Source organism: Ostrinia nubilalis, chromosome 6 (assembly GCF_963855985.1).
Source record: "Ostrinia nubilalis chromosome 6, ilOstNubi1.1, whole genome shotgun sequence".
Lineage (NCBI taxonomy): Eukaryota > Metazoa > Arthropoda > Insecta > Lepidoptera > Crambidae > Ostrinia > Ostrinia nubilalis.
The window spans coordinates 10,431,571-10,575,749 of record NC_087093.1 but is presented as its reverse complement, the minus strand read 5'-3'; the positions used below and the strand labels follow the sequence as shown (position 1 = coordinate 10,575,749).

At 36.2% G+C, this 144,179-nt stretch overlaps 4 protein-coding genes across 15 annotated transcripts in view; 2 read left to right on the top strand and 2 right to left on the bottom strand.

The window, feature by feature from the left end:
- LOC135072598 (disks large 1 tumor suppressor protein) overlaps positions 1-30,596 on the bottom strand; it is a 33,655-nt gene extending 3,059 nt beyond the window's left edge. Inside the window, exons 1-21 of one of the 12 annotated variants that reach the window (XM_063966572.1) lie at positions 30,357-30,596; positions 29,335-29,466; positions 21,782-21,897; positions 18,976-19,089; positions 18,665-18,721; positions 15,993-16,022; positions 15,244-15,477; positions 14,598-14,678; positions 13,959-14,207; positions 11,845-11,986; positions 10,519-10,784; positions 9,438-9,571; positions 8,807-8,926; positions 7,770-7,902; positions 5,286-5,394; positions 4,993-5,034; positions 3,450-3,518; positions 1,965-2,114; positions 1,458-1,630; positions 912-1,021; positions 740-831 (exon numbers count right to left, since the gene is read on the bottom strand). In XM_063966572.1, the coding sequence (XP_063822642.1) occupies positions 740-831; positions 912-1,021; positions 1,458-1,630; positions 1,965-2,114; positions 3,450-3,518; positions 4,993-5,034; positions 5,286-5,394; positions 7,770-7,902; positions 8,807-8,926; positions 9,438-9,571; positions 10,519-10,784; positions 11,845-11,986; positions 13,959-14,207; positions 14,598-14,678; positions 15,244-15,477; positions 15,993-16,022; positions 18,665-18,721; positions 18,976-19,089; positions 21,782-21,897; positions 29,335-29,466; positions 30,357-30,375 (2,572 nt within the window). In that variant the 5' untranslated portion in view covers positions 30,376-30,596. The other 11 variants (XM_063966574.1, XM_063966573.1, XM_063966575.1 and 8 more) reach the window with 11 other exon arrangements.
- Positions 30,597-38,619: 8,023 nt separating this feature from the next.
- LOC135072596 (calcium/calmodulin-dependent protein kinase type 1) lies at positions 38,620-43,321 on the top strand. Its single transcript, XM_063966569.1, has 2 exons — positions 38,620-39,686; positions 40,450-43,321. Exons 1-2 carry the CDS (start codon positions 38,815-38,817, stop codon positions 40,655-40,657), a joined length of 1,080 nt encoding a protein of 359 aa, XP_063822639.1. The 5' UTR covers positions 38,620-38,814; the 3' UTR covers positions 40,658-43,321.
- Positions 43,322-48,829: 5,508 nt separating this feature from the next.
- LOC135072595 (protein sly1 homolog) lies at positions 48,830-58,306 on the bottom strand. The gene is made up of 11 exons (XM_063966568.1): positions 58,138-58,306; positions 57,896-58,055; positions 57,474-57,775; positions 57,273-57,362; positions 56,636-56,894; positions 56,258-56,416; positions 55,746-55,921; positions 54,730-55,000; positions 53,976-54,105; positions 52,568-52,783; positions 48,830-49,096 (listed from the first exon to the last, which is right to left on the bottom strand). The coding sequence occupies exons 1-11, from the start codon at positions 58,163-58,165 to the stop codon at positions 48,986-48,988; spliced, it is 1,902 nt and encodes a 633-aa protein (XP_063822638.1). The 5' UTR covers positions 58,166-58,306; the 3' UTR covers positions 48,830-48,985.
- Positions 58,307-59,633: 1,327 nt separating this feature from the next.
- Positions 59,634-87,606, top strand: LOC135072597 (chitin deacetylase 1). The gene is made up of 12 exons (XM_063966570.1): positions 59,634-59,767; positions 62,490-62,596; positions 69,435-69,546; positions 71,145-71,272; positions 71,947-72,089; positions 73,743-73,785; positions 74,478-74,654; positions 76,418-76,556; positions 77,069-77,172; positions 80,118-80,260; positions 82,249-82,470; positions 86,439-87,606. Exons 1-12 carry the CDS (start codon positions 59,674-59,676, stop codon positions 86,518-86,520), a joined length of 1,494 nt encoding a protein of 497 aa, XP_063822640.1. The 5' UTR covers positions 59,634-59,673; the 3' UTR covers positions 86,521-87,606.
- Positions 87,607-144,179: the final 56,573 nt, after the last annotated feature.

The following is a 144,179-nucleotide window of genomic DNA, read 5'->3' as shown; positions in this document are numbered from 1 at the left end:
CACTAGTTGCGTCAAGTATGCTAAATTACTACATACTAGGTGGAATAGGTATTTGGATCGAGTATTAATAAATACTAGGAATAGGTGCACTTAGTATCAAATTTACCTAGTATAACCCATCTCTAATAGATTGTAGAATGTGTGTTACGTCATTTGAATTCACCTACTGAACTGCCTTTTATGCCTGCAGATGGCTAATCTGGATAATGCTGCTGGTAGGGCAGTGGTTCTTAACCTTTAAGTCATGAGGGACCATTTTACCAAATTTCTGTCTTGTCAGGGACCACGGAAGGTTAGACAAACTTCGTGGGTGTATAGGTAAGGTCATTTTGAGAATAAGAATACTTTTTTTAAAACCTATGAAAGCGGAGGTCGATTTCTCGCCTACTGTGCGCCGTTTGCGTTGTGTTGACTCATCGCGTCACATCAATTGTTTCTTACGATGTCTTCGCGGACCACTTGGAATGCCTCCAGGGACCACCAGTGGTCCGCGGACCACCGGTTAAGAACCACTGTGGTAGGGTAGTCTGGCTAGGTTAGGGAAGCCTATCGGCACACTATAGTGTTGTGTCAGGGAATGGAACATTGTATATGTCACGTGATTAATGTTAACGCCCCGTGGTTTTGTTTTGGAAAAATAAAGTGCTAAATGAAAAATTTTACGACATGATCAGGGCGACTTTCATAATTTAGTTTCTGTATGAGCATGAGAAGTCATGTAACTGCTTTGAATACATACCAGTGAAATATTCAGCAAATTCCTGCTCCATTTTTAGGGCGCGTTCGTAAGTTTTCTTCGCTTGTTCTTCGGTCATTCGCTTATTCATTTCCCTGTTGAAAAAATATCCACCGTCAGGTAAATAAACTTTAGATAGCTGTATAATAATAACACATGAAGTAATTATACTTACATTATTGACTCTACGCTCTTTGGTTTTATAAATATGGCAATGGGATACAGTTGCGCCACCTGCAGTCTTTTGATGGCGTTCCCGCTAACGTCCAAAATGCAATGCTTGCCCTGGAACAAACATAAAATACTCATTTTGATGGTTTCTCGTCCTTGCAGGTTAAAAGATTAAACATTACACAGATAAGACGCTGCATTTTTTCGTTGAATAGTGTTGCGTAACTGTCGATAGTGATATCAAAACTATTAATGATATCAGATTTTAAACTTCGCGTTCCATTTCAACTAAAATAGAGAAACACGGAGCAGCCGAAACGTCAAACCTTGAGTACATACATTTCATATGTAACTCATTTCAAAATGTCGCGTTGAGACCCATGTTTCTCTATTCAGGATATCGATAAACAGTTTTCAAACTATCGATAGATTCCGATTACGTGCTGCACCGCATGTCACACTTTCTAGGAAGACATGGAATTGTAACTACCTAAGATAGTCTATCTTCTACCTCAAAATGAAAGTAACTGAACCGCAACTAGTTATTTACCTTCTCGGCGACTTCCCGGACTGAGGCCACTGACGTCCCGTACAGGTTGTCGTTGTACTGGCCGGCCTCGATGAACAGATGGTTCTGTATGTCGCGCTCCATCTGCTCCCGGCTCGCGACGAAGTGGTAATCGCGCCCGTCTACTTCGTAGTCGCGTCGCGGCCGCGTCGTGTCTGGAAACACGAGTTTATTGGGTTGCTAGTTTTTATCGGGTTTCCCTAAAAAATCTGGGAGTTTTTTTTTTGAGGACAGGGTATAGGGATTTTATTATACTACAAATACGGAAAACATCTAACAATGATCTTTTAACTTTGCAATTAAAGTAAGTGAACATAAATATGGAGATATTAGACAATTAGGTGTGAAAGCTATTCAACTTTATTTGTTTGCAAAATTGAAATTTTTCTCTGCGCGCAGAGTTCTATAGTCTGAAATAATATTAATAATAGATTTTGTAAAGTTCAAAAGAGATTTGTGAATTGGGATTTTACAAATACGGATACTCACGTGGTACGCAGCTGCCGAACTTGTCAGGGAACTCGGATATCAGGTCATCGTTTATCCTGTCCTTGAGCGGGCCCAGAATGATCACGGGCCGCGTGTAACTGATCGTCAACTGCTGGACCGTCTCATACGACAACACAGTCTCGTCTTGGCCTGCAAACCACCACATAATGCATCTATCACTTCTATTTACATCGCTCACTCAGTGACCTCTAAACTAATCATCTCTCTGCTCTATGACTGATATGTCTATGGAATTTTCTGAGACTTGTCATTAAAGAATTCACAGAACCCGCTACCGTTTGCATTAAATGTATATGAAACTCGTCAACTAGGTGCGATGAGTGCCCAACATTCTATCAGCGTGCAGTCTTAGTGCTATCGTTACCTGGTTATGCTATTTGTACAAAGTGAACACCAAAGAGCATTCAGTTAATGTGGACTATTATTCGTTCGATGGCAAAGCTTTGTATAGCCACTCGAATAAGTGAACGGTAAAATATAGCGCACGCTATACCTAATAATGTAGACAACTCTTCAGTAATTTGTGCTAATATTACAAATGTTTAATTATATCATAAGAATACAAATTTTACAATAAAGAAAATAATACTAAGTCACAATAGTAATGCAAGCAACTTTACGATTGCAAGGTCAATCATCTATGGTGTACGTAAATTATAAAATTCTAACAAGAAACTATTTTGTACTTTTACTTTAGTGTCAATATTACAATCTAAGTTATTTATCTGCCTCTAAAAGCTAGCACGATGTTCTTGGATATCACATGCTTTACAAACTATTACAACGTCCATCTTTAATGTGAGCCAGAATCAAGTAATCGCTGACGCGCATCCGCAACTATTCTGTCATATCAAAACGTACTGGAGTGCGGCCCGACGATTACTCGAATCCGGCGGTAGCTGTACAATGCTTTAGAACAAAAACGTGTAATAAGCGAATGTACACAGTATACCAGCGGTCTGCTATGCGGTAAAGTAACAGCTCCCCACTAAACATCCGAAGCGACAAAACTAACTAAAAATAAACCAGCACAGCGTTCTGAAAACTGAAAACAAGCTCGTATGAAGTATGTCGTGAGGTCGTGAGTCGGACGCCGGCATGCGTGGCGACTAGTGGCGACTAGTGGCGCCTAGTGGCGAGGCGTGCGGTGCTGCCGAGTGCTTCCAGTGCCGCCGCCGGACATCGCCGCGCCCGGGCCGGGTCAGCGCGTGTGATACACAATTTTGAAACATGATCCAAACTTTCGTGAGCTCGATGATAACTTTCGAGTGCGCAGAGCTATTAGAATCGACGCGTTGTATGAATTAAAAACGACTGAACATAAAGAAAGTATGACAAATAATTATAAAACTGGAGTGTTATTGAAATGAAAACTACGTTTCTAATTGATGATCATAACCAGAATGCGGGAGGTAAGGTATCGGCTACGGCACTCGCAAGCTACGCCTCACTCCCAAAACTTACTCTCGTCCTCGAGATAAATGAGCGTTATCTCCTCCATCATGGGAAGTTCCACTCGATACAAGATTTCCCCTACACGTAGAAAAATTAACGTTACATAAATTTATAAAATATTCTGCGATGTGGATGCGGTCCGTCGATGGACGCGGAACTGGCAATAACTCAGTAATGAACGACAGGGGGTGACATAATGGAGAAGGTACAACGTTCCCGCGTGGATGTTCGTTAGCGGTCACGGTTCGTTAGCAGCTCGCTACAATCATGAATAGCGCTTGAGAACATAAAGAGCAAATAAAAATACTGTATCGTTGATAACAGATGGATGTTAACATACGTTGGCACGGAAGGCAACTAGAAGCACGAGACGGCGGCCGAATGTGTTCCAAACCATACCGTGTGCTCGCTGCGACCCATTCATAGTCAACATATACTACACGTGGAACACCAACTCATATCGCCTAAGCTGTCGCCTCACAACCTTGTTCCCTACATAAAGAAGGCACTGACAAAAGGCCATTGTACACCATTCATCTGTGTTAGGAAAACATTAGTATAAAGAGGTATGAAGAATGTATGGTTTTTTGGTGGCGATGTAACTTTTTCTCGAAAAATGTTCGTTGGAAGTGTTGGAACCTACTAATTTTCGAGTGTGAGATCATACTTTAGTAGGTACCTCGCACTCAAAACTTCAAAACTTGGTGGTGTAAAATGCCCAATTTTATTTTTTCTCATTGCAAGTGTTATTCAAAGTTAAAGTAAATTACTACTCTATTGACATTTCGACTAATCGAAAAATTTAGATTTAAGAAAATAATACGAAATAAATGACTATTAAAGACCGGATTAAAAATTAAGAGAGATATTTTTGAAAACTAAGATTTAACGAAACAGAGTTGTGAGGCATTAGAGGCTTTGACAAAATAAAATTAGAACTATCTAACACACATAGTAATGATTTACATAGCTTGTCATCGAGTCGCCCACATCATATTATCCAACAAGCGACATTTTATGCTGATACTGGATAATATTCTAAACCTATATAAATAGGCATCACCATGCTTCTTCATATACACTACAAGCGGTAATCATTTACTCACACATATCCGATACAGTTTGTATGGGAATGAATACACGGGGGAGATATCGACTACATACTGGGTTCATTGTGGTCAGAAACTTAATTAAAATCTAAACATGGTAACATTTTCAATATATGTACTTTAATACTTTTAAATGATGAGGTAGCACGAACACTCTTGGTACAGTATCTATATTATCATCGGATAATGGTGTTAGCCTACCCACATAGACGCGATATGTCAAGCACAGATACCTGGTAAGTATAGAGCGCAATTTCCTACGTCCGTGAGACATAGTACTGTGGTTAGACAAGCAGATAGCTCCGATATAAAACACCTAACTCTGAATACAGTGGTTATTAGCAGCCGCATGAAAAAAAACTGCGTAATGTAATGACCTACGTACAGTAAACAGCAAAATAGCGAATGTAATAAGAATTTAAGAATACAGGGTGTGCACTTACCGTCCGCGTTTGCATCCTCTTGCGTGTAGCAAAGCATGAAAGCTGTAACAAAATTATTTTATTAATATGCCGTGTGCTCGGCAGTATGAAAGCGACGGTTTGTGTTATGTTGACACAGACGCCTCTGTGGATTGTATATTCATGAGTGTTATTCACGTTTTATTTTGAATGAATTGAAATTATACTATACTGTAAGTTAGTCCATATGTAATTATACTTTAAATATAAGCGCTTGTGTACTTATGTGAACGTGACAATGTAGTTAGTTATATAAATGGAGTGGTATTACTTACGTTCTTGATCTGAACCGTCTTCGGATTTGCCGTCCTCCCGGCTCTTCATGAAGGGGAACTTTCTGCTGAAGGATAGCGTCTTCTTTTTCCTTTCTAACGTTGACTGGCTCTGTAATATTGAGATTTGTTAGTTAATTTAAATACACTCTAAATAAGGCGAATTTGAGCCATACGGTATCTAAAATCATCTTAAGTCATGGATTATTTTATGGTGTTTAAATAGGACATTGAAACGCAAAATAAGAGTAGCATATCGTCCATTTGCGACGACACTGTGATATATCAAAAACAGTGGTTTTACAGAAAACGACTTTTTAACTTTTGAATGACCATAACTCTTAAAAGAAGGTTAGGATTACCTAATTGTGTATGAAACGTTTAAAGATTAACTATTAAAGAATTTAAATATTTATAGTAAGAAATAAATTTGCGTCTAAATTGATGAAATTATAGCGATTGAAAAAAAAAGAGACAACTTATCACGTTGTTCTAGTAAAAAATAATATTTTGAAGATGGTAAGTTCAGTTGTCACGTTGAAGATGATGTAAAAAAATATATTTATATAAGTCATTATTTAGATAAAACGTTGATCTTGAAATTTTTTTAAATATTTTAATAACATTACAATCAGTAAAAATGAGGTAATTATTGGAACAGGCGAATATTTCGCTTTGCTATGTTAAATTGCACTTATAAAAATATTATCTAAGTAGACGGGCAGTTGTATACATACAATATTTAAGCTCACATTAAGTTTTCTTATTCTAAAAACTAATGCTTATCAAAATAAACGAAAAACTCTCAAAAGTAAAATCTCGTAATCTACTAAAAAACACACAGTAAGAGAAACTGTACTAAGTATGTATGTATGTATGTATGTAGGCGAATAAAATGGCAAAAAAGCGACATTTTGGTACCTTTTAGGGTGTTTTAATTTTTTATACTTATTTAAAATTAAATTTATAAAAGATATTTAATGTATTAATAGTGAAAAATAACAACCACTATTTATAAATAATGTAGCCATTTTATTGGCGTAGTTTTTCTGAAATTGTTATATTGCAATATTATTATACAAAACAATGTTGCGCCCGCCAAAGTATATTTGGGCAATAAGCAATAAAATTCCGTCAATTGCTGATGATTTGTAATTATATTGAAACATTAAAATACCTTTTTTGCAGAAAGCAAAACATAGCCAATACAGCTAAGTAACATCGAATAATTACATAATAATAAATAAATAAATATCTGGGGTCATCCAACGCATTGCTATTCTAGCATACTTCTACTAATAGATAATTTTGTTAGCTATCGTCTTAGATTCAGCTAATCTAAGGCTATCGTATGATAATATAAAATATTTTGCTTGTTGTGTCTGTAAAAACAGACAGTCGTATAAGCATGTTTTATTTGCACTGTATTACTAGTATTTGAACTATTCTTCAAAACGAATCTATGTTTATCAGTCTACATCTACTCTTATTAGTTCCGACGTTATTGTAGCTCAAAGAGACCCTTTAACAGCGCTCGCATAGCGCTGTTAGTCATGTTATCGGATTAGGTTGTGGAATTCCTTCAGGCAGTGCATCGCCACAAATGTTAACCTTTGCTTTTTTGCATTGCTAGTCCCCATCTGTAATGATATCTGGAGTTTAGTATTACTGATTAGCGTATACAACGTGACAAGTAGATATACCATTCAATTTCAATAACATTCATTCTGCAATAACAGAACAACATCAAATGACCTACAACATAATTCCAATATAGGAAAAATTTTCATCATCTACAACGTTACTAGTTAAGATGTCCCGATGATACTTCGATTTTCTTACAAGAATAACGTGACATATAAATAATTTCTCTTTTACTTTGCTTTTTGTTTTAGAAGAACATTGTGATAAGTATGACGTGCCACATTGTCGAATAAAATAAAAATATTTTAAAAACTTGCCTTTGTCATCAATACCGCGGTATCCTCGAGATGTCACGTTTTTCTTAAAAACGCAGAGCACCTCACATCTCAAAGCGCAGGTGGCAACTGAACTGTCACAGTATCGAAGCCAACTAGATCGCCGAACGAGCCAGCGCTATAACGTAATATTTTGTCTCTTTCTCTCATAGTATTGTTGTTTTTGGAGTAACAAATACCCTGTTTTTGGAGATAAAAGAACGCAGGATCGCGGTTCAGAATTTCGGTAAAACAAAAAATCGTATATTTCGAGATGTCACAGTGTCGTCGCAAATGGGCGATATGTATTTCCGTCACCATTCGAGAACGGCGATGCTCTAAGAGTTAATAATACTTATCAACAACGTAGTAAGCGATATCACATTTTAAAACAGCTCATCTACACTTCCACTACATAGAAGTTTTTGAGCGTTGAGTATACCTATCTGCAACTAATTGAGCAATATATCTGTTTTAAAGCCAGTCTAGTAGTACTACATAAAGGTTTAGAGAATAAAGTACAACTTACTGAACTTACAGTGCTAACCGGAGTGCCTTGCCCTTGGAACTTGACTTGGCGGTCGCGCGCTCGCTGCTTTCGCTCCCAGCGACGCTTTGAAGGAATAATACCGATCGCGTCCGCCTCCGTCTTGTCGAGACGTCTGGAAGTAAATAAGGCTTTATTATGTATGGAGAAAGGTAAGAAATACTGTTTATAAAAGTCAATAATTTATTGTCAAAGCCATTGACCACATTATGCCCACATTATCCAAATGAACACTTTCTAACTTCTGCAAACGTCTTACGTTTCAATGACCCTTACCATCATTATGAGACCTTATAAAATCAACGTAAAGTTACACATTTAGTTGGAGTTTTATAATAAGTTGACTGTTACTCTACAACTATTGATCTTGTCCTTTCTTGCAATGTAATGAGGAACAGATAATACCTATGCCTGGAAGGGACAGGCAGACGAAAACTAAAAGTGAAAAGGTATAAAGAAAAGTATAACTCATTTATGAACTACGACACTACCTGAAGCAGTGAGTTCGTGAAATAATCACAAGCATTTTATACAATAAATTATGGATGTTTATAGAATGTGTATAAATCATATGAGCATTTTACGTGACCTAGTACATCACTGGGCATTAACAACTGAATATGACGTCGAGAGAGCACAATAGAATAGAGTATGAAATATGCTGGCACGACGCCTGACTAGTTTGGAGAGTTAAGGTCAATAACATAACTGATGTTATTTATTTATTATCAATAACAACAGCATCGTAAAGGAAATACGAGTATAGTTTTTGTCAAATTACTATGGAATAATTATTCATCTTCCCTAAAGATTTCCGCAATGACCGTACTGCGCCGCCCGCATTCAGGCACCTCCCACGACCTTCATCAGATCGTCGGTCCACCAATTGGGGGGCCTGCTCATAATACGTCTACCGGCCCATCTAGAACTTTTCTGCCGCAACAGCCATCATTTCTACGAGCTATATTATGTGCCTCACCCGTATTTATAAAATAAATTTTACGATATTATTTTCTTACCTAGCTTGCCACCACTCATCGTCAGAAGCATTGGTGACGTGTAGGATGTCCCCATAGCGGAATGGAAGTCCTCTTGAGGGTAGGCCATCGTCTTTGACTGGGTCGTAGTCGAACAGTGCTCTGTAAAAAGATACAAATAATATTACAACCCAGTTTAAGTGCAAATGTGTATGTATAGGATTCGTATAATTGTATATTGCATCATATTTGATGCGACGCAAACTCTAGCACGACAATATAAACCTAATTTTTAGGCTGAGTTGCACCATCTAACTTTAACCGTAACTATAAAGATAACGGGTGTTTTTGTATGGAATTTAACATATTTTTGACTTTTATTTAAGTTAAAGTAAGATGGAGCAACCCAGCCTTAGTTATCTAAATGTTTTTCTTATTAATTTCAAAAGTAATTAACAAAGTTTAACATGGTCTCGAATTTTAATGACTCATTCTGTATTTATTGATTCTTAGTTACATAATTAGATATAACGAAGCAGGAATATTAACTTAAATTGTTGTGAATGTTACACTGATTGCATTCTCATTGTTATACAGACACTGTTTACAATTATCTATAAATATTCAATAAGACACAAGTGGCAAACACGTGGATAAAATACAAATTACTCACCTCACGTACAAAGAACGTTTTTGCGATGTTCTTAGGAGTGTGTGACTTTGTTTTAACTCATTGATGCGAGCCTCAAATTTGTTGTATTCCTGGGGCCTGTAGACAACCGTCAATTTCACATTCTGACCCGTGCTCTGAAAATAAACAGTAGTAATTTTAATTATGATAACAACAGTTATGTCATGTACAATAAGATTTATTATCTTTACACAATCGTCTATATCCATCAATAGATAAATTCAAACACAATAAGGTGTCAAGTGCCAGAATTATGACTGAAAAGATAATAAATAAATCTATTACACAATGATCAAAGTTGGAAATACATAGCTACTAAAGGACATTACTACTACGGATTGACCGACGCGACGTGCTTTGCTTCAGAACAAACAACACGTGCCGTAGACTACATTACATATTTAAAGTAGGTAGGTAGGCGGTCTTCAAAAATCAAGGCACAGTTAGGCTTTAAATTCAGCAATAGTCATTGAAACCACCGAAAACTCGAGAAAAAAGTAACATATTATCTCACTCAAGTTCAACCAAAGTATCTTTAAAGGAAACCGTCAGGTTTTAGTGGGTAGGCTTCGCCCTTGTGGTGGGCAGAATAGAACATAATCCACTGTCCTCATCAGTCAGTGGGTATGCGCAAAGCACTTCCCGACGGTGAAATGACGTAAATGATGTGGATTCCGTGGCCATCATCCTCTCCCACGATGTTGGATCCAAGGCCTTCCAGCTAAGAGGAACGACACGTAGATGCCGTGGCCATCTTCCCCTCCCACGATATTGAAACCTTCAGGACCCTTCTCTAAGTCAACCTGTTTTTTCAATGATCTGAATGAAGCAAGAACTCACCTTCAAAGCCTTAGCAGCTTGTTCGTGAGTGGCGTGCGTGATATCAGTATCATTTACAGCGAGCAGTCGGTCCCCTCGCCTGAGTTCTCCCGAGCGCTCCGCGGGCCCTCCTGCCAGTAAGAATGATACGTAGATGCCGTGGCCGTCTTCTCCTCCCACGATGTTGAGACCTTTAGGACGCTTTACAAGACCCTGCTCCTATGAGACTAAATGAAGAACTCACCTTCAATGCCTTAGCAGCTTGTTCGTGAGTGGCGTGCGTGATATCAGTATCATTTACAGCGAGCAGTCGGTCCCCTCGCCTGAGTTCTCCCGAGCGCTCCGCGGGCCCTCCTGCCAGTAAGAATGACACGTAGATGCCGTGGCCATCTTCTCCTCCCACGATGTTGAAGCCAAGACCTTGAGGTCCTTTTTCTATGTCAACCACTCGGGGCTCTTCCCCGTTGTCAGTCACGTCCTCTCGGCGGAGGGAGTTGGCTGTGCTTGATGCTGTAGGAAAAAGTAGGTGTGATTATTTGGAATACATTGGTTAAAAAATATTCATCATGTCAATAAATCTGGCGGATACGACCTTTTGTGAAAGCGACAAGCGGCCAATGCGAATTGCAATTAAGTTAAAATCGATTAAGTGAAATGGTAGCGAATTAGCGATTGACACTGGTTCTGCGCTAAAGCCTGGTCCGTGAGCACGTAGAATTTTGTCCAATGACCCCAAGCTACCCATCCTTATCGCTCGCGCGTAATTCTGTTGCTGTCGAGCTCGCACACTCACTGCGGGCGCCCGTCGCACAGTCGCGACTACAATATAATTACGCGCGAGCGATAAGGATGGGTAGCTAGGGGTCATTGGACAAAATTCTACGTGCTCACGGACCAGGCTTTAGATACATTCACGGGACAGATATTATCACAAGACATCGCAGCGTCTACCACATCACTGGAATTATGATGTGGTAGATTGTCACAGAATTTTAATTACGATGAACTTTCAACATAATTTCCAAGTGTGACGAATCTTATAACCCGTCACTTACGCGTGTTGCCGCGGGTCGGGCACGAGCACGAGTTGCACGCGCTCGCCGGTCGCCTTCAGGGCGGCGACGGGTCCTCGTGCGTGACGTTTCTGGGCCCCGATTACGCTAATTTTTAACGTCTCCAATACATACGCGCTTCTTCTCCAGTTGCGCTCAGTTTTTCATTCCAGCTGAGGTGCAAATTCGGTATTACGGTAATGGACGTACCTTCCTAGTATTTTCAGTGTCACATGAGATATTTAGCATAACGTTTACGTCTATGCTTCGTTTGCACACTCGCTCGCGCACATTCACTGCGGGCGCCCGTCGCACAGTCGCGACAGCAACATAATTACGCGCGAGCGATAGGGATGGGTAGCTTGGGGTCATTGGACGGGATTCTACGTGCTCATGGACCAGGCTTTAGCTATCAAAACGACACCGTGATACGGATTTGTCAAAACAGCTGATGTTCGTTCGTCGTCCGGGCACGTTGAAGATGAAAATGGTCGTGACCAGTGTCCCCCGTCACTTACGCGTGTTGGCCCGGGAGGTGCGCGGCGAGGGCTGGCCGTGCCGCGGGCCGGGCACGAGCACAAGTTGCACGCGCTCGCCGGTCGCCTTCAGGGCGGCGACGGCGTCTTCGTGCGTCACGTTGTCTAGGTTCACGTCGCCGCGCTGGTGAAGACAAGAGAAACTTAACAAACACTATCTTACATGCCCTCTAGTCCCAAACTAAGTAGGTAAACGTCATTGCTTGCGCGACTTGTCATTGGCCTATGATCACGTCGGCGATGACGATCTACACGCGTTGGTGTGATTGAAGCTTAAAGCTTGTACTATAGGTACCAAAATACGGATATCGTTCGTCATTTTACTCAAAAGACACCAATTCTGAACAAAGTTCTCCCTCAAAAATAAAATATAACGGATGGTATACTGCTGCCCACGTATGTTGCGTAGTAAGTAGTCTGGTACGCAAACCACTAGACAAAGCGGCCATATAAGATATTTACGACATCTGATAAAACCACTAACAATTTTAAACTTCATGAAATACGGCTCAAGTCCATGTAGATAGAACCTTGTGTATATATTTGCGTGACGATTCATAATGTTAATTTAGAGCAAGCAAATACTGTGTTAGTAGTACATATTAGAATAAGCATTTACCTACTGTATGCCCACATACGATTTTCGAATGTCATCACATAACTTTGCTGGAGTAGGTAACACTAAACTGACACTCGTCATCGTCATAGGATGATTGATACGGCAAGTGATTCATGTTCTGATAATCAAATTGTTTGCAAACGGTGTTAAGGCCATTGTGGGTAAACACGTCGTTATGATATTGTTGTGAATGAGTTTACGTTTATAATGGACAAGTTTACAAGAACAATCAATGGAGCCATAGTATGTACTTGTAAAGCATAGAGCCACAGGTAAAATTGTGCTTTATCAGTCTGTCGAATGGTGGACGCAGCTATGCTAATATCAACGTGTGCTTACGTCGTTCTGTGACTATCACCGAAGAGTGCCGAAGATGACATAAAAGTCGTAGTGCTATGAATCAGCGATAATGTACTAGAGTAAATAAAAAATAACCAGATCTACTTTAACAATAATAAGTATAGTAGAAGCTGTATCATCAATGAATATAAATTAGATAGATTTGTTAGGGGTGTTTGCATTATTTAAATTATGCGTTGTAACGAAAGGGGCTACAATTTGAAGGAACGCAAATATAGATTACTTGAGTGGCTACTGGCTACAGGTTTCTCTGACAAGTCAAGAATAGTGACCATTAAGTATTCAAAGCACACAACCACTTTCATAGTCGAATTAATGGAGTGGTGCCCATTAACATAAAGACATGTCTTAATAGGCGTGGCTACATGATCTGAACAGTAACTATTTCTGCCTCCCAGGATTAGTATTTTAATCAGAAGTTTTAGCACGATAAAATGACCAATAAGTGGATACTTAGACAGTGACTTATTATTGAAACGTGCGAAAATAATAACGTTTAAGACTCCATGAAACGAGACAGAAATGGAAAGCGCTGCAAGCAAAATGCACCTTGGAATTATGGTTTTACGTGAGACTATTAGTAAGCGAGGCAAGTTATTCAGAACGTGCTTAAACGGTATTAATTCGATAATACGCTGTATATTTTTCAAGCCACTTAAAATCCGACGTCTGGTGGTAATAGTATCTTCGCTTAGTTTGGGACTCAAGGTAGTTAACTCAATTTAAAACATCCAGTACATACATATTATCAGATATTAATAAATATATTATTATGTCATGCAGCAATAGCCCAACGGTTTAGGTGTCGGACTGCCGATTAGAGGCTCTTTTGTTTCATTGTCATCAACCGCTCTATTTCATACGATAGAGCTCTCTCAAAACACAAGCTTATTCAGCTTAGCTATAGCAGTTTACAAGACTACCTATTTATACGTCTAGCTCTTAACTCAGTCAGTCAGTCAGAGGGTGTTTTTGAGACGTCAAACGTCAGCGAGACGTCCGACTTCTATGCTCTGTAATGTTATAATTTATGTCAATATCAACTCTAGGGCGCTAGATCTATAGAAATGTATTTACCAGAAATTACTGGTAATGTACTATAAATAATATGACTTACCGAAGTGTTCTTAACCATAAGCAGTTTATCGCCGACCCGCAAGCGGCCGTCCCTATGCGCGGCGCCGCCCGCCATTATCTTCGTGACGTAGATCCCGTTGTCGCCGGGAATGTGTTGGTTGCCGAGCCCGCCCGCTATGCTGAAGCCAAGACCGGACCCGCCTTTCACCAGCTCGATCTCGACCGCTTCTTCTTTGCTTGTAGGCTGCGTCACGTTGAGGGTGTCTTCTGTGCCTCGGCGTCTTACTTTCTGCAATGAGTTTTGTATTTTAAAACAAGGGCAAAAGGCTCAAAACATAAACTAAGGTGATGGTTGAAATACTTGATACGTCAATTTTCTCAGAGATTTGGCAAAATTTATCCTAGAAGAGAAAACAAATAAATTATTGACAATCACCTCAATGAATGACAATCCCCGGGACAAACTTGACTTTTACTGGTTGGGTTTTTATTGGTGGTCAAGCTGTAGATCCTAGCTACAAAGAAGTAGCAACGGCGGGAACGAACCACCACAATTATTCTGATTAAAGTTGCATAATAAATCATAGTTTTTCAGATAATTTAAACAAAACTAGGTACTTGATGTTCAATAAGATTAAATACCTAAGGCGTTTCTAGGCGTAAAGCTAGTTAATCTTACCAGTCTAACTGTATTTCCTGCCTTCTTTAACGCGTCTACTGCTTCAGCGTGCGTGACGTTTTCTACAGTCGTGTCATTAACCTAAAAGATATAGAATTTAATTAGAAAATAAGTGATGTTTAAAGTAAAAAAAAAGATAAAAGATGGGTACCATTGGACAGGAGAAACAAAACACTGATAAATGTTGATTATAAAAAAATCTCTCAACAGATTTGTTGGACTGTCCAAGCAAGAATAAGGCCCCAATGATTAGTTATGGTAATATTAGTTATTTAAATTGCGTAACTGTCAATATCTTTAAAACGTGTATTAGTCAAGGCCATGTTGGGTGTAAACATAATTTATGTATATTAGGTGCTTAAAACATAAGAATGTTCATTCTTTTGCGTTGTTTTATTGAGGCACTGGTGTTTGCAGTGGACAAGCCTAGCTTTTAGCGGCGAGGGACTAGCTAAGTTAAATATTTTGTGTGCAGTGCGTGACCCCTAGTAGTCATTAGGGTAGGTTATGAGCTACAATATTCATTCACATATTTAATCAGGGCATTTTTAGGCCAAAATCGAAGCCTTGACTTAAAATCCTTCATACAATATTGTGTAAACTAGTGGTTAAGTGAAAAGCAAAGTTAAAAAAAGTGCAAGTGTACCTGTAATATGGCATCGTTAATTTGTAGCTGGCTGGCGGCCGCCGCGCCCCCTGGTATGAGTTTAGTGACGTAGATGTGGGGGTCATCGGGCACGTGGGGGTTGTCGGAGCCCCCCGCGATGCTGAAGCCCAGGCCTGCGCCCCCCGCGCGGGACAGCACCACGGTCATATAAGTGTACCCATCTTCCCCCTGAGTTCGCTCCGCATTGCCACCTTCGATTCCGTTTACCTGCAACTTTCATTACACAACACTATAAAACCCACACTACGGTTTATACATCCTCATTGTGATTGAACTGTCTTTAGCTGATTCAGTGGCGACTGGCGACTGAAGATGAGCTCTACCTGAACAGATTTAGGGCTCATTTTTAATTACTATACTCAAGAGAATAATTTGATGGGTTAAAGTTTAATTATTTTTCTACTATTTTCTACGGCTGGAAAGACTAAGCAAATAAATAAACAACTATTTCCTACCTACCTATAATACTGAGGATACAGGACTGAAAATTCCTATACTTAACACTAAACATGAGTAGCAAACAACATGTTTTGTGTAGAAAGTCACAGAAATTAAGTTCTTAAATATGTACTATTCATTCCAACCGTAACAGGCATTGTATTGAGAGTTCCACTAATCATCATATTAAATCACCATAACATGAAAACATTTCTGAAGCCACCACAATTATAAATTATGATTAATACACCAGCAGCCTTTTCCTTGTAAAGTGTATGAAATAAAATTACCTGCTTCATTTCAGGTGATGCAACGTGTGCCTGAAAGACAAAAAATATTACTTACATACTTCTCCCATTCATAACCATTTTCGAAATATCTTTGAAATGTAAATATACATTATCCAACATTAGAAGGCATTCACCTTTACATTCTAATGCTGTCTGTTGGTAAATTGCTTTTAACATTTACATAAATACATATCTTAAAATATTTAGATATCTATAATATGGTAATAAGTGAAGTCTGTTCCAAATAATTTGAAAAGTGGTCTGAATAAGCTTAGAACTTTTATAGAAAGTTGTAAAGATTTAACGCTGAAAACTTGCTCTCAGTTTCTTCCATCAATTTGATCGTAAATTTTAAAAATTAGGGAAATTATAAAGGGAAAGCAACATTATTTGTTGTACCTATAGACGACAGACTCAGAACATTGTGGTATGTGACATGTCATATTACTTAAAATATTCTACTCTCAAGGTAATTGAAGATACCTAATAGATAAATCAACAAACTTTCCAAGACATATTTGGAAGAGATACTTGAATTAATTTGCATTAAGCATTAAGGTATACATTATATTCAATGTCCAATCATATGGTTTTACTATGTTTCTATAGTTAGATATTATAATAGATACTTACATGTACTTATGTTTAACTAATAACTACTTTAATACAAATTAATTCTATTATTTATTAAGTATAAGTATTAGTAATACAGTAAAAAATATATACAGGTGAAGTTGTTTTTGAGACTGTTTGGGGGATTTTAAATTATCAAAAATTAATGCATACTGTCTCAACTCAAACCAGAAAAACATTAATGGAAAACAAAACACTGTCATCAGAATCCAATTAGAATGGAATTTTAAATTAAGCACTTTAAATTAAATTACTGTCAAGACTTCAGTTGTTTTTTCCCAATTTTAATTTTGTTTGAATTAAATTAATTTGAAAACTTAACACAGGCAGCAATACTCATTATGATTATTGAGAATGTCAAAAGTTTATAATAAATGAGATGCAAAAATGGTGAAATTGAGATTGAACTGATTTACACTTTATATTTTTTAATTTAAAATGAAATTTGCCTACTCACCGTGTCAAGATTAAACAAGGAAGACACTTTCCGTAGGAATCCATTATGTGTTTTTTTCTTCCGTCTTTCAGTCATTTTGTAGATTTTATCATAGCCCTTGAGTACTTATATTGATGTCCGTTCTATATTATGTACACTGCATGCATGTTAGTTACACACTCGTGTCCGCTGTCAGCACCTTACTTCACGTTGTTCTGCATGCACCATTCTCTACCTAGAACCCAGTTCTAACTTGCACCAACACTTCATAGATGTATGTGACCTCTTTACAAATATGCGACCTCTTTTATGGTGGAAAGTTAATCATGTTAGCTCAGAAACTGCAGCAATCCTTATCTAATGAATGTAATAAATCGAACCGAGCCCTTTTCTGATAGCGATTTTTAGTAGATACATGTATGGCTATTGGCTAGATAATTATTAGGCGTGTTACCAACTTGTATACGATGATAGGATGGTATGAATGTCAAAGCGATGAACTTTAATTAGAATGTCCGTGTTACGTTATTAGTGTGCAATTTATGACGATTCGATATTATTATAAGTAGATACAACCATCAGCAAGTAACATAGCAGCTTGTTACAAGCAAAATTATCTCAGAAGTCGCATTAGTCTCACCAAGAATCGAAAACGTTCCCAAAGTGTAGAGAAATTACTAAACGTTTAAAAATAGATTAGTGTTTATTAAATGGCCTTACTTGCGACGAATACGAAATAACAGCAGTGTGAATGTCAAAATTTTGTGTGCAATATCATTTCACTGATTATCATCAACGGGGAATATTTCTCAGCCGATGCAGCGTTCGTACGTCATTGGCACAGTTGTGAAATTTAACGGCACCAATACACACAACGGAGAAACGTTAGCGAACATATCGCCGAAAACTTGTACTATATTTTAGGTTATAAATAGTACTACGAGACGCGAAACACCAACCATCCGCCATTACCGATACCGAACACTTGTTTTATGAAGCGTTCGCTACCTTCATAGACGTCACGTCATCAAAACCAAAGAAAAAACCAAACGCAATCATCGACCTACTACAAATCGATACCTAATAGTTCATCATTGTGATCACAGATGGCGCTATTATAGAAAACAATACTGATGCGTCTGAGTGTTGGTGCCCTACTTTGCTGAAATCGGAGCTAGAGAAAAATAAATGATACCTATTTTACTTACTACTCTACCTAGAGACAGTTTTTTTTCAACTATTAATTCAAAATATTGCATCCTTCGATGGTATCCTTTGATAGGTAAGCCTGGTAAGTACCTACGGTACCAATGTACCTATTTCACCTAGCATCAATGTCTAAGAGTAGCTACTTACTTAAGTAATCAGTAATATTTTTTATCATTGCAAACTTTATTTTGATGAATCTTGACAACTATACATAATATCAAGTACAAAATTTGTCAATACTTTGTAACACATAATAGGTATGGCTGCCCGCCTAAGTGATTGGTAGAAAATGCATTAAGTCCGACAAACTATGAAAAAAAACCTGTACACACTTTTTACACTATCCAATTAAGTATTTGTCATACATTAACAGAAACGCTAGTCCGGTACTTGCCTTCTTTTCTTCAGCATTTCCACTTGGTGGTGGTATAACAATAGGCACGGCTGGCACCTGGATAAAAATAATTTATTAGTCAGCTTTAATTCAAACAGACCGATTTATTTAGACGGGTTTCACTCTCTCGCTAATAATGGGCCATACCATGCATGGCCACATGAATATCAAATTAATGGTATGATTACGTTTTGTCTATTTTAATTTTCTGGTTATCATTTAAGTTATGCAGCAAAAGCTGACATCATCCTACGGCGGCGTCACATGATCAATTAAAAAAACTCAAAAATAGAGCGGGAAAAGGAACCAACCTTTGCCGAGTCTGGGGTTTCATTTCGTGAATCCGGCTTCCTGTTGTTATCTTGAAGGAAAGCGTTCGACACGGATCTGTAGTCGGTTTCCTCCATGGGGATCTGGAAACCGATCTGGAAAACAAGTGAAGTTGGAGCTATCAGAAACTGAAAAGTATCAAAATAAATAATAGTAGGTACCATAATAAATTCCGTATTGAAGAAAATGACTGCGACAATCTTTTTTTCTAGTATTAAAAGTTTATAGAACTCCTTGCAAAAAAGTAGGTAGCATATCCAGCTAGGATTGGTTTCTAGGATACAAGGACAGTAGAGTTCGAACTAAAACCGATAAAAACTTTGGTTGAATAACAAAGCCCGCGTGTACCCAAATTACGAATTGTTGATACAGCAGCAGAATAAAAATTGTTTCTGAAAGTAATATAAACATTCAGTTATTGCAGCTGCACTTTGCGAGCAACGCCAGCGTTTATTCGCTGCAAATTGTTCGCTTCAATTATGTGCAAGTTAAACAATTTGTACGGAGCACAGAAGTTGCTGGAAATTAAATAAATTGAGCTTCGATCCCATTTGAAATACTTCGTCTGACATTTTGCCAACGTTAATTAAGCTATTGTGGATAAAAGCTGTAGGCTTACGGCATAATTATGCGATAAGTTGTTAATAAAGCAAACCATTAAGAAATGAAATTCCCTGGTAGTTAATTATTGATATGGACGGATTGTTTCTAACTACTTACAGTTACAGCTAAATTAATCTCCCACCTTATGGCCCGCATTTCCAATAAACTTATCAGACAGATCATAATAGTAGATCCAAACTTCTACACTAAGTACATGTCCGAACTCTACATGCCTTAACTCTACAAGAAGCCCTAATCACAAACTCTACACATTAGTTATAAATAAAATTTTCTATGCCTTAATCAAGATATCCTTTGGGCTTTCGCAAGTTTGTGCCCCCAGATTTGTTTAGAAATCATAAATAAATAAATAAGTAAATAACTTTATTCTCACCATAGTCAATGACAGTGCAATAGGTAAACTTAAAAAACTAGGTACAATGAAGGTAGGACAAAAAAATAATAATCTCGCAGTATTACAATGTAAGCAGGTTTGGTACGTACACAATATAGTTGGTCTCTCAGTAGGATTATGGCGGGCTAATACCTGAATTAGGAAAAACCTGTATCTCAGGTTATTAACCCTCCACCCCATTCTAGGGTCAAAACAAAATAAGGAAAATATTAACAACAACAAGACAACAATAACATGATGAAAGTTAGCTTAGAAATAAATATCAATTCAACTTGATTTTGGTTTTTCGCTAATTTTTCATTATTTGTATCCTTACGTTACAATAAAATACTTAAATACTTCAACACCCGTACCGCGGGTAAGAGACCTGGAGTCCTGAAATACAGGATTATCCTAGTTTAGGCTCCAGTTCACCTAAATAGCGCCAACCAAAGGTAATAATTAATTTGTAATTAACAAATTGTATTTGTTTTTGGTGAAAAATAAAGTATTTTTATTAAAAAAAAAAAAAAAAAAAAAAAAAAAATTCAAATTGTTCGCTTCAATAATTATGCAGCTAGGGACTGGAATTCGCTGCCTGTCTTTCCTGAACACTAAAACCGGGCCTTTTCAAGGCGAGAGTGAAAGGCACTTATAGGGTAGTATGTACCATCCTAGACTGCATCTTACTTAACACCAGGTACGATTGCGGCCTTGTCATGCATAAAAAATTAGTCTTACTAAGTTGACAGCCTATACTATAATACCTACAGTGTGAGTCACGTTAAAGTGTACATATAAAAATAGATGAAACTAGACCTATTTTTATCGACAAAAAAGAGTTCATAAAATTTTTGAGATTTTAAAAAAAAAAAATTATAGAATTTTTTTTCTTCCAATTACTTATTGTAAAGAAAACATAATAACTTTTAAACTAAGCGGTATATCCTGATAAAATAAAAACAGTAATAATGCTAAATAACAGGCAATATTAAAAAAATACATAAAATACACAAAAAAGACCAACAAATAATAAAAAATGATACTTTTTGAAAAAAATCTGCTTTTAAATTCGTGTTTTTTTGGTTATTTGATAAATTTCTCCAAAAAATGCCCCTATAACCGGTGGTTTTTATAGCTTAGTTCAAACGATCATTGCAAACGTTGTGATAGGGATAGAGACATTCGATTTTTGGTTTTACGAAGGTAATACGATAGAGAATAATAAAAAGTAATAAAAACCACCTGTTATTGGGGCATTTTTTGCAGAAATTGATCAAATAACCAAAAAAACACGAATTTAAAAGCAGATTTTTTTCAAAAAGTATATTTTTTTATTATTTGTTGGCATTTTTTTGTCTATTTTATGTATTTTTTTAGTATCGCCTGTTATTTAGCATTATTACTGTTTTTATTTTATCAGGATATACTGCTTAGTTTAAAAGTTATTACGTTTTCTTTACAATAAGTAATTGGAAGAAAAAAAATTCTATAAAAAATTTAAAAAAAATCTCAAAAATTTTTTGACCTCTTTTTTGTCGATAAAAATAGGTACATAGTTTCATCTATTTTCATATGTACACTTTAACGTGACTCACACTGTATAGGATGCACGTTGCGGCATCGTCTAGGAATAAGGCTGAGTTGCACCATACAAAAATTCCGATTAAAGTTATAATAGAGTTACGGTTAAAGTTAAGGTGGTGCAACTCAGCTTAAGTTCTTAAAAAAAAAAGACTAGGTAAATAGAATTATTTAGTTTGTTATTAAAGTAGGTAGGGTAGTTTTACCTCCCGTCTCGGGCCATCTGCCTCCCATTTGTTCGCGATGCGGATGGTCTCCGCGGTCTTCTGCTGGATCGACTTGTTGTCATCGAGGAGGGTGAGCTCATAGAACTCTTGGATATCTGCAACAAGAGTTTAGGATATTTACCCCTAATGTAAAAAAGATAAGATTAAATTTCAGTTGAGAGCATGGCTGAAAGTCTTCCAAATGGTCTGATATCATTGTTTTGAAACTTTACACCCAACATTTTTGCAATGCCACCATCCCAATCCCACTTCTGTCAATGAAGAGATTATAAATGAGATGATTAACTTCGTAAAATTAACCATTGACAACGAGTAGAATTTATTTTTCAGGTAATGATTTCTCATTTTCATTCTGTTACAAAAGCTTTGTAGAGAAAGTATGCTAAACGGTCTGGCCTACTGAAACAAGCATTTTATCTAAAGCAGTAATCTAACAACGCTGCCAGGGCTGTCACCTGTTAGGAAACATGCAGTAATATTATATTATTCGTATTGTAGTGCTCCTGAAGAAAAACATAATCGTACAACATACTTAATGTAACTTTTCAGTTTTATTAAATTTTTTTATTTGCAAATGTGACTCGTTATTAGGTACTAGTAGAGGTATGCGCCTACTACTTAATTCAATAGGTTCGGTATCAATGTTAGTTTTTGTTTTCAAGATTTTTATAGAACTTAAGACTGCGTAGATAAGTATAGAGCTCTTTAAATAATTTCAATGATAGAGTTACATGAAAGCTAAAGTTGACAAATTAAATTAAGGTTTAACGTCCGGGTTTACATTTTACCGTAATAACCATAAATAAATAGCTGCTGCTTATTTCATGTTAGTTATTTCTGGATAGCAAAACCAATGAATGAACTGATCCCGAGCCGTTGAAAGGTGTATTCAAAAGGTTTCCCTTCATAAACTTACGAGTCATACTTAAGTACATGGGTATGTCTTGTACATGTACATATCTCCGGTTGAGCGTGAATAAATAACCCAATTGCTCACCGATGGCCAACAGCTCCAGCCCTGAGCTGGTCGGAGGTTCGCGTGAGCGTCGCGTCAAGATCGATACTGAATCGGCCGCCGACCCCTGCTTTACCCCGTTCAGTCTCTAAATATTATTATGAACTGAAACAGCCTGAATGTAATGTGACGTATTTTGTTTATGAATGTATGCCTTTAGCACAGAACATAAACCTCTTTCTATGTTCTGTGGCCTTCAGGACGAGAAAATTATGCAGTGGCGGGAGTTTGAAATGACGATTCGAAAGAATTTCGTTTTCATGTTTTCTAACCTACTTACATAGACTAGAACTAAGGCTTCCAATATAAAAGTTTTTCAAATGTAACTTATATTATGTACCTACCTAAGTTCACATAAGTTATGTATCTCAATACAGTCAACTTTGGAACTTATTTGGCAATGTTAAACAAAACAATGGAACTTTCCATCTATGTTGGTAGAAGAAACAGTAAAAGTGTACGTAAATTTAGATTTGTTTACCTTTTGCTACCTGCGAAAATCTATTTAGGACCTCATGAAAATTTCGGGATTTCACCATTACTTAGTTCAGTAATTTTATAATAAGATCGTCGCGTCGTTTGTTAAGTTGCTTCGTGTTACCTAAATAAAATCTTGTGCCTCTGATAATGGTTGGTATTTTTATTATAAGATCTCGCGTCGTTTGTTAAGTTGCTTCGTGTTACCTAAATAAAATCTTGTGCCTCTGATAATGGTTGGTATTTGGAAGGTATCATAGGAGATAACAGATGAGTTTTGTGCAAAATATTGTAATTCTATAAAATAAAATTGAACATTAAAAATTGTAATAGGTAAGTATGTAGGTAGTTTATTGTATCAATAATGAGAACTTTTTACGTCAGAGGGCCTTTACACAGATACTATTGATCATATCCTACTAATATTATAAATGCGAAAGTTTGGATGTCTGGATGGATGTTTGTTTCACGCAAAAACTACTGAATAGATTTTGATGAAACTTTACAGCATTATTCTTTATAACCCAGAATAACATATAGGCTATATTTTGACGATCTGTGGCAAACTAAATTTCACGCGGGTGAAGCCGCGGGAAAAAGCTAGTTGTAAAATATTATCATATTCACTCGGGATTTCCTTTTTTGGGTGTGTTGTTTTGTTCTAAATAATAGCTTTCACGAAGTTTTACCCTGCAGTCGCTCAACCGCGTTAAACTGGCTTTGCAAACTTTAGTACCGACCTACGCTGCTACAGATTTTACTAGAAGTCGCAGTAGCATTATACGAGTAACTTGATGTAACTAACCTATAACTTTCTGACTAGGTATCTTATTTGTAGGTCTACATGTAGGTGTATAGCACATTAACAGCTCCACACTGTGTTTGTTAATTACAGTTTGGAAAACTGAAGTTCTCTCAAAGATGTAAAGAAAAGCCTGGCATTAAACTCTATGAAATCCAACTTTTGCACATGAAGTGATGTTTGGTAGACTTAATATCGGGTGGAACTCTCCACTAGTCTCTACCAATCAACCACAGATCATATTGAGAAACATTGTATAAAAAAATAGTTTCTGCCTAAGATTTCGCTTACGTGGACTTGAAGGAAAGGGAAGCAACATAATAACGAATAAAATAGGTAAATCAGCCAAACCCGTAGAGCTGTATTCAAGAGTCGCTCTACGAGATTCATAGGCACGTGTAGTACCTACTATGGGAATAGATTTTTATTCGAATAAATTATAAAATGCTATCCAAGTAGTTTTATTTTTTGTAATTGCTTAGTTAGTGTAGTGTGCAAAAAAAAGAGAATTCATCCAATACTCATTAGATACCTAGACTATTTTGGGGTGTTGAAGTGACCATTTTAATTCCGTTTAATTACCATGGCTATTACGTTACCCTTTACTTTACTCGACCTTAAATTGACATTACGTTACGTTAAGTAAGTGAATGAATAGTTCAACATAGAGGTGGGTATTCGATATGCCAACTAGGGGAACCAGACGCAGGTTAGCGTACCATCCCTATATTGTTGACATTCCACCAGCTCGCACTAAGCGTTTCGATGACTCTTTTATAATGCGAACAGGTAGGGACTGGAATTCGTTGCCTGCTGCTGTCTTTCCCGAAAATTATAATCCGGGCCTTTTCAAGGCGAGAGTGAATAGGCACTTACAGGGCAGATATGTACCATCCTAGACCGCATCCCACTTAACATCAGGTGCGATTGTGGTCAAATACCTGCCTTGTTATGCATAAAAAAAAAAAAAAAAAACTGCCCGGCTACTTGAATCAATAGTCGTTAGGTATATTCGGAGTAAAGTTCAGGTGGATGGTTATTTTTCAATTAAAATGTCCAGCAGTGAATTGTGCCATCGACAGGGTCCGTTGTACACGGTGACCCATATCTGGGCATCTGGGTCAAACGGCCCATTGCACACATCGCAGGTCGAAAACGCACGGCCTACCCAACTATTAATTAGATTTGAAGGGGCCGATATTAAGTATTCGGACCCGACTGCATCGTTCGAATTCAGAATGTCAGACGTGAAGTAATGTAAAAATGCTTCTTTGTATGCCGAGCACTGATGATGATGAGATATATGCCGAGGGCTTACATTACGTTTTATTTAGATAGAAGTCTGTGGTTTGGTCTGGTGATTTGGCTCCAACTATGTGGTTAGGGAACTGGGTAGTGAATGAACTCCGATAGAGCTACGTCAGACATCTGGCCACCTACTTAAAAGAAAATTCGATGCTAAGTAGGTATGGGTTATAATTCTAATTCTTCATTTAAATAAGAGAGATTGTCAGAAACCATGGTCTATCTTCTAGCAAATGAGACTGGACAAGAAGTAAACTATACAAAATGTTTACGAACTCTTAAGTTATTCTGTGTATGAAAATCCAGTTCACCGTAGCGAAAATTCCAGGTAACCGTAGTACTATTCGTAGCATCTAGCGCTGTAGCTACGTACCGTTTGCACCCTGTCTAGTCTGGAGTAAAAAAGTGCTACGAATTACAGCTCCGAACGCGTGCTACGACTACGAGTGAAAATAAAATAAGTTTTTTAATGTCACGACACGACCTAATACCTACATCTAGTTTGCGTGTTGGAGAATGCACTTTTCTTGTACAGTTCAATGAACTTGTACCTACTGTGAGTGGCGTTTGAAGTTACGTTATGATATTCTTATCAGAAAATAGATCATTATGAATTCAGACGCATCATATTGTTACTATTCTTAAGTAGAGAATAAAAGAAAACAAAACTTGACTAGAAGGTGTTGTAATGTAATTAATCAGCCTACAACATGAACATGTGAGAAAATCCTAACTGCCTGATTGTTTACTAGCAAAAACGTGATAATTTAAATGAATAATATCAGCAATGTCAAAGTAGTTCTGCTTATCGCAGAGTTCATCAGAAATAATTTCTAACGAAATAAACAAATGTACAGATTGTTGACACAAATAGCTCTCTTATCGTGAGTCTGAACAATCGCGTGTCGATTCGATCCGCTCTTTTTTGTTGCTGTATTTTGAGGCGGTAAAACAAGTTCGTTTTTACAAAGGTTTAGGTTTTAATACCTTGTTTGTCTGGGTAGTTAATGACTACAGTTCTGTCTACATATTGATTACCTAGTCTCACTAGTCCCAATGCCATGTGGAGTTTGCGGTTAGAATAGCCAATGCGAACAGACGTCTGTGATTGTGTCCATATTGACAATTAGATTGTATACATCTCAGTCCCGACTCTCGAGCAAACAATACCTTACAACAATTACATGCCTCTATGTAGTACCTACATTAATACACATATACCTTTAACAACTATCTCTGGAACAATGCTGGAGAGCGAGCGAACCCACTCGTACAGTCGCAAAACAAAGTGACTCGAAGGTATCCATTACAGGCTTTTGAAAATACATTAAAATGTCTCTCTTAATAAACGGTAAAAGGGGCTTTGAAATTGTAAAAAAAGAGGCAGTAAATTCCCAAACCATACTTTTTGGTCACAACTCCAGTTTCTAAACAGAAAATTTAAAATTATCTTTTAGGTCAAAAAGGTAGATGTTAATGTAGAGTTCGATATATTTAATGTTTGTTTGTATTTATGCAAACGAAGATAGGTGCCTATCAAATACTAAGTATTTATGAGACTTACGTAAACAAATAGCAATATTGACAATATATATTCCTTTCTTTCATTGTGAATGAGTACCTACTTTTGAATTATAACGACAACGTTCATAAATAAATATTTACGTTCGTACGTATTACCCACAGGATCTACATAGGTATAAAATACTGCTAGTTCATTAAAGTTACCTAGAACACATCCGCAATATTCATTCAGTAATTGGAGATACAATAATAGGTGTATCCTCTTTATAATTCTACATTAATATACCCTACCTGCATTCATTAAGGTACCCATTCCTTCTCTACATCGTAACGCAATGCAAGATGGATTTTCAAGGAGAGATTTCCAATGATTTGACCGATTTCATTCTTTTCATTACTATTATTCCTTAAAACTAGTATTGTTCTGTTCAGTAGGTAGAGTCTCCGATATACTTATCAGTTTAAACCAAACAACAAGCCATGTGTATAAATTATTATTTCACAGTTGATAACGTTTACGTATTGATTCGATATGACGTACGTCATGTGCGTATGAGTTGGTTAGTTATGGTTTTTCTCGTTCGATTCTACGGATTAGTTGGAAAGTTACAAGTAACATATAATATAACATGGTAACTCATTTTCTTTTAATATTTTTGGAAGCAGAAAGAATACATATGTAGAGCTATGTGATACCTATCCTATGTTACGGTAGTTTACACAAAGGAACAATGGGGAAACTGAATGCATTACATTTACTTCAGTTAGGCTAATGTTTTCTAAAATATTCATTCTACCTTTCCAGTCAACTATCTGTCGCTATGTAACGAAAGATAAACTTTTTACAAAATATCGATTTCGCTGGGATGAGAAGACAAAGACGGTGTTCTAGTTAAAACAATGTTAACTATAGTAGTCTTTTTTTTGTGAATGTGGGTTAGGCTTTTATTCAGTGAACTAGTTCAGTGAATAAACCAACATGCAGTGCCTTTTCTCTTACAAATCGTTGTCGAACTAAGCCTATGAGCGTATGTGCAGTGAAGCCCATGTGACGCAGGCTGCAATCAAGTACTCGTTCACCGGGGCAAGGTTAATCCAATGTAGCGTTGCCACTTTAGCCAAAACCTTCAACAATATACTCTCTATTAACCACTCAATAAGGTTCACAATTAAAATTTATTATGCTGCCCGCTTGATCTCAATATGAAGTACCTAACTACCTACTTACGGAGAAAATCGCTGTCGTTATTATGATGATTACAGCGCAATGTGTGTACCTAACGTGATTGACCGATTTAGTTAGATGCCAGTTTCAATTTATGTCAAAATAAATACGCACCTACATAAATTGTAAAGAAAGACTCAAGTCAGCTTTATAATAGCCCTATTTGCATAATCGGTCGTTTTCATTTCAATAATTCTATTCAGCTAGAAAACTACTTAGTTTCATAATTGCAAACTAGATAGTTTCTAATTAGATAGGTATTATCTAGATTTAGTAATTTTGCTAAATTTTACTTTTCCATTACCAGCTCTACACATTTAGAACGTACCTTAAGTATTTGCAAATGGCTCTACAACAGAAAAAGGAACTTTGGTTTCATTTGAACTTGGTTTAGTTAAAAGTATAGAATAGGAGCTGGAATCAAAAATAAAATACAACCTTGTATGTAACCAAATTATTAATCAAGTGTCGTCACGCTATAGAACGGAACCCCCATGAAAAGTCCCGTTTACAATCGATCTCGCGTCTCGAGTAGCCAGTCTACCTTCTATTTTCATTTAACCGAGCTAGTCAGAGCGTGTTTATCTGATATCAAACGGCGTCCAACGTTCATTGCAACGGCTAAATATAATGCGGATCACAATACTACTGTATGTCGTGGTCAAGGAGCGCTCAAGAGCGCTAGTGACGCGTGGTCACGCGCACCTTTATATTTATAGACGGTACAGGTTCAGGAAAATTTGGTGGTTAAGTTATAAAATTGATAAAAGTCAACCATAGTTAGTACATAACGGGAATAATTAACTAACTACCTAATTATTTTTTCATTATCACGTGAACGATTAGCGTCCGATTACCGACGTACGGCTAGTCAATGCAAAACGTTTTGTTTGGGAAATGGGAGTCGACAACCACAGCACACCGCGTCTGAAGAAAAATATTTTTAAGCACCAAACACGTGGCCACCAAAATAAGTCTAAGGTCTGAAACACCACAATTTAGGCGGTATTATCGCTAGAAAGCGATCTCTTCCCTTTCTAGAAGAGATCTAGAGAGATGACAGTTGGTTATTTTGAGGTAAAAATGAGAAGGTAGCGATTTATTTAGCAGCTAGGTAATAATAACAAAAAAAGTCTGCAAATTATAGTTAGTTAGTCATACTCATATGTTTAATCCATACATACCAAGAAGAGCTTGGAACAGTCTGGATTTGAATATCCTGATGACCCTCTCTATTGCCAGTCGCAACTGCCGATCCTGGGGCTTCACCAACTTGCTGTGGTAATCTTCCAGCAGTTCTAATGCTCGGTGGGCCTCTGCATAAACAACGAATAAATAAATAAATAAACACCTCTCTCAACACCCACAAAGCTGCCAGAATATTTTAGTACTTTCGAAAGATTGAGAGTCATAAAATATGAACATTCTTCACTGTCAGTCTTCAAAATACCTTTGTCGTTGATATTTTAGAAATACTTAATTAAAATATTATGATACTACGAAATATTAAAATCGAGAAGCTTGGAAATATACCGTAGTGTCCGTAGCAACCCCAATGATTATTATCTTTCGTAATTTATAAGGTACTCAGTTTGTATCTAGCTGCAGTAACATTAAAAATGTTTTATTTATTTTTATTTATTTGTAACTGAATTTAATAGAATGAAACTCTGATTAGTCTGAATATCAGTTATTAAACAGAAGGTAAAGAAAGTACCATCTGTTATATTTTATGTAGAGGGTCTAGAAGCATAGCTCTATACTAACGCGATTTCCTTTCTGTCTGATTCTGAATGTTTTTAATAATAAGTAAGCCTAAGTTAAATATCTCGAGAAGTCAGATGTTATTAAATAAGTAAGACTTGTAACATTAATAACATAGATTTTTTTACATAAAATAGGGTATACCACTCGCACAATAGGTAGTAAAGTTTCCGATTGAAATCACTATAATGCTCTACATTACGTCCTATTTCTTGAGTTGGTAAATGACTTAAAAAATCAGTAGCAGAATTAGTAAAATATGCCTAGCGGTTGGCAACACCATCAGCAGCTATCGATACGAATCAACACGAGGGGTGCTTCGGGCCTTATGTACCCCTCTCGACATAAAATTACGTGCTGAATTGGGGTAGCGAACTCTATAGACGTGATCAATGCCATGAATTAATAAAACAAAATCTATTTTAATAAAATACAACTTCACCTTGCTTACGCACTGGCATCACGGCACCACCCCCTAACGTAATTTTAGAAACCTATTAGATTGAGACAAAAATAAAACCAAAAACAATTTCACAGCAACGTAGAGATTTTGGTGCACATTTTAAACGATTTTCATATCGGAAAAGCACATTTTTGAACGGCACATATTGTCGCAAAACGAAAACATTTAGAGGATGATGTGCGAAGTGATGCGCGGTATAGCGACACTGGCTCTGCTATCGAGGGCCACCGACTACTGTGCCCAATGGGATTGGTCGATTTTCACTGTGACGTCAGGGGGTGGAAGCATAGACAATGAAAATCGTAGAATCAAGGGTAGGGGTGAAAAAGTGTGTCGCAAGGTTGCCAGACAATAAAATCTTATTCGCAAGTAGACTTAGCGATTATTTTTATGCATAGAGATTATTCTTTCAGCCCATTTCAGCCGCACATCAAACAATAAGTAGGTAATAAATTTATCTTCGTATGGCACTAAACTTACTGTTTTCTTCCTGGGGAAATTAATTTGTATAAAATTTCCTACTTTAAATTGCTTATCGAAATGCCAACATATTGTAGAGCAACGTAACTAATCAATTTGGTTCAGAAAACATTAGATCGTTACATAAGGGAGAGTCCGCTAATTTGGACCAGTTTTTTTCAATCCCATTTTACACATAGTTTTCTTTTGTTTTTGCTAATGTCCATGGTATATAATAAAAGATACATTATTCAACTTACTATTTCATAAGTATTAATTAACATGATTGTTGTATATTTAGCACAAATAAACAAAGTACGAGTTCAGAGCTTCGGTCCAATTTAGCCAACCGGTTCGATAATTTGTACCACAGGGTTACTAAATTGGATTTCAATAAATTTCAAGCCTATAAAAAAACTATGGCAAAATATTATATGATACATTCTTAACAAATTAGGAAACGAAGAGGAACAGTAGTTAATAACATAGACAATCGATATTGTTTTACACGTTATCACGATTTTGAGTACAAGTTTTGTAATTCCAATTATCGTAACGCACACTTGTACCTAATCTACTTTGCCAGTCTTTTGCTTTCATTTATTGTTAGTCAAACATAACTACGCTATTATAACTTCAAAATATGATTTACTAAAAAAAATTCAAAATCCTTTGGTAAAATTCCATACAACTTGATGTGGTACAATTTAGCCGACTAGGTGATAGTGCTTTTAAAAAATCGGTAAAAAATATAGCTTATAAATACCGAAATTAGTTTTAAACTTCATTTCATTAAAGGAAAGGTTTTTACCCCAAAAATGTGTCTTTACAAGGATCCAGAGTCACTTCTGCAAAAAATAGGTAGTTACGCTATAGCCATTTTTTATGACTATAAAACTGTTAAGTTGGGATTAATCGCTATCCATCTGTTAAAGAGGACACGTGAGATCTTTATTTGGTTTTATAACCATAAAAATTGGTCTAGTTGATCCCAGAGGTGAGCCCAAAGTGAGGTCTATTTTCAAGTCACATTTATGGTATATGTTAATCATTTATTTAGAAATGAAATGTATTTTTCTTTAAGGATATTTATTGGGCTTTCAAATAACACCAATATTGTTGGGGTACCATGATTGTGCCAGAAGAAAATCTTTAAAGTTCGCGTCGCGGAAGGTGCGGTTTATTTGATGTTGAGTGTATATTAGAAACACCCTATGATAAAATTTAACAAAATTACAATCTAAACATGTATTGTCAAAAGTTACTTGAAAACAATGAAAAAATGCTTTTCAAAATAAAACACACGTGTTTATTGTCACGGCAAGAGCCACATGGCCAGGGCCGGATCTACCTATGGGCTGATTGGGCTGCAGCCCAGGGCCCCGGGGTTACAAGGGGCCCCCAGATCCCGCTAAAAAGTAGGCCATAATTTGAAAAAAAAAAAAATAGTTGTCTATAAAGTCGGTTTACGGACGATATATTTACGTGACAACGTCATAAGAAGTTTCAGCCCAGGGCCCCACAAATTCACGATCCGGCCCTGCACATGGCCGACATTAATTGATTTTAATTGTGTATCGCTGAGTGTTGCAATTACAGACATTCAATAAATACTTTACGAAATATGAGGGTGGTACAATTTACCCGGCGGTACAATATACCGAACTCTCCCCTATTAGTCCTACCCTATGAAGATGAAAAAGTAAAGTAGGGGAAAACTCGAATTTAAGTCTCGTTTTATCAACGATCGACCTTAATATCGATCGGCCTAAATAGGCATTTTTCAATTTATTGTGATTTGTTAGTGCTTATTCCATTTTCATTAACAAATATGATAATATGGTAGGTTTCTTTGCTAGAGATCACAAAAGATGCTTTTCTAAAACCCATTATTACGCTCGAAACATACTTGATTAGGTAAGTATTTACTCAGTAACCTAGACATAAAATGAACATCTAAAATATAGGTATAACTCAAAGGTGTCTGACTGACTGACTGATATAGTGATCTATCAACGCACAACCCAAACCACTGGACGGATCGGGCTGAAATTTGGCATGCAGATAGATGTTATGACGTAGGCATCCGCTAAGAAAGGATTTTACGAAACTCCACCCATAAGGGGGTAAAACGGGAGCCACGCGTACGAAGTCGCGGGCGGCCGCTAAGTAGTTAGGTATACAGGGTGTTAGGTAAATAGGTATATGAGCCGACACTAGCCCATGTTAACATGGGCATATAAATGGTATGGTGAAGTCAGAAATTTGATATCATCATATATTTTTTTTAATTTTCATACAAAATAAATTTTATAAAATCCGATTTGTATGAAAAATAAAATAATTAAAATGAAGATATCAATTTTCTGACTTCACCATACCATTTATATGCCCATGTTAACATGGGCTAGTGTCGGCTCATATACCCATTTACCAAACACCCTGTATATTATAGGAACTAATGTAACACCAGCCTGTTTAGCTGTCCGACAACGAACAGCAACGTCTGGTCGTTTGCCATCCAGAAGTGAGTTTAGATGGTAGGTAGTTGCGAATCAGATTCCGATCAGGGAGGGAGGCGATTCTCACGTAATACTTACTCCTAGAGATTATTAAGAAAAACCGGCCAAGTGCGAGTCGGACTCGCGCACCGAGGGTTCCGTACAAACCTGCAAGGTTTACAAAGTTCGTTCATTACGACAATCGAGTCATAACTATGTGTTTTTTTTTCACGGGTTAAAGGCAATTAGATCTAAGTATTTGATATGAATTTCAACTTGATAGCTCTACGCGTTCATGAGGAAAAAAGTAATAAGTTTATATTTATTAAAAAATATATATTTTGTAATGTAACTAAAAATTTAAGGTTTTCGGAATTTTTCCTTTATGTGTGCTATAAAACGTTGCTTCATGCCAAATTTCAAGATTCTAGGTCGACTGGAAGTACCCTTTAGGTTTTGATTCCCTTGCGAGTACTTGCGAGTTTCAAAATATGCAGCTTAAATTGCTGTTTCTTTTGATTGCGTTGACATAGAAGTTTGATTTTGTTACAGCTTAAAGGTATTATAGACCCGAGTATTTGGTATGAATTTCAATTTAATACCTCTACGCGTTTATGAGGAAATGGGTAGTAAGTTTAAAATTATTTAAAAAAAAATATTATGTGATGTAAATAAAAATTTATGGTTTTCGTAATTTTTCCTTTATCTATGCTATAAGACGTTGCTTCTTACCAAATTTCAAGATTCTGAGTTCACGGGAAGCACCCTGTAGGTTTTGATTCCCTTGCAAGTGTCGAAAATTTGCGGCATAAACGGCTGTATCTTTTGATTGCGTTGGCTTAGAAGTTTGATTTTTTCACAGCTTCAAGGGACAGTAGACCTGAGTAATTGATATAAATTTCAGCTTCATACCTCCACGCGTTCCTGAGAAAAAGGGTCTTGACAGACGGACGGACGGACAACAAAGTGATCCTATAAGGGTTCCGTTTTTTCCTTTTGAGGTACGGAACCCTAAAAACAAGTTAAGTACTTATTCATTGAATATCGGGAGTCCTCCTTCCCTAAACTCGCCCATTTGCGACGACACTGTGACATCTCGAGATATACGATTTTTTGTTTTACCGAAATTCTGAACCGCGATCATGCGTTCTTTTATCTCCAAAAACAGGGTATTTGTTACTCCAAAAACAACAATACTATGAGAGAAAGAGACAAAATATTACGTTATAGCGCTGGCTCGTTCGGCGATCTAGTTGGCTTCGACACTGTGACAGTTCAGTTGCCACCTGCGCTTTGAGATGTGAGGTGCTCTTCGTTTTTAAGAAAAACGTGACATCTCGAGGATACCGCGGTATTGATGACAAAGGTAAATTTTTAAAATATTTTTATTTTATTCGACAATGTGGCACGTCATACTTATCACAATGTTCTTCTAAAACAAAAAGCAAAGTAAAAGATAAATTATTTATATGTCACGTTATTCTTGTAAGAAAATCGAAGTATCATCGGGACATCTTAACTAGTAACGTTGTAGATGATGAAAATTTTTCCTATATTGGAAATATGTTGTAGGTCATTTGTTGATGTTCTGTTATTGCAGAATGCATGTTATTGAAATTGAATGGTATATCTACTTGTCACGTTGTATCTAAACAGTAATACTAAACTCCAGATATCATTACAGATGGGCAATGCAAAAAAGCAAAGGTTAACATTATTTTGTGGCGATGCACTGCCTGAAGGAATTCCACAACCTAATCCGACAACATGAATAACAGCGCTATGCGAGCACTGTGAAAGGGTATCTTTGAGCTACAATAACGTCGGAACTAATACGAGTAGATTTTCATTCAAGAAAAAATGCATGAGCTACTTGAAGTTGTGTGTGTAGCTAATGGCTAAATAAGGAACTGTTGCCAAATTTTATTTTTACTGAGTTATTATTAATTTAACTATTTGGATTGTTTTGTTAAATTTTTTTTTTCTTTATGTGTAACTACCTAGATTAATTGGTTAAAATCTGTTCTTTTTTTTTCTGTCGGCAAGCTTATTTTCTTTGAATGCTGTATTTACCTGTAAAGGCATATCTTTTGGATTCTAGCTTTCTAATAATGTAACGATGCATGTAAATTGATATGTTGTTGGTAAATCTTCAACAATAAATAAATAAATAGATGTAGATTGATAAACCTACATTCGTTTTGAAGAATAGTTCAAATACTAGTAATACAGTGCAAATAAAACATACTTATACGACTGTCTGTTTTTACAGACACAACAAGCAAAATATTTTTAGTTATCATACGATAGCCTTAGATTAGCTTAATCTAAGACTATAGCTAACAAAATTATCTATTAGTAGAAGTATGCTAGAATAGCAATGCGTTGGATGACCCCAGATATTTATTTATTTATTATTATGTAACTATTCAATGTTACTTAGCTGTATTGGCTATGTTTTGCTTTCTGCAAAAAAGGTATTTTAATGTTTTAATATAATTACAGATCATCAGCAATTGACTGAATTTTATCGCTTATTGCCCAAATATACTTTGGCGGGCGCAACATTGTTTTGTATAATAATATTGAAATATAACTATTTCAGAAAAACTACACCAATAAAATGGCTACATTATATAAATAGTGGTTGTTATTTTTCTCTATTAATACATTATTTAAATAATTATCTTTTGTAAATTTAATTTTAAATATGTATAAAATATTAAAACACCCTAAAAGGTACCAAAATGTCGCTTTTTTGCCATTTTATTCGCCGGGGATGGCGATTTTTGCGTTGATAATTTTAGGATTAGATTGTCATAACTAGTTTGTTATAAAATATCTATTTACTTACCTAGTAGGTACCTACAGTTTTTTCTTCTGCATACATACATACCTACTTAGTACAGTTTCTCTTACTGTGTTTTGTTTGTAGTAGTTTACGAGATTTTACTTTTTAGAGTTTTTCGTTTATTTTGATAAGCATTAGTTTTTAGAATAAGAAAACTTAATGTGAACTTAAATATTGTATGTATACAACTGTCTGTCTACTTAGATAATATTTTTATAAGTGCAATTTAACATAGCAGAGCGAAATATTCGCCTGTTCCAATAATTACCTCATTTTTACTGATTGTAATGTTATTAAAATAAAAAAAAAATTTCAAGATCAACGTTTTATCTAAATAATGACTTATATAAATATATTTTTTTACATCATCTTCAACGTGACAACTGAACTTACCATCTTCAAAATATTATTTTTTTACTAGAACAACGTGATAAGTTGTCTCTTTTTTTTTCAATCGCTATAATTTCATCAATTTAGACGCAAATTTTTGTCTTACTATAAATATTTAAATTAATTAATAGTTAATCTTTAAACGTTTCATACACAATTAGGCAATCCTAACCTTCTTTTAAGAGTTATGGTCATTCAAAAGTTAAAAAGTCGTTTTCTGGAAAACCACTGTTTTTGATATATCACAGTGTCGTCGCAAATGGACGAACTGAAGGTAGACAGATTATTAACTGAAGTTAATGGATAAGTAGGTATGCGAACTGGTTCCTCCTTCTTTTTAAAGAGTGAATCAAGCACAGCGTGAACCAGTTACAGGGTAACCTTGTACACTTCGTTTTGTCACTTCTGGAGGATGGCAGCCTAGGTTATGTGGGGCTCGAATCCACTTATCCACTAAACATCTGGGGTATTCCGTTTGCCGCATAGTGGTCGGCGGCGTCTTGGGTAAGGTACTAGAAACGATCCGAATCCGACCAAGGCGCCTTCCGCCGACTCACCATGCCCCCATTATGTCAAAATAGGGGCCGACAGGATTAACTGGGACCAGGAGGTCAATCCCGTTCAACGGTGATGGTAGCCCAGTGTTGCCAACCCAAATTTTAGAAAATTGGTAGATTATGTGCCAATTGTTGGTAGAAGTTGGTAGAATGTAAAATGCAAAATTGGTAGATCTACCACCTCAACTTAGACAAAAAATTAAGATTAAAAATACATGGTCTGTTCGTAAAATATTTATTTTTTGAAGTTGTACATATTTTTTTTAATAATTTTAAATGTTCTTCACTAGGCTGCCCATTGTTTGATATCTATTATTAAAAAGAAATACACGCCACGCAACCGCTAATTAATGCAAGCACCGTTTAAACGGAGTTTTCGAGGAGCAAAGAAAATATTCATTAAAATCACTCTATTTCGCAACATAGCAAGCTTAACACTCACTCACACACACACACACACACACAATCCAAATCCAAACGACACACAGAAACACAGATCATCACAGATGAGGGAGAAATAAATAATAATTACCACATACTTTTTTATAAACTTGGCTTCACACGTTTGGGCCACAGACTAAGTAGTAAGAAGAGAACAGGGTGGCTAATTATTGTCGGGTTTTACGCGACATTGTGGTGATATGTGAAAATTTAAAAAATAGGTAGATTTTAGGTCTAGGGTGGTAGATAGGTAGACAGAAGTGAAAAGTGGTAGATCTACCAAAAAGTTGGTAGATATGGCATCAGTGTGGTAGCCTATGCAATGCAGGAAGACGCGCCCACGCCACCAAGGGGATTGTGTGGTGCCTTGTGTAACCAGCTTTTAGTATTGTTTAAGGTTTAAAGACATTTACGCCCGTATTCACAAATGATGCTTGCTTAAGTGCAGCAGCAAATCGAACGCACTGCGTTGAATAGAGCTTTATGGATAGATTGATTCATGTGTCATCCTGTGCGTTCACGCGCACTGTGAGACCTCATAGTAATGTTTGTGAATACAGGCCTTATTGATAAAGACAAATTATGCCAATTATATGAGAACACAGTAAAACAAAACAAAGATAAAATCGTTGTCGTACATAAAATAAATAACAATTAAAATACAGTAGTATATACTATTACATAGTATAGGTACCTACGCTGGACATATTAAATGGTAAGATCCAGACGTTACTATTTTCATGTCACGTTGTTAATATTTTGAAGAAAAGGTCTACAAAACACAAATACGTATAAAAATCCAGGTCACAAAAAATAACACTAATTATGCATAGAACGAAACGTTCAATCCGATGACAAGTACCACAAACATAACATAATGAACGTGACGAAAAATGGAACTAAAGTTATTTCTAAGTAAAAATATCATATTTTGACAGATTTGCACGGAACTAGCGCCATCGATTAGACAGATGTTGCTGGTGTGCAGTGTGCACTGCTGCTGCCATTGGCTGCCATCTTCGGCTGCCACAGCACAGGATTTTTGACAAGTTGTCTGACCTTGGGCGCCCTGCGCAACATTCCGTTTATCCGTGAATTGCCGTGAAACCAGCCGAGTACGAAATATTGTTCTCTGTTCAGTCTCGGTTATTATCTGCTGTATGTATGTACGTAGATATTTTTGTTAAAGATTAAAGTAGTAGGTGTCTAGTGTAGTGCGTTCCGCTTGGGGCACAAAGATGCCTCTTTTCGGCAAAAAAGATTTTGGAAGAAAATCTAAAAAGGACAGCAGAGATTCGGAGAAGCCCCCATCAATCGAAGACAAATATGTAGTCAAGGATCTGTTAGGCACAGGAGCCTTTTCGGAGGTGCGTCTAATAGAAAGCAAAGAAAACGGTCAGCTATATGCGTGCAAAATTATCGATAAAAAGGCCCTGAAAGGAAAGGAAGACTCGTTAGAGAATGAAATAAGAGTGTTGAAGAGATTTAGTGAGCAGGCAAAGGGTGAGGGTGCAGAGAAGAAGATGTTTTCTCATCCAAATATTGTCCAGCTGTTGGAAACATATGAAGATAAAAATAAGGTTTATCTTGTGATGGAGTTGGTAACAGGTGGTGAATTGTTCGATCGTATCGTCGAGAAGGGTTCGTACACTGAAAAAGACGCGTCAGTCCTGATCAGACAAGTGTTGGAAGCTGTGGACTACATGCACTCTCAAGGGGTGGTGCACAGAGATTTGAAGCCTGAAAACCTGCTGTACTATAGTGCCGATGAGGACAGTAAAATTATGATCAGTGACTTTGGTTTATCCAAGATTGAGGACTCTGGGATTATGGCAACAGCTTGTGGAACCCCCGGTTATGTTGCGCCTGAAGTGTTGGCACAGAAACCGTATGGAAAGGCGGTCGATGTGTGGAGTATAGGCGTTATATCGTACATCTTGCTCTGTGGATATCCTCCATTCTATGATGAAAATGATGCAAATCTTTTTGCACAAATATTGAAAGGAGATTTTGAATTTGACTCACCGTACTGGGATGACATTAGTGATTCTGCCAAGGATTTCATCCGGCATTTGATGTGTGTTGACGTTGACAAGAGGTACACATGCAAGTAAGTATTCTTCTTATTTATTATTCTCAAGTTTTATTCTAAACTTTGTTATTTTATAATTTTATAACATTATAATGCTTTTGAAATCCTCATAAAATGTTATGAGGATTTCAAAAGCCAAAGCTCTAGTTCAACAACTGCTAGGCTAGCTATATTATTTTCTCTTTATCTGCTATCATATTTCCCAAATGAAAGTTAAACAAATGCTGTAGATGTTTGGCCCGGGAAATGCTCTGCTGCAGGCCTGTACTCTGGCTGTATGCTTTAATCATACCTTAATTTTGCAAATTTTTAAATACAGGCTATATTCTTTGAAATATTTTAAGAAAATAATGTTTATGATACAATAATATAAATCTAATTGGACCTTGCAAATTTGGATTGGATCTATCAAGCCTTACAAGGCCTCAGTATGTCCCTCGTCACACCAACACCTAAACCCTAATTATGTGTATTATTGTAGATGAAAAATAGGCACTTTGACTTGACTAAATTTTGTTATGAATTTTGCAGCAATTAGTGATAGTTTTCTGATTCATTAATCAATGTTTGTAAACAACAGATAATTTTAAATAATTACAGAATTACTTAACAGATTTTTTATGAACAAATCAAGAGATTTTAATCACTCAACTCTAGTTCCAAATCTCCATCAGTCCTAATATAGGCTTAACTCAACTAATTAAATATTAAAATGGTCATTTGGTCATGGATTTAAAATTAGTTTGGATTAATACAAAAGTTATTACTTTAAATTTTACAGGCAGGCTCTTGCACACCCATGGATCTCTGGAAACGCAGCCAGCAACAAGAACATCCATGGAACTGTATCCGAGCAGCTCAAAAAGAATTTCGCGAAGTCCCGCTGGAAACAGGCATACCATGCGACTACGGTGATTCGTCAAATGCAGAAGATGGCACTGAACAGCAGCAGCTCGAGCCGCAACTCCAGCGCGCAGTCCAAGCAATAGCTGCCTCAGCCGATACTCCTTTCCCCATAACAAGATACGTCTGCTTAATAAGGTACTTAATATTAACAAGTATAACATTTTAACATGACAAGTTGACTTAAAACAACTCTACTATTAATAATGTCTGTGGCTTTTATTAAATTGATAGATGTGCCACACTAATGGAAGTTCATTGTCCAAACTGTTGACGCGCCTCTGATTTGTGTCATCGCTAAATATAATAATGACACAAATTGTATTATCAGCGCTTGAAACTTTTAATTGGAGCAGTGCTTATAAATGTTATTAAGCATAATATTTAGGTAATGAATGAAAGCATCGAACTGTTTTTAAAACATTATACCTAGTCATTCTATAATTTCTGATGGATATTGATATGACCTGTTAATAAAACTTAAAGCTACTCTAAATGGCAATGCCAGATTTTGTATGGAAGGTGGCGTCTTTTTTTTTTGCGCGGCCATCGACCAAACCTTGTTTTTTGATTACAAAATAGTGTCATGTTGATCATCAAACTTCTAACGCTCGTAACTCAGTTCAGACTGAGTTTAGAGGTATACATGCCATAGTAAGTTTAGTTTATTACACTATTTTGTAATCAAAAAACAAGGTTTGGTCGATGGCCGCGCGAAAATAAAAAGACTCCAATTTCCGGCATTGTCTTTTTATCTCAACTATACAACTTTACTATTTTAAAAATGACTACTTACATACCATACCTAATTTTAATTAGGAACATTCTTTTTATAATGTTCAGTGGAACCTAGGAATCTCATGGGAACCTTGTGTCTATGATCTGTAATAGTAGCAACATGACATTGTATCATATGTATCATAAAAAGTTATCTATCAAAGTAATTTTTAAATATTCTATACTTCACTTTTTGAATGATAACAAAATAATTAGGTAGGTTAAACAATGTTCTCTTTAAAGATACTGACTAATATATTAAGGTATGGTGATAATCACATAAAATATACTTAATTGTAAGATCTGTTTCAAAACCATTAGAGTTAAATCATAAAAATGACGAATATTTACAAATTAATGTGGTTAAAATGTATTGCAAAGTACTGTCAGTTCTGTAATATGCTCCAAGTTTGATATCAATTTGATAGTTTTATCCTGTTAGTAACTGAAAAAAAAAAACATAAAACATTAATGAAATTGCATATCCACCCAAGTCATTCATTAGGCTACAATCGGTGCAATGTAAAAGTAAACATTTCGGCAAAGTTGTATAACATGCACAACATAGTCAAATGACGTGAAATTGCATATTAAATTCCGAGGGCATATTTCAGAAGAGGCGCGACCCAAGTCATTCATTAGGCTACAATCGGTGCAATGTAAAAGTAAACATTTCGGCAAAGTTGTATAACATGCACAACATAGTCAAATGACGTGAAATTGCATATTAAATTCCGAGGGCATATTTCAGAAGAGGCGCGACCCAAGTCATTCATTAGGCTACAATCGGTGCAATGTAAAAGTAAACATTTCGGCAAAGTTGTATAACATGCACAACATAGTCAAATGACGTGAAATTGCATATTAAATTCCGAGGGCATATTTCAGAAGAGGCGCGACCCAAGTCATTCATAAGGCTACAATCGGTGCAATGTAAAAGTAAACATTTCGGCAAAGTTGTATAACATGCACAACATAGTCAAATGACGTGCAATACTGCAGTGTGTGTTGATCTTCATACACGACTGATCACGTATGGATTCGCGTCATTCGCCAAGACATTGAGCTACATGTAGTGCGTCAATTATTGTCAAATGAATAACTTTGTGCACTGCATGAATATTAGGCGTAATAAGACCGCCTCCACCCATGTTATTGCATTGAAAATTTTATGTATACCTATCTAATTAAACCTATTTAATCCTTGAAATTTCGAGTACCTAGTAGTTGTTTTAAAATATTAAACAAATCATATAATCTTATACCTAGAGTAAGTTTCCGATTCTAAAGTTATGTCCTTCCTATACTGAATATTTCACGACGTCTATATATTTGAAAATAGTCTGTGGGATCTCTCTGAAACTATTTGCGATAGGTCACAATTATCATCCTGTATAATTGCATAATAGCAAAATTATCATCACAATAAATATTTTAAATCCAATCTAACCAAACCAGATTTCTTTGTTTGCAAATTATAAATCTACAATGAGGATCAGTACTGTTGTAGAAAATGCAATAAAACTAGTATCTACGTTAATCTTTAAGACATAAGAAAGATATATCTTTTTGAATTATCCAAATCGGACCATTACTTACGAAGATATTAAGTAATAAACATAGGCCTTTTTTGCCGCTAAAAGTCAACGTACGCAGGGCCGCGTGACGTCACTATATCCGAATCGAGCGCAGCCGGCGTACTATTGGGATGGAAAATATTTTTTTCCAGCTAAACTATCAGTTTTAGAAAAAAACTTTTAATAACATTTATTCATCAAAATAAAGTAACCCATCGACCAGTAATTTAAAAAAATAAAAATTGTGAAAAAAAAAGTATCGCTATGTCCAAAGACCACATTTTCATAGGATTCGATGGAATGCGGAGACGCGGTTGGGGTGAGTGTAACTTTATGATTGTTTGTATTGAACATAATAATACATAATATTATGAGTGCTAATAACCAGTTTCTGGCCTAGGGGGGCTAGGGGGGGGGGGGATAAGTAATACCCAGCTTTTAGCCTGGGGGAGGGGTAAGCCTTACCCAGTTTCTGGCCTGGGAGGGGGGGTAAATCATACCCAACTTCTGGCCGAGGGGGAAGTCATGCCCATTTTATGACCTGGGGAGAGGAGGGGGGCGGGGGAGTCATACCCAGCTTCTAGGCTAAGATTAAATCATTTCCAGGAGGGAGCAGCTGTCCTTTCCTGCAGCAGCTGGCCCGCCCATGGGAACGGCGAATAGATAGGTAGGTACGCAGGTTAAACTCAGAAAAACTAAATAACAGGTAGGTATTGCGTGTACATCGAAATGATCTTCATAGCCAGTGGCGGGGCAAGACCTAAATTTGATGTGGGCAAGACAGATTTCGCGAGGCCTTGTTCTGTGGCGACCTGAAGACGGATTTTATAAAAAAAAAAAAAACGGGTCAACGGTCTATTCATTGACAGTTTCTGATTTCTTGATTCAGTGACTATTTTTAAAGGAATATTGCGCCAAAGAATAATGTTCGTCACTTAAAACCGTGTTGTTGCTTAATTTTGTGTCTGGTTATGGCTGAATTTGTTTGGAAAAAAATATATTTTTTAACTACATTGTTTAGCTATCAAGAATTTATATTTAATAGTCAATGTTTGCATTTATTGTGATATTGTCATCTCCATTTTGTATACATTTTTTCAAAATTTTTGATGCGCGAGGCCCCTTGTTCCGCGAGGCCGTAGGCGGTGGCCCACGTCGCCTACGCCTTACGCCGCCACTGTTCATAGCAATGTCTTGCTTGTAGCCTAGGCAGAGTGTATCTGCCTCAGTTATACCTTATTGTTAGAAGTAAATAAATTAATACTTATACATTTTTATATTTTACTTGGAAGAAAATATGACTAACAACACTTATGAACACTTTATTTGAATAAATCGCCAAACATACCACCGCGGAGACCCCAATCGCGTCTCCGTGTTCCATTGAATCGTATGAGCGTATGGATTTTTTGCGATATTTTTCACAATTTCTATTTTTAAAAATTACCTATCGATAGCTTACTTTATTCTGATGAATAAATGTCATTACAAGTTTTTCTCTAAAACTGATAGTTTGGCTAGAAAAAAATATTTTCTATCCACGCAGTACGCCGGCAGCGTTCGGATCGGATATAGTGACGTCATCGTTCCCGCGCCGGGCGGTCAGTGAACTTTTTTAGTAATTTGACCATAACTTCGTCAATTTTTGTCGTAGAACAAAAATTTTTGGACTGTATATTAAGGATTTCTTAGCCCTATAAATCTGCATTCACAGCTAAAAATCGAAATGATCCTCATTGGTTTTAACAAGGAAAAACATGGATCCTTCGAATATTTGTGATATATTCAGATTTGCACCCACTCACTTTTTTCAAATGTTTTCCCTGAATTTTATAGCACTGTTGGATTTAATGTTATCGTAGGTAGTAATATTTTAAACCTGCATGTTGTATGAATAACCTAATAAATTAGTGCATCGTATCCATAATATTTTCTCGTTATTGCATAGGCCTAATTTTATGGACTTGCTTTGACGTGTTATAATAACTTCATGCTGGCTTGGTTATCACATCATTGTCAATGAGTTGGGGGTGTGGCATAAATCAATCTCCATTAAGATCTGTCTGCAAGACTGACGTAACGCATTTTATTGATACACTAGTGTGATATCAAGATAGATCGAGGCATATCTTATATTGCTTGTACAGCTAGCATCAAAAGTAGTGGTAAGATTTTGAAAATTACTAATGTCTACTCTGACCAAACGTATTAAAGTTGTTATTGTCTCAACCTTAAGGTACAGACTTGAAACATGCTCTAGCGCCGCGCGCCACTGATGCTAACTGTACCTTTTTAATGTGTTTGACTCGACTTTAGCTGGCTAATTTGAATCATTCCTTAATTGACTGTGTTATTTAACAACACTTTGGACGATTGGTTAATTTAAAGCTAAACTATGCTAATGGATGTTTTATTTTATCAAGTTATTCCAGTAAGAAATGGTCTTACTCAAATAATAGCTCTTAAAAAGGGTCAATCGATAAAGGCGACTATTTATTTTTAATTCGCCTTCTCTGAATTATGTTTTTTCTCGTCTATTTATTGTTGATCCAAAAACATTTTCTTGTAATAATTTACTGCATAATTTTAAACAATCTTTTGCCAAACACGCGTTTATTAGTCACACTACTCACGCTAAACTAGTTTTAGCTGTTCTGCGGAGCAATTATAAAATATCTTTATATTTTTTCGCCCACCATTTTATACTTTGATAATTTAATTTTATTGTACTCTCAAAAATTACGTCACCTTTTAATTACTTTATTATCAAAAACCAACTAATGTTTAACGGTATACAAGGCCATTTGGAAATTATCACTTTACATTCCAATTGCCAGTAGTTTCTTAACTATTTTCCTTTATTATTGAACATTCCACTTGCTAATTCTTGCGTATTATTTTAATATAATTATTAGACAGTCACCTTTCATGATTTATTAAGTAACATCGTATAGTTTCTTTATTGAATATGTTTTTAGGATTTCATGGCTAAGCAACCATATTATACCCATCCAACATATCTTTATTTATTGCCTATATAAAGGGACCCCTTATAATTTTTCTATTATAATTTGATACCTAATTATTTTATAGGTAACCCATTGTCTTACCTACATAAAACAATTCTTGGTATTTGTTTTACATACGTTTGCCATTTTTACATCAAATTGTGTTAAGAATTTTAATTTTTGACATTCCATTAATTGGAGTATTACATTGAATACATTTTTAAAGTTAACGCATAACTGTAGACTGGATTGTCAGTTAGTGAATTGTTATTTTTTATGTCGCAAGGCATGTTTAATCACTAACTTATGATTAGATACAAAAAGGTCAAGACTTGGAAAAGATACATAAATTGATTTACACTCAGACAGATGATTATGTATCTTCCGTCCATAATAATTAATTTTGTAGTATTATAACAATGTGTTTTTTTGGAATCATTTACTTAGCTGCTGATAAAAAGGGATTGAAATTTATCAATGTATTATTCGACTTTATTTCGCCAATGAGAAAGAAGATCTGTTACATTTGTAATTTAAGTGGATTAATGAACTCTCTTTCCAGTTATTTTCCATACTCACATTTAAATCAACATTTAAGTTGTTTTTAAGCATTTTTTAATCATACACATTTTAATATTGCCATAATAATGCTGCTTAATTGTTATAAAGCGTTTTATTGCTTAAGTATCTAATAATTTAAGTGTATAGTGTACACAGAATATTCGTCTAAATGCGCCTTAATCTGTGTAATTAGTACTCTTTGTGGTCCTTGTAATGGATACTTTAGTTGTAAGAGTAACCTGTTGACGCTGTTATATTAGATCTGTCATAATTAAGTATTTCTTAGGCACTTTAAACGAATATTTATCTTTAATACTCCTACCATTGTTGTCACCTATATCTTCAAAGGTCGTAGACTAGTCATTCTTTAAAGACTTATGCAATCCTAAACGGAATTACAGAAAAATGGACCTATGCTTAGTGATCTTGACAGCGATGGAAGAAGACAGGCTGCTGAATCAGTAACAGGGACCCAAAACTAGTTGTCTATGTCTAGTATGGGTACTAGAAGGCTCGATAACACCCCTACCAAGGGGTGGAATCAAGTAAAAAGTGCCATTGTTGCTTATAGCAGTTTGGGTTTCAGAAGAGTGCATAATGCAGATCGGTTTTGTTTTATATTTATTTCAAACCATATAATCTGTAGTTCCGTTTTCTAGTTTCAAACCATTTTAACGATGTGATGCAGAAATATCGATTCCGTACCTAATAGATGCGAAGATAAGGTGTAGCAGTGTTCAGGAATATCTTAAGTGCCATGTTTTTGTTCAATCGTGAATTTATCTTCTAATTGTGTTATTCCATGTATAGAATGACGTTTATAAATTTAAATGCTTTATCAGTGTTGTATTTAATAATTTTATATTACTTATTTCTTGATTACGCACAATATTTTAAAAATGTAATAATGATTTTTAATGTTATTGGATATTTATCTACACGTAATACGACTATGATATTTACATTAGTTATAAAAATATTACTTAATCTTAGTGTTAGTGCTTGTGTTCGTTTTATGACATCCTGTTTTCTGTTTGTTGCACAAACATAATTATCTTTTGAATTGTTTACTATACAGGGTGATTATGGAATTATATTATTCCTTCAAGGCACACAGCTAAATAAATGGCTATACTAATGTTTGAAAATTTTAACTCTCAAATGCAACACTACCAAATAATAGTGTGTGAACTTTGAAGGGATTTTATATTTCAACCTGAAGAGATTGATGATGATGTTGGAATCTTGCCATGACTGCACATGAACATTGTGCTCTCTCTCCGTTTGTTGATGCCTCAGGCAGTTTACATCTGAAGTTACTGAACATGTCCAAATCCACAAACTTAATTTTAGAAAACAGTTAATATGACTTCATATAAAACACCGTTTAAAATTTTGAAGTGGCTATTCTTCAACTTTTATTATTGCGAAATTCTATCCATATCTGTGGTGAAATATCTTATTTTCGTTAGTTATTCTAATGAGGCAAAATTTGGAAAAAATGTAAGTACCTAAAGAGTAAAGATCAGTTTGAAAAAGTTCCAATTGCTTCCCTTGCTACTGATTACAAAAGTTTTATCAGAATGGCATTCTAAAAATAACGAGTGTTTTTTTTTTTTTTTTTTTTTTTTTTTTTTTTTTTTTATGTGATAGTGTGTAGTTTACTATAGACACTATCAATATTGCCATTTTTAATGTGATATCCGTATCACTCAACATCAAAATTAAAATACGTTATCAGATGTAACTGCCACTGGGCAACGTTTAGTTATTCACTGTGCCAAAGCCATATCATAATCCGTGATAGATGTTGTATTGTAAGCGTTGACGTGTTAATATCAAATCCCACTAATATATGAGTAACTGTATGCTTTAAACTTCACCATAGTTATTCAGCACTTGTCAATCGAGTGTTTTAGAGATCTTGAAGTTCCTTGATCACTGTAATCTACTTATTTTATTTTTTCAAACTATAGTTTAGTATAAGCATAATATCTAACACATATTTCTATTTTTCGAGGGTTATTACTTATATTATGCCTTGAATAAAGATAATCATTTTAGTTATTAAATAAGCACAATAGTTTAAGGGATGGGGCGTAAATCGACAAGTTTTGTTTTCATGACAAATATTATATGTTTTTCACGTCATTGTTTTCACACTTCGATTTCTTCAGTGAAAATTGTGTAACTTTTCGTTCATGATTTGATATACTGTTGAAATACTAATCTTGTGATTTAGATTTTATACTTCTTGTTCAAAACAATCAAAATTTATTAGTAGTGTATTAGATGTTAGCTATATTTTGAATGTCATTGTAAATAAAATGCCAACTTGTTGAGACATGTGTTTCATTCACCTTTTAGGATTCCAAGCCAATATTATACTGTGATATAAAAGTCATAATTCCACTGATGAAGATTATAATAATAACATTAAATAATTATGGTATAATTTACATTGTAAGTTATATTACTGAGATGGGAATGTCTATTGTATTTCTTCTCCGAGCAGAGACAGCTGTTTCAGGAATTGTGAAGCGTTCGGCAAAGTTGTAGCACCATAGATGATCTTCCTTGGAGTACCGCTGGTCGCTTGTTGCTGAAAACAAAAGGCAATGTTTAATCTTGATTGCTTGAATGTACACCATTAGCTACGAATTAAGTGAAAAGTGGCCACTTTTACATATCGTATCGAGCTCATGAAGCTCTTCCAGGATCAGTAACCAGTTTTTCCATATCTTGTAGTTTAGAAATAACCGAGTGAGATAACTTATCGTTTCCACCCTGTAGTTTCTAGCTGCGTCAATGCGACGACTGGCGTCGGTACAAGCGGTGCGTGGGTCTATCCTAAACTATGCTTTGAGACTTAGCCGTAAGGTTTAGTCGCGTCACTACCTTGGCAAAGTCGATCAGGTTCTGACGATGTAATTAGCAATGTGGGTTTTTCTAATAGCGCCACCGAGGTTCGAAGTCATAATGGGCGGCGCAGGGATCCATCCTGAACTATGCTTTAAGGTTCAAAGTTATTCCACCAACCTTGGCGAAGTCGATGAGGTTGTGGTACTCGATGTAGTTGCCGCCGCCCACCACGAACACCACGGCGTCTGTGGGCGACAGGTGGCGCGTCCAGCGCCCAACCAAGTCTCGGCCTTATGAGCAACTCCGCTAGGTTCAAAGTCGCATCGCTAACCTTGGCATAGTCGGTCTTGTTCTGACGCTGTAACTAGCAATGTAGGTTCCAGCAGCATCACCATTATGTTCAAAATCACGACGGGCGGCTTCAGTTCAGGCGGCCGGCGCGGGGATCCATCCTAAACTATGCTTTAGGACTAAGCCGTGTAAGGGTCAAAGTTCGAAGTCGAGTCGGTGCTCGCGGCGCGGGGGACCATCCGAAATTATGCTTTAGGGCTAAGCTGTAAGGGTCAAATTAGCTAAACTAGCTCCACCAACCTTGGCGAAGTCGATGAGGTTGTGGTACTCGATGTAGTTGCCGCCGCCCACCACGAACACCACGGCGTCTGTGGGCGACAGGTGGCGCGTCCAGCGCCCAGCCAAGTCTCGGCCTTATGAGCAACTCCGCTAGGTTCAGTCGCGTCGCTTACATTGGCATAGTCGGTCTGGTTCTGACGCTGTAACTGGCAATGTAGGTTCCAGCAGCATCACCATTAGGTTCGAAGTCGTGACGGCAGCGTCGGTGTAAGCGGCGCGCGAGTCCATCCGAAATTATGCCTTAAGAGTAGCCCCACTAGGTTCACAGTCGCGTCATCTTATCTTGGCAAAGTCGATCAAGTTCTCGCGCTGTAAATGACAGGAGGCGCGGTTGCGCTCGACGCGGGAGTCTAGCCTAAACTCGGCCTTATAAATAGCTCCATAAGTTTCAATGTTACTTCACCAACCTTGGCGAAGTCTATCAGGTTCTGACGCTTTAACTGGCAATGTAGGTTCCAGAACTTCCAGAATCACCATTAGGTTCGAAGTTGCGTCGGTGCTCGTGGCGCGGGGGACCATCCGAAATTATGCTTTAAGACTAAGCCGTAAGGTTCAAAGTCGCATCACCAACCTTGGCAAACCGCAGTCAGTCAGGTTTTGACCACAAAATATAACAGAAGGTAAACTCATGTATGTACCTCGCTTTGCATATCTCTCTCGCTCGCACGCTCGGCCGTCGCGCTAGGGTTGTCTTGTCATGTGTTGCGTTTATTTCGTTATGATAGAAAAATTTTACTTTTAATACTATGGAAGAAAGACAATAACAGATATCCATGTATACTTATGCAGTTATATTTAGTACGTTATTATAGTAATAGTTTGCAAACAAATACACGAGAAGGAAGTAGTATTTAGTTGAGTGGTTGACACTATTATCCAATAATTCCAAAAACCTCTCTAAAACAATTCGAAATTCCTAATAATTGAATTGGCTTTCAATTTGTCAACGTTAAACGAACTATTGAAATACAAATAAATACCTTACTTACCTCCCGGAATCAACTGTTAGTTTCAAAAACGAAAATTTAGTTTTTAATGTTGAGTGTAAGCAACCGTCTACTTAACAAATGTTATAATACCCCTTTTTTGTTGTTCACTAATTTTCGCACAAACAAAATAATTTTACGAACGCGTGAGCAGCGTCACTCAAGCGAACGCAGTCGCGCCTCGCATTCGTCCAAGACAGTCTTGATAACGCGTACGTGAGCGGTGTCTATGTGTGCGTGGCTCGAGAGCGCTTAGTATGGAGTTTACTTTCTGTTATATTTTGTGTTTTGACGCTGTAAGTGGCAATCTAGCTTCTGGCAGCGTCACCATTAAGCTCAAAATCGACCAACCTTGGCGAAGTCGATGAGGTTGTGGTACTCGATGTAGTTGCCGCCGCCCACCACGAACACCACGGCGTCTGTGGGCGGCGGGTGGCGGGCGGCGGCGTCGGTGCGCGAGGTTCCAGCCAGGTGATCTCAGCCTTAAGAGTAGCACCACTAGGTTCAAAGTCGCGTCATCTTATCTTGGCAAAGTCGATCAAGTTCTCGCGCTGTAAATGACAGGAGGCGCGGCTGCGCTCGACGCGGGAGTCTAGCCTAAACTCGGCCTTATAAATAGCTCCCTAAGTTTCGAATGTTACTTCACCAACCTTTGCGAAGTCTATCAGGTTCTGACGCTGTAACTGGCAATGTAGGTTCCAGCAGCATCACCATTAGGTTCGAAGTCGCGACGGGCAGCGTCGGTGCAAGCGGCGCGCGAGTCCATCCGAAATTATGCTTTAGGACTAAGCTGTAAGGTTCAAAGTCGCATCACCAACCTTGGCAAACCGCAGTCAGTCAGATTTTGACGCTGTAAGTGGCAATGTAGCTTCTGGTAGCGTCACCATTAGGCTCAAAATCGACCAACCTTGGCGAAGTCGATGAGGTTGTGGTACTCGATGTAGTTGCCGCCGCCCACCACGAACACCACGGCGTCTGTGGGCGGCGGGTGGCGGGCGGCGGCGTCGGTGCGCGCCGCGCGAGGGTCCAGCCAGGTGATCTCAGCCTTAAGAGTAAGCCCCACTAGGTTCAAAGTCGCGTCATCTTATCTTGGCAAAGTCGATCAAGTTCTCGCGCTGTAAATGACAGGAGGCGCGGCTACGTTTGACGCGGGAATATGGCCCAAACTCAGCGTTAATAACAGCCCCATAAGATTCAAAGTTACTTCACTAAACTTGGTAAAGTCGATAAAATTCTGACGCTGTAAATGACAGGAGGCGCGGCTGCGTTTGACGCGGGAGTCTAGCCTAAACTCAGCGTTAATAACAGCCCCATAAGGTCCAAAGTTACTCCACCAACCTTGGCGAAGTCTATCAGGTTCTGACGCTGTAACTGGCAATGTAGGTTCCAGCAGCATCACCATTAGGTTCGAAGTCGCGACGGGCAGCGTCGGTGCAAGCGGCGCGCGAGTCCATCCGAAATTATGCTTTAGGACTAAGCTGTAAGGTTCAAAGTCGCATCACCAACCTTGGCAAACCGCAGTCAGTCAGGTTTTGACGCTGTAAGTGGCAATCTAGCTTCTGGCAGCGTCACCATTAGGCTCAAAATCGACCAACCTTGGCGAAGTCGATGAGGTTGTGGTACTCGATGTAGTTGCCGCCGCCCACCACGAACACCACGGCGTCTGTGGGCGGCGGGTGGCGGGCGGCGCGCGCGCGGGCGGCGGCGTCGGTGCGCGCGGCGCGCGGGTCCAGCCAGGTGAGGTCGGTGCTGCCTTCGCCGCTGCCGCTGCCGCCGAGAGCGGCCTCCACTGCGCGGCTTACGGGCAGTTTCTGAGGAGGTTTATTTAATTCATACAACGTGTACCAGTTTAATTCATACAATATGCACCAGTTTAATACAATATGTTTTGACGGCTTAAAATTACTATGGTCAATTTGGTCAACCCCAAATGAAATGAGTAAAAGCACAATAGAAGACCGTCCGTGCATAAATCGTGCTGAACTAATTGGAATAAATTGGATTGGATATCCAGCGCCTTTTTAGGGTTCCGTAGCCAAATGGCAAAAAACGGAATCCTTATAGATTCGTCATGTCTGTCTGTCTGTACGTCCGTCCGTCCGTCTGTATGTCAAAGCCATTTTTTTCCGAAACTATAAGAGCTATACTGTTGAAACTTGGTAAGTAGATGTATTCTGTGAACCGCATTAAGATTTTGATGCAAAAATAAAAAAAATAATAATAAATATTGGGGGCCCCCATACTTAGAACTGAAACTCAAAAAATTTTTTTTCATCAAACACATACGTGTGGGGTATCTATGGATAGGTCTTCAAAAATGATATCGAGGTTTCTAAAACATTTTTTTTTCTAAACCGAATAGTTTGCGTGACAGACGCTTCCAAAGTGGAAAAAAGTTGGTCCCCCCCCTCTAACTTCTAAAATAAGAAAATGAAAAATCCAAAAAAAACATATGTATATGTACAATTATTGTATATTACAATAAAAACTACCAACGAAAATTGTTTTGAACGAGATCTAGTAAGTAGTTTTTTTTAATACCTCGTAAATCGTAAACCGCTTATACCGCGTCATCTTTCATACTAATAACTTAAATAAAAAATAATAATCTTAATTAATTAATATAATAAATCAATGGTACGGAACCCTCGGTGCGCGAGTCCGACTCGCACTTGGCCGGTTTTTTTACCTTATAAGGTCATCTGTCTACTTTGTGGGCGCATTGGGTTGATGCAATTAGTGGTAATAAAAGCATTCTTTCATACTAATAACTTAAATAAAAAATAATAATCTTAATTAATTAATATAATAAATCAATGGTACGGAACCCTCGGTGCGCGAGTCCGACTCGCACTTGGCCGGTTTTTTTACCTTATAAGGTCATCTGTCTACTTTGTGGGCGCATTGGGTTGATGCAATTAGTGGTAATAAAAGCATTCTTTCATTGATTTAAAAAAATCGCCTGATAATGATAATGAGAAAAAAGATAAATAAATAACATACATGTTTTTTGACAACCAAATTCTTGACTCCCTCCATTACAAACGAAGAACCCTGGGAGACCAGTTTCGAAAACATAGATACAGTTTTCGTACCACCACCTTCATATTGACTGGACATCTTTGTAAAACCCCTGTAAATGAGTTATAATTGAATTAGGCACATTCAGGCATGATTTCTATCAAATCAAATGTTTTATGCATCCAAAGCGAGGGTAGAAAAAGCTTTAGATATGTGGAGAATGCGAGGTAGCCTTTAATGAGGGTTTCCTTAATGCGTTCACCAGTTGGCAGCACTAGCGAGTCTAGGTTCTATAACTTGAATGTTACCAAGTCCAGTACGGCTAGCACGAAAAATTTTTGAGTTCGAATCGTTTGCGTATTCAAATCGCTATCAAAAGATTTAGTACGAAAACTACAACAGCGCCCTTGTGAACGTGTCGTAAAGTGAACTTAGTATGAGATGTCGTTGCACGAAACTTATTTTGAGAATAAAAATGGTCACGTTATCGTTTAATTCGAAGGTTGAGTATCGAATTCTGTCGAATACGGAAACGATTCGAAGACGAAAGTTGTTCACGTTACAGGTACAGTACCAACTGCTAAGCGCTGTAACGCTACGAGAACTATCGCATTTGCAATCGCCAGTGGCGCCAACTGGTGAGCACAATTATTAAGAAAACTCATGGTAAAGGATTTAGCCAAATCATAAATAATTATTTGTGTGTGTATTTAAAATGTTAATGTATGTAACTTACTTCCACCGCTTCATATACGACATCGGCTGAGTATCGCAGTTCGCGGCCACCAACGCCGCTTCGAACTTTTTATACTCGTCCTCTGGTAATTGCGAAGTACACAAGTAGTATATTATGAAGAGACGCATCTTGTCCTCAGCGGTGCCCGCTGTGGGATCCGTTATGAGGTCCATCACCGTTTTGCTTTCGACTCCACTGCTTTTACTCATTATCTTCTCTTCTAATTCGAAGAACGAGTCGAGCCGCCTTGATTTGATTGCGTTGAGGATAGCTGCAAATAATACAAAGGTTTGTAGTTACTTTTCTATTAGAATGTTTAATAAATATTGTTGGAAAACGAAAACAGACAGTTACATTGTGGGTTCATAAGTGAAACGGAACTTACGGAACGCAAAGGACGACTGAGTGAGAGAATCAGGGAGATGATTTTTGAATGACACAAAGTCGATAATTTTCTTTCCTTGGCTGATTAATTAAACCTTTTTATTCCTACATACATATTTTTTCAGTCGTGTTTAAAGAATTTTATTAGAAGTGAAATGGGTCATTTTTGTTATTATTTATCTTGTATATTGCTGTATAACTTTTTTGAGAATGGGGTAGTATCACATACGTTTTTCCTGATTGTTAACCCAATACCGTGACCTTTACATACTTGTGTCTCTGTGATTACTACAAAATATAGTTTGAAACTTTGAATTGAGCATTATTTATGCTTCGTTCGTTCGTTTCAGCCGAAAGACGTCCATTGCTGGATTTCCACAAAGACCAGTCCTGCGCCGCTCGCATCCAGGCACCTCCCGCGACCTTCACCACATCGTCGGTCCACCTAGTGGGAGGCCTGTCCACGCCACGTCTTCCGGCTCGTGGTCGCCACTCAAGAACTTTCCTGCCCCAGAGGCCATCAGCTCTACGAGCTATGTGCCGCGCCCACTGCCACTTGATTTTAGCGATTCTGCGGGCTATGTCAGTCACTCTGGTTCTCCATTATGCTATCATCATCTATTTATGCTTACCAGTAGCAATAGTAGTATGCATGTCAATCAGCCGCTTCTTCTCCATAAGCTGAGGCAGCGAGTTGACGGCGCTAGTGAGCCGCTGCGTGTTGTCGCTGACCAAACTCAGTGCTAAGTCGCTGTCCGCGTCCAGGCCCATGGAGCTTTTTAGCTTCTTTACTTCTGCTTCTGAACTCCTGGAGATTGATAATTTATCATTTAAGGGTTGATTTTTTAACTCAAACACAAATAGAAGTAAAAAGTTACTTTACTGGAGTTTTATAGTAGGCACTTTTGCTACATGGCGATTGATGATCAGACATTGGTCTGACAAAACTAATTTATCATTATTACCTACTTTTTGTTTTATATTATACTGTTTTACCCCTGTTCATATTATAGTAAAGTGACAAACAAATAACCAGTTTAATGGGTGTTGTTGCTTTATTTTTTTATGGTTTCAGAGTAAAATTTTTGAAAGTTATTAATTATATTACTATGTAATGTTCCTAAGTGAATAATGTGTCTCAAACCTGTATTTATCTAAATCTTCTTGTATAGCTTCTGCCACGGTGGGGAAAGGACTACCCTTGTGCTCTGCCCACAAGGGATCCCTAGAGTCCAGGTCACACACTCGTGTCTTGGTTTTTTGGCCAGACACCGCCACTGCAGTGCTTTCTGGAACCAGTGCTCTGAAATCATAAAATTAAAATTGTGAAACTTATACGTGTTACAAGAGAAGAAAAAGTATGTTAATAATACTTTTTAATTACAAATGCTTAATATTTGCTACTTTGAATCAAACCATAAATAGGGTAGTGGTCAGCAGTATTGTGTATCGGAATTATTGGTTACTGGTGTCAACTACCCTTCCCATTAACTTCCATTAAAAAAGAATGCTGTGCAAGTACCTGTTGAGAGACAAATCCAGTACATCATGAGCTAAGGCTTGGTAAGTCCATGTGTGATGTAAAGGTGTTGCCATATCAATATTCCTGTCTAACAGTATGAGCATAGGCCGAGTGAAACTGAAGGAGCCGGATTGACCAGTGTTGCCGTGGAATAAATTATTTCTCGCATCCCAAAGATTCTCTCTCAATTTCTTGTCTAGTTTTTTGGCCACCATTTCAGCAGCATTGCCTTTACTGCTTCTGATGATAGGAACATTACCTGGAATAAGAATCAAATTATTTTAAAATCTTGGTTATTAATGTAATTATTTTTCATACACAATGGTTTTTTTGATAGTGCTAAAATTTATTTTTTAGAGAAGATCACTGCCTGTATATTAATGTAATATTTGTTTCAAACAAATTCAATCTTAAAATTATGTTATTTGGAAGGTGTTGGTTCACATCAAAATTAAAATCATTCTTGGGCATTTTGTAAATCCATTTGGGCATAAATTGTTATTCAAGAAGGTAATTACCATTTCTAATAATTCATCATCATTTCAGCCATAGGACGTCGACTGCTGAACATAGGCCGCCCCCAATGCTTTCCATGTTGCCCGGTTTCTAATTGTTAATAAAGTATAATATAACTCACCTAGTGTGACAAAGACAGAGAACAAGCTCTCAACTATGTTGTCCATGATGGCTTCCATTTCAGTGTCTTTTGTATCACCTTTGTTGATTGCTGGGAATTAAATAAAAGCTATGAGAACATAAATTAATTCAAGCACTTCCTCATAATCATCAAATATAAAAGATAAACAGTACAATAATAACATAGGGAAAATCATTTTACCATAGTATGACAGTACATCAGATTGTTGGTGCTTCATAATGAAAAGGTCATCCTCTAAGCATATAAAATTTAAATACTGATCATAAACTTTCTGAATGTTCACAGCGGAGTTTGACTGGATCGCCGATGCAGCCAAATCTTCCAGCTTTTGCCTCGTTATGGGAGAGATGAAATTGAGGTGGTACTGATCATAGGTCCCATTGTCGAGATCTTGACATATCCTGCCCAGGTTTTCCTCAGATGGAGAACAGAAATAAACAGCTGGCACCTCAGGGATTGGATCACGGTCTGAGTGCAGCTGGCTATAAACATATCAAAACATGTTATTGTCATGGCTATGAATCATTTTAACAGTATGCTATCGTCTAATCAAATTAATAATAATATATGAGCATTAAATTGACGTCACCAAGTCAACTTACACGTGAAGGGTCACTCCTAGCTCCCTCAATTCTTTAACTGATATCAAAGGTGAAATTATGTCTTGGCCGACTCTATCGTATATCAAAACCTTCCAAGTAGGTTCATTGGCTACGCCCTTAGTCAAGGGTTGATTTAAATTGAGCATCTGCTTTAAAGCATCTGAAAGAAATGGGAAAAATAGTAAATTGGAAAGGTCATCATAACATCAATTAATTCGGTTAAAAAAAGTACTGCTACTTACTCAGCTGACGTTCACGTAATGTCGTCATTGTGGTAAAATGTGTAATATGCCATCCACTTTCCCCAAATGCCGATTTTAACTTAAATTAATCTAGTTTTAGGAAATAAAACAGAACTTGATTTCGGCTAGGGCTGGAAATCAAAACGTCAAAATTTGACATAAAAATTTGACAACGACACGTCGTCCGGCTTTTCGTTCAGAAACATGACTCATCAATAATATTTTAAAATGTTTGTACAGCTTTTTTAAATTGTAAAAAAGTGTAAAATTTTGTAGAGTAGATAAAAAAAATATTAAAATAATTTTAATCTACGCAGCCACTCTAAAATAAAAAAATACAACTATTTTTTTTTACAGATTGGCCAAAATGTAATGACCAATACTGTATTTTTTTTATAAAATGCGGATAAAAAAAGTTTTGTATGGAGGGATTGGGCGGGATAAAAAGGGCGGTTTATTAAAATTTTTTCTTTCGAATTTTTAACAATAATTAATATTCTTTTAAACTCGTTAACCGTAATTTAAACATCATTTTATTGTTATGGTAATTTATCGATAGGTAAGGGGTCGGACATTTATTTAACGAAACTATAACTTTAAAAAAATTACGAAGAATGAAAAGCTTGCATGAATATTTTGCTGAGAGGCTGGTCTGCAATCAATAAAAAAATTGGTAAGAGGTTTGTTTAATTTCCATTTCTTGTCAATAGTTTATTGCTTATGCTTAAAGCATGAAAATTGTACATTGAGAGAACATGCACAATATCTACGTCGAGGTCCAACCGCCAAATTGGAAGTGATATTATTGGAGCAGGGTTGATTTTCCTGAAACTGATACGGCCGTTGAGGTAGACCATTTTCTGAGCGGTGACCAACATGCGCTGAATTCAGTAGGTACCTATACGATAGGTAGGTACTATACCTGAAACTTGTATCAGATGATCACAGTTAGATAGGTAGAAGAAATACTCGGCAACTTTATATTTATGTAGTTAAAGTTAATAAGTTATGTAATAATTAGGCGTTTATTCACTATTTGATGCGATCGAGAGTTCAATCTCAAAATTACGAGTAATTTATCCGCGGCGCTAAAGATAAAATATTTTCAATAATAAGTACCTACCTACCTATTCCCTACTTGTTGACCTTACGAAATAATTGTCGTCAACTCAAAAGAATGAAAGATTTGCGAAACAACAATTAAGCTTCCGTAAGACCTTGTAAATTAACTTCCGTGTTTTTACCTTATCAACATGGTTCATGTAAGAACCTAGGCGTAATAAGGTAGGTATTTTGATTTTCTTCTAGTTTTTTTGACTTCATGACTTTTATATGCTGGAAGTCTGCAAAAACGTTGATGATTTTGCTTGCACACACGGATGTGTATACCTAACAGATAAGATGGTATTGGGTGCGAACTCAGTGTCAGAGGGTTTGGAGAAAGCCGCCCGCGGAGGTCGGTTGGTGATGGCAGCGGCTTGGTGCGCCGGCGCAGCGCGGCCGCGGCGCAGTGCGCGCGCGTCGGTGAAAGGTGACATGTCGCGAGTACGAGTGAACGGCGCACGGACCGCCATGGCTAGCCTACCTTATAAGACGATACTACTTCTTATCTGTGCTATTCTCGGAAATGGTTAGTGAAATATCCCTATTTTTTACCAGTGCCACGCAACTGCTGCAGCGTTGTCGTGTACAGGAACAAAATCCAATGCAGCAGTTATTCATAACCTTATGCAAGCGATACGCCGATCAATTTGTTAACTTGTACGTAACTGTTACCGCGAAATGATCAGTGAAAGCTATTTGCAAGTTAGATACGAGTTTTGGCAGACAACTTTTAATGGGCGTATGTGAAAGTGTGAGAAAAGTTAATTCGTACGTGATTTTTTGGTGTATTTTTCATGTTTACCTTCATCATAGAAAGTATGAGTTAGTCGCTAAGGGACCTAAATGTAGGTCCTACTTAATTAGAATTCGTCGTGTACGTATGTACTTCTTTCACTTGACATTGAGGTGTGCGACCGGTTCCAGTACGATCGAGGATATTGACTTGGCTACCTGCTAAGTTATTAATATCCTTACAGAAACCAGAAAAGTACATACTTACTCAAACATGATTGAATATCACATTCCTTTTCCTCCATTCCCTTCATAATAATTATAAAATAGGCTATAGGTAGATTTATTTTCGCGTTAAGCATAAGTTAAGTTAAACGCATCGTAAATAACGTTACAAGTTATGCATACAAACTTGATTCCGCCTGACCTGTCTTTTTGAGACTCAGTGCGCATACGTGCACGTTTCCTCCGAATTACAACGCTACGTGCAATCATTACCTTGAAGAGAGTCACATTTAACAATGATGTGAATTTTGGCCGATGATAACTATTATACCTTAAATATGCCTTTGTACTTTTGAAATTTTATGACATTGAGTGCCTAAAAATTCCAACAGAATTCTTCGTGCTTTAACTGTGAAATGTTCAGTCGTTTTGTCTTGAAGTCGATTAAAAAGCAATAAATTCCCCTTCGTTCCAATAGATCCTCTATCTCGAAAGTCATTACCAAAAGTGTAGAATATGAACTGGAATTTTCTTAGGCTTATTTTTGTGTGCACGTCAACATAATGTATTTTTAAAAGACCTAATATCAATTTAATTAGGTAGGTACATCAGACTTCCTTCTTCTTCTAACAAATATTGTAAGTAGGCACATAATTAGGATCGAAATTTTAGAGATACCTCTCGTACTACATAAATTTTCGTAATTGTGTTAAAAATTGGGTAAATTGTGAAACGACACGACAGACATTAAGCTTTTAGCAATAGGATATACATAGGTATGTATCCTAACTTAAGGTCAAAAACCGGTTTTAAGCACTGAATATTACCGCCGTACATATATTTACTAGTTACGTATGTGAACGGATACCTACCTACCATAAGAACCTGGATGACTATTCTCAAAACAAAATACAGGGATCTATTGAGCCAAATGCCAATAATAGGAAAAAAATGTCAAGCCAATTCATGACGACGGCATCTTCGTCTCCATTCATCCCATTTTCCATCCACGTCGCTTCTGTTATTCACGAAATACGAATTGCTGGAACGCGATCCACACGTATTTATTAAAATATCGCCAATGCCTATTGAATCGCTCCCTTTTGTTTTAGGTAGGTAGGTATTTCTATACTCGCCTTTCAATAGAAACTAAAACAAGTGAAACTTTTAGTAACACACAATATTGCAAAAGTAATTTTATTTATCGACAGTTAGGTGAGATATGTTATTTATCAAATTCAGTCTAACATTTGTCTAACAAAATGTAATTTTAACACATGTGATTTTGATCGTATTTTGACACTTATTTCTACGTTAGATTGGATGGAAGTAATTACATAACTATGGCTATTATTATCTACTATCAGGCGAGTTATTAGTGCCACATCATAACTAAACTTATAATTATGAGAATACTTTACTTTTGCCTTTGACCTTTCGTCGACCGGTTGTCAATCGAGTTTTTATCAGAGGTGTTAAAGAATCGTGACTTCCTTCTAACTTTAATACGGGCCATTTAATTATGAAATCAAATGAATCATCTTTCAATCAGGACTACGATACATACTTTCACTTTCAGCAAGATATTGAATAGATCCAAATAAGAATTGAAAGAACATAGAGACTGTTACGATGATAATAGTGAATGCTATTTGCATTGTTATAAAACGTTATGCCATTTCGTTAAGCATATAAATTAATTAATTATGAATAGAACGTGATTCTTATTCAAATGTATATTAAATGATTATTAGGTAGAGTAAGTTTCAAATGGTAGAGTCCCAATTTCGAAAAATGTACGTAGTTTTTACACAACGTTTACGTTTAAATGGGCACCGATATTACAGTGTGAGTCGGAGAATCAAACACACCTCCTCACAAACAGTAGTAATAAATAAGTAAACCACATTTAGTTTTCATCACACAATCATTCAGTCTGTAATTTTGTTTAGATAACAACCTATGCCTTTTTAGTAGTAAAACTTTCGAATCACATAAAAGTAGGTAATAAATTTTCCGAGGAAGTTAATTGAACAATTTATAGTAGGTATGTATCTGTTACATAGTTCGTGGACTAAGTAATTGTAGGTCATATAATATTACTCGTTTTTGTCGTCTATAGGCGTATCTTAAGTTACATAAAATGAGATAGGTAACGCTAGCGAAGAATAAAATAACCATGACTTATGAGATAGTTTTTAAAATGAATACCCATGAGTTCAGAACATGAAACATATCCTAAACTCCTTAGCTAAATTTGAGAGGTTAAAACTACCTTTTATGGCTTTCAGTTAGTTGCCAGAAGGACAAGGACAAGGAGGAGGAGTTTGTTTGTCCAGAGGGCACGCAGGGCAACGGCAATTTTGCGGACCCCGCCACTTGCAGACGCTTCTACCAGGTAAGCACACACTGCCCATTAATTATAATTGAATTGGCACATTATAGACACTTAGGGCATGCTTGTTAATAGTTTAACCTAGGATAATGGGTTTTTTACTTTACCTACATGTTGGTTTGGTGATCGACGATCAGTGACAATATACCTACTTATATTTAAAGCAATGCAGTACCTACCTATGATTACGTGTCGATGTTAAATCATATTTACATTAATATTTACACTGTATAGTTTTAGAGTAAGGAGGTAATGTAGGTATAGTATACACAGCTTCCTTGTTTTGGATAAAAAAATATTTAGACTGTGAATAAACCATAGGCATATTATGTCCCAAGTATGTATTTTCTTTTAGTAGATGCCATACCATTTTCGATATTAATACACAGGTATTTCTGACATCATATTCATATAGTAGAGACGATTACATCAAACACGCGTGATATAAATCATATTGTTACGGTATTCAAGTATGAACGATGCTAGATTTTGTGTCCGCATAAAAATAATTATGAAAGCGATACTAAGCCGTAATCTACCCAAAGTTAGTATACAGGAAGTGACTACTTGCTTTTCTCTAACTCGACTTATACAATAGGTTATGACACCATAAACAGGTTATATCTTCCATCAAAGAATTGAGAATGTTACTAGGTATGCAAAATCACTTGAAACCTATGTTACAGTTAAGCTTTTACATTTACAAATACATTAGTTTTTATTTCATTCAAAAATACCCAGTAGTTATGATTTTATAGGCATTCAAAGTTCGCTTAAATATTGAGTCCCGCCGACGGTCACGTGACCCCGCGTGACGTACATTCACAGTGTCCGCTCACTAGAAAACGGATATAAACATACTGAAATACATTTTTTTTTTAAATACAAACTTATTATACATATTAACACCCAGACCCATCACAGAAATTAAAATTGAACCAAACCCAAACTTGATGCGATTGTGTCGTTTTATTGCGAATTACCTTCCAGCTTCATCATTAGACCCTGATTACTATATAGAATTAAAATACTCATCAATACAAAACGAACGAGCCCAAACTCGATGCATTTAAGTCGTTTTATTATAGAGTTCTTATGGCCACCTTCCAGCTCCATCATCAGATCAGCTCCATATCATCATAATATTGCATGGTCATCCAAATCACGCGTGTTTGCGAAATTTCAGCTTAATCGGTTGCCTGGAAGTGGCTCTTAATTCAGCTTGCAAGATTCCACCCATACAAATATGAGCCAGTCACTGTAATATGACGTCACGCGCATAAAATGGCGGGCCGGCCGCCGCCCGCACTTTTAAAATTCAATATCTTGGAAACTAATTGACGTATCGAAATAATTCTTTCACGTGTATTTTTTATTTTTAACAGAGAATACAGAAAGCTAAAAAACAAAATTAGTGAACATTCTTCATTAAATGATGCATTAACAGTAGAGTTTATGTAGAATTTTATTCAATTAGGTCTAAGGATAGGTGTATTCCACTTTGATCACCTGGATTTAATCACCAAAGTGATCAAAGTGGACTCCAGACAACACTTTGGTGTCCATTGATCATCCATGGATAAGTTCACTTATAGGTGATCAAAGTGCACCAAAGTGTCGCTTGGAGTCCACTTTGATTACCTGGGTGATCAAATCCAGGCGATCAAAGTGGAATAGATCTCAGGATATACATATACATGATGGCCTTGGACTAATAGTTTCTTCACAAATTAATGACATAATAACTAAGCATACGAAATTAATGGTAATTAAAGAAATCGTTTGGTTCGTCGTATTGACATTTTACTATGTTGGTTGACCGGTTTCAGACCAGTAGAGCAAGAATGCTGTTGATAAAAATACTTACTACTTGGTAGGTAGATTGATTGTGCAAACTAGTGATGCCGAACATATCGATAGGACTATCGATAGAAGGAATTATTTCTGAAAAACTAAACTCGTGTCGTGTTCAAGAAATAAAATAAGTAGTTTCGATATTGTAGAGTCTGATTTGGTTGTAATTATGAGCTATTTTGCTATAAAATATAGCCTGATGTGTTAGCGACTGAACTATTGCTACTATTTTATTGCCGTAATTACATTTAATTTTATTTACATTTTATTTATCGATACTATGTAATCAAGCCGCACTAGGCACAAGTGCAAAACCGGCTATGAAATGGTAGTTAGACATTTATTATTCTAGAGGAAAAGTTATATGGTAATATATTTTTAATTGTAAAATCATTTAAAACAATATTAAACCTGATTGCCTCTTAACATATTCACGTACGAGTATACAGGGTGTCCCGTAATGTAACGTCAAGCCGGAACTGGGTGTTGAGGCAAGTTGTGCTGGTTATCAGAAAAATAGAAAAAAAAATCTATGTGGCATATTTTAAAAATAATAGGCATTTTAAAAAAATCAAAAAATTCTACTCCAGGTGACGGTCCTTTTACTCGTGTTGCCACAAATCTTCACTTTTTCCAAATTTTTTTTTTGTTATGTAACCCTGAATAATGCTTCTCTAAATTGTTATCAAAATTACAAAACCAGCTGCTCCAACTTGGATGAAAAAAATACATTATTCCCAAAAAAAAATATCAAAATAAAAATTTTGCCTAGTTTAAACTGACTGTACTGAAAAAAAATTGTACTACGCGAGTGTGGCAAGTGACGTCATAATTTGGCGCATTTAGTAAGGATTCCAAAATGGTATAACACTTTGTAAAATCTTGCTGTAACTGTCGACAATTTTTGTTTATTGGAAATAATCCCGTTTTTAATTTTATCTACCTTGGTTAAAAATATTATTCTAATGTGCCCAAAATTCAAGTTTCTGGCTTAAGTGAGGTGGAGAAGCCATTTTAAAAGGTATGAGCGGGACGGAGAGGGCCACCTTACCAAGCAGGGATGTTATGGATATCCGTAACCGTAACCGAAACTATCGGATATCCGAAATAAAAAAATATCCATAACCGTAACCGAAACTAATTCAAAAGTTACGGATAGTTTCGGATAAAGGCCAAACTGCAAAACTCTATGAAATCTGCAGTATACACGCCACAGCTGCAATGCCGCGCTGCCGATTTCATAGTTTTGCAGTTTGCGGTCTGCGGCCCGTCTTGGAATTGTACCTTAAATCTTAATATTTGTTACCAACTTGTCTGGCATTCGCTGGCACCATCTAATATGCCAGCCTGTTTTACCTTTATCATACATAGGTGTCGTCTTAGTTGGTACATAAAGTAGCTATGTGGGTCACGCTCACGCAGCATCTTGCTATTTGTATTATACCTACATTTTTGAAATTCTAATAATTCCGTAACCGAAATTATCCGAGACTTTCGGATAATCTGAAATGATTTCATATCCGTGACCGTAACCGAAACCGGTATAATATTATTCTAATATCCGTAACCGTATCCATAACCGAAACTTCATATCCTTATTATCCCTGTTACCAAGTACAAATGCAGGCAGAGCAGGTGGGGCAGGGTGACTTTTGTCACAGTATGTCAACTACTAATTACTGTCAAGGTGACAAAAGTTTCTGTGACTGACTGTACGGTAGTCAGTCACAGAAACTTGAATTTTGGGCACATTAGAATAATAATTTTTAACCAAGGTAGATAAAGTTAAAAACGGGACTATTTCCAAAAAACCAAAAATTGTCGACAATTACAGCAAAAATTTACCAAGTGTTTATACCATTTTGGAATTCTTACTAAATGCGCCAAATTATGACGTCACTTGCCACACTCGCGTAGTACATTTTTTTTTCAGTACAGTCAGTTTAAACTAGGCAAAATTTTTATTTTGAATTTTTTTTTGGGAATAATGTATTTTTTTCATCCAAGCTGGAGCAGCTGGTTTTGTAATTTTGATAACAATTTAGAGAAGCATTATTCAGGGTTACATAACAAAAAAAAAATTTGGAAAAAGTGAAGATTTGTGGCAACACGAGCAAAAGGACCGTCACATGGAGTAGAATTTTTTGATTTTTTTTAAATGCCTATTATTTTTAAAATATGCCACATAGATTTTTTTTTATATTTTTCTGATAACCAGCACAACTTGCCTCAACACCCAGTTCCGGCTTGACGTTACATTACGGGACACCCTGTATTGCAAACTGGAAATAGAAAATGATTTCGTTTAAGTGCTAACTGACATTTTAATTAAACACTTATTTTGTTATTTTTGTTTTAATTCAGAATTACTTGTTTTTAACACATTGAATTAACACAGCTTTTGTGTACATATATGATACACAAAAGCAAAATGTGTCAGGCGAGATCGCCTGTCGAATATTTTATGTACCTAATAAACAGCTTTTATGTGAAGATTCATGAATATTAATACAACAGATTGGTTAGTAAAAGTGTTCTAAATGCATATTTGGAGTAAAACAATTTCCGAATTAGCATTATTAAATTACTGTGTACCATTCAAAGTTTTCTGTGTTGGGAATCACTATAATCCACAAAAAGAAACAAAAGAATCGAGACGAAACTTTGATCTTCTCATGTTTTTGTCGATTTTATTGAAATGTTTTGTGAACTTGTCAAAAAACATTGACTGGCTCGTTGTGGCAGACGACGTGCCCTCAATTCTGATGAAGCTTCACGAATAATCACGAATCTCCGCGACGTTTCTTGGTTTTTAAGTTCACTTAATTTGTAATCTTCAGACGTAGATACCTTTCGTGTGACTTCTAACGGAATCGAGGACTACGTATGATAAAGTGGTTGCTTCAAAGTCACATTTCCATGATTTCCAGAAATAACCTACATCACCGTCTTTTTCTATCCCTTTACGTGTATTTTTTAAATAGTACTTACTTAGTTATTGAGTAAACTCAATTAAAATAAAATAAATAAATAAATAAAATAAATTTATCATGTAACTATGTAAAGTGAGAACGTATCGTTAATATTTGCGGACAGAAGTTACTGAAGTATAAGTAAGGACTACTATCCTATTTTTTTTAAAAAATACTCTAATAATATAGGCCTACTTGAAGTATTAATCGTTACAACTTTAAATTCGTTCGAAAGCATTTTTCCTTTTCTGAAAATAGAATTAATTTATTTATAGGTACGTAAATGAAAATTCCTTTCATCCAGAAAACCTTTCATTAACCATACTTCTTTTTATATCGCTAAAACGTACAGAAGTCTATTCTTACTGGAGCTCTTAATTAAATTTGAGCGTCTTTAATTAATTGCTTAACAAAAGGGTCGCTTCTCAGATAAATCACCGAAGGCAGATAGATAATGAAAGTTTCGTATAGGTAGATATTAATTATGTCCTCGATACGATCGCGCTGCGCTAGGAATGTTGAATTGCCTTTTCCCGCGGCTCCGCATGCGTACAATTAGTACCTATCGTACCTATGTCATAGAAATAAGACATAATTCCGTCATCAGTCACAACACCTACTGGTTCTTACTTCTTCGAAATTGTATGTACAAAACTGACACTTGTAGTAACCTACATAGTTTAGATTGTTTACGTATCCATCCATAGACATCTATACAACTATGTTTGGCACATCCAACTACACATTGTGTCTCTTACAGTGTACAAATAATCTAGCCCTAATAGTACTGTTTCATCAGGTGTTTCAGAACCCGTATACCTAGGTAGGTATGTCTTTGCTTTTACACTATTAGAAATTATTATTTACTATGTTTTACTTAGTTCAGCTTTATTTCATCGATCCTTCTAGTATTAAAGCACACATATTTGATAGCGTGCGATACGTTTTGCGCATATTGAGTGTATAGCCTGGGGTATCGCGCGGGTAGAATATCAATCTAGAATTTAGGACTTCAGATGATGTGTTGCAGCAGATGACTGGACTGAAAACTTTATCATAGAATGAAATAAAAATAGCCAGACAGAGTCTAGTCTCAGACTTTTTTTGCAAACTAGCACTTATTACAAAGTAGGTAAGTCCGTATTATTAACCGTACTATTATATTGAATTTCATTAAAAATATTTATCAGAACAAACCGACCTTCACAAATGTGTCGATAATTAATTACCACTTAGAAATCTGATATTTCCGATACAAATAAATTAGAGATTGTTAATTATTAGCAATGATAAACCTATTGCGGGCAGATTCCATGTTACTATGGGCAGATTATCAGTACATGCTAATTTCTATTTGATGCGCATGAACGACTTCGAATGGGATCAGTTATTTGATTCAAACCCTTCAGCTATAAGATAATAAGGAGCAGTAGAGTCATAGATGTCCATGTGTCCCTGTAATGGAAAGCTCGAAACTTGGCTTGGTTACTGAAATTGGCTGAATTTCAGTGTTTCCAAATTTTGCATCACTTGGTGTTGCCATACCAAGCACAATTTTATAACACTTGAATATATTTTTAATTCAATTCATATTTCAGTAGTGAGCTGAGGTGGGTAGATAGGTTAAGTCCGGCAGCAAATCGACGTACCTTATCTTGAACCAGCGATGATGATGATAGAAGAGATTCGGACTCCCTGATAAATCACTTGACAAACATGACATTCATGGTTTGGGACTTTAATGGTAGTCAAGCTGTAGATCGTGTTTGAAGAGTTGCAGTGGTGGGAGCAAAAGATTAAAAAAGTCCCGTTTCAATGATGAAAAGCAAAAAAGCAGCAGACAATTCACTGTAAAATGTCTACTTGCATAAACTCGTTTTTAGGAACATTTTTGTTTGTTTGAAAGCGGTCATTCTGTCTTTCGCTGCGTAAACATCAGTCAATATTGATTTACATAATGTGCCAATATATTAGTACGCATCACGTGAGTAATTATTCATTCGTTTTCGTTCCAGTGCGTCGATGGGTACCCGTACTTGAATAGATGTCCTTCTGGATTGTTCTTCGACGATATCAGCAAGTTCTGTACCTTCAAAGCTGAGGCGAGATGTGGTCCTATTGCTACCAGTAAGTAATTTAATAATAATATAACTATAACAAACAATCTGGAAGAAACTTTTTCTGTATGTAGGTTTTTACGCCGAAAGCGCTGAAACCATTTCAAATTCTATGAAGACTTTTTGTAATTTGTCGAAATCCACAGAGATGTAAACATGAGCAAAAACTTTAATATTGTTCTAAACAGCATCTCATCTCATTTTAAAATAAAGATAAACCTACATAACTTAATAAAATAACATTAGGTATGAGGCTAAACATATTATTTTTGTATTTTGTACCTACAAACCCAGAGTAAATTTTGTAAAGCGTGAGAAATTTCACGAAGGTCTGGATTAGCATTTTATATCAAGCGAGTATTTATATTTTAAACAGCAAACTCCGTAAAAGTTGGGAATTTATTTTAAAAGTTATTCTATTTCCAAAGAATCTCGCCTTTACAGTAGCTTTTAGAATATAGTTTTCAAGCAAGTACGTGAGTGGCGTGCGATAGGTCCTATTTTCAGATTCACAGGTGTTATGAAAAACATGAATAATTTATTTAGTGCCAACCTGTATAATACCTACTTCATCACCATTTCACACTGAATAGGGCTGGCACAAGCACGCGTGGTTGAGACAATATATTATGTAGAAGGCGGTTTGCGGGCTCTATGCTTTTGTAGAAAATGTATGTCATCTTTAATCTCAATGAACACTTATTGGTACTACAACAAAAAAGTTATTAGTAATAGCAGCTATTCATAAACAGGTGAGATTTATGGCATATTTTTAAATGAAATGGATTTGTGCAATATATTTTTGCAATCTTGACTCTACCTACATCAATAGGACAAAACCTACAGCATTTAATGAGCTAACACTGTCGTGCAAACTTAGGTGGGCAGCTAATTATGTCCCAACGTCGCATAATGTTGAAATATGCCCATCATTTTGTGGGCAGTTTGTGATGTGAGGTAGTTAGCTAAAACAGCTAATCTACATGCAGACAGTCAATGCGTCGCTTGATGAATTTTTGAACACCGCCGCGCTCGGCTGCCCGACGGTAGTAATTAATTCTAAACCACCAATTGTCGAGTTGTCATTTTAAAACGATTGAAATTGCCTAGGCATCGTGTCGTTTGTTTACTAAAAATAACTTTGAGTGTTTCAGAAAATACCTTTATGACGTTTTAAAATGATACGCAATGATAAATCTGATTTAAGAAGATACACGTGGAAAATAATTTCAAGATAAATCGGCTTTAGACAGATTTGAGAAAATCCAGACAATAATCGAAGCGTCTCTTTATTTTTACTCCCATGTTTATATTCACTAATTAAGAAAACAAGATTTATGAAAAATAAGGATTCTTACGTTTTGTTTTTAAATTAATCCTTTCAAGGACGGGTAATCCGTACCTAAGTACGGGCAACGTAAAAAAGAAATAGCATTAAAATATTATTGATTTTAGTTTTGCTTTTTAAACGAATATACTTTAAAAACTTCGATGTATTCAGATGTATTATGGTGACTGTAAGAACTGTTAAAAATCATATAAATTCTTGTCTAAGAAATTAATAAGTATTTTGTGGCACTGTAATAAAGTAGCTATTCCAACTTTCAGCGCAGGCTCCCATCACGGAAGCGCCTCTAGACCTAGCGACCAAGTGCGACCCGGCTGAGTGCCAGTTGCCGTACTGCTTCTGTTCCAAAGACGGCACTCTCATACCCGGCGGCATTGACCCTGAAAATGTAAGCAATTATTACTATTTTGGTAACCGATATTAATATCGACGATCTCATAAAGGTAGCAGAAGGGCGCTGGATGCAGGCCGCTACCAACCGGGCAATATGGAAATCATTGGGGGAGGCCTATGTTCAGCAGTGGACGTTCTGTGACTGAAATAATGATGATGAACCGATATTTTGTGACTCAAGTTTAGTAAAGAGAGTCTGTCCTTAGTTTTAATTTCATATCCAATACCCATTTGCATTTGTCACGAGAACAACTATTAGATTCAGTTCAGTTCATGAATATGACCTTTACTATAACAGTAAAAAAAAACAAGATAGACCAAGTGTTTTTAACGTTGATGTTTTCAGTTTTGTCATTGACCCACTAAAGGTGAATTCTAAAGACTATTTTTTGTTATAATAAGCTAAAACTGTTATTTGAAGATCAGACAAATTAATTTAAAAATAATATAAAATTTTAAGACCGATTCACAAATAATTCTCAAGTAACTGAACAATTAAAAAGCTGTCGTAAGCATCGTTGACATTCTTCACTTTAAACACTTTCTTCAATTTATATAAACCTTGAGAATTTAAATTCACCTCGAGTGAAAGTCGGTGAATAAAAATGCGAATTATTACGCAATTCCACCGAGTATTTAGATGTAAAAGTTTGTTTTATTACTCGGCAGACTCCGCAAATGATCATGCTAACTTTCGACGGGGCTGTCAATTTGAACAACTTCGAACTATACAAGAAAGTTTTTAACGGCAAGCTGAAGAATCCGAATGGCTGTCCCATACGTGGGACGTTTTTCCTGTCTCATGAATACAGGTAAGAACTTTTGGTCTTTACATTACTTACTTTATAGATTTTTCATCATAAGTGTTTATGCACATGGGTTGCGTTGCGCTATAATTTAAGATTTTGAATTATGGTGTTTTAGCTTTAGAGCGGGTTAGTTGATGGAATCAGTCAATAATTCTAATAAGACAGCTTCTTTAAAATGCTTTTCTTATTTCTGAAAGCCCCATTAACTAAGTATAAGTATTGCTCTACCAAATGATAGATCATATAGTTTTTGTCAATAAGATGGTAATGACAATCCAAATTCCTCCTATTTTCTTCTCATCTCACGATTTCAATGTCACTCGAAGTTTTCTTAGTTCGTCTAATAAATTTAAAAACGACTCTACACAATTTGTTAAATACACAATATAACAGATCCCGATTGATAAGACTACCATGCGGTGTTTGTGTTTAATTCCACTCGATTTATAGTATTTCAATGTTCACACAGGACTTTATACACTCACATGGTTTTGACGCCAAATCCAATATTGCAATGTTGCCAAATTGTACCAGTGCATTAACCTAAAAACATAATTTGAGCTGTGAATTAATACAATCCGGCTGTAATTTGGTTTTGTTTCTAAAAGGATTAATTAGTTAAATGTACACGCATTATTGAATAATGAGAGCTATGTCGAATTCCTGTTAGACAATATGTTTTATTGAAACGCTTTGATCAATTATTGCGGGTGAAAATAGAATGGCCATTCATTTTAGACCCATCGCCTTGGGGCGTGTTTTATGTTTTCAAAAAGCTTTTAATTGATTTTTTATTTCGTAAAACATCGGATAAATTGTCTAGCGGATGTGTTTTTAGTGTTCGGCAACTCAAAAAAAAAATTCATGTGATGTGAGGTGGCAGACGAATGTAAATAGTCAAGAAAAAAATGAATACTTATTTAAAATTGTTTTTAAAATTAAACCTAGAATAGTGAAACTTGCAATTGGTTTGTAAAACAAGCAATGATCTGACTTTTTTTTGGAATTTTAAAATTACCTAATGTTCTCGTAATTTGCAGTTTATTATGTGGCAGATTTGTACTTAAGCTACAGTTTGTTTTTTAATCCGACATAATTATTTTGAGGCATGGAACACTCAGTTCCATTTCAATCGTATTTGGCCGGTTTTTGCGATATGAAATGGAGGGAAAGGTTTATAAATAAATAGTATGCACAATGTACATACACTGTACACATCAAAAATCCATACACTTATAATAAACCTACTTAATAACATAAGTGTGATTTATTTACACGAATAAAATAAAGATTTTGCAATGATTGTTTGTAGATTACTGCATTGCATCCTTGGCCTCATATTGGTTAGCTGGACGACTGACAGAAACGGAATTCTACTATGAAGTTGCAAGCTGCCCGCTTGTTTAAAATAAAACCACTCTTACGTTCGTTAGCAAATAGATAGGTTGTGGTTGAAAATGTTTCAAAATCTTTCTGGATGTATTCCTAGGATTTCAGTCTGCAGGAAATCTAGGAAATTATGATGAGAAACGTTTTTATTAGGTTTGGGGCTATAAAGTTAAAATGGTTTAAAACTAGGTATGAATAAGATTTAGGTAATATCAACTTGTATTTATCTTTATTCCTAAGTTTCATTGCAAATGTATGTTTTTTCAGCAATTACGTCCAGGTTCAGGCTCTAGCACACTACGGTCATGAGGTTGGTATAATTTTATTTTTAATTTCAATAATAAGTTACAAAGTAATTAATTTAACACTTACGTTGCATAATTAAAATAATTTAAACAGGTTTTAACGCGATACGCGGATAGGAAACGTCAGGCAAATACAGGTAATATTTCAATATTACTTATCCGCGTACCGCGTTAAAACTTGTTAAAATTATTTCAAGTTACAAAGTAACTAATGAGTATGGGTGAAGGCAACTTATTTTTTATGTTTTTCAAAACCACAATACAGTTACGCAATGAAAATAGTGAAGAGATTCCTTTTTATATTACGTCGGAAATACTCGTAAACTATACAATAGGCTAGTTTCCTAAAAAATTTTTTTTAGTCCGTCATGTTTAATATCAAAAAATATTGGACACCTATATTTTTATTTTTCAATCTAACAAATAATTACATAGTTATGGTGCGTTGAAGTTCCGCGCGACGTCACAAAGTGCGGCACTTTTATGCACTCATTGACGTCATGGGCCTCTTCTTATGAACTTTGGCGCGCTTTATCTCTTTAAATTTTCATTAGTTTGAAAAAGTGAAAAATACATGTAGAGTATTTTTTGATAAGTTAACTGACGGACTAATTAAAACTCTTGCTTTTTGACCCAGGAAACATCCCTATTTATACTATTAGTATAACAGTTTATATAAGTGTCCCCTCTGTCCCAGATCGCCACAGGCACGGTGTCCCAACAGCAAGGCCTGCAAGACAAAGGCTACGAAGAGTGGGCAGGCGAGATGATCGGCATGAGGGAAATCCTGCGACGATTCGCGAACGTGTCCCGAACGGAGATCGTGGGAACGAGGGCGCCGTTCTTGAAGCCTGGTAGAAACACGCAGTTCAAGGTAAAGTAGAATTTAGACAAGTTATTTAAGGTGTAATTTCCTACTTGAATTGATAGAAGGAAGGCATCTGGGCATCGGAAATAGATCCTAAATAGTGGGCAGGCGAGATGATCGGCATGAGGGAAATCCTGCGCCGATTCGCGAACGTGTCCCGAACGGAGATCGTAGGGACGAGAGCGCCGTTCTTGAAGCCTGGTAGAAACACGCAGTTTAAGGTACAGTATTACATATACAAACTGGGTTAAGGTGTAATTTTAATTACAATAACATGTCCCGCACCAAGATCGTAGGGACGAGGGCGCCGTTCTTTAGGCCTGGTAGAAACACGCAGTTTAAGGTAATGTAGTAGGTATTTAGACAAGTAAGTTAAGGTGTAATTTCCTACAATTCTGTAGGGTCCCTAAATTGAGCTAGTATTGACCTTAATTTTGAGGCCAAGTCAAAACTGTTTTAGTGTCGGACTGACCGGCTCGACATCCAAAGAACACTGGTTCAAACTCCGTCGTCCACTAAACTATTGTGATTTACCCATTCCTAACGAGGTGTTAGTTAAAGGGGCTTTTTAAAAATAATATTTATCATTTTACAACAGGAACAGGTTTATAATTTAACCCGCCTCAGATTATTATCCCGAAAATCGTGTCAACGAAAGTTGAACTTTATGTGGGTAAACTTTTGCCAATACGCGTTGTCAGAGAGCTTAAACACTCTATTGGAATATTCCGAATTTTGCTGGCCCTAATACGACTTCGCCATAATAATATAAAGCATCCCGTCCGTTAATACAACCTGTATTTCGAGCTTCACTTCCATTACTTAACATTTCGTCCTCCCTATTAAGTCGTTGCCTACACCGCGTGTGTGCAACTTAATTGCTAAGTAAATTGTAATATTTTAGTGCTCCGAAATTCGGAACTGGTTTGTGGAGACTGCAACATGTCGTCCCAGGCTTACAGTTGGAAATAAAGTTGGGTTTCATAGTCCTCGACAGGCCCCGCATGTGTCACTTGAAAACATACAGAGCAGGGAAGGTACTTTGTGAATCACTTAGCTAATGGGGGGAACTAGGTTTGCTAATGTTTGTTCTTAAATTTCGTTTGTAAATGTTTGTTTCACTAATGAAATGGTTCTAGTTTAAGTCGAAAAACACAATAAAAATCTATATTTCGAAGCTCAGTGACCAGCCGCGGCATTCGACGTGTTAAAATAGTTTATTTTTGTGAAAGAGATTAGAGAAGTAAATAAAATATCATCTGCACCGTGTACGTTAAGACCTAAAAGGCTGGTAGAACCTTTTCCACGTAAAGCCGTAGGCTTATACAGTGCGCGCTGGGAATCAAAAACTTTGGTGTGTATCTACTGCTTTTATTTTGACGAAACGTATCCAAAGTGCGGCAAACGTAAAAATTCGGTGCGGTTTCCATCCATCCGGCCTACGAGAGGTCGGCTGACGAATTTTTAAAATTGGTGTTGCAAGTCACTTTTTCCAGTATTCAATGGATTCAAAACTTCTGATCAATATCCAATCTAAAAATTCACTAATAAAACTATGCACGTGTATTTGTTAGCATTAGATGGCTCGTGATCAATAAACCCGTAAGATTTATATTGCATTTTCAAGTATTGTCATCCGGCTCGAAGGGCCACTTTAAAAACATTGATAGTGATTAATACTTGTAGTGAACTTTAAATTAACTAGTTAAAGCAAGTAAAACTCTGCATATCTTTGCAGTATCTTTAAGCATACTTAATGTTGTTTGTAGGTGCTAGAGGACTTCGGATACATCTACGACAGCTCGGTAGGTGTCCCGCCGCTGCCTATTCCAGTGTGGCCTTACACCCTCGATTACAAGATCCCGCACGAGTGCAAGTCGGGGACTTGCCCTACTAAATCCTTCCCGGGTAAGTTTTTATGGAATTATACTGTAGGGAAATAGAAGGAGAGAAATAGGGGGAGAGAAAGAAAGAGGAAGAGAGATATAGAGGGGGATTTAAGGAGAGAGAAAGAGAGAGAGAGACTAGTCGAATTTTGAAGTGATTAAAGTGACAGTCGATTAAAGTAGCGACTGAATGTCACAGCATTTTTTTTCCCTCATTCCTAACGTTATTTCATTTTGGAAGTAATAGCAGATTCAGAAGAACTGGAATCAAGTTTCCAATAGTGTTTTCCTCACCTGATTGAATAGAACTTTAATTTTTTTTTTTTATGTGATAGGAGGCAAACGAGCAAACGAGCAGACGGAGAACTAATTCAGACGAAGAATTATTTCAGTTTGTAAATTGCAAGCTATAAACGTACTTTCCTTACTATTTTAATGTATAACGGACTCAAAAAGCTTCATTACGATACAAAATTGCGGCGTTTCGACGAACCCGTTTATCTTTCATCGAACAATGTTAACTTTTACAAACAGGACTTTGGGAGGTGCCATTCAACGCTCACTACGTGGAAACGTTCGAGGGAGGACACTGTCCGTATCTGGACCAGTGTGTACTCCACAATCATGACTCTGATGATGTAAGTTTTTTTTTATTTAATTTTGGATTTTATGTCAATTGGTCATGATTGATATTGCAAAACCACGTATTTCCATGCGCACAAAATTTTTTGGTAGGCAGTTTAAAATAAAACAGTTTTAGATTCTTAGGTACAAGTAGAGGAAATCTGTGAGGCCTTTGTCGCCTTTGTCCAGCAGTAGACGGCTGAAACAAACAAAGAATTAAAAGTAAGATTGTAAAAAATGTTCTTACCTTAATTGATTACCTATTTCGGTAGTCGGTCGTTAATTTTAATAATTATTTTCCAAACCTACACCAGACTAAAACGATCACACTTGTACTAACTCAAGTATTTGCTGAGGAGATGTCTGCACGAAACTTTAATTATATAACTGATTGCACTTCGCACTTTTACACTCGTACAGAAATAGCAAAAAGTTGGCTAAGTGGACAAGCTTGTCTGCTAAAGTTATGCGCAAACAGTATGTATGTAATTCATATTATAATAGAAGTATGTATGTGATTCATATAGGGTAAGAAGTACGTATTTTTCAAAACTAAAATCATTTATAAAAGGATGTCCACGTATTGGTGAAATTCGCAATTCATAATGCATTTAAACAAAGACCAATGTGACTAAAAGAGTTGTAGTAACTAAATGTTTATTTTTATTTGTGTTTATTAAAAAAAAACACAGATCTGCTGAAACGAATAAAAACTAACATAACTAGATATTCGATCATTCTATAGTTTTAATTGACGTGAGATAAGTAAGAGGCGTAGAATACAGAACACATTTCTTACATTATTTCAAAGTAACCCTATATACCCGTCAGCGCGAGGTGAAAATATCCTTAATGTGCCTGTCGCGACGTAATGAGCTAACAGGTTTTAGACAGCATATTCCTTGAATATCTTTCTTTTGTTACATATGACTAAGTAAGTAAGAAGATCTTTACTTGGTGTTGGATTTATACCTTGGAGTTATTTTAAGCATTTTGTGTACAACCATTTTTTATTCTGAAACCGGTATTGTTATGATGATGTGTAGGCGGTAGAGACGTGTCTCGTTCTCACAACCTTGACTATTTTAGTTTCAGGAAAAGTACCAATTATAATAATTACCTAAGTTCCTACTACAATTTTATCCTAAGCATTCACATACAATAGCAAACAAGAAAATATTTACGCCATTATAATAAATGAAAGTGGTAAAAATTGTGCACTTCTTGTTTAAGCATTATACATTTTATGACACTGCTTTTCACAAAGATTATTATTTGTGATATGCACTTGATAAGTTGCAGCAATATACCTAACAATATAAATGGCTAGTATTTTCTAGTTTAGGCAAGGATACTTGTAATACTCGAAATAAATCAGAATACCCAGAATATTCACGGCCATACCCTTGCCGTTAATATAAAACAAGACAATTGAGTCCGGTATTAATTAATGTTTAGTTATAAACACAAAGGCTTACCTACGCCACCCCTTTGGTTATAGGCTAGTGGAGGTTGACCCTGAACGAAACTGGCATTTTCTACTCGCTTAATTTCAGTGTTCTAAAGATTTGTGATTAAATAATCTAGTAACCGTATCAAGGAGTAAAAGTTAATTCAAAAGTAAAGATTTCTGAATATTCTAAGACATTCATTCATTCATAACTGTAACACTAATTCCATTTTTATTCGTTATTTTAGGACTTACTTAATCCATTTAATTGCTCACAAACAAGATTATCATTTTTTTATCACTCAATTCTTTTTCTATAGATCGTGATCTGAGATAGTTCACTTATGTAGATAAACTAGCGGCCGCCCACGACTTCGTACGCGTGAATCCCGTTTTTCCCGCTAATTCCCGTTCCGTGGGAATTTCGGGAATTCCTTTCTTAGTGCACCTCTACGGTACCTAAGCTACGTCCCTTCCAAATTTCAAGTGCCTACGTTTAGCCGTTTAGGCTGTGCGTTGATCTGTCAGTCAGTCAGTCAGTTTCTCCTTTTATATATTTAGATAAATACCCATTAACTCCTGCTTTGAAAAGGTAAATTAACATACAGAAAACTCTGGTCTCACCTACTTAAATAGAGAAATACTCAGTTCATCCTTCAGTCTTGTAATAAAATTATTATACCTTACAACCACTGTTTTTGGAATAAATAAATTAATGAAAATATGAAATGAAACGAAACTTACACAGGCTTCAAAAAGCAAGGATATATTTCAGCGTGAGATAAAATGGTTGATGTCAATTACAGTGCCCGGGACAACTGTTCTACGTAATAAACCTATCAGCACTATCTGTCGGCCGGTTGAGATACGAGCCCGTTACCGCGCGTTATCAAATCAATTACTTCGCTTCACAGATTCCGATGGTTTGGTTTTCACCGCCACTTTCTTTATTTGTTAGAGATTTTATAGAAAGAAACAGTAATTGTAAAATACGTAATAGAATAGAGAAATGATATAAAAACAATATTCTAGAATATGTCTTAAGGTAGGTCATGAATTTTGAATTTTTGATCAATCGCACTAGGTTTTTTTACCCTCTACGGAGCATGTGCTGATGGAAAGTAAAAAGATGATCAGGCGGTAGAAGCGAGATTCACCCAAAATCCTCAACCACAAAGAAACTCTTGTATCCAACTGTCGCAATACAACAATGCTCTCAACATTGACTTCGGCAAGATGGTTGTAGCTAGTCAGGCTTAGGCAAATTTATTTAGCCCTGTACCCTATACTCCCGACGCTGGCCAGACTGGTTGGTTTTCGTTCTTGTCTTTTAGTCATCTCTTACGACATCCACGGGAAGAGTGGGAACCACATGGGCAAAATAATTTACGCTCGTATTCACAAACATTACTATGAGGTCTCACAGTGCGCATGGACGCACACACGAACCAATCACAGAGTTCTATTCGGGCGTTAGTCAGTTACTTACTTGATGTGTTCTTCGTGCAGGTACTAGAGTGGCTGCAGGAAGACTTCAACCGGTACTACGAGCAGAACCGGGCGCCGTACATGATGCCGTTCCACACCAACTGGTTCCAGATCAAGGAGTTGGAGCAAGGCCTTCACAAGTTCCTCCGGTGGGCTGCAGACTTGTAAGTTTTTTTAATTTCCTTAATTTCTTTAGAGACGTGTTAGGTCTGTATTATGGTGTGTATTTAGCTGGAAAAATAATACGATTTTAGTCTTTAACATGGGACAGGAGGCAAACGAGCATTTTATTAAATCGTGTATTTTGCGTTTTTTTTCTCTTTAGAAAAACTTGCCTAAGATAGTAATTATTTTACTACTACCTATTTAGGTTTATCGAAGCCTGAATAACATGAAATTTAAGCGAGAAGGGTTCATAAAAGTGTTTCATTAGTAAATCTTTCAGAGATATTCAGGACGAAATAAAGTTCTTAATTCTACGTGACTTGAAAAAAGGAATTCTGAAAGAAACTTTTACATAAGTTAGTCTTATTTATAAGAACAACTTAGTCGGCAAGCTAATATTTTAACTAATTACTTAATTGCGAAAAGTCGAAAAGTTGTTATAGTTTGCGAAGCTTAAAGACTTGTCTTGCTTGACTTGTCTAAGTCTAATGCAATACAAACTTTGTCTAGAATTAAAGTAGTGAGAATTTGGTCTTAGAAGAAAACAAACATGCGGTTGATCCTTTTCAAGGTGATTCTGTAGATAATTTGCGAAGTTCTCAGACGAAATTTCTTGGATATGTTTCACGTAGCGTTTTCGATAAACAAATCTCTAGTGACCATACTGTAAAGTAGTAAGTTTAGCTACTCCTTGTCAGTAACAGTTATTAAAGGGAAAAATATTGACAGTAGCAATAGGTTTACACAGTTACAGAGGATTAAAAAAAGTATCCACTTGCAATTTTATAAATATTTGTATGAAATATTTATTCATGTTTATAATTTACTTTTTGAAGTTCCATAAGTGATTAACAATCTACTATAAAATTTAGACTTCTTCAACAGCTTGCGGTTTCACAGCTACATAACGTAGCATTTTTCTATAGAGAACATTTTCAGTTCAAACATCTGGCGGTCCAAATACTTAATGGCCGAACTTATAAATAAGCCTCCCGTATAGGTATTCAATTTCTTAGATAGTAGATATCTAGTGAACCTATGTTATTACCTAGACACTTCATAGGTTACCTAGATAATTATCTTATCTCGGTATAGGTCTAACAAAGTATTTTTATTGAAATATAATAAAGACGGATGGTCTGATTTATAGACATTAAAAGGTGTAGTTACATTACGTTCAGAGCATTCCAATGTTTTTTCTTTATTCCCAACCAAAACTAACACGTTAAATTGAAGAAGAAAACAAAACGTTACACCAATGTCGCCGTCAAACGTGTTAGTTGCGATGCACGTTCAAGTTTCTGTGATGTGCAGCCAGCCGAGTCAACCTTTGTTGCAGGCGGCTGCGCGAAAAGTTCCTTTGTAATTACAAGTCCCACGGCGAAAACTGAGCTAATAATTGCTCAGGCTTCCACTTGCATTCTATTTACAGGGCGCAGGTTACTAGTCCTTCTGATATTTGAACAAAGTCGCTCGAATACCTTTATAACAGGGCAGAACTTCGGACGCAAAAAGGAGATAACTTTTCTTTGTTTTATGAAGTTCCATCGGGCATATCTTTATAGGGAACACTCAGAAAGCTCTGTCCTATATTGGTTTTTTACCTACCAGGTTTTTTATTTATATTTATTTGCATACTATGTTTTAGCACAAACAGAGCGCGGTTAGGTATATTTATCTACCCTGTGAAGGTGATGCGAAAAAGGTTTAAAAATCTGGAGTTTCTTTGAACTTCTTTCCTACATTCGCGTTAAGAAAATAGTGATTTTTAACTTTGATTTGACAACACTGTTTGACCAATTGGATCATAGTAAATTAAAAAGACAATTTATGTTCTCAATTACCATTTGAAGTATGGATTGATTTTTACCACAGTTCTATACTTCTTACATTGCTGTTTTACTATTTTCTTAACGCGAATAAACTAACGTATGTAGATTCACATCACGTAAATAAACCATCAACATAATGATACTGTTTCTTCCAGACCAGACGTATGGTTCGTCACTGTAACCCAAGCGCTAACTTGGATGACAGACCCCAAGCCAGTCAAGGCGTTGAACAACTATGAGCCTTGGCGCTGTGACAATAAGGACCTGCCTGCTGCTCCTTGCAACCTCCCCAACAAGTGTGCACTGCCCTTCAAGCATTCCGACAGTAACTTCACCGACACGCGGTACATGGAGACTTGCAGCGAATGTCCTAAACAGTAAGTTTTACTTATTATTTCAGCTAGGCTACTCGCCGGATTCCACCTAAGCAGAGATGGGAGAAGAGAACATGTGCTGCCAGCTGCCTATAAAATCTTGTTAATAAAATCCTAATAGCTCAGCGTGTTGCCAGTGTTGGTATACGGATCTGAGACGTGGTCGCTTACTATGGGCCTCATAAGAAGGCTCAAGGTCACCCAAAGGGCGATGGAGCGGGCTATGCTCGGAGTCTCCCTGCGTGATCGAATCAGAAATGAGGAGATCCGCAGGAGAACCAAAGTAACCGACATAGCTCGCAGAATTGCTAAAATCAAGTGGCAGTGGGCGGGGCACATAGCTCGTAGAGACGATGGCCGTTGGGGCAGGAAAGTTCTCGAGTGGCGACCACGGGCTGGAAGACATAGCGTGGGCAGGCCTCCTACTAGGTGGACCGACGATCTGGTAAAGGTCGCGGAAAGAGCCTGGATGCGGGCAGCGCAGGACCGTTCATTGTGGAAAACCTTGGGGGAGGCCTTTGTCCAGCAGTGGACGTCATTTGGCTGAAACGAACGAACGAACGAGCTCAGCTTTGATAGATGGTTGGGAAGAGTGGAGAAAACATGACTCTACTTATTTGTTTAGCGTTTTCTAGAAGTGAGCTTTGCCTTTCAAGCAGGCAGGTCTAAATTCTTTCCGGTCTAAATAGTCCATTATAGCTTCGAAGGATACGCCCTGGTTGTTTTGTAAAGTTTTTGCTATTTATCTACTTAAGTAAAGGAGTCGCAGGAGGTATGAATAGTCTATTTAGTTGCTAAGCATTATCTCTCCTTTACACAACTTCGTTTTGGTGGAGTCCAGGCTTTACTTTAGTTAGACTGTGTCTGTCATTTCGCTGTCTCTTTCGCTCATCTCAAGATGCTGTCATGAGAGAGAGTGACGGCCACATTCAAGAAGGCGGAAGTCTTGCGAAACGGGTTCGCGACTCGTGGCTAATTAGTACAACTCAGGGTGCGAACTCCGTCAAATTAGTGCATTTCTCGGTATTTTGTAAAGAGACATGTGGTATCACTGGATTTAATTTAAAGTTTAAAAAATTATTTATGTACTATCGGGGACTCGGACGCCTTGACACCTTAAGGGCCTTAATTGTTTGCACACACACGATCGATTATGCTACGCCCCCGTTCATTCATGTTTCGGGTCTAAGCAGCGTCGGCGCACCACTGTAGATGTTTGCCCTAGCAAACCAAGCTCTATGTAAAGCGTTTAGGATTGAGTATTGCTTATTACCCGCATCCGTAGCGCTCGTTTGGCAACGTCGCATTTTAGTCAATTTGAAACCCAATAAAGAATCGCTACAAAATATTATATGGGGCTTCGTGTAAAATTTGAACTAGCGATTGCCCGCTCGGGTCACAAAATTGGTATCGCACATTCCGAGGTAACTGTGCAATTTCCCGAGAAAAAAGTAGCCCTTTCTATAATTATTGTTGATATTAAGAGTGTAAATCTAATGATATTAGTTTAGCTAGTTAAGGCGAGAAATACAAAATCATACAGTTACTTTCGAATTTTACTTATTTAATAGGTATTTAATTTATTCGGAACTTATAATTATAAACAATATGTTATTGAATTAATTAGTAAAGAGTGGAATATTTGTGGCTTAAAAACAATTATTGTAAGATCTGGCTACATAATAACTTTCTTAAATCCTTGAATGTAAATAAAAACCTATAATAGGTTTCTATTTATTTTTAATACATTAGTAACTTTTGTTTTCCGTTTTAAAGAAACACTTATCTACGTTATTACAATTTAATACAAATATTGCACTAGGTAGCAATGATCCAGGTAATTGGTCATCGTAAATATTATGATATTTATGTAGTTTTATTTCAAATTCAATTTTTTATTGCACATTAAGTGTCTTTACACAAGGTCTTAAATCAATAACAATTAAACTTCAAACTAAATAATACTTAAACAGTTAACAATGTATACATAAGTTTGTAAGTAAATATAAGAATTAATAATTATTTTGAGAGGTATGGTTCAGTAATCGCGCGGAGGTCAATAAAAAGGCAATCAAACAGTCCAATTACTAGCACGGGTCAACACAAAACAAAATCAATCGGTTATTGATCACAAAACTTCACAAAAAAACAAAGGAGAGAATATGTCGACAGTTCGCCAAAGCAAAAAGCAGACAGACCTCGTATAAAAACACAATATTAAAAAAATACATATCTATTTGTTTGTAACCAAATTCTATTATTAAAATTCTAAGGCTGAGTTGCACCATCTTACTTTAACTTTGACAAACGTCAAAAATCTGTCAAACTCCATACAAAAAGCACCGGTTACCGTTATACCTAGTTACGGTCAAAGTTAGGTGGTGCAACTCAGCCTAAAACTAAGAAAGATTGAAGAAAAAGAAATATTTCGTTTTAAACCTTAACCGTATGACAATAAAGTGCACAATGGTATTTCGTATTGCAACCTAAGCCCTGATTGTCTCTTATTGGTCGTAGTAAAAATATAGTAAAATGCGTAACCAATTAGAGACGGGGTGAGCACGTGACCGGAGCGATGCGCTTACGCTAAAATTTCTACAAAGTGGTCAGGCGGAAGAGTCCCCGATAGTACGTTGTGGTAAATGTTTTGACTTCGAGTTATACGACGTCAAAATATGCAATAATTTTAAACTGAAAAAGTCGAAGTAGAATTTTGATGTACAAATCGTTTACTAGACGACCATTTCGATGGCTCCTACGTATACTGGCGTAAGTGAAAAAAGTAAATTTTACAGGAGAGCCATTTTAGTGGCCAGAACCATATTTTTGGGTCATATCTTCTGACCTACTAAAACGAATTTAATGAAATTTCACATTTAGCCTTAACATGTAATGCTTTTGCTACTGCTGTTATCAATTTTTATATTTTTCTAATATATTTTGAGATTTTACGCATTGCCCTTTTACGTCGGCATATTTCTATAATTTCATGTATATTGTTCAACGTAAAGAGACTTAAATGACAACGTAAATATAATATTTTAAGCGATTACTCTCTTTATTTATGCATGTAATTATTTTAATCGTTATCATGTGCTATATCAATAATAAATCAGTTAGAAAAAGTCGTTTAATGTACCGTTTTACGTTTTAACGCAAATACGCCCATATACTGTGCTCGAGATTTAGTTAGGTCTTTTAACATAATGTGTCATATTTTTAAAAAATATAAATAACTTGAAAAAATCGAATTGCCTAAGGCGGGAATTGAACCCACGATCCCTTAGGCAGTTCGATTTTTTCAAGTTATTTATAATTTTCAAATTAGTTTGAGATGCGACTCTTAACGCTAAAAATTAAATAACTATATAATGTGTCATAATTTATAAATAAAACAATTTGCTAAATATTTTCATGGCTTTATTTAAGATTTGGATTATCAAAAATATATGTTGATGTAAGCAACTACTCGTATAGATTGACGAATCGTATGATTGGGCTTTATACGTGGCGTAGTTTTGCACATACGCCTATTTGCCTAAAATTTTATTTTGTATCTAATGGAAAAAAAATTTTTTTTTCTTACTGATGTTATAGATTAGAGCAAAGTGAAATCATTGCTTAAATAATTGGAAAAAGGCGTAAGCGGCAGTTTCGCCCTTATACGTAGGAGCCATCGATTTGGCCTAATGTCTACTAATTAAAGGGTAATTGTCGCTAAAATTAGTGGATGTTTCACGTATTACATTACTTAACTATACCTACTAAAATAATATTCCCAGTGAGAGTCAACCTAATATTAAAAACAGTGCAGATAAACGATTCGACTGCAATTCTAAACAAACGAACATCAAGTTTAGCGTTTATTCAATTTTGCGTTGTAGAAGCCAGGAAATAAGGTTCTCTCAAGGGAAACTCGATTCCTATTCAAATAGAAGACTTCTATGTTTCACGGGCTTATCTTTTTCTAGGTACCCCTGGCTGGGTGACTCAGGCGGCACCGGCATTCCTGGGAAAGACAACTACATACCTGACAATCTCAAAAGAAAGTAGTTTATAGATTAGTTTTTAGTGTATCCTGTATAATCTATCTAGGTTATCTTTCGATTCAAAATCTCAGATTTTTACTTCATTTTTCATGTTACCTAAAACTGTTCTATTCTCTCGCAAAGTTATCAATACAAATTGTACTTATACTTTACTTATTTATCTATCGAAGAATTTACCGCAAATATTAAAATAGATATTCTGGATAGATTATACTCTGTATATTATATTTAGGTTCTAAGAAAACGATGACTAGTCGTCGCCACTCACAATATAGTTTTAAAAGCTTTTTTATCGTTGAATTAGATCTTATTTATGACTAAAACTTCTTATAGAGGGGCTCGATCCGTGTTTTTCTCGGGCATATTTCTATTATTACGAAAACAGCTTTGTATGCTGGAACGACGGTCAAAATTCATACCTAACTATTTTATGTTTGTGATTGTCTATGATTTAAAAATAATTACAGAATCTACGAGTATGCTCGTGTATGGACTGAGTTTTGAAACTCGTTTCAGAATACGGGCTAAGGACCTTCATGACTGGTTTTTTATTTTTAACTTTTATATGGACAATAAACAGATCTCACAATCTAATTTGAAATTCATATTTGTCATAATAAAATAATGTGTAAATACAATATTTAGCTAAGTTACACTGTGACAAGGTTTATACGTAGTTTAATGTGAAAATGTGTAAACCTTTCTAATTATGATAATCACGTTTCAACTTTCAACGGTTTCCAACATAGAAGTTAAACCACTTATGCCATTTATTCAAAAGATTACCTACTTGTAGCAAAATATCAAAGATAAAGTTAGTGTTATAATACGATTGGGCCATAATATTACAGCGGTGTTTTATTAGCTAAATTAATTACTAAATCTACGCGAATATTTATTTGGGTACTAATATTGGGCAATTAATTTTGCTTTCAATAGTACTGTAAAATAAATATCTCCACGTTTTCACAATGTAAATTCTGTGTTGTATCAAAACAAATTATGTATTCTCAATGAGTACGGTGCTCTTTGTATTTGTAAGGTAAAACAGCTGTTTATTTGTTAAATAAAACGAAAATGTATTTCCAAAGGTGTTCTTTCATTTAATTAACTTTATCGAGACATTAATTTTCGTTTTCGGCAATTATTCCTTTGGATAATTATATTTACAGCCGATACAAAACAGTATTGAAGTTGGAAACTTGAATTTCGATTGGAGTTAATTACAAGGTCGACTATTGTAGTATTTACCCTACTTTCTTTGGAATAGCTTCTTTATGCTTTAGCGAGAATTTAAAAGTTCTGATTCTACAATACAATAGAGAGCAGAAAAAATCAAGGAAAATAAGGTTGGCATGCTTTTGACATACTCTTACGTTGCTTATATTATGTTTCTTCGATCGATAAAGTTTTTTTATTGAGAATTGAATGAATTCAATTTATTTAAGTAAGTAGGTGACTGCACGTCAAACTAAGTAGGTATTTATACACTGTGGAGTTGTGATAGGGGCGAGATTGCAATAAAAATAGTATAAATAAAAAAAAACAAAAAAAAAACGTGTATGTTGAGAGAGAGACGTCGTAAAACATTTATGAAATATTTAGCTGGGAAAATGAAATATAAAATGGTTATAAACAAGTTACCGGGCAAGATTTGATATTTTACTAAATGAAAGTTGTGAAAAAGGCGTATTGTGTGATGTTTATAAGCGCGGACGGGCACATCGAATACGGCAGGAATCTGTCGTCTAAGAAAGTATCGATGTTTTGTATTTAAAGACATTATTTCATTCTAGTCGCGTCGTTTGTTTACTGAGATTTTTTTTACGCCAGACTCAGTTTATTTTTTTTTGGTGATAGTTCACACTTGCACCATTTTCCATGAACTCAATACTTTTTAACTTGCTCTTGAAACAGTAAACTCACAATTTCAAATTAGGTAACATATTTCACTAGTTTAGTTGTTTAAAAACGAATTATCACATAGTCCATTCAAAACTGTTTTAGGATTAGTAATTTTTGTTTTCAGGCCTCCTTAACTATTTGAATAAACAATTTCATTGTTTCTATTAAATTGGAAAGTAGGTATACTCGTACTTTAAATAACAATGACTATCTCCTAACGACCGAGTTTCAATAGAGACACAATAATTTATCGATACTATAATGTTTTGCGGCACATCCCTAGTTCAGAGCCGCCTCGGAGATTTAATTTGAGATTGCGCGGCGAATGGCTGCCTCGGAAACTTTCTCCATATTCACATGCATTAGCCGCTGTTGCCGACTTTTTTTATATTCACATATCCGAATTGCTTTCACCTCGTTTTATCTATAAAAATCAATATGTACCTGCACAGTAAGTTTCTACAAACAAACATTGTAAGTAAGTAAACCAAAATGGGTCAAAATATAAAAAAAAACTTTAAATAAATAAATAAATCTTTGTACAATTTCACACAGCGCCAGCTAGCCCCAAAGTAAGCAACTTAATGCTTGTGTTATGGGTGCTAGCTTAACGGGTATACTACTTATATAATTTTTTTTAAAATACATAAATATTATACATAGTCACACCCAGACCCGTCACAGAAATTAAAATTCATCATTTCAATTTCTGCCCGGCCGGGAATCGAACCCGGGACTTCTCGGCATAGTAGTCCGTTCTGAACCACTACACCAAACGGCCGACTATTTTTCTTCGACTCTTTATACTCGTAGATTTGTCAAGCTCTCTTTAAAGTACGAGTATAAATGTTTATTTAAATTAATATTTTGATTAAAGTTCTCTTTTAATCTTTGCCAAAAACAGTAACGAATGTTTTAATTTTAACCAAGTAGGTATGTAATGAATTTACACACTCATTAGAGCGTTCCAGAGAAATAGAGACACGAAAAGAGCCTAAAACGAAAATCGTTTTCGCAAAACGTTGCTTTGTACGTAAATGGAATGACGTCAGCAAGGACAGTTCTCGATTCACTCGCATTGCGAGCTTACTTTCGCGTTAATTGTGAGATAAAGTTTAATCATTATAGCACTTTGAGCCTTAACGATCTACATCTCGCCGCCAAGCGCCAAATCGGATGCTTCCAAACTCGCCATTGTTTCATAATCATGGAATCCATCGACTTGGCCAATTTTTGCTTGGTCCACGGGTCAAGTAGCCACCTGGGCCCACCTTCAATGTCAATAAAATAAACACCAAATCAACAAAAGTCTACTTTAGAATCTTAGAGTGGGCCCAGTTGAAGGAAGAAAAAAGTATTTTTAATACAGCGACTTGGACTAACCAACCTTACAATTTTGTCTGATCTCATAAAATATTATTTGTATCTTTAATTCCAGTAGGCATTACAACATCTGCATAGCTACTCCAATAGCTGTTGACCTATTTTGCTATCTTCCAATTTTCATGCAGATACGAGTAGTATGTAAGGAAAAGTGTATTAAAGTACATAAAGTACACATGGAGTTTACTTACCGAGTTGAAAATGTGCAGGATGTGCCACCAGGTAGACGAAACACCACTCCAAATCTTCAAGGACTGCGGATGCGGGAATCTTTGATGCGGAAACGTAGCTTAAACCTGCAGGTTGGGCAAACACAATCTTTAGTTAGAATGAAGATACCAAAAGATAAATTTACAAAATAGTACAATTTGAGAGTATGTATTATCTGTATTATGGTCGTCTTAATTAGAGGCAGTTCAGCCAAAGTTGTTAAGGTACAAAATTACAAAAAGTTAAACACAGTTTTTCATTCATTTCATTTTAATGTAAGACAGTTTTTTTTGCCACGATACTCATAGCGAATGATGAAATACAATATTTAACCCGGATTGTATTAAGTGGCAGCTGGGTTCCATTAAACCAATGCAAAATCCCAATACAATGTCAATATAACATTTTACATGTGGAGCGAGCTTCCAATCTGCTTTATTTTCATTACAAAACAAACTACAATGTTGTCGATATGTTACTGTAAAAGCTCGAACTACGGTTAATCTTAAGATTTAAGTGTAAGTCTTAGGATTTACCGACATGAGTTGGTAAATGTAAGTATTTCTGAAAATACGACGATTTTTTCGAGCTTTTACCATTTGAATTCAGTATATGCTAGGTTTTACCTCTGTCAGCTGGTAGATGTTGGTTTTAGGAATAAAACAATGAGTAATTCTTAATTACTAACTTTAATCAACTATTAGACAAAACAGGTGCATACCTAGTATTATAAAGGTATCATATGATAGTAATAAGTACAAACTAATACCAACTTATTTAAATTATTTGCAATCATTTCTTTTTCTTGTGTTTTGGTGTTCACATTTTTACTGTTTCCTTTTTTTATTCCTTCTGACTCATTACCAACGACGTTGTTTTCGTAAAAGTTTACCTACAGAAGTTTTAATTAGTAAGATTATGTCCATGGCATGGACGAAATGTGAAGTGGAAAAAATCGGAATTATAATAACCCAGCATTGATAGTAGCGCATACCTGTAAAAATCATATCTATCCTATCTAGGACACTGAAATTTTGTACTGCATTCATCCTACTAATATTATAAACGCGAAAGTTTGTGTGGATGTTTGTTACTTTTTCAAGCAAAAACTACTGAACTGATTTTGATGAAACTTTACAGTTTTATTGTTTATAACCCAGAATAACATATAGGCTATAATTTACAGCGATCTGTGACAAATTAAATTTCACGCGGGCGAAGCCGCGGGCAAAAGCTAGTATTTTATATGAAAATAATGATCTTACGTTGCTAAAGAAAAAACAAGGCAGTGACATCAAGGTTTGTTTAATTGTATTAAAATGAAAAGTGATGCCGTGGTCTTTCTTTTTAGTTCTTAAATTGTTCGTACATTACCATCAGGTGAGATACAGGCCAAGAGCTTCCTCGTTGTGGATAAAAAAAATTAAACAATACAAAAAGGCTGCGCTCGTGTAATGCGTAGATATAGTTCCAAAATACTGGACTGTCCTGTCGATGACATTGACAGTGGGGCGCCACCGTCAATACCGGATCGCTGGTTCAGATTTTTGCCATATTGGAAACCATATAGTTGAACGATGGTAGCGCCCCTCTGTCATTGAGTTTGGTGGGACAGTTCAGCGTGGGTCATCTATAAGACCGATTGTTACCTGTCAAAAATGCTTGTTTTGTTTTTCAACATTTACCGTGCCATTAATGTAAATCCTAAGATTTACTAATTAAATGGTGGTAAGAGTTCGAATCGCAAACCTTTTGGGACATTTACCATTAGGAATTGGTAGATCTTAGGTTTTACTGGAATATCTTAGGATTTACTGCAATTCGATCTTTTACAGTAACAGATACACTTCAACTTTTCCGCTGCGAAGTGTCGTCATCCTCATTGTGTTGCAATCACGTCACAGCGTGTTTCCCAATTAAAATGTTTTTCATTTCCCATTTGCATGTAGAGTTCCGTTTGACCTGTTTCCACATAGAGGGTAATAGTCTTATTATATTTTATGAAGCAGTGCATGCTCGAGGGGGCCTGTTATGCGCGCCACTCGGCTCAAATGCCTCCTGGACCTTATTACGCCGCCTCTTTTATGTACGTACGGTATTTACGTACACAGCGCCGCGACCAAATTATACCCATGTGTACGCGGGTTAAATTAACTTTTGAAAATTTGAATTAATGTAACATTATTTTATGCAAAGTTTTTAAGGGTTAGGCTTCTGCTCCGTTATGATTTGATGCTCGCCAATTCTTTGTGAGGTAATTTGAAAAAATTAAACCCTTTTATATGTTCTATAAAACTCCTGCTGTGAATAGTAACGCTGTAAATGGCTCGTCACTCACAGCGCATAGTGTGGCAACCTGTTGCGGATTTAGTTAATGAGAGGAGTTCAGTTTAATTTATTAATACTATCATCAGTCTGCGTGGATTTCAGCGTATCGTAGATACACCTCGCAGCCCCTGGGAAATACCTAATTAATCTACATTGTTCATTGCATGTGCTTAGAATGTGGTGCTTTAATAAAAGTTACACATAATCTCGCTGCCAAGGGAATTCTTCTTAGATGCTGCGAGTAATAAGCAGACTGAGAGGATAATTCTGTAGTATTTTGAGGGCAGCAATGCTCGTTTAATGCGGATCAACTGAATGTTTCGACGAATTGTGAGAAGGAAAACGAATCGACAGCAGATAACTTTGCGTCTTATTCCCCGACTTTTGGCGTTTACACAAATATGTTTGCGACAACAATTTCCTTGTGGATGATTACCGGGGGCTTGATTGCCTTATCTGCAATAACAACTTAATCGGGATCGACGTGAATAAGTCCGCTCATTATTTTCTCTTATCAACGTACTCAAGGAGATAAAAGCGGCAAGTTATTCTTATGGTCGACGTTTTTATGTCGCCAGAATAGGGAAATAACGAAGTCATAAATGGGAGTCGGACGATAAACAAGCTGTAGCTTGGGAGATAAGGGCGCTGGGAGAAGGCGGACCTCGCACGGTGCGATTTGTGCACGTAATTTCGTTAGTTGAGGTGTGCCATTTTATTCCAGAAATAGTCGTATTTTTGCTATCTACAGTTCGTATTTAAATGAGTGAACCTCAGAAAAGAAATAGTAAAAAGAATAATATAGCATGATTTAGTAATAGTGGCGTTACATGGGCACCTAAAAACCTGAAGTATGAGAAGTAAAAAAAAATGTGGTCACCAAGTTATTAAGCATAGGGCTAGATTAAGCATCTTTGTTCAAACTTCTACTTTTAATAAATTGACAATTGACTAGACAATTAAATTCTATCTGAGCCTAGATCTTCTTTTCCCTGAAACCTGTCCTAATGTTTACTTATTATGTTTTCATTTTGATTTTAGAAACCTATTTTAAACTTAAACTCACCTTATGGTACGGTTTGTGTGAGTCACGATACTTTTATCAAACAAATCTTGGGATATGGTTGATACCAGGATAAGTGTTGAGGGCAATGCACTAAAAGTCGTATCGTGAGGACACAGCATAACTACACCGAGAGTATAAAGCTTGTTCACCTGCTTTATCTACATACGAGTATTTGTTAGAACTCGAGTCCGCTGGATGTTTATTTAAGTGAAATTTAATCATAGTAATAGCTTTTAACCGAGGCTGTTTTATTTCAAAGTTGGTTCACATCCCGAGTGCGTGTATTATGTAGATTGTTTTGGGGCATTATGCTGGCGCTTGATTTAAGTGAATTCTTCACTTGTTTAGAAAGAAACGTCATTACCGTAAATGGTTCTTGCAAAGCACAAAAGTCGTTCGGGTAAATAAATGATACTTTTTCTTTAATGTCCCAGAAATAAGTCGAAATGTTGAGGAAAAATAGCCGTATATGTCATTGTTATAGTCATACATATTATACGTTCTAACTTCTTAACAAGCATCAGAATGTGGCTTTGTTATCTGAGTAAATAAAGACAAATGTAAATGAAAAAATTACATACCTTCATACTTGGTAAAGATTTCACCGAGCTCATCACTTAAACATTTGCACCAAGCGGGACTCGTATCTGAAACCAAATTGAACGGTAGGTATATTTAGAATAAAAATTACTTAAATTATAGTTCACTGAAAACCAATTAAGCCCAGTCGTTTACAGCTCAAATTATCCAAATCTCAACCATTGTCCTTCTAATTGATGCACAATTACACTGATTCCACTTAACCCCTCGAGCACCCTCGAGCGAAGTGACGCCGCTGAATAGACGAGCGGCCTCAAACGGTCTCAGTCGACGAAAAAGCGACTGAAATGTTAGACTTGGCGTGAATGCGCTAAGGGGAAGAAAAGAGCAAACTCGCCTCGAGTACGTGAAAGATTAGATCTGTGATGTTGGGGTTAATTATTAAACGTTGACATTAAATATACCAAAGTGCCAAAATACTGGTTTAAATTGAATAAACATTTTTGTTTTTTTTTTAAATTTGACTTTTTGCTTACTATACGTAGTTTGTCGACATAGGTTAATAGGTACTTCATGTATTATAAAAATCCTTTAAGTCCATTACTGCGGTAACCATTAGGTAAGTACCTACTTAAAATTATGACGAAAGTTAGAATAAAAATTCTTCAACTCAGTTTGCTGCTTAGCCTGAAAATAACTTTAGGATTGACTTGCTTAGTCAAAGTCAAAGTCAAAGTCAAAATTTCTATATTTGTTTAGACTAATAAATAGTTCTTACAAATCGTCATTTTGCTCTTAAGGAGCCTCTACATCTCTCATAATCTTTTTACCCTACCAGCGCTTCGAGACCAACATTTGGCAAGTGCTGAGAAGAAGCGCCGCAACAAACTCAGTCACCACTGTCTGCCGGTTAATATAAATAAATAAATATTTATATTAACCGGCTTTAAACCTTAATTTACATCTTAATCAATGATTTAATTTTGCTAAATGAAGTAAGGTGTGTATTTTTAAATCACATCATCATCATCATTTCAGCCACAGGACGTCCATGGTTGAACATAGGCCTTCCCCAATAACTTCCACATCGCACGGTTGGTAGTATTTATTTACTAGTAATATTTTGAGTTCAAGCACATTAGATCAACACCCTAATTCTACTCAAACACCGTGACGACAGCTAGAATGACAAGCCAAAGTGCAAAAATGAGTTCTCAAGTTAAGATGTTACCTACGTCACTTATTACGACTATTACGAGCTTAATGGATCCTATAAAAAATTGATGGATAAAGCATGTTATTTGATATTAGTATTATTTTATTTTATTGCATATAATAATATAAATGATCAGATCAGGTGACTGTGTTTACAAAGATGTGTTTACACATAGGTTTAGTTTAAACATGTTTAGGTATTTCTATAGAGGTGATTATTTTAATGACTTTAATAAAACCGATGATGATATTGGGAATACTTTTTGTTTCATTAATTGTTTTAGAGGAACACTTTATTTGGCACCCTACATTTTTAAAATGATTCCACGATTTGTTGTTTGAAAAATTTTCCATCTAAACCCCACATTTTACCTAACGAACTGTAATTTATTTTCGTTTTTTTACTGAAAAACAAACGAAACTTTTTATTTCTTAAGTGTTTTCCTACATCAACTGAAATCCATTTCATATTTCATGTTCAACTGTAAATTGAGTTTCAAGTTCAGGGTAATAAAAAGCGAAGTGACAACATCTAACGAGTCTGTGTGTCTGTTTATTATAATAAAACCACATCATTATACAAGAGTAATAATGTCGAATATAACTCGAGGAAGGCACTTTGTAAGTTTTAACTTCAGTAATAAAAAGTGAAATGACAACGTCTGACGAGTCTTGTGTCTGTTTATTATCACATTTACATTATTTATAATAATTATACCTACATGAGTAAATAGCTCGAATATGACTCGAGGAAGGTATTAGGTATAGGTTGAAATTTTTATAATTCAACCGCATAATAGGTATACGGGCAGGAGTAATTTGTCCGAAACGTGACATTGGTGGAACAGTGGCGAAAAAGTACAAGTTTATTGCAATCAACAAAAGAAGAAGATGATTCAAACAAGGTACTTTGTTTGCTTCAGTGACCGCAATGAGTCTGCAATACGTTCTCTATATTTTCGAAACTTACATTATTCTAAAACTGTTCCCGTTTCCCGTGTGCCAAGCATTCCGTATTCGTTTGTTGCGTACCGTTCCGCTGGCCGAGGTATTCAGCTGACTCGTATTTCCAGACAAATAACATGTTCCATCTGATAAGAGGCTGTCGTCGGCTCGTCTGTCTACAACCAATCGCTCTTGGACGTTTCTTATCCCGGCTTGTTATTGCACTGCAAAAAACAAAATGGCTTCTCGCTGTTGTTTCAGAAAACACATTATGTGACGTCGCTCCGGCTATTTCTGCTTGGAGCACGTGATTGTTAGGCTGTTTCCAAGCTGATAAGATGATTTGTTTATAAATTGCAGTTTACATTTACTTAGTATTTTTTATTTTGAACTTAAATACAGATTTTAAACTTTGTCTGTCTATTTATTAATTTATTATTAGGGACAAAGGTGCCTAATTAAACAATTTTGAAAAATCGGTAATTTGAACCTAGGAAAAGGACGCGAGCCTTACTAAGTTTACGAGTATATTAGGGAAGTCATTTTCCCAAATCAAGGAAAAAAATATTTATGCTTTGATATCGGGAAGTGCAGAAGACTTTTAGAAGTACATAGATCGAAAACGCCGGGCGAAAGCACTGGCAAAACCTAGTTTCTTATAATGACAACGAGCAATGTAACGATAGGTAAGTTCAAGTGCATTCGAGATGCATCCAATTATATTTCGATTGCGGGCGAAATCCCGCGTTCCATTATTCCAGAGCCGTCGAAACTGCATTGTGATGTTGCATTATTTAGCTGGTTATCCGTTGTTTGACGCGAAAAGAAACGTTTCGGTCGTTTTTGGACCTGCAGTCCTGTAATCACGGCCTCAGCTGCACGTTGCATTATGAATTTGTTCCCTTTTGTGCGGAGTTTTTAATTCTACCGGTAAAATGTATTGTTCATGGAACAAAAGTCGCTGGTGTCATTGTTGTTGGCCAAAGTTCATTTAAATTCCGTGCCCGTGAGAGGGAACAGTAGCAAATATGAATTCCTTTAGTCCTATTGTCAAACTGCTTTTGCTCGCTGCGGCGTAATGCTTTTAGGCCATTGTACGGTGTGCAGTGGCGAGGGCGATTCATTTGTTACCAATATTGTGATACTCGTACCTATTTCCTCAATAACTTGTGATAATTGGCATTGGAAATGTTTTGAATCGAAAATGTGCTACATCTAGTTTTAATATAGAATTAATGTTTTCCAATAAGTATTGAGGCCCGTATTTAAGAAATGACACCTAAAACTCGCTATTCTCAAATCCTGTAATTGGTTAATATTGAAAATCCATTAAAGCTAAATCCAGCGATAGCCAGGGGCCCTTATATGTTAAATAGTTTGCTATTTTCGTTTCATATCAATGAAAAACAATCTAAAAACCCTAGTATTTCAATCAAACAGAAAAACAATTTTCCAACATTTGTAAACGAAGAGAAATCAGCTCGTATTTTCCTATTAAAATTTGCTTTCATATGACCTAGGGCTAGGTCCTTTATAGCATAAGTTACGTTGAAATGATAAAACAATATGGAGCTGAAATTGTACACTTTTCTGATACTTAATTATATTTATAGAATTGATATACCATTATTATTTGCATGAATTGAATGAATTACGTACTTACCTAATTGTGCTTTTACGAGTAGTTACGTAAATGATAATTTAATTTCCAGATAAAATAGTGTTTAATGAAATCACGATTACAATATTTCGTTTTGATATTAAAATTCCATTTCACACACATTATTTAATGCTGATAACCTCGTGAAATTTTGGCCATTTTGTGTGGGTATATTCTGATGGATCATCAACTTTAAGACTATAATAATATCATCTTATTATGAAGTTATGTATGTGTGTGCCACTAAGTATAACAAATCTTTATAGTTGTGATCCTGTACAAAATCTATGTTATGTTGCTGATAATGATAATATTACTGCGAAGACTCTACAAGTTATTAAATCTATATCTGATAATGTACTATCTATCCCTTCACAGTGATTTAATGTAATTCTTGTTATGTAATCTTAAACCAATAAGAGACATGAAAGGCCGGTTGACACTAGTTCAGCAGCAGCCTTTTCGAACTATTAGCAATTCATTTTAAAACGAATCAAAGCCACAGTTCCAGCGCCAAAGGGAAAGAATTGACCGCGCTGGCGGCTCTCCAAACACGTCTCTCTTCATCACGTTTTACAGCGTCGCAACAAGTTATGGACCAATTTTCGGGAACGTTAGGGATGGGATTGAAGAATTTAGGTACTTATCGATATAAATATGTTATCGATATTTATAAAAAGTATAATTTCGACATATCGATATTTTTAGTAAAAGCCAATAATCATTTTTAAAAGGGTTTTCCAAACTTACAGATTGTTTAAAACTTTGAGAATTAGCGACGAAGACAGGGTGGCGATTTCTTACCAACTTTTAGGGACAAACTTACGTAACTCAATAATATTAATTTGGACAATGAGTTGCGTTAAAAACAAATTAAGTATAAAGACCCAAATGTTAACTGGGAGATAATGCTGAGTAGCAAATTAGCAATATGTTCTCATTTGGAACCGTTCTTATAGCTATTGCGTGCATTAAAAGTACAAGTAAATAAATACGCGTCATTATGTAACTTGATCACGTAATCGTCGTAAAATAAATAATAATATGAAAACATTTACTTAGTCATCGAGCTCAAAATATCGATATCAAATGGAGTAAAAAACATCGACAAAGTGAAATATCGTAGCCTACAACGTCCGCCTTCCCTGGAATATATCAGTTTGGCGAGTAATTCACCATGTATTTATCAATGTCATCGTTTTAAAATAGGTTCTATGAAGCCTTTTGTGCGCGACTGTACCCCATTGTTCACGTTTTCACTACCCTCGTGGATCGATGTCATGTAAACATACAAGAACTTGGTGACGTTAAAAGCTATGACGCAGTTCAAAGAAGAAAGGAAACCTAAAAATTAATTAACTTGAAAATGAGAGAAGAGAACATATACAGGGTGGAAACGTTAAGTGATCTCACTCGATTATTTCTGAACTAACTATACAAGATATCGAAAAACTGATTACTGATTTTGAAAGTGCTTCACAAGCTCTTTTAAACGGTACCAATAATAGGTTACATAATAAACTGGATCTATCCAAAAATTTAATGTTTCCAGCTTCCATACATTTAGTAAAACCACATAAAATTAAAAACTATACAAGATATTCAAAAACTGATTACTGATCCTGAAAGTGCTTCACAAGCTCTATCCAACGATACCAATAATATGTTACAAAATTAACTGGATCCATCCTAAAATTCAATGTTTCCAGCTTCCATACATTTAGTACAGCCACAGTCATGGCACTCATGTCTTGATAATACATATTATAGCAAGTAAAGCCTAAAACCAATGTTTTCCATGAATAATTTTAAATAAGAATGCAATTTACGAGTTCATTTTAAGTGTTTATTGTTTAATAATAAAAATTAATACTTCTAATTTTGTTTGGCTGGCATACATTTAGTATGGCGGCTGAAAACATTTAATTTTCGGATTGATCCAGTTAATTCTGTAACCTATTATTGGTGCCGTTGGATAGAGCTCGTGAAGCACTTTCAGGACCAGTAACCAGTTTTTCGATATCTTGTATAGTTTAGAAATAATCGAATGAGATCACTTATCGTTTCCACCCTGTATATTTTCAACTTGTACTCCTGACTGGTAAGACAAATTCATACATATGGAAATAAAAGAAAAGAAAAAATTAGGGCTTTCGAAAAATACGTGTGTATTATGAAAACACGTTAACATAACTGTATCTAAACAATGAAACGAAAGTAAGCTTTACCTACTTATAATGAGAAAAATAATGACGTAACCAACCAATTCGAAAATGTTTGCTAAGTTTCGATTGTAAGGATGACTAAGCGTTTACTTACTGAGGTTCAGTTTAATAATTTATTACTAAAATAAGACGAAAGCCGAATTCCTTTCATTATTGTTATTATAATTTTCGACATAAATATTTTATGTTGGGCCGTTCGCTAAAACCATCTAATGTACAGATCTCGGGAATAACTTGATTTCTACAATTATTAAAGTCAATTTTCATTATTCCTGGGCTGAAATGGGGGGTTGCGAGGGCAAAGCAATTTTGTCAGGGGCCGACTGAAACTTGAAAAAGGAAAATTACACAATTTGCTAATGGCGACGGCACGGATAATAATTTGTTACTTGGTTTTTATTACGAAAGAAAGGTATTAATGAGAATTGAAATTTATATTTGCGATTCGTCGCAAACGAATAATTGTATCGGCAATGATTACAAAGGGATTTTTTTTGGAAATACTCATTTGAATAAATAACGAAATGAGATAATCGCTAAACAAGAAACGGGAATATTTGCATTGAGTCAGGAGGAAAAGTTGTGCGATTTTATTTGTGATGTTAAGGTTGTTTTGGACATGAGGCAGGGCAGGGCAGGTCAGGGCGTGGGATAAACGACTTTATTAAAAGCTGGCGGTGGATTGTGGCGGCAGGTGAGTTCAATTCCGGCTGGATTACGGACAGCGGTTAAGGCGGAGAGGTCAGTTGGGTTGTATAAACGCGCGATTTGGTGGCAAATTTACAACTTTTTCTCGGCTCGGGCAGTAAACTGGGAAGCAATCTCGCCGTCGGTCCACTAGTGATGTGACGGATCTTTCGTCTTTTAGATTGGGATACGAGGGGATTGAGTAAAGTTAAGTAATCCTAAGTATGCCGGCGTTTTTAATTAGAGCTCAAAGCTCAGTCCCGGCTGTCAAAAGCTGATAACGGGAATTAATAAACACTATTCCTTTTAAAGACAATAAATTGGTCTCTGCTGGAACACAAACGCATGTTTGGGATTTGCAACTTCATTAAATTAAAACTGAGTAGGTAGGTACTTAAAGTATTTTTTTAATTTAATATAAGTAATGTCAGGATCCAATACTTATACCAATATACCAATAGGTGTGTGGTTACAGAAAAGGAGCGTACTTAAGTAACCTAGTTTGGCAGCGCGTAATATGTAACGAGATTTTCTTCCAATGAATGTAACAATCCCATTTTTTCTCGTGATCTACTTCCATTATAATTGGCCCAGTTCGCAAAAGTAATAAGATACGGCTCTAACGATCTCAAGTAAGTGGAAATGTAGACACAATGTTACAAAATGTAGTTCCAGTTCATTGTTTAAAAGAATTGAGCAGATGGCATGTTATTAAAAATATTTTCCTACTACATAATTTTAATTTAATTTAGATGTGGGTTTGTTCGGGAACTTACTTTATTGTACTTAGTTGAAAATGGGACACGTATTTGCAGGTTTAGGTAAACATCAACTTTTCTTGCAAGCCATTTGAGGAAAGATTTTGCAAAAAGATTAAGATAAAAATAAATAAAACTAATCAAACATTTCTCGAACCGAACGTTAGGACCAAATCGGTTCTCGAGTCGCACTCGCACATCGCTACTGCCGAGTTATTTCACAGAATATTGCGGGCGCGGTACTAATAAAATGACAAATAGCTCACGGTGCTGGGACGGACACACGGGCTGGCTGTGCGACAAATACCTAATGGTATAACATCGGAACTTAACACACACAGACCAAGGTAAATATAAAGTTTTACACAAAACTGAATAAATGATGGAAATAAAGATAAAATAATATCTCGACTCGATATTACGTATTAGCAGTTTGGCGACGCTTTCCCTAAGAACTTTAGCTACAGAAGTTATTTTATATGTAACCATTTTTGGCACTTTGAACTTAGAGAACATAATTTTCTCGTACTTATAGTAAAAAATATTACAACATTTCTCTTTTGACAAAATCATCGAAAATATGGATCTGGATACTGAAATCTGAAACACTACTACTAAATATTATCAAACTTAACTGTGATATTATAGAGAGTCTAAGAATATACTTGCCAGACTCATCATAAAAAGGGTTCTCTGTGCTATTTACTCATAGATATTTGCCCGAAGAATATCTACCTAATCATATTTTTGGCACACGTTTTTTAGGGACTTAATCCGAGGGAATCTATAGATTTCAAAAATCGGCTTCGAACTATGACGCGGTGCACGTCGAACGGAATTGATTTCGGCTTTAATCCTGTGCACAAACAAACCACAAAAATGGTGATTGTATTTTTACCAAGACAGATTTGATATAATGTTTTTACAACCTAAAAACTTCCTTCTTTTTCTACCATGTACCAAGTTGAGAATCGTCGTAGCTCGGATAGGAAGTACAGAATTATCTGTATTTTCTAACAATTAGGGGATTCATGCTTGAAATTCCCTAAGAGACTGTAAAGTGTGAAGTCAACAGAAGCACAAAACCTACTTATTAATACAGAAGTACCAATCAAAAATCAAAATCAAAAATATTTATTCAGTTTAGACCACAAGTGGCACTTGTGAACAATTACCAAAGGCAAGTCGGACAGGGCTCAAAATAGCAAATACGAGTGTATGTTCTATTACAATTTTTTTCTACGAAATCTATTGAAAAACTCCTCACTTCACCCACTCTCAGAGACATTAATTACCGTTTGTAATGCATAACAACAGAATTCCTATGAATTCTATTCCCGTTTCAGAATGCCAAACCATTCTGGAAGCATGGAGTAAACAGCAAAAAGAATCAAAATTAAATTCATTCGTTTCCGGGAAAAATAATCATGATATCGAATACGAGATCGTGATTTGAATTCACTTATTTGCCAAAACATGATCATTTGCATTCTATACGATTATACCGACTCGGATAAATTGTTTTTAACAGCACTAGTAATACTCATATAAACAGTTTGGTTTCGATTTAACCACGTGATTGTGTACATGACACTTTTTATTTAGGGCTCGTATGAAACAATGTTCATAAGAAGACCCACTTTGGCACTTACATCACATAATTCTTGTAGCATCTTTTCCAATTGTTGTGGGCAATCTGAGAACACCACAATATCGTCTGCGAAACGTAGGTGTGATAGTAATTCTCCGTTTATGTTAATTCCGCTTTTCTCCCAGTCAAGTTCTCTGATGATCATTTCCACCTCAAAGACAAGAGTGATGACTAACTCAACTAAAGTGAAAATACACGTAAACAAAGTAGAAATTGAGTATGAAGATGAATACATCTATTTGGGACATCTAATTTCCAACAAAGAATGCATGGGCAAAGAAATAGATAGACGAATAACAAACACATGGAAGAGATACTGGTCACTAGCAGAGGTAATGAAAAACGGGAACCTAAAGATGTTCCACAAAAGGAAAATATTTGATGCCTGTATACTACCCTGCCTCACATATGCTTGCCAAACCTGGTCACTAACTAAGCAACAACTTAAAAAGTTAAAAGTATGCCAAAATAGTATGGAGAGAAGTGTATTAGGAGTGAAACTTAAACACAAGATAAACCTAAACACAATAAAATCAAAAACCAAATTCAGAAGTGTTGTTGCAACAATTAGAAAGTTGAAATGGAAGTGGACGGGACACCTAATGAGGGAAAAGAAAGAGAAATGGACAAGAGCCGTAACGGAATGGTATCCCCGTGAAGGAAAAAGAAGCAGAGGCAGACAAGCGAAAAGATGGGAGGACGATATCCGCGAATTAGCAGGGCCATTATGGCCACAAATGGCTAGAAACAGAGAAGCATGGAGATCATTGGAGGAGGCCTATGTCCAAGGACAAACTGGAGATGAGTGCAACTAAATTGTAAAATGAAATGTTAATGTTGTAAAAATACCTTGTAATCCAGTAATAAAGGCTTATATTATATTATTATTATTATGAAACAATGAAATGTGAATTTACACAGAAGAATCGATTGAATCAAATATTGAAATTCAGTTGTATTAATCTTATGCACTAATCTCAAAGAACATAGGTAATATGCTTGAGTTTTAGCTTCGTTTCATTTTGAGTCATTTGAATCTCAAAATATTTTAAGTTATGTTACATCGTTTGAATCGATATTGTAAGTTTGGAAACTTTTGCCGAATGATTAATAATAATTAATCTTAACCTTTTGCATCGTGGTTCTATCACTTTTATGATGTGTTTTGTTTGAAGTTTATCGATAAGTAAATAAAACTATTCTCCACGATATCATAAATGCCACCAGTGGTCTAAATTGAATAAAATATTTTTGATTTTGATTTTTTTTATTGATACCTGTTCTCCTGGACCGTGTGTTGCACCACGTAGTGCGCATCCAGCGTCGTATCTCAGGCGATGCACAAATTCTTCAGCGCTTTGTGCAACAATATCTGCGATCGCGACGAGGACGGACGGAATGTAGGTACACTGTAATTACGACATTGTACTTAGGTAATAGAAAACTAAGTCTGAGGAATCTGTTGTAGAGCTTTTTTGAGATTAACCCTGTCTTGTTACGTCTTCTGTTTTCTTTGCGTGTTGTTTTATCGTCATGTATAAAGTGTCGCTTTACTGTAGAAAAATCGCTAGATTAATTTCTTTTTTTATTTACGTACCTACAGTTAAGTTTTTGATAGGTTATTTGTAAAACCTACTCAAATTACTATTTCGTTAACCCTAGCTTTCAAAATATAGTTGTATCAAGAGTGGTTTTATCAATTAGTCGATCGGTTGATAATTATTAGGAATCAAACTAGTGAACCCAGTAGTCCGAAACTGGAGTCGTTAGGCTTTAATTCATCACTATGATTAGCATTTTTTTTTAACTTTACTATGATTATTAAAAAAAACTTTACTGCTAATAGTTGGTGTAGTTAATCCTATTAGTTGGAATCCTTTCTCACAGTAAATTATTCTGATTTCCATTAGATAAGAGGTGTGATGAATGTGCCATTAGACTAATGAGCCAAACGGACTGGTATGGACTCAATAAAATTTATGAAATCTATTTTTTCCTTTTGTTGAAGAAAAGTCTAATTAAATATGTTTCAAGTATGAATCTACACTTGCAAGCTGTTGATTCATACAATATTGAGGTTTAAATAATCATTCAATGAGGGTTTCTTCTTCTTCTTTTTTTATGGCAACGGCTTGGTTTTGAGAACCATGATTTCGCCAATGTCACGTGAACAGTTTTGACAAAGTAACAGGGTTTACAAAAAACAAAAATATTTAACGTTTCTAATAATAAGCAAAATTATTATTTGTGTACCCAATGAGGGTTTTCGCGATTGAAAAATCCGCCAGATGGCAATACGTAGACGCAAGGTTCAAATGCTGCATGATTGGTTATTTTTGACATGACATTGACAGATATGTCAAAATCCACCAATCATGCAGCATTTGGACCTCCCGTCTACGTATTGTTATCTGGCGGATTTTTCAATTGCGAAAACCCTCGTTGTGCAAGAATTAATAGAGTTTAGATATCTACATGTTTCACAGTAATGAATTTCAGGTTTCAAAAGCTATTTAGTAACTCTAGTTACATGTAGTTGCGGTTTTGGATCCCGCTCCGATTCAAATAACCGGAGTTATTGACGCTGGATAATATTCAATCTCTACTTCAGTATATTTTAATTAAATAAATAAATAAATATTTATCCAAAATCAAGAGTCAAAGTTCTGCGTCGTCTTTGCGTTGGAAAATCTAGTCAAATTAGCAACCTTCCTACTACATAGCAAAGTATATACATACTACTACATAGGTACTTACATGAAAACGGATAGACTAACGCCCGTATTCATAAACGATGCTTGCTTAAGTGAAGCAGCAAATCGAACGCACAGCGTTGAATAGAGCTCTGTGATTGGTTTCGAGTGTGTCACCCTTTGCGTCCACGAGCACTGTGAGACTTCATCGTAATGTTTGTGAATACGGGCGTAAATATGTTGCCAATAATGAAAGCCTGTGCGAAGTCTGGGCGGGTCAGTTAGGCTCTAAATACGTCGTCGAGCCAAACGTGTACAAGTATTACGAATTTAATCTCGCAGAAATGTGTTGTGGTACGAATAGCAGCCGTACGCTGTACGTCGTCCGCGGCGCCCGGGAAAAATTTAAACCAATCTGGCGCAATCCGCACATGCATTCTTTATTAAAAATGTGAACACGCGTGTCTTGCGCGGAATAAAATAAATAAAAGGGATAAGGCATTGCGAAATTGACTTTTTAAGACTGTATTATTGTATTGTTTGAAATATGCATGAAATGCTAATTTCCAGCAATACCGACGTCTTTGTTCTGTCGATACTTCCCAAAATGTTATCTACAAGTTGTTGTGATCATGATTCTTTTAAAAAATTGGTCCTGTAAAAAAGTTTTTGCAATGGATCATTATTGGATTCAAATTATTTACTTAATTTACATCGTATAATTTTACATTCATTTTGAACTTTAACTCAGGGGTTCGAAGAGAATTCCATTCGGAGAGCAACTTTGAAATAAACTTGAATTATACAAGAAGAAGTAGATAGGTGTGGAATCGAAACAATGTATGCTTATTGCAAACTCGGGGGAATGCGCAAACGTTTCGCTCTATATTGGTTGTATTACAAAGTAATAAGGTGCATGTAAGCAAACAACTTGTGTGTATACAGACAGACATAGCCTGTCAAGTAGTTGACACGTTCTTGGCAGTATATTGCAAGGCGAATGACGATGCTGCGAACTACCGCAAACAAGCGCAAGCGAAAGTGTCAACACAATACATGTATGTTACGGTTTATATTGTTAGACGTTTGGTGTAGATATCTGAAACATAGTACACATTGGAGAAAGCTACTAGCAGATGAGAGCCCTTGCCATAGGACCTGTACGTATTATGGCAAATAAACGCATGAACTGTACTGAACTGACCTTTCTTCAAAAGAAGAAAAGCTTGCAATTTAAAGTTAGGTTAAAATAGTTTTTTAAGAATTAAACTAAAATTAGATTCTAAATTATTGAAGTACTTACTCGTACCTGCAAGGTTTATTTATATTTTCTCAAAAATTCTATGGATTTTAAAAGAATGTTTTAGAAATATAATTACAAAAGTAACTGTTTTTTACGCATAAAGCAAGTAAGAATTAATAAAACTCTTACAGAGTGCGGGCAAACTCAAACTTTTCACTGATCATTAATAAAATCCACGATATCAGTTCTCGGAACAACAGTTCATATCCTGAGATATTGTGCCCGAAGCAATTGGTATTTCATTGAACGGATAATACTTGTAACTGCAATATAAGTATTGGAGTAGAACAGTCACAGAGCAATAGCACGTTGCAGCGGGAAGTTTTCCAATCAGGAATTGCTCGCTTCTTACGTGCGCTCTAAATGTGATTTTCGGTTCGCTATCTATGTCTTTAGGGCGGGTACAGACTTCGGGAGCCAACGCCTGAGAACCGCATTTCTCAAAGAATGTCTACGTTCATATTCGTGGCGAGGCATGTGCTAGGCATGTGCGATACTCCGTACTCGTATATCGCCAATGGCTTCAGAGTAAGCAGAGCGTGCGTAGCTTGTAGACGTAGAGGCGAGTATGCATAGTGTAGACAAGAAATAGGTACATAGATGACAGATATAGGCTGGCAGAGGCAAAGGATTTTACCACGTACACATCAATCTGCGGCACCTAATATACCTAATAGTTACACTTTTCAATAAAATATAAAGCCAGCTGTCCTGCCGGCCTAGGATGCGCGCCGTGACAAAATCTTTTCGATGATTTTAGACGACAAACGTATGGGCTTATCATGTAAAATAGATGTAAAGGCGCGATAAAAGCTTAACGCGACGCGCATCCTAGGCCTACTGGTAACTATAAGTACAATAATATGCCGTGTGTTTGCAAAGTCTGTATCTGCCTTTACATGAGCGTAGCACTGTAGCGAAGCGTTAGTTCATTTCGTAGCACTGAAAGTGTTTTTGGGAGAGATTTCGGTAATGAATACAGTCAGAAACTTTCCCCGTAAACACCTTTTCGACTCTTTGAATGGCGGCGTCGCTGCCTAAAAGCCGTCCATATAATCTCAACGATAAAAGGTGACTAGCAACTACTGTCACGCAGCGAGATTAAGGGATGGCGTTATTCAGTATGTCAGGCCAAAGCGAAATGTTCTGTATAAATAATCCGGAATAAAGCCTTCACACAAAATGGGCTACACGAGTGGTAGGAAGGAGAGATTTATCCTCTTGAATCTAATCTTGCGGATGGCGAAGAGAGCAGTTTCTACAAAAAAATCGTCTTAATTCTCTCGCTACAGTAGGTACATGGAAAAATTCCCTTCAGTCCTGAGGGAACTCATTTGGTTGAAATGAAGGGACGGTGACGCTTAAAGGGTCGTTCGAATAATAAACGATACATCTTTTAATCTTTGTTTCCATAATACAGACATATTGTCCGACTTCTGAAAGGGGCGGAAGAGGAACGGTCATTGTCTGGATACCTCATACATATACAGTGGTTTGGGATGTGACATCTATTTGTGTTAGTGGTAGGCGACTTGCTTTATTAATGTTTATAGCATGATCAAGCATCTTTATAACCTTTCACACTTGTACAAATCATCTGGAGTGAATCGTCGTCTTGTCTTTTCTTCTAAGAATTTTCAGTCCGATTTTGCCATGTCACATGCCTATGATGACTTATAAAGTTCAATGTCCGGTTTGTGACCTTATTTGTTACACCACAAAAGTAATAGAAGTCAGAGAAGAACTCAATTTTGTAATGAAAACAGTTTGATTATCAAACTCAGTTAAATTTTATGTGTAGGTAATATAATTAGGACTGAAAATGGTTAGTGCTTGGCACGAATAACAATAGGGGTATAAGCCCAAAAATTAGATGTTATCTAAAGGATACTTGTAGAGATTGTTAAAGTTTGGGCCAATAATTAGAAATACTCCCGCGGATTAAGGTCCAATGAACGGATTTTTCCGTTTTTCTCAAGAGCTAATTAAGGAAGTTTCGGTATAAAAACGTTGCCTAAAATGCCTACACCTTTTGTTAAATTTAGTGTTTTTTGCTCAATGTTAGACTTGGGTGCCCCAGGATAATACATAGGGCTTTTTTGAATGTAGGCAGACATTATAATTATTAGGAAAGTTCTATCTTTTGTTTATCTATAAAGTATTTAATTTTAGGTAATGTCGATTGAGATATTTTGCTCTCTTGGAGAAATTAATTCAAACAAACTTCTTGATTCAAGAGATTATCTTTTATTTACAAACATCTTTAACGTGAACCAAAAAATTTTAGGCGAAGCGCTGGACGCAGGCCGCTACCAATCGATCAACATGGAAAGCATTGGGGGAGGCCTATGTTCAGCAGTGGACGTCCTATGGCTGAAATGATGATGATGATGATGATGATGAAAAAACTTTATTTCAGCAATTCACACTCTTCAGGTGCTTAGACGTTATAAGTAGGATCCAAAAATATTTTGATTATAATTTTCAATGGAAACCCTCTATTGACCATATCAAAACGGTAAGGCTCAAATACCAATAGTGACTTGTAACTTAACACCAGGTACGATTGCGGTCAAATACCTGCCTTGTCCTGCATAAAAAAATCTTTACAATTTGTATCCAAAACAAACCAATACAAATAAGAAAATGTTTTCAAATGAACAGGCATCTTTTCACAATGACATTTGAAAGCTGGGATAAAGGATAAATAGGAAAGTGTTGTTAGATCCTTGTTGCACATCTGCCTGTCGTTCCCTGTTTGACGTTGACAGGTCGCAGACGCAGGGCCGACCCGTGTCCGTTTAAAAAATAAAGTTATTACAAAAATCCTTTTTCCGTATAGACGAAAAGGATACCTCTGCTCTGTGCAGGTGATGGAGTGTGTTCTCGGCCATGATTGAATAGTTTTTGGTGAAACCTGTAAGGTAATGTTACTTAAAGATATTGTGGCTTTTAAAAGTACTTACTCACGCATATTTGATGATATTAGATAGTGGAAAATAAATGATAGAAATTCTTCATGTAATGTACAAGTATTCTAAACTCAAATATTAAAGAATTCACAGTGTAAATAGGCAAGGGTATAAATTACTTATTCGCACAGTGCCCTACCGTTAGTTACCTATAAGCCCTTTCTTGTAAATTGGGTATGTTTTTTCCCTTTAAGTATAAGATTTTCAAACCCGACTGTGCACATCTTGCAACGTATTTCAAGCTATTTACATTTTTAACCTCAATCTTGCTCTCGGTAAGTAACTTATTTGTTCACGAACTCCGCTGTGTGAACGGCCACTCTCATCCTTTACCTTTGTGATCTAGTTTCCTGAGTTAAGCCCGATTCTTATGGTGGGGTGATAGAGTTTAGAATCGAGTTGCAGGCAGCTGTTCCACAGACAGTACCTTAGTCGATTCAGCGTCGAGAGTCAGACTTATTTGGTCACGTAAGTCGGTCCGAACTCGCTCTTCGCGTAGTTTCTAATCTGCTATCAAACTAACTTTTTTATTACTTGGTAACAAGTAAACAACGCAGCGGGAAAATTTGTTCCCCGTACGTGGTTGGAAGGAGGTTATGCTGGATATTCAATTGACTTCACTATCTATTTTAGATTAAATCATCTTTCATACACTGAATGGGTTCTGTTCTCTGAAATGGTTAAGTTATATCAGCAGATCCGTTGTCTCGACCGTTATTATTCGTCGTAGAACAGTTGGCAAAATATTTTTTATTATATTTTCGTAACTTTGTACTTATGCATGGATATTTTCAGTTTATGTAAGTAAGTACCTACTAAAGATACGTCTAGAGGAGAGTTCAGCTAAACATAGGATTAATGATACAAATATAGGGATATACAAATACCTATGTATATCCCCCCCTTCTTTCAGATAAAATAAAAATCCTCTTAGTGTAGGTACACATTTTCTTCACCTATACAGGGTGTTAGGTAAATGGGTATATGAGCCGACACTAGCCCATGTTAACATCGGTATATAAATGGTATGGTGAAGTCAGAAATTTGATATCATTATTTTTTTATTTTTTATTTTCATACAAAATAAATTTTATAAAATCCGATTTGTATGAAAATTAAAATAATTAAAATGAAGATATCAATTTTCTGACTTCACCATACCATTTATATGCCCATGTTAACATGGGCTAGTGTCGGCTCATATACCCATTTACCTAACACCCTGTATAGCTTTACTAGTCGATTAAACAAACCTTTTTTATTTGGTAGCTTAGTAAAAAAAATCAAATCTTAAGTTTTTACTCGCAAGTATTACTCGAAGCGGTGGCAGCTAAAGCGACTGACAAAATAGATTATGGTTTTATGATTTAAACTCTGACCGTGTATACCTGACGTTTTTTACATTTTAATCGCGAGTCGCGCTTAGGGAGATGCGCAATTGTGAATCGAATCACGATCCGTACGTGAGAAAGTAATCAAAATTTATATTCTTTTCTTCAATCCCAGTGACATTACAAGTTATTTTGATAAAAATTCAATTCTAATATCCATTCGTTGATATTTCATCAGGATTAAAGGCACATTTCAGTCTTTGAACGCTTTCGTTTTCTATGAATTGTGAATTTGGATACAAATGGAAAAACCATTTCCAAATATATTTTTAAGACGGCAAATTGAAATTACTATCAGACGTCGAGTCGAACGCACTATTTAGATGAAGAGATTAAAATGAATGTCTCAGAACCCAACCGAATGGCTGCCTTCTATTTCTAAGTAAATATTTGATATTTGTACTCGTAATATATTTACGTTTGAAGCGTTTTAACTCTTATAACGTGGGTTTTGCTATCTCTTATAAAACACTTAGGAAAATTAATCTGCGTGGTGCTTTCACATTTAGTTTATAGGTTACATGTTTCGTATATCATATCTAAGAAAATTAAGTGAGATAGATCTCGGTAATGACATTTCTGTCTACTTTAATTTTTACAATTTATCATACTACGAACGGGGCTTTATAACAAAGTTTTAAACTGATATAGGGATAAGCTTAACAAGTATTAATTACGCTACAAAATTCATATTCAACCAAAGTTGAATAATTTTACTTAATACTTAACAAAAAACAGTTGAGATTTTATTAATAGTTTTCTACCAATCATCAATACTATTGCGTAACCCAATCATAATATTTTGTTTATTTCAAAAATTATTATGTGACTTGTATTACTAAATCGTGGCTTACAGAGCAGTGCAAGTCAAAGCACAGCAATGTCCCCCTAAATCATACAAATCCCCAGCAAACGCAATTCGGATAAACATTCTTATCCTGATAGCGAAACTTATTCCAATTGCGTTTTCATACGGTCGTATCTCCAAAATATTGTTATGGCCACTGTTTGATATGCAATCAGCCATGTTGTTCTCATGAATAAAATTATGGTGCTCGTTGAAATGCTCGGCTGGCCCGTCGCCGGACTGCTATGGCCCTGCGGGGTACACTTACTTTCATTTTAACTTCCCAACGATGTGAAAATATTCCTGGGCGCGTTTATATGACCGGCCGGAGAATTGCGGTTCAAACTGGAAGCTGAATTTAGTTGTTCTAAATTATTAGCACTGCTCACCTGAATAATGTATCTGCAACTTTTGTATGAAATTTCGCGCTCGGTGTATAATGTTAACGTGTTATATTTTGGGTTGTTTTACTGAGCTGAGTTCAGAGGTAAAAGAGTTTGACTTCGAGAAATCGGAGTTTCAAGATTCTATTTTTAAATGGCTCTACATTCGACTTAAGTTCAGTGGTTAAGGAGTTTGACTTTGAGAAATTAGAGTTTCAAGATTCTTTTTTTAAATGACTCTACATTTTAACTATAATCAACATATAATATGAAGAAGATACACTTTCAAATAAATATAAATCTACGATTAAGTATGGAAATACAAAGAGATGTAAAGGTGTTAGCATAAATACTCATTATTAGTCATGAATCTTGTCTTATGTGATTTAAAATGAACTTTCTAGTATTTTGAGAACAGAGGACAAACAAAAGTTTCAAAATTTATTAAAATCTTTCAAAATACCTTTAGTCTCTCTCTTCAAAAGTATCCCGCGACCCCATCCTTCTACAGCTTAATTTGCTCCCGCTAGTTTTCTTTTTAGAATTTCGATTAGCGAAGTGTCCGGTTACGAAGAACTTTCTGGCATTTGACGTTTCCAAGCTTTTGCTTTCCCAGAGCTTTCGCTGACTGTCAAACTTAATAATCAGACGTGTATAATGGCAAACGTCTCCACAAAAAAGATCAGTGTCACATTAATATTTTATAGATCATATTTTCATCCACGAACACGCGCCCCACCATTCTTCCGCTAATGTTTGAGTGTTATCGGTACACGCTAAATTATCTATGAGTGCACACGCACACTACAATAATGACGCTCGGATTGCTCGGATCAAACTCCCCGCACCCCGCGCTTCCTTTGACCGAAAATTGGTGGGGCGCGTCTTCGTGGATGAAACGTGCTAAAAAGCTAGTGTTGCTTTAAGGATTACGGAATTTGAAGTAATTTAAGAACAGACTGATCAGAGCCTTTACAATTAAGACTTGATTTATTTGGTTGCGTAAAGTATTCATATCCGTCAATTAGTATTATGTCATTTTAATTCACATTTAATCTATGAATATGCCACTAATGACTTTCAATGTGTTCAAAATTAATCATATGTTTGGGACTTGAATTTGGATCTACATTTTGGTAATACCAAGTAATGATATGAATTAAACCAAATAATTAGCTCCAAGATGCCCGGGCAAACAGCCGCTAGCTTATTAGCTAAAATCTCATTTCTAACTTTATAAGCTCGTTAGTACTTCTCCTCGCGTTGGAACTCAATTATCTTATGATTGCTTCTGTGCAACGTTTATTGCATAAAAGTTAACTGTTATTATTTCCAGGGCAGTGATAAACAGAGATATAACTACGGCTGAGCCGCTGGGACTTATACGTATAATGGCGTCGTTATGTGAGCCAGTGAGCAACGCTCCGTTTTACAAAATAACGCTCATAACTCGATTCCATTTCAGAGATTCTTAAACCAATTAAAAGTCTCAAACTATACTTCATAAAGCAATCATAACAATCTTGAATACGTTTTAGATTCGAGTAACGATGAAATCTAAAGTTAATGTCAAATCTATTAGTTAATGTTAAAGTAAAGAATAACACTGAGCTGATGGCCACTGGGGTAGGATGGGGGCTTGCGTGATCGAATCAGAAATGAGGAGATCCGAACCAAAGTAACCGACATAGCTAGCAAAATTGCTAAAATCAAGTGACAGTGGGCGGGGCACATAGCTCGTAGAGACGATGGCCGTTGGGGCAGAAAAGTTCTCGAGTGGCGACCACGGGCTAGAAGACGTAGCGTGGGTAGGCCTCCCACTAGGTGGACTGACGATCTGGTGAAGGTCGTGGGAGGTGCCTGGATGCGAGCGGCGTAGGACCGTCTTTGTGAAAATCCTTGGGGGAGGCCTTTGTCCAGCAGGGGACGTCTTTCGGCTGAAACGAACGAACAAACGAAAGAATAAAACAGGGCTGTTTATTTATAAATGTAAATAAATAAATATAAATCTTCAATATGAAATTTTGTCGCCCCTACATTGGAATATTTGTTAGAGAGCTGATTTGATTCTCAGTAAATTATTAAATTGCCTAAAAATCTATTGTTTATTTCTACCAATAAGTTTTTAGCTTGTAAAAATATGAGCACATTCAAGATTTTATTCCCAGGGGCACATTTAGCCGACGTCGTTAAGCCGTTCCAGTGAGCGTCGCATATTCAGTAGGGTAAACTACCCGGTTGTCGGCATATACAAAGGATAGGTTTTTTCTCTGTGGAACTTGGTACTTTTGGAAAATTCGGGGTCAACTCTGCTCATTATTGGACAGCAAGATAGTATAGATAGCCTAGCTGTACTTTTTACAGATTATTAATGATGTTAATGCAATATTATTCCATTTTTTTATTTTAACACCTTTAGATCATCATTACTTCAACCATTAGCCATTATTCTGTTAGTAAATAACAGAAATTACTTTGAAGGTATCTCTTACGTTTTGGTATAGTTTAATAATTGAAGGACCTAATACGGTGTTTTTACCCTGTTCGGTAAAAAATAACAAATTCGTTGGTACATTACACAGCACAGCTCTGTCGTTGAGCTCGCCTGTTATATTATTCAAAGTGTAATATAACGTTGTGGAGAAATTAAAACATTTCCACTTCATGCACTGTTATGACTGTACTTTGTTTAAATGAAACGGGGCAAATATCTCTAGGGAATTACTAGGAAAAAGCTTAAAATCTGAACATTGGATGTAAAAGCCTTTAAAATACCCTTTTTGCACAAAAGTTTTCCATAGGCCCTAGCAATACCACAGCATTTAAATATACCATTCCAAAGATAAATTACATAATTTCTAGGAATAATTAAGACGGCTTAATCTCCCAGTTGAAGTACTTTCGATTTCCACTAATTACAATAAGTTTAGATTCAGTATTCTATTGTACCTTCCCTTTGTAATAGGTACCTTGAGTTCTAGAAACGGTTTCAAGGAATCGATTCGTTTGTAGATAGGACAAAATACTTCCAATTCAAAAGTATGTTTTCTTAAAGAATCTCACTTAGGAATTCAACACTAAATTTCGATTGTTATTTTTAAGAACCAACATTCTTAATTTTGGATCAACATTAAGTTAAGAAAATTGTTGTAATTTAAAAGGATTTTCCGAACATTTTGGGCTCTTACGATTGTGTAAGTACTGATCTCCGATAAATCCACGATTTCACATTCACTGTTCAAACACCGGTGAAGTTTACAGCTAAAAATTGGGGCAGCATACGAAACGGAAAATAAAACTTAAAAAAAAAACGAGAATGATAAAAATAAGCAATAAACACGGCTAAATGTGCGCGTCGCTATTCGAATTTAACACTCCCTTTTTCAATTCGGCAAAATCGTGCCGTGAACGGGGAATTCGCATCGCACTATCTACATCCTAATTTATTGGCACACTTGAACGAGCAAGAGTTCGATTGGTACAATAAATTTCAAATTTCATTATTTGAAGAGGAAGTCGCGAGTTGCCAATTGCGATTCAGTTTCTGAGCACGTCGCCATACTATTGGCGTGGGTATTGGAGCCACCTGGGTTCATACTGGGAGCATCTAGCCGTGCTTGCTTTCGATAAACCGCGTGTGAAATATCTGCGGTGTTGGGCCGCATTTCCTTATGAATGATACATGCCGCGCGGCCGGCATCGTTTGCAGCGGGCCCACATACATCAGCTGCCTCCTTCATGATCGAAGGACACGCCACCTACTTCCCTCGCTTTCGGTGATATTTTAAAGATATACCCTTATATGTAAGTTTGTATCGTTATGTAAATTCAGTAGATATGTAATTGTACGCCCACATTTTGGTTTTAGCGTAAAATGGAATGAAACATTTTTAGACCAGCCTACTCGTAGGTATTATTCCTAGAACGCACGGCACATATAATACTTATTGTTCTTGCGTCTAAATGAGTGGGATAAGCCTCATATAATTTGTTTATTAATTTCATAACTCATGTTATGAAACCGATGTTATTAAGCATTTGGAATGATAAACGTTTATTTAGAGGTGATGGTCAGGTTTCAAATTTCATCTTACTTCACTAAAAAGTACCTATCGTTAGTTTCAGTTGCACTAAGCCATAAACATTTAAGCTACTAAACTAACAAATAAACTTTTGAATTCAAATAAAGTTCAAGACCACGAATGTAAAAGGCGCAATGTAAAGGATGTGTAAACGTTGAAAAATGTTTCCAGCCGAAACAGGCGCTTTACCGTACAAGTTTACAAAATACGGGTACTCGTATTTACTCTGCACATATCCCAGCCCCATCATAGTTTTAACCAGCTCTCTCTGTATAGTTATTGCATAATTCGTAAACTTCTCGGCGAAATCTGACTTGCACCGTCACTTGTGTTCATATAACTTACAACTGTGTGAATATTCACCGCTCTGGCTTCGGAATATAGGAGACCGAGGAGAGTTGTAACAAGTCATCGTACATTTAATGTCATTTTTTACGCGGTCGCTAGCGAAGACGTTTGATGTAAACTCGCACTAACCACACAGAAGTGAGTTGTCACAAAGCCGATTTCTCTGCGCCTATGACAGTACGCAAGCTAACGTTTTTACGCAAATTGTGGAATGTCGAAAGAGCAACGGATTCGGGAAGTTGCTAAGTTGAATAAACAGTCAGGTTAAAAGAAATACTTTGTTACAACCCACTTCTGTTACAACTCTCCTCGGTCTCCCCTACCCGGCGTTATTGCTCTAGGAATGTTATATTAGCCATGCTCTGACTTATTTATACACTGTAATTAGGCCGGTCTTAGTTTGCCAAGTTTCTCTGCCACTATAAAGAAAGGCAATATAAGTATTTCACACGTAATGTAAAAACTTGGGAATATTGAGATAAAACATTAATTTTTTTTGGAAACTATGAAAATTTAACCTTCAGAATATAAAATAATATAAAGTTGTTTCTGTGGTTTGTTTATTTAATAAAGCACACTGATTAAACGTAATATGTGGTGCTCCGGGCTTATGGAATTCCTTGGGGTTGGTAAATTAAATGTCCCCAAATTTCACATTGTTTCATTTTGCGAGACACATGGGTAACGAAACTGTCAGGGTGCAGATGGAATTTTTAAGGTCCTTAAAAGCTGTTGTTGACAAACATTGTGTAATTATGTATAGCTGGAGTTTAAAATTACGTCATACTCTAACTTCGAAATAATTACACTGTTTCATTAAAATTTAAATATTTAATATTGTTTATGTAACAAACAAAAGAGCATTTTAGTTTATGTATTTAGTAGTTACATGTCATGAAAAACTTTTTAAATTTTGACGTTTAATTTTAATTAACGTTTAATTAATTGAAGTGCAAAAGAAACACTTATTCCAAAATACCTATTGGTTAAAACAGATTCAACCCGCATCAATACATTTTATCAGTGAGGAAGTGAAATGGAAGTGTGAAATAAACACTGCAACGATCAGATTCCGCTGTCCCACCTGAGTCATATGTTTTTAGATAAAAGTGTCTTCTTAACTTTTGCTTGTAAAGCAAAGGATCCGTTTTAAAGCTAGGTACTGCATTCTCCTATCTGCATAGGTAAATAATGTTAACTACAAGATTACTTACGAACTATACTTTGAAAAGATTTAGGTACCCACTTAGGAAAAGTATTTTTTGGACTGGCCAAAATACTACGCAACTCAAGGAAAAAAAGCCTACCTAATTGACTGTTAAATAATAATTTATTATTACTTAAATTAACCACCCAAAGTTTAGAATAACTGTAAAGGTACCTATAACCTCAACAATAACTAAAATATAATCTACGCTCACCACAACATTATCTGGAACTGGAAATGGAACAAGGCTATCAGAAAACCTCAGCACCTCATTGGAAGTTTGCAGATGGCATCGGAGGGTGCCAATACTGGAATAACTAACAATGATATTCACGAACACAATACCAGATAATTCTGTGTTGCACCAATGAAGGGAAAAGCAGTAGACTTTCTTAAATGTTGTGCAAAAATGCAGTCACCGCTTTAGTGCCAATCGTTCTGCCCAGACTCGTTTCCTTGGGTATCATGGGTACTAATGGTTGCGTCAAAGTGTGAAAAAAGCTTTAATATACTGAAAAGGGCATTCAATATACTTACAACAAAGTCAGGTTAGGTACATCCACTATATCTTATTGAAGAATGGCTGGACCGACTTTATTGATCTCTGGTTTCGTCTCCAATCGAAAAACGAGCGAGAAAAATTCTGCCTGTTTTCGACAAATGACTGCTCCTTTGAATAAAATGATATTCATCGCTTGGCTTTAAAAACTTCTCGGGATCATCTTTTTTCAAAATAAAGAGGAACTTGAGAAGTTTAATCTAATTTTCGGGCAATGCGGGCAATTCTTTTTATGCGGGCTTTCTGCATCTTGCTATTCAACGTAGTCGGTAAAAACGCGGCGACGGCGGAGCGTGGTCGTGACCGTATCTCAAATTAAATCTAGCCGACAAATCTTCGCGGATGAGTCGCGGCCGCTACCATCGGGCCTAACGTCAAATTGTTTCGCCGGAATAAAAGAAAATAACTTGTTGGTGTTGTGCTGTTTAATTTTGGGTTATTGCCCAAGTTTCGTGCTTTTTGGTGGAGTATTTCTTTGGGTGGGACGAGTACTTGCTTGTTTTATCAGTGGCGAGACAGTACTATGCGGTGATAAAGATAAGTATATGCCTTGAAGAAAATGACGTAGAATCAAAATGAGTGAATTACTTTTTTGTTATTAGGACGAATTAACATATTTATGGTCTCTATAGATATGAAAAGGTTTGTAAGGTCGTAACATGGATAGAGTTGTTAGTGGAAGGATTGATATTCTATGAGTTGGTACAGGTCCTTAAAAAGTGACTCATATAATTGTTCGCACTTCACAAACACATTTTTATTGAGGTACTTACTTAGTAAGTAGGTGCTGGCAATTCCACTGCCGTGTATTCCAATTCACCTCCACCGCAGAGCGCCAATATCCTCATAGTTGCGGTTCAGTGTGGCAGGGAACATTGAAATTCAATTTTAGTCTTCTCAGGAACGTTGCTTTACCTCATATTGATCTTACAAAACTATTTTTGATGATGATATAAAATATAGTAATTTCCCAGTCAGAATAATCGTGGTTACGAACTAGGTATAAAAGAATGAAACTTTTTTTTCAGTATCATTATACGTTGTGCTGAGGATTGCAAATTAAAATCTTACTGCTATTTTATAAATCGTTTCATCCACGAAGACGCGCCCCACCAATTTTTGGTCGAGGGAAGCACGGGGTGCGTGGAGTTTGATCCGAGCAATCGAGCGTCATTATTATAGTGTGCGGTGCACTCATTAATAATTTTAGCGTGTACCAATAACACTAAAATAACCGCCGCGACGTATTATATCGTTATACAATATGAAGCTATAAACTATTTTTTAGCAATCACCATAGTGTCCTACCCTGCAAAAGTATTGGCAATTCAATTGGAAAGCAAGCTCGCTCGCCTCTATTAAAAACTGTCACTTGTTTGTTTGCCTTCCGAACAAATAACAAAAGTTGTTTGTGTCCGTAGTACGGGCGGCTCATCTCTGCAAACGCTTGGTCCACAATTTGTTCGTGCAGCCTTAAAAATCCACATTTTATTGTCCCTCTCAGTCCTACTTGAACTCTGCCTGCGATGGGCCCGCAGAAAACTCGAGAACTTCTCTGTTGTAGGAAAATTACGACCTTGAAGCCCTACAACGAAAATGGTGCCTTGGAATTGAATAATTCTAAAATGCTTTTTGGTGTCTGGCCCTTTTCTTACGATCTGCAAAAAAATATGTTATTTAGGATATTGAAATGTAATAAGTGCATTATACCAAAGTAAGTATTAAAGTATAACATGGTAAGTAAGTAGGTACCTAGGTACTGCTTATTGTCCGAAACCAGATGTTTTCAGCCAATTTGTCCACTAATGGAGGTAGGTCATTTCATTCAGACATTGGTATTTTTGAGGCTGCGTAGCGTCCTGTGGCCGAAAGCCACTTTATAAGCCGTTTGGTTTTGCGACCCATACAGCTGGCAACACATAGCTACAACTACTAGTTACATTTTGGTCTATGTTCATTACTATAGTTGTAGTTGTAGGATACAGAGAAAGACTTAGCAAAAGCAACGATACACTTGCCAACTGGAAGTGTCTGAAGACGCTAGTTTACCTCGGCTTAACAAAACTTTTAGTTTGTAGTACTGTGCAGCCAGCATAGTTTATGTTTAATTAGATAGTTTGTACCTTGGAATAATCTAACCAGGCTTTAATTAGACGAGAACTCAGCTGCGGAATTCTAAAGGTAAGGTAGTTATGCTCAACATTGCTTCACTACGCAGGGTAGGTTGTGTTCTGGTTACAGCATTCCTATTTCTTTATTAAATGCCTAGCACTCTGCTATTATTTGACCTGGAATTCCAATTTCAGTATTTCAGTAATTTATACTTATTTCTTCCGAAAAGTAAATTATTACAAGAGACATTTCAAATGAAGTAGTGACGATTTCGGGAATATTAAACGTGTTTCATAAAAAAAAATATTATTACCATCTTAATACAATAAAGGGTATTTTATAGTTACTCGCCTTTTGTTTTTTTTTTACACATAATGAATGAGTGCTTTAAAAACTTATGCAATTAGGAGTAAGAACGCTAGTTTGAATAAAGCACGCATACTCGGAAAACAAACAATGTAACACGTGCCCAAAAGAAGTTAATCTGCCGAAGCCCCTGAAACTCTTAGAACAACAACTGGCTCTATACAATTGGGATTTCAATATCAATCACAAAATGCCCTTTGATGCTTCAGAAACGTCGATTTTCCTGAAGCTATTTGGTTAAATTCCGAAGTGAACATAATATTTCGAATTCAGAGGTCCGGCCCAAGTGTCGGGTCCCTTCGCACCCGCGATTCCTTCCGCGTGGTTATTCGGGCTTTGGCAAAAATGGACGAAATGCTTGAGAAGTATGCTCTACATATTACACACATTTCATTGAACTGGTCCGAATCGTGTGGCCTGCATTTTATTACGCTCAAGTCGATCGTGCAAAATATGTATGCACGGATGACGGCACGTCGACCGAACACGTGCATTTTATGTAGGTAGTACTAGCGGCCGCCCGCGACTTCGTACGCGTGGATCCCGTTTTACCCCCTTTATCTATCTTACGCGGTTTAGATTTTTTCATACAAATGTGTTTTCCCGCTAACTCCCGTTCCCGTGGGAATTTTGCAATATCCTGTTGTAACTAAGCTTTAAGTTTACTTAGATACCTGTATGCCTTTCAAGCGTCTAACTTAAGCGGTTTAGATTTTTCATACAAAAGGATTTTCCCGCTACTTCCCGTTCCCGTGTGAATTTTGAAATATCCTGTTGTAACTAAGATTTAAGTTTACTAAGATACCTGCATGCCAAATTTCAAGCTTCTAACTTAAGCGGTTAGATTGTTCATACAAAAGGATTTGGGAATTCCTAAGTATACTATAACCTGCCCAGGAGTACGAAGAATAATTGTACTAAGTTTCGTTAAAATCCGTCGAATAGTTTTTGTTTCTATAAGGAACATACAGACAGACAGACAAAAATTTTACTGATTGGATTTTTGGCATCAGTATCGATCACTAATCACCCCCTGATAGTTATTGTGAAAATATATTTCATGTACAGAATTGACCTCTCTACAGATTTATTATAAGTATAGATTACAACTACATACTTAAGTATGACTTTAACATAACGTATAGATTTTAATGCAGGTATGAAGCACAGAACTTCATTCTTTACTATTAAACAATGTAAATAAAGTAACTAAAGGTACCTACACTTAACAAGCTAGAACAAAATTAAAATTTTAATTATGAAAAGTGTTTCATTAACGTCTACATTGCCGTGGTCGTAATATGTCTAGCCGTAATAAAAGTTAATAACAATTATCATTACTATCATGGCTCGAAATAGCCGACATTATGACAAAAGTCGATTTACGCAATAGCTACATTACAGAAATTAAACATCGTAATTTTATTGTTCATATTTCAGCTATTAGGTGATTAGGTTAAAAGGTAGAAAAACCTTTTGAAAATTATACATTTTCCTGTTATATTTAAAAGCTCGGTTGTTTATAAGTCGGCCATTGGTCGGATCTACTCAGTCCGCCGACTACATTAAACTGATTGCAGCAATTAGTGAATGGTGTAATTCTCGTTTTTCAACCGGCTCTTGTGCCTCCCTTCGGGGAAATTACTTGAGACCAGGTCGCGGCGACTTTGCCGGATTAAATAAAATTGAAGAAAACGAATGAAATTGTTTTGGATTTTCCGCCATGATCAGTTTAGTTCGGTATTCATCTCAGATTGCGGCCTTAATTATAGTGAGTGGATTGCTAATCGCATTTATGTGGATTGCAAGGAATTTGCGAAAACTGTATCGCTCGATGCGGTAATAGGATTGCTTTCATTATAACGTTTACCACTAAGCGTGCTCATTGAAGACACAGTAAACGTTTTGCTTGGCAATATCATTATTGATCTGTTTCTATAAAAGTATTTTGATCTTATAGTAATTACTTATTTCATTTTTTCTTTTCCTCAGATTATTATTTCCAGAAAGTAATGTAAACAGTTCTTTGAACCAAAACGAACAGTTATTCGAAAAAATCCAAAATGTATAAAAAGACAACTTATCTTTACTAAGGTGAGAAGGCTCAAGTGATCAGATGATTCAAAATTGCCAACTATTTTTTATATTGCTTATGGTCACTAATAGTAGTAATAGTACCTAGTGATAATACGTTTATCTACAAATGAATTAGGTAACAATAGTTTACGCACTTGATTTTAAGTTAATTGACTGGTACACGGGCGTCCTCTGTCACCATTTTCATTCTGAATAGTTTACTTATATACTTGCTACTCTATACGGTTTCATTTTTACTTAGAAGTTTTCAGGTCAAGTTATCGGGGTATTTATAGTGGATAATAATAGAACAAACTTTTAAGGTTACATGTATGTCAACGCCACATAATGATAATTTATTGTCACGCGCGGCAGAAATCGACAGCGCCATTATTTTCCAATCGGGAGTCTCTTTTGCTTCATAATAAGGTTATAAATCACAACAAATATTTTTTTGATGACATCCAACGACGTTGTTTTACTATTTATTGTGTGTTAGTTAGGTAATGTGACACCTTAATAACGTTTAAAAGGTTTTGGTTGTGGGTTGTGGTCCAATTTGTTTGTCAAGGATAAATTTTAATAGGTGCTGTGTTATTCCAGGATTCAAAATTTAAGCCCTAATAAAACCAGATTTTTCTCCAGATAGGTATCACTGTCATTTATTCAAGACTTATTACAAAGAAACTTTAATTAAAGAGAAGGGAACGAAACTGTAGCACAAACATCCGACTATACCTTTTTATTCAGAACTTGTTCCTATTTCATCTTTTCTTAGATCAAAGTTGGTTGTTAAGGTAATAATGCAATGTTAATCAAAAACCATATCAAAGTAGTAACTATATCATTGCGATTTGGCACATTATCCGCACGGCCGTATGTTTCAAATTCTCAGTTTAGCAGTCCTCGGAAATAGGCACTATTCCAAAACGATATCACATGAGCTCAAAGGCGACAGTAACGTGGTAAAATGATACATTTGCTGCGCGCTGTGTGCGGACAGCGTCGGCTTGTAGAGACGGCACATCAAGCGCAACACTGTTGCCTTTTCCGTAGTTGCAATATGAGCTATTTCGTAACAAACATGTATAGTCTGATATGCTCTCGACTATACATACAGGGTGGGTCAAAAATGTTTGCAAATACAACGCTTGATTTCTCGAAAACAGTTCATGGTAGAGACGTGTGGGTGATGGCAAACTGTGCATAATTTCTTGAATTTTTTCACTCTGCAGCGCTGAAACAATATCGGGTTTTTTTATGCCTTTTAAGAACTGAAAACGCAAATTGATGTTTGTTTAATATTCGTTGTCGATCCCGTTTGCTTGAACTTCTAGACCCAAGCTCTGATTGAATAACATTTGAACACTATGCAATGGTGCAATTCGCCGCCGCCGACATGCGTCGTACAGTTCCGTACAAATTATTGCTTTGGTAAATAAATACACAAAACACACTGTTGTCCCGTGAAACACTCCACAGTGACTAAAATTCATGAAACTATGCACAGTTTCCCATCACTCATGCTTCCCTACCTCGAACCGTTTTCGAGAAATCAAGCGTTGCTATTTGCTTACATTTTGGCTCACCTGTATATGAGCTGTTCCATAGTTTTGTGTTATGCGAGGGAAGCAATAAACAGACCGATTCATGCCTACAGCTCTACAGCTGTCAGATGTCATCGTCAACGAATTTTTCCCGTATCCCAAACACTCAAGAGCCAGATTCCTGTGGCAAATTCACGAGCAAACTTTGTTATTGGAGTGGGAAATGACGGGGCATCAATACTCGGCCCGTAGTGAATATTAACAGATTTGTCGAAATTAGTTTCATTGGAGTATCTACACGTATAGTGATTGTTCACGGGCTGAATAATTAAAGTAATTGCTTTGCGTTTTGCCATTAGATTGGGGATACTTAATGATTTTGCTATTTTATTTTCAAATGGTGTGATGTACTTATCTAGGTATTTTTTATGATACTTGTTAGGTAGGTAGTTACATACTTACGATTTTTTCTGCAATTTGTTAGTTCGATTTTTCTGCAAAATGTTATTTTAACTTTTTTGCTACTCAAATAAAATATGTTTTAATGAACTACGTAATCATTCAAATTCCCTGTCGAATTGATATTTAAGTAAATAAATCGCGGAAATATGTTTTCACCGTGTAAATGAAACCAACTTACACTGTAAATACGCCAACAAAAACCGACAACCCTTGATAGAGTGTGAACAGAACCTATAAACTCGCAGCCGTCAATATTTAAACTAATTCCCCCACAAGTTGGCTTGTTTTCATACTAATTTACATGTTACGTGCAACAGTGTCGAAAGTGGTGCAATCAAAACGCGAGCAAACACATACAGTCTCCTCCATAAATTACTGAATCGCTCATTGCTGCAGTAATTGCATACAAGCTCAGTCAGTGTAACGTAACGTAATGTATGCGACGCGCTAGTATTATATTATGCTGGGACTATGTAAACACGAGGAGGAGTGTACTGAGTCATCATAAGACAATCTATTTTCATGTAATTTGAGGTATGATGTTTACGCGCTAAGTAATAAGTAACATAGCCATGCTTAATTTCCACACACGCTATGGTATATGCAGGTCGGTAACAGATTCCTATAGAGCGAATGAAAATAAGTAGGCCAGAATATTGTCAAGTCATCTAATCTAATGTACGAGTAGCTAACTAGTGATTTAATTTTGGGAGGAATCGTTAAAAGGCTATGTTAAAAGGTTAACTATGAAGCTAAGTTGATGCTGTTTTCAATTTGATTTTGAGTGGAAAAAATATAATTTCCAGACACAATATAAATATAAAAATACTGTAATGGTAGTTTCCTTTTATCTTAACTAAATTACTGCCCTCACTATTAAACTACAGAGTATACACAAAGCAGTTTTTCAGCAAGTGAATGCTGCGCTTTGACCATGCGCCATGACCAAAGCGCTGGACGCAGGCCGCTACCAATCGATCAACGTGGAAAGCATTGGGGGAGGCCTATGTTCAGCAGTGGACGTCCTATGGCTGAAATGATGATGATGATGAAAGACCATAAGTTCTGGTCCAAGTTCAGGCTTAATTTTTAAAATTTCAGCTAAAGATAATGATAGAAAAGCATAGTAATTTGACAAAGTCATCATGGATAGTAAGCACTGCGTTTCCTAAATACAAAGTAAACTATCTTTGTGATGTACCTAAGCAAAATAGATGTTGAAACCGATACACAATAACTGATATAACCGCATATCCTTTGTGCAGAAAGCATTTTCCGAGTAAACGGTCAGTTTGAACCGTGTTTTGGCAGTCTGGTAGGTACGAAGTTATCGTGTTTCCGTAATGTTGAAAATTCGACATGTTTTGATTGAACCTTGAATTCATAACATTCTTAGGCCTGTCCCTCTAGTCTTTTAAGTTTTTAGTCACTTGAAGATAAGCAATCAGTTCAAATGGTCTTACCTTTGAAGTTAATCTTTCGAGTATTTAAGATCCGACTGATAGATATTGTATCATTTTGTATATAAATAAAATGATCTTGACAAAATACATAGTTTCCGTGGTTCAAGGTACAGCGACTTGAGAAATTGGCGCTCCCAAATCAAGTGTAACCTATGGTATTGTAAGAGCGGAGCGATATTTCTCGCTGGCCACAATAAACACGAAAATAAAAGTTAATAACGCTTACCTAGAGCAATAAAATATATTAATGCCAGTCCCTAGCAGGCTGCCACACTCGTATACACACACACACACATTGTAGTACAGTATTTACGACACCGAGCCCTTCTCGGCATTGTATCGCGCAACATTTATTTCAGTTAGGTGTGAGGGTATCTATACACGACCAAAAGGGTGTGATTTTGATTCATGACCGATAAAAAATCTCGCTTTTATTTTTTGTTTGTTAAAAATTTATGCGAAATCGTAAAAATAGGAACTCTAATAATATGAAAAACAGGAACTGCATTCGTGAGTTGACCGAGTACATATTCATTGTTTAATTTTCGATATGTATTATAAGTTAACGATTTTATTTTAAAAACATCATGAAAAGTCATCGTGATACCTACTATGAGGATTATTATTTAAGTTAAAATATAATTTTGATTGACTGTACACTCCAAAATAAATTAGTTTAAAATTTAAGTAGGCGTAATTTGACATATCCAAGAACCTAACGTTATTTATAGCGTAATGAAAGTCGTTATTCATCAATTTAATTATAATTAATAGCTATTTACGTACTTACTGTTAATGTAAACATTGCATGTGATGGTTAATTTGTGAGATTAATTAACTGAGTTACTTTCACGGCCTTGCCTGTTTACGCTTACGGTAGTCTTCCGCTGAACCATTTGCGTCAACTGCTAGCGGATGACCGTTGTAATTTGCGTCTTTTCCTCGGTGTTGCCAGTCAAACGTATACCCGAGATTAGGTTAGTATGCGATAAAATAAACATTTTACGACATTACACGGCCAAATTGCTACATAAAACGCAATTATCTCAAGAATAATACCGTCTCGGCCTCCGCAGTGAGCTGTTGGGCAGCTTTGTGACCACAGGGCTCCTTATTTCGTTACGCAGAAACACAAAAGGGTAAACCGGTTAAGTGCTTCAAGAATGTTACTAGCTGCTTGGGCTCGTGGGCGGATGCGACCTTTACTTTTAGTACCTACTTCAACCTAATTTTTGGATTGTGACATAAATGTAAACGTAAATAATTTATTATAAGATAGCTTACGGCTGTATCCTAATGTGGTTGGGCTTTGTTCTTATTTGAAGTTTCGTCGTAGATAAATAAGCCTTTTTTCTGTGAAATCAGTTTTTTTTACATTTCATCATTTCTGGATACCTTTATGAGTTAAAATGTCAAACTCAGGATCGTCTTTGAACTTAAACTTAATTACTCTTTTTATTATTTTCTTAAAAGGAATCCTAATATCATGGGGATTACTCTTTAAGATTTAATTTATTAATGAAAAGGGTTGACTTTTTCTTACGACTTACGACAGAGCTCCGTCCAGTGGCCTAATAAAAGAAGAATTAATAAAAACTCTGTCCGCAAAGCAAAAATGTTTCTGCTGAAATATGCAGTTCCAGATCAAAGTAATAAGGAAAATTGTCGCCTTTTTTCTTAAAATGTTCCTCAACTCAAAAGTATCTAACACAAATCGCTTCTTAACCGTAGAACACTTAAGTGTACAGTCAGAAGTATAAAAGTTAAGGAATTAAGCATTGGGATTTCTTTGTGAAAAGTTTTTCAAGAAAAAAGGTTTGTATTTTGAAATAAACCTTGGGAAATTTTATGACTCGCATGATGACGGATTTGTTTGGTAACAAAAGGTATGATGGTGAGACATGAATGATATTTGAGAAGGCAATTTGTTCACATTTATTGTTCTTTTGATGGAATTGTTATTTCCTATATTTATGAAATGATTCAGTTCTTTTTAATGGAATAAAAAGAAAATGTGCAGCATGATGTACTTTCTTTAACTATGGCATGAAGTAGGTGTTTGAAAACTTTTGTTAAGAATTTTATGATCAGATCTGCGCTAAACGATTTCGTCAGCTCACTTAGCTCTCGTTTAAGGCGCATTAAACTCTTTACTATCCACTAAAACAGAGGAAAACCCTCGGGTTGCACTTAAAAATCGCATATCTCAAGCTTTTGTCCGTCTCAACAATAGGCAACTGAACCAGTTGGACGCTGGAAAAGAAACAATGGCATACAAATTTATAATGCAGTCTGGAAATGAATCACGTCATGCCTTGGTCCTCGGGGAGCTGCCTTGAATGAAAATGAACAACAATGCTGGTACAACATGGAGGCGAATGTAAAATATTTTTATATTGGATCCGTCACGGGATGAGGATCCGTCACATTGTATCCCGTTCAAGCCTTTCCGCTTCTTTGTTCATAATCTTGATTTATTCTGCTGTTGCTTGCGCGTTGTTAATGCGAGCTTTTTTACTCTTGCAGACCATTTGTTGGAGTTATACCAGACTATTTGTTTAGATTTGATTTAATGTTTGTGAATCGTCTTTTAACTGTAAAAGATTTTACTATGTTTGCTTATTTTTTGGTAGGTTTTTTTCTACAAGCTGTACAGGAAATCATCATAATTATTATTATCATTCTTATATCTTGTTTGAACTATATACTGTTTTAATCTGAAGAGTTAATACTTGTTAATAAGAGATAATAATAAGAGATAAGACATAATACTCGTCTTTTTTTGTTTTTAGATTTTGTATTTACGCATAAAAGGCAAACAAACCTTTTTACCAAAATTTGGCAAAAACCAGTAAGTAAGTTATTTTAATTCGTAAACAGAACAAGCTTAGCGATACAAATTCCACCTTAAATTTGGCAGTCCGAGGCCATTATTTCGCGGTGAACGTGTTAATTGGAACAAATAAAAGACGTGTCGACAGACAGAGCGTGAATACGTTAATTTTTGGGCCGACTGTACATTGGTGTGTTATTAATGCCGCGCCCATGAATAACGTACAGTCCGCGCAATGTTGCCAGCAAATGGGCCATATGTCAGGCTTAGTGGTGTAAACGCTCCAAATAATAACATGACGCTTTTGCATCGCGTTTTCGAAATTGCAAGTTATGTAATTGCACATCTATAAGTACGTTTTGTATGTGCAATTTGCCTAATATTATGTTATGACATAGGCTAATGGCAAAATTAAGCTTCTCGATAAATATAGAGCTTTCATATTATGTACTCGTATAATGTAGAGAGCAATCACGGACCAATGTAATTAACGACCGTTTTATAAATAAAATTTTGGAGAAAACTATTGTCTAATATGTAAGAGTATGATCCTGTGTTTAAACATTAACAGAAGTGCCTGAATGTTTTCGACTTCTGACCATGTTCTGAATAGTCTTAACGTGGATATCATTTTAGCCACCACATTTCTGGAGTTCATTGTAGGTATGTGCCTAAGCATTTGCTTGATATTCTTCACATTTTTTCCCTGAAAGTAATAGCGTTGTTTGACACCACCCGCCATTATGTGTGAAATATTCCCGCGTGGCAACACTCGCAAGTTACAAGTGACAAATTTACAGCATAGCGTAGGATGTTCGTAATATGTGGGGCACGGTAACTGCTCTCGAGTACAAATATCTCGTTATGCCACGTTTGAGTGGCGCCGCGACCCGGCGAACAGCCTCCGCGCTGTAAACGTCTGTAGCGCATGACTTCGGTGATTTACTCCAATTTTATGTGTCGCCTCTCCCCCGGATTTATATTAAACTTATTTTATAGCACAACTTTACAACCCTGAAACATGTCACGACCCTTCGCCTTATCTCGTTCAGACACGCGTTTTACGGCAATTTAACAGTTATTCAGTTTCTATGAATTCTCGCGATATATTCATTTAAGCTCTTTTGACACACTCTTGAAGAAATGCGAGAGTGTTTTATGAAGATTCCACCGTTGTGATAATAGGAGGTAGGATTTTTGACAATAGGCTATTAACAGAATGATATACGTATGTAAATCTAGTCACGTCTCACTCTAGTTGAGCCATCTCTAAGTTAGCCCTATAAATAGTACTACTCGTATAATACGAAAAAGTACGATAAAGTCGGGGCACACATTCATTGTAAAATCACACCTATTAAAACTGCATAAAATGCAACCATGTTTAGCTTTTGTATGTATTTTCTCCTGCATATTATTATCTATAGGTACTCATATTTAAAATCTAAGGGAAAGCCGGCAATTTTTATAAAACCATTTTATGATGTTCCATATAGAATGCCCATTTTTATTTACAAAAAGCTCGCCTTACTTTATTGTCATCGCGTCAGTTAAATTCTCCATCATAAAGTCCACGCGCATGGCATTGACTACGCTTTGCTCGTAGCGTCGTAGCGTCTTAGCGTCGTAGCATCGTAGCACCGTAGTAAATTCACTACTACGGATAATTTCTCCTTCTATGGAGCTCTTTTGGCGTTCGGGACTGGTGCTTATTAAGCATTACATGAAAAATATAATTAAATACAACCCCTTTTCTATGTACTGAATAACGTGAATAAGTATCTATTATGAAAACATTTCGGATTAATTATTCTGTAGCTGAGATATATGTAGTTAAGTTTGGCCATGTTCTTTTGTTCATATGGTATGGTACATTTATTTTCGAAGTAGTCGTTCCAGTTAAAAAAATGTTTTATGTGAGTACAAAGAAATTTACCTACTAATGACCTTCCTCACATAGTTTTTGTGTAATATCGCAAACATCTTGACACATGTCTGTAACCAGAATTAAAATTAAAGGACAATGTTTTATATCTACTCACAGGAATCGAGACACACCTCATAGTTTTCTAATAAATATTAAATAATTTAAACAAATAACTTAAAACCTCTATTCCATAAAGACCAGTCGACCATAGCCATGCTTTCATTCCGTTTCGGGTGACGTGTTCGGTGCTAAGAATACGCTTATTCAAAGAAAGAGGACAAACGCGAACAAGAGAGCCGAGAGGATCACGGGCGGAATCATTTTGCTTTACAACAATAGTAGGTTCCCGACATTTTATTATTGTTTGTTCTGGCCATTGTGCGAAAGTAATCAAGTGGAAAAAGCAAGGAGTTGTTGCTGCCGTTGACAGCGGGGCACTCGACTGTCGCAATAATTATTAATCCACAATTCCGCATCGTACAGGAAACGTTTCAATGCTCTTTCGTTATTAGGACTCAGTTTAAAATGAAAAAGAAGGTTTATAGGATCATTTCTTTAGTCATCTTTCTATCGATATTTGTATTAGGAACACGAGTAAATATCGACGCTGAAATGAATATTGAAAACTGGAGCTATAAAAAGCACACAATACGGTGTGAGTCACGTTAAAGTGTACATATGAAAATAGATGAAACTAGACCTATTTTTATCGACAAAAAAGAGGTCAAAAATTTTTGAGTTTTTTAAATTTTTTTATAGAATTTTTTTTCTTCCAATTACTTATTGTAAAAAAAACGTAATAACTTTTAAACTAAGCGGTATATCCTGATAAAATAGAAACAGTAAGAATGCTTAATAACAGGCGATACTAAAAAATACATAAAATACACAAAAAAAGCCAACAAATAATAAAAAATTATACTTTTTGAAAAAAATCTGCTTTTAAATTCGTGTTTTTTTGGTTATTTGATAAAAATCTCCAAAAAATGCCCCTATAACAGGTGGTTTTTATTACTTTGTATTATTCTCTATCGTATTATCTTTGTAAAACCAAAAATGGCATGTCTCTAATATCACAACATTTGCTATGATCGTTTGAACAAATGCCTGCCACAACATTATTCTCCGCTACAGGTAGAGACAATTTTAATTTTAACTAAAATGCTTATTTTATTTCGAAATCTTTTGTTTTTATTTGAAATCTAACTTGTCTTTATCAAAATTACAAATCTAGAGCCATTTTCAGTTTCGTTGTTAACGAAGCGTTGAATGGCGCGCCCGGAGAGGCTTAGTTCAAACGATCATTGCAAACGTTGTGATAGGGATAGAGACATGCGATTTTTGGTTTTACGAAAGTAATACGATAGAGAATAATACAAAGTAATAAAAACCACCGGTTATAGGGCCTTTTTTGGAGAAATTTATCAAATAACAAAAAAAAACACGAATTAAAAGCAGATTTTTTTGAAAAAGTATCATTTTTTATTATTTGTTGGCCTTTTTTGTGTATTTTATGTATTTTTTTTAGTATTGCCTGTTATTTAGCATTATTGCTGTTTTTATTTTATCAGGATATTACCTATATGTATAATGAAAAAAATCTCAAAAATTTTTTGACCTCTTTTTTGTCGATAAAATAGGTCTAGTTTCATCTATTTTCATATGTATACTTTAACGTGACTCACACTGTTTAAATTTTGCACACAACACTTTTTTGGCAACTTTCTGGTATCACCAAAGCGGAGAAGGGAGGATATATCTCCAGTCATCATTAAATAGCCAATCAGATTTAAGACCATGTAATGCATGCAATCTTAATAAAGTTAATAAGAAAATACTATGTCTCTATTTCCCTCATAAATTATATTCTTTGTCGACTAATAATTGTAATCATAGATAAATAAATATCTACAGGAATTGTATCATAGATTATCACCATTAATTATACTGTAGGCAATTAATACGCCATACCGTTGCCCCCAATTTAAACGTACCAGTTTCATTTTAGTTAATTAATCCAATAGCCTATCCCTTTTAATTCTCCGGGGGTAGAAAGAGAAATATTGAAGTTAAATTAAGTTATGAGTGGCTGCACGAAACTGAGCCCAATATCTTTAACTTATTAGACTTCGTAATAACAAACCCGGCTCGTATTAAGCTTCGGCCAAACCAACGCGTGCAGATTGCGTCGGCGAGGCGATCACTACGCGTGCATAGGCCAATGACAGGGCGCGACTAATGATAGGACGCGCGACTAATGACAGGACGCGCGACTAATGACAGGACGCGCTACTAATGACAGGACGCGCTACTAATGACAGGACTTGCTACTAATGACAGGACGCGCTACTAATGATAGGACGTGCGACTAATGATAGGACGCGCGACTTATGACAGGTGGCGCTACTAAGGACAGGACGCGCGACTAATGACAGGACGTGCGACTAATGACAGGACGCGCGACTAATGACAGGACACGCGACTAATGACAGGACGCGCGACTAATGACAGGACGCGCGACTAATGACAGGACGCGCGACTAATGACAGGACGCGCTACTAATGACAGGACTTGCTACTAATGACAGGACGCGCTACTAATGATAGGACGTGCGACTAATAATAGGACGCGCGACTAATGACAGGTGGCGCTACTAATGACAGGACGCGCGACTAATGACAGGACGCGCGACTAATGACAGGACGCGCGACTAATGATAGTACGCGCGACTAATGACAGGATGCGCCACTAATGACAGGACGCGTCACTAATGCCAGAACGCGCGTCCTTTCATTGGCCTATGCACGCGCAGTGATCGCTATCGCCAACGCGATCTACATGCGTTGGTTTGGCTGAAGCTTTAGCCGGTCGATTTTATCGGAAATTAAAACCGACAGCAATAATAAACGTTGCCGTGGAACCTACGTGACCAATACGTGTCGTCGCCGTATGTAGCTCACGTGCCGCGAGTTTGCTCGCGCCTAGCCGCGGTTTGAATTAAATTGAACCGTATTTAAGACATCGAAGTTGGGGTGTTGCATAGTTGCATTAAACTGTCATTGCATCATGTCTGGGCTGTATTACATGAACTGATTTATAAAGTACTAGCTTTCCACACGCGGCTTCGCCCGCGTGGAATTTTGTCTGTCACAGAAAAACTTTATCGCGCACGTCCCTGTTTCAAAAACCGGGATAAAAACTATCCTATGTCCTTTTCTGGGACTCAAACTATCTCTATACCAAATTTCATCCAAATCGGTTCAGTGGTTTAAGCGTGAAAGCGAGACAGACAGACAGAGTTACTTTCGTATTTATAATATTAGTATAGATTAGAGGTATACTAGATATTTTCAATTTCAGATACTTATCAACTAATTATTACTTTACTACTTTACAAAAACTAGTTATTTGATTTAATAAATCAAATAATTAAATACTACACCAATTGCTGATCGATAAAATATCATCCACAATTTAAAGAAAAAGTAGGTACTACGAGTATATAGAATTTACGTGACCAATACGTGTCGACGCCATATGTGGCTCACGTGCGGCGTTTCGCAAATACTCGTAGGTACCTTCCACTCGGCTAGCCGTGGAACGAATCAAACCGGAGTTTATTTACTGAAAAATTGTATATTAATAAATATACTTAATAATTTTGAAAACTTAATTTGTAACATTTTCGGTCACAGTAAGTGAAGTAAATAAACGAATTTGAATTTGAATACTACTGTCTAACATAATACCAATTTCGAGCAGAATCAAATGTATAGCTTTATGAACCAGCGGGTTTCTTATAACTGTATCTAAAAATCTAACCATATTGAGGATATACGTCATTGAAACCATTAGTCAACCTATGAAACCTCATTCATATTACCCGTTCAATAAATATCTTGGAAAATTGCAAGAGTAATAAACGTGGAAACTACGTGACCAATACGCGTCGCAGTATGTCGCTCACGTGCCGCGAGTTTGCTCGGCGTGGCTCGCGGTCGCTCGGTTGGCGCTATCGAATCAAGCCGAAGCGTATTTAAGCTTCAACCACACCAACGCGTGCAGATCGCCATCGCCGGCGCGATCAAAGGCCAATGACAGGTCGCGCGACCCATGACTGTTCACGCGACCTGTCATTTTCCTGTGCTCGCGCCATAATCGCGCCGGCGATGGCGATCTGCACGCGTTGGTATGGTTGTAGCATTACAGTCATCGATATTAGTCAGTAAGGGTTAAGGAAACCAATTTTAAATTGTTGTTTCCATATTTTAAAATATGCATTACAGTGCTGGAAATAATTGTGTAGGAATTTTACTGAACTAGAGATAGGCATTGAATCAACTGGTGGGCGTCGACGAAAGGTGATGATTTCGTCTTTTATATCATAAAAAAGTTACATTGCTAATTTACATAAACATCGATTTCAATATTAAAAGCGTGTTGGAATTTTCATGTGTAAATTATCTAACCAAACCATCTGAAAGTTATCAACGAGCTTATACAATTTCTATGAAGATCCTTATTGGCTTTAACTGTAATCCCTAAATGGATGCAGGCGGTATTATTTTATGAATACTAAATGAAAATACGTTCGCGGCTGAAATATAAATCTTTATTGAAAAATAAATTATTCGCCGGGTCGTTATATTCAATTGAATTATAGATGAAAGGGCGGTCGGAGAACACACGGGTTGCTCTTGTCTCGAGAGTCTGCAAAGATAACTTTCCGCAACTTGTTTGTCGAAGACCTTTCTTACTCCCAATTGCACGAAGATATCGGTAATTTCGTAAAACTAAGTAACTTTTAGATCTACATAATTAAAGGACATCGCAACGGCGTACGAGTCCATTCCCTTGGGAACTATGTAAAGTTTTAATTAAGCCCTTTTATCATACATCAGAGTGGACAGAGCGGACGCTCGGGTCGCGCGGGTTCCCCCAAATGAAAGGGTGCGATGACTATCGGCTGGCAACAGTTTCAATCACGTCAGAACTTAGCTCATTAGCTTACACATGCGACACACCCTTTGAAAACATTCACGACCGTAATGTTTTCGTGTATCTTTGAATCTTATCACGGGGAAAACTGCTGAATAAGTAAAAGGACAGATTCTTAGTACCGGGTTCGTGCGGTAAAAGCGGTAAGATATTACTAAAGCTTTGCATATTTCTCGCGAATTAGAGAAGGAGAGTGTATGAAGGAAAAATCAGTATAGTAAAATAGCGCTTTTCTTGGAAAACATTTATACTGCTAGACTAAATTTAAGTTGGAACAGTATTTTGTGTGGTTAAAACAAAGCCAAATTAATCAGTGAAGTTGTAATAACTTGAAAATGTTATGAATTTATAAGTAACTTTAGTAGGCTGAGAATTTAATAATTGATATTTTCAATATTTTCGGGCACCAATTTAAAAGTTTCCCGTTTTGTACGCACACAAAAGAGCAGAAATATTTTATTACTGAGGGTAAAGTACCAACACAATAAGCAATAATCAAATTATGTTGTATGGAAAATAGTAGGTTTGTTGAATTTATCAGAAATTCATCCAGCGAAATCATGTTGACAGTGAGGTATTACCATAATGGAAGTTGTATTACTTTCGCAATTCTTAATACAATTTTATTTAAGAAAAAACTCATAGTTTTTTAGCAAATCAAATTCCTAAACGATATCCAGATTAGTACATAATACAGAAACATAAATCAACGCCAAGCAATTATTGGAAAAAATGTTTAAAAATGCGCTCTTTAGGTAGAAATTCGCATCTCTCACTCCTTTGAGCTTTCAAGGGAAGCAAAAGGCGCTTTAATTCATTTCCTGTGAATAAATTGAATATAGATAAAAGATAAAGATGATTTAGCATCTACAAAGTTCATCTTTATGCCTAATGTATTCAGAAAGTAATGATTAATATTATAGTAGATCTATTATTAAAGTTAAATCTTTTCAAAAGACCATTTTGGGTTATCAAAGAAAATTCATGATGTTGACAACATTATTTAGGCCTCCATAATCTATTTTGCAAGCGTGGGGAGTGTAGTGCAAAGCATCCTTATACCTATAGTAAATTAGAGAGGCTCGCACTTCTGCAATGGGAAGTAAATAATTAATTGATGAAATGATGATGATGAATTAACGGCCACGGTTTTGTATCACCAATCGGTTCTGTATGCTTATAATATATGTATAAGAAAGCCTTTAAAGAAGGCCGGGTCATAAGTAACCAAACTCCTCAAATATTGTATTTTTCAAAATTACTGAAGTGTTTTTTAGTCATTGGCAGAAGCTGGCGCCACACCGTACCTGCAGCTGCTTTCTTCTTAAAGCACTTCAAAACTGTAGTAAAGTACACCTACTACGGGTTGGAGTGTTGACTAAGTACTTACAAAGATTTCAACCCCGATTTCGCTTATATTAGATACTAAAACGAAATTTGGGTCAAAGGTCACTTTGTAGGGCCATTCATAAAACGTTAAGTTAATTTAGTTATCGATGGAAACATCGTTCGCTTACTTCAAAGAAGGATGGTCCTTTATTTCTTAAAATAACATAATTATTTTGTGAAAGTTGTTTTTCGGTAAGAAAGATGCAGCAATTTCGTTAACTTTCAGCTCTTATTATTGCCGATATAGTCTTCGTTATTAAAGAATACACCTCATATTGGCCTGATAAATAATCTGCATGTTAAATGTGTGTGCTAGTGACATAATAGACTACAAGTAGGTACTTGTCTAGAAATATTTTTCTATTTTTTGGAGGGCATGTCAAACTGTGCGCTATAGCGGCTACAGTTGTCACAAACACGACTGTATAAGTAGTTCCATTATTAACTATATCTTATTTGTAAATGTCGCTCTTGGCATCAGTAGACGAATGTGGTCCTGGCGAATACGGTTAATAGCCATATTCAAGGTTGGCCTCTTGATCCGCTTACAAAACGAATTGGTTGCGAAATTGCTTTCTAAATTGGACTAGTTCGGCGGTAGACAATTTGGCAAGACATTTGTATTCTTGCGGAGAAAAATAGCATATACCTCGAACATCTGATAGCGGCTGTCGCGGCCGTCGGCGGCCTCCTCTTGGGCCCGGGCCAATCACTAGATCGAAATGAAATATTTCTTACCAATTTAGGGACTTAATGAAAAAAGACCTCCCCTTTTCTCATTTGGGACCGTCGTAGGTGGTATGAGCAGTTTTATTACCGTGTTCTGTTTGCTTTATCCTTAGGTTTCCTTTGTGAAATCTTAGAATAGAAATCTGACTTTAAAAGGCTCATCGAAATACGTTTCTTGTTATGTGGATAGTATTGTATTGATCTCAATAGAGAATTGTACCATTGGAAATACCCATTTAATTTCGGTATAATTACCATTAAAATAATTTATTGAACAAATAACTAAGCTTAGCCCCAGATTCATTACGAAGACTTAAGAAGGAAATAAAAATTCTTGACGAATGAACTTAAGACAGGAAAATAAAATACTCGGAGGTCCTTTGTTATCCAAAAGTGATTTATGAAACAAAATGAAAAAACAAATCCGATTAGGTCACAACAATAAAATATGATTTTATACAAGAGCCTACGGCTTCTTGAAATGTTTTAATACAAAGGCACTTACCGCTTTGTTAACTTCGTATTAAATGGAAATAGAAATGTTTACTGTTTTCTTTCACTGTCTAGAAATTGGATGCCGCGGCAATTTGCTCCTCGTACTGTTTTTAAATGGGTATTTTATTGTCCGCTCTTTTATTTAAACTGAAATTACTCCTCATTCATTAGGAGGAGGACGCGGCGCACTCCATTTTTATTTCCCATTGTTGGTTTTCGAAATTAAGCCCCAGCAACAATTGCTTTGTTAATAAGGGCTTCGCGATTAATCTGCTTTATTTTTTGCCCAAAACAGAACCTTATTGAACAGCGTTTTGAGTCTTCTTTATCAATTTATATTATGTATTTACTGATTAAAAAGTAAAAGTAGATCAGAGCCTTCTTTTTGTTTTTTGGAAAGATTTTTTTCCCATTAGACTAATGGAGGACCGTTGAGTTTAGAAGAATTAAAACAACTATGTCCGCAACTTCGAACCACGGCTACTTATCAACCAATAATTAAGAGGATAAAAAAGATAGGTACCTACATTATTTTCAAAATATAATTTAAATTTGTATCAGGAAATGAGAACATCGTCTTAAATTACCTTCGGGATGATGTCGTTTTATATTCAATAAGCACACGAAGGTAATCATGAATATCGCTTGGTTTACGGGGCATCATTTCCCCTTTGGCGAAATCTCAATTAATACGTAAAGGTGAACCGGAGAGCTTATCGGGCCCAGAGGATCGTTAACAAAGATTTTAAGGTGGCGACCTCGAATATTTAAAGTTGTTTACTCTTTCAGCGGCCTGTAATTTGTTAGGGGATCATATTTGAGCTCGTTTATATGAGAGCGTGAGCCATATTTGTTTGTTACTCTGCAACAATACAATGCTGCCATCTGTCAGGCTCAACTGGCGACATGCGACCGGGCGACATAAATTGCCCATCATTTATATTGATGAGTGACAGCGGGGCATTTTAATATGCTATAGGCATAGTACACATTTCTGACTCTCGTGCGCCGATGAGAAATGCAGTGTGTCGCTTGATTAATAGATTACGTCATCAGTATTTAAATCTATTTTTGCACGGCAACTGTTGCTTTTGACGTGTTGTTAACGGTGAGAAATTGGATCATTTTTCTTTATCATCCTCTAATTACTGATGTGTGTTGATTTATTTTCTGTAAGGAGGAATGGAAGCTGCGTTTGCACTTTTTTGTAGCTACGAAGATGTTCTACGAAATGCTACGAGTGTCGTAGCGGCTTGCTTTCGAAAAACATAAGGTAATTAAAAAAATATTAAAAAATAGGTATGTAACTTACTATGTTCAATTACTTATAAGATAATATCGTCCTCGATGTAGGATAATAACTGGTTCACTTGATGATAACAACGGCACATCAAGGTAAACATAGTTGCAGCACGATGTAGTTACAATACCTGCTATATTTGCTACAAAAATATACTTACAATTTGATATAAATCATGTCTCTATTCATAGGTAGGTACTTACACTTTTAATAAAGCATACAGGAGCGTCTGCTGCTGCATTAGGTAAACCATATTTAATTAAGCTAAAACAGAATTAATTAAAATTCTAGATTATGACTGAAGCGAGTGCTGCAAATCTAAATGTAACAGCTATGGAAATACAGCCGATGATGAAACTTTGCGAGCGTTCGAGACGAGAAGTTACATCAAACGAGTTACAGAAATTGGCGAAACTTGCCTAATCAAGTATTCGCATGATGAGAACATTGGCTGGTGCGCCGTGCGAGATGGATGCTATATTACACTAGGGTTGGGTTGCACCATCTTAATTTAACTGAGACAAACGTCAAATATCTGTCAAACTACATACAAAAAGCACTGGTTATCGTTATAGTTACGGTCAAAGTTAGGTGGTGCAACTCAGCATAAGTTATGCAATTACCGAACTAAACTATGTACTGATGTACCTACTCGTAGTATAGTGAGAGTAAAATTGGTAAAATCATGCATTGGTAACGGGATTTTTGCATTTATAAAGCTATACGAGCATACCTAATTGATTTGACTTTGGAAGACGTGTTTTAAACCTTATTTCGTAGATTTTGGATGTGTATTAATCGTCAACCAAATATAATTAGGGTTAAATTCACAAACCTATCGTGAGATACCACCGTTAAAATACGTATAACATAGGTACACACACATACCATACGCAACTGAATTTTGCCTTTTATTCGTCGTTTTTATCACCTTTTTATCACTAAACAAGTAATGGGATATGTCATAACATTGGGAAAATAAACAAAAACCAAGCTGTGACATAAAACTATTGCAAAATACGGAGCAAGAGTTACGAGTTAACACTTCCTCTTTACATAAAAATGAATACAAACCGTCAGCAGGTCTCGAGAGAAATCACGTAAGTGTTGCGATTTTTCGGTATCAAGCGAAATTTACTCCGGTGTAATTGGTTTGTTGGCCGAATTTGCACATGACAGGTGACGCAGGCGGGGGGAACTTTAAAAAGATTGCTCCGACTCCGGATCCCATTTTGTTTAAAGTCCTAACATCGCCACCTGATTTTCGACTCTAAAACGGGGCTTTTAAGACTGAAATTGAACAAGCATGTCTCTTTCCATTTTAGTTTGATTAACAAAGTAGCTTGATCCTTCGTAAATAAAAAGGATAGTTAATTAAACAGCTGCTTACCTCTTAAAACTGATTTTTAGGTTCATCCAAGATTTTTCACAGTTTTAATCCGGATATTGCTAAGATTAAAACGTTTTTTGACAACCGCTATTAAACTGGTTAGCAACGAGTTTTATAAATTGAGAGATTTTTGTGTAAAAGTTAAAGCGTGGGAGTTACTAGGAGGAAATTACGGACTGTGACGTCATGCGCAACAAGTTCAAACCAAGGTTAAACTTAAATCTTATAATTTCTTAAGGGATCAAAAATGTTTTTTTTGTATCATACTAAATCAATATAAATTTTGCTTTTATACAGTACACTGATAAAAATTAAAAGTCTAATCGGATATTCGGAAACTCATAAGTATGGTTTGAGCAATTGAAGCCCTTCATAGAGATGTAGGACTAGATACTGTGGTGCCTGAGCGTCTATTAACACATTAGTCTGCCCGCAACATCTTGATACTATCATAGATCGCGGCTATGTAAATTAAATCAATGTCTATATAAAGGGCGATAAGCCACCTTTGATTGCAAGGCCCGACACGCCATTCTGCCATAAAGCTGCAACTACGGAACTCAAATTTCAACGCAACTTTATTTTTATCGGAGGAAGTCGTTAGGCGCTATCTGGACCACCTCGCACGTATTAACATACATAATTATAGGTAGTTTAACAATTGGCGCTACGCCAACTCGATCCAACTTGTGTTATACGACTATTAAAGTTTTTAGGTTTCCGTTGCGTTGGTAGGGGAAACAATGTTCTTTCGCCTAAATCTCTACGATTCCGGTGAAAACGTTTTGTGAGATAAAAATAGATTTATTTCTGTTATCGGTATTTTGGTATCTATTGTAAGATATTCATATAGTGGGTAGGTACATACATACATAATTTTTGAATAAAGTTATTTGTGTTAAACTTTGCTGACTTTGTTAATTAGGCATTGGTAAAAAATTTGGTCTAGAATTTTAAACGCAAGTTCTTTTGTTTCCATGGTACTTTCGTTATGATTTTTATTAATTTTAAACGCTTTTGACTTAGAATCTACTATTTTTAAAACGATTAGGTAAAAAATGTTATTATACCTACTTGCTCGTAGGTATCTTCTAGCTCTGATGTAAACTGCTCTGAAACACAACACTCACAATTTGTGTATAGCTTATTTGATTTTAACCAATTATTCTTTATACTAGTATCAACCCGTATCACTGTTCCTGGAACCGAGGATTGTACTCGATGAGAATAGAATCTTGTCTCAAGAGGTCTTGATGTCTGTGGATATCTGCTTAAGAGCCACTTGGCTCTACTAGTGCCTTAAACAGATATAGCGTATGTTTCATTCTAATATGTTTGGATTGTAGTAGCTACTCGTAGGTATAGTTTTCCATGGCTTATTTATCATATACTTTAAGAGCTTTTTACCTTTCAGAAGTTAGTTATTGGGGAATAGAAGGTTTTGATTTCTTTGCTAAGAATTACAATTAAGGCATATTTTTAATAAAAGCCATATTTAAACAGGCAGTACCTAATCCTTTTTGTTTGAGGCACTGAAACTCGAAACAGACTATGATTTATACTTATTCAAGTTTTCTTTTTTTCTCCGAAAGTATACTTAACTCAGCCCAATAAATGTTTCAGGTAGACTCAGATTCAGTCATATGTTTGCAAAAAAGTTCGGTAATTTCAATTTCGAAGTTGTTTGTTGTTACATACTCGAACTCACTTCGATTTTATTGTTTTATTGACATTCTTACTTACTGTTTACTGTGGAAGGCCCAAATATAATGAAATTTTCGAGAGAAAAGTCCACTTTTGAACAAAATATGTATTGATGATTCTTAAACGAGCTAAATAAAAAAACACTATATTATGCAATAACTTATTGGGTATTAAGTATTATCGTGAGGTGTTTACAGGTACACCAATATATCTTGAGCAAATAATAGGCTGTGTTTTCATCAAAACAGTAGATTGACTAAATTTTCTCATGCCTAGCTCAAGAAAAACTAAACCAAAGTAATACGACGTACTTTTCGTTGATATTGGTCATCCAAAAAACCTACGAAGAATTATTTAAAGAAAATAATAAAAAAAATCTTGAATTAAATCTTGATAGGTACCCCCAACTAATTTAAGTTTGGTAGGCAATTCGCAAGTATTAAGCACAACTTTTCGAAACCAATTTTGGGCCAAATAATTAAGAAGGTAACCTCACTTTTTCGACGACTTGACC

Coding starts and splice junctions, on each gene's coding strand:
- LOC135072595 (XM_063966568.1), bottom strand. CDS start 58,165: ATGACGACATTACGTGAACGTCAGCTGA. Junction 56,895..57,272: donor CTCTGTCTTTGTCACACTAG/GTGAGTTATATT, acceptor TTCTTATTCCAG/GTAATGTTCCTATCATCAGA. Junction 54,106..54,729: donor TCGTATATGAAGCGGTGGAA/GTAAGTTACATA, acceptor ACTCATTTACAG/GGGTTTTACAAAGATGTCCA.
- LOC135072596 (XM_063966569.1), top strand. CDS start 38,815: ATGCCTCTTTTCGGCAAAAAAGATTTTGGAAGAAAATCTAAAAAGGAC. Junction 39,687..40,449: donor GACAAGAGGTACACATGCAA/GTAAGTATTCTT, acceptor TAAATTTTACAG/GCAGGCTCTTGCACACCCAT.
- LOC135072597 (XM_063966570.1), top strand. CDS start 59,674: ATGTCGCGAGTACGAGTGAACGGCGCACGGACCGCCATGGCTAGCCTA. Junction 71,273..71,946: donor GCGGCATTGACCCTGAAAAT/GTAAGCAATTAT, acceptor ATTACTCGGCAG/ACTCCGCAAATGATCATGCT. Junction 76,557..77,068: donor CCCTACTAAATCCTTCCCGG/GTAAGTTTTTAT, acceptor TTTTACAAACAG/GACTTTGGGAGGTGCCATTC.